This window comes from Ostrea edulis, chromosome 3 (assembly GCF_947568905.1).
Source record: "Ostrea edulis chromosome 3, xbOstEdul1.1, whole genome shotgun sequence".
In the NCBI taxonomy this organism is placed as follows: Eukaryota; Metazoa; Mollusca; class Bivalvia; order Ostreida; family Ostreidae; genus Ostrea; species Ostrea edulis.
Window position 1 is genome coordinate 39,314,583 of NC_079166.1, and position 144,179 is coordinate 39,458,761.

Consider the following 144,179-nt stretch of genomic DNA (forward strand, 5'->3'; position numbering starts at 1 on the left):
GGACAACTTCTTAAAATTGACGTATTTGATGCACAATTACTAATGTAACTTGCTTTTCTTTCTATGGAATGAATTGTTGTTCAGGTGACCCAGTCCACATTTCGTTCTGAAAATATCTTCTATGAAGGAGAAGAAGGCAATGGGTGCCAAAGTCCAGAAGGTTTATGATGTCAATCTCTAGCTGTGACCTTGAACTCGACATTTAGATAGATATTGACGATGATTCATCAATTAACAATTCTCATTTTCATTTATATGTCGAATCAATATATTTCAGTGAACTCGAAATAAGACACCACAGTCTTCCATATCTGCTTCATATTTGGATATCTTATTGAATATTGAACACGGCAAACAAACAAAACAATTTTATGACAAACAAAATGACTAGAGCTTCTCTATCATCAACTTCTTCCCCTGTTTGTGTAGCAATATTCCATTATCACTGCTTATGATGTTAATGTCTGATACACAAGTGCATGCCCTGCGTATATTCAATTTTGAAATGGAGATGACAATTTAGTTCATATTAGAGGGTTTCAAAAGTTTTGTTGAAAGTCAGCATTTCGCAGATTGTAATGTAGTTATAATGATCCAAATCCCAAACACAAAGTATCACTGGGTCGAATGCTGTCTAACGTGTTTCATACCAATTGTTAAGTCGCTTTTACATGCTGATATTGACGATGTATTACTCCATTTACCTGATAATGACATAAGGCTAACAGCGGGTTCGACTGGTCAAAAAGAGATGTTTACTTGTCCTAGACATCTGATCCCACATCTGGTGTGTCCAGGGTTCCATGTTGGCTCTACTCTTGATTGTCTATTCTTTATATGATTTGTGTGATTGATCTTTGTTCGTTATCTTCACTTTTCATGGACCTCACACAAAAACCCTTAAATACTCGTACCATCTTATTTTTGCATCACGGTAATGTTTATGAAAATAGAAATTTAGGTATGCTGGAAATCTTCCAAATGTATATTTCCCTCTTTGGCAGATGCATATGCATTGGGTTTGTTTTAAGAATCGACATTATTTGTCCCAAGAAATACATGTATTAAGGGAAATGGTTATAACTGTATACTTAACACATCTGAACACCAATACAAGTAATTCCATGCAGCATTTATAAGTGTGTTTTGCAGTATAAAATACGGCCAAATAGCAGAGTAATTTAATTACTTGCAGGTGAAAAAAATCATTGCGTTCAGAACAGAGGTACATGTTACCTTCACTAAAGAAGGTCGTGGTCATAGAAGACGAGATTCCTGCAATGTGGATTGAACGACATGCCAATTTGCTTACTCTCCTGCTAATGTTTCTCAGTCTATCACTTAGGATAAAATCACGCTCAGATATACATGTATTGCATATATATATCAATTCATTTTTGTTAGAAAAGTGTCAAAATGGTCCACAAGGCAATTTAATAAGAAATCAAATATATCGTTAATTCTTTAGATTAAGATTTGTTAGAATGTTTGTGTATTTTTTATGTTCCATTCGAGAATTGGTTATTCATATAGAAACGTCACTGTAAATTAAATACCACAAGAAGTGAATATGTCAATAAAGGTTCTTTATCATGACAACGCCTTCAGTGACACGGAACAGTACTGACTAAAACCCGGTCTCGGTCCCGGTCTTCGGTCTCGGTCCCGTGACTAAAACCCGGTCTTCGGTCCCGGTCCCAGATACTTTTTTTCTCTCGATAAAAACAGAATATATCAGGATATTACAGCCCCATTTTTCATTAACTTAGGTATGAAATCTCATGCCTGCATTCTGATAGTAAATTGATCATATTATTTTCTTCTTTCGTAGAATAATATGTGAAAACTCCGGGACCGGTAGGACCGAGAAATAAAAACAATGCTAAAAGCCGGTCCTGGTCTCAACATTTTCCCCCAATAGCCGCTTTAATCTACCTTTTCATAAAAAAGATAAGGACATGATACTCAATGGCATCCTTTTACATACATATATTTCTGATTTATTTTGTGTATAGGTTTTTTATTCCAATATTCTTTATATTTATGTCAGAATCGAACTCAACTACATAAACGTGACATTTTCTCCCAAATGATCGCGTTACACTACCTTTTCATAAGAAGATAAGGATGTAGAAGGGAAATAATATATATGTACTTATCCTGGTGTATTTGTTTGTAATTTACAGTTAGTTTATTTGTTCATTTATTTTATTTCTTCCCGTCAAAATCTGTTTTCAAAGATTCATGTTTTGTATTCCGAACCCGATCTCTTTATATGGGTATATATTTTACATACATTTGTATATAACCAATGAATAATAACTATAAAATATTTTTTCCTTTCTTATTTGATACTTAGCTTTCTTTTTTACAGTTGTGGTTCTTTTAGATACAATGCTTTAAAAAAATCCACCTATAATATATCTATCGTATCTATAAAAGTGTTTTACTTATACAGAAGATACCCCCTGACTTTAGATGATCTTCAAATAATCTATGGTATGTTTTTACTGTAATATTATGTGATAACTATATTTATTGTGAATAGTTATATACGTATATGTACAAATATATTAATCATGCTGTAGAAAAACTGTTTGTTTCCTATTTTCAAAATATCTTATATTTCAAAGTGCATAAATTTGACATAAACTGACAAATTTACATACAATGAAATCTACATTTATAAATATGCAAGACATACATGTAAATTCATTTAAGAAATAAATTTCAGTTTTGAAAATACAAATAGGCCTACTATTGCATTTTATGCCCTCATGTATTTTTACCAACCATTCAAAAGTTATGGCTAAGGTTAAATATTTTCAAAAGTAGGTAAAATTTGAAAGGTGAAGAATTGCATGTAAAGAAAGGTTTTGTCACAAGGAGTGCACATGTGAAATATGAAAACCCTATCAACATGCATTCAAAAGTTATGCCAAAGGTTCAAGTTTTTGCTGACAAACAGACGGATGGACCAAAAACTATATAAATGCGCCCCGAATATCCGATTAAAATGAAATTGAACATTTGCTTTTCAAAAGCATCATTCTTGTATCCAGACTCTTTCTGGAAGGGGGGATTGCTGTTGACAAGAGTGTACATTAATTTTGTTTCGCTATCAACAATAATTATATTCATGTTTCAATAATTATAATAAAATTCAAGGACACTATTTGGTTGGGTTTTTTTCATTTCACTAATGAGCATAATTTTTTTAAGTACTTCATACATCGTACATTCTGGACTCATATTTTGCACGTGTACTCTAAATTGTATTATTCTAATATTTACACAGAGGCTTTTCTTCCCGGATTAAAACAACTAATATAACATCATAATTTAACAAGTTAATGCGATTCTCACGATACACTCGCAAATGAGAGAGAGAGAGAGAGAGAGAGAGAGAGAGAGAGAGAGAGAGAGAGAGAGAGAACAGTCAGCCGTATATACATGTACATATACAGAGACCCGATTCGGAATACACCAACATGGAATTTGAAATTTTTATCAATCGTGTGGTCAGGTGTTTGACCATAATATTACCGGTATTTCTCTTTTACATCCTTATCTTTTGATGAAAATGTAATGTAACGCGTTCATTTGGGAGGAAAAGAAATCAAAGTTGAGTTCGATTTTGACATAAAAAGGAAAATTGGAATTAAAACACAAACATACAATAAATCAGAAACATACATGTGCATACAACGGAATGTCATTGAATATAACACCCTTATCTTTTTTAATGAAAAAGTAGATTAAAGTAGCTATTTGGGAAAGAAAAAAAATATCGAGACCGGAACCGGCTTTTAGCACTGCTTTAACTTCTCGGTCCCACCGGTCCCGGAGCTTTCACATCCTATTTTACGAAAGACGACAATAATATGATCAATCAACTATCAAAATGCAGCCATGATATGTCATATCTAAATTAACGAGAAATTGGGGATAAAATATTCTGATGTATTCTGTTTTTATCGAGTAAAACAATCTGGAACCGGGACCGAAGACCGGGTTTTAGTCAAGGGACCGAGATCGAAGACCGGGACCGAGACCGGGTTTTAGTCAGTGGAACCTACGATCTTTGAAATTTAGAATATGTGCAAAACATTCGTTTGCTGAACATATTGTGTTATACTTTAATATACGATATGGTTGCTAATGTTTCAAACCTTTCTTTCACCTTGTCTTTCATACTAACATGCTTGCCTAACATTCCTGCATGTACACTGCCTAGATTTTGCAAGTTTTCATAAGGTATGTTCCTTCTTTTATTCGTAACTTCCATGTAATGAAATATGATTAAAAAAATACAAGTACATGCATTCATAATGTTCCAATTTTCGAAATAATTTACCATTATCAATTTTTTGAGAGCCTTTCCGTATACGTTTCTACATTTCTAAAGGAATAATGAGTTTCTGTACAGAAATGTTTAATGAAAGGTGAATATAACGAACGGTGATCAATCTCTTAACTCTTACAAGCAATGCAAAATAGATAGTTGGGCAAACATGGACCCTGGACACACCAGGCTCCGGGATCATGAAACTGTCTTAAACTTTAAGATTGTCTTAAATCAATAAAGTTGCACTTAAATCTTAAGACTGATCTTAAAGTGGATCACAAAAAAATCACTTAGGCTTAAGATTGGTATTTTGTCTTAAATTTTAAGACTGCCTTGGAGCTGTCTTAACTTCTAAGACTATCGCTAAGTTCGTTCAAAATGGCCGCGCTGGTTGCATTTTTGAGGCGAGTAAGAGAAAATTAACGTGATGTCCGTCGTTGAAAATGTCTGTCCCTACCATGAAGCGGACAAATCATTTATTTAAGAAACAATAGATTGTCGGTAGATCGAAAACAGGATCTAGACGTTGAAAATCATATAATGAAAAAAAAATTGTTTTTCTTTAAGCAGAGTATTGACATAAAAAGTTTGTTTACAGGAAAAGAAGTCAAATCCATGTAATCGAAAAGTAACACCGCTAGCCCAGAAAAATTGAGAGCGGGCGTTTTCAAATATATATGCATAAATATGACTTCTTATGTGATCAAAATATCGCAGGATTGATCGCCCGATTGTCCGTTTCACTGCCTGATCCTAGTTCGTAAAGTAGATGTAAATGTGAAAGTAGCACGTACACATACGACCGTTTCACTAAAAAGTTACTACAAAAGAACATGTATTTACCTGACTGAGTTTGTTGACAATGTGGAAGAAGAAAACAATCATTACTTGCAGTCTGCATTTGCACACGAATAATGTGCAGTCCGAGCCCGAATTTGAAATTAATTAGAGTTATCCTTCTTTGCTACATGTACGCACACAATCGACAAAATAAATAAAGGCATTGAATTTGATAAAATTATCGCTTCAATTACTCTTACATTTCCACTTTCATTCATTACTACTTTTAGAAAGAGGGAGGTGACGGGGTCAATACATCAAAATTTGTATGCACATGTATGTAATAACGAAACTAAGTTTCTTTTTAATAAGGGGGGGGGGGGGTGGTACATGTATGTGCCTGTGTCAGCATTAGTGATCATAAACTAGACTTTTTAGACACTGACTATGTTATTTAAGTCATTTATTTTTTATATCTTTTTGTTACCTCTACGCAAAAGAGTTCCTTGTTGCTATAGCAATTTAAGATTCTAGACTTAGACTTAAGTTAAGACAATCTTAGTTAAGATTTGCTTAAGTTCGTTTTGTGATCCATTTAAGTCAGCAATCTTAGCTAAGTTCAAATCTTAATTTAAAGTCAAAATTTTGACTTAACTTTAAGACAGTTTCATGATCCCGGAACCAGAGGTGGAATCAGGTGCCTAGGAGGAATAAGCATCCCCAGTTGACCGTTCACCCCCGTTCACATCCGCCGTGAATCCTTTATCATTAACAGGTAATATAGGGTTATTGAACTTATATTGGTGAATATTGGCACGAGTTGGCTGTGAAAATGCACGAGCTTGCGAGTGCATTTCCACAGCCAACGAGTGCCAATATTCACCAATATAAGTTCGATAACCCTTTTATTATATAGCTAAAGTATTTAGTTGTTAAATTATATCCCTTTTCACTCAAAATACACCAAAATAGACGAGAATTCATCAATATTGGCATCTAAGATGAAAGTGTGCAATATCAACATGCATTTCTAAACTGTTCAATATTAAACCCGTCATTGATGCATGAAACAAACTGATTTTGTGAATAGGGACATCATAATTTATGACAATTAGATAACAATAAAACAAATATAATTGGAAAATTTTAATTAACAAGTTGAACATTTGATATGCAACACAAACAGAGAAATTATTTGTAATGAAACATCAAGTGTTATATCACAGTGTCACAAATGTGGCAGAGATCACAGTTTATGACAATAAATCATAACACATAGATAGATCACAGTTGTAAACTGGTCTCACTTTTGAAATCCTTGTGCCATGTTGATATTGAATGTGCAGTTGTGAAGAACAGTCCCAATACCAAACAAATTCGAAAGTGTCCCTGTTCCGAGACTAGAACTGTGAGTGGATTGAGAGCATTGAGCATCATTCTCTGTAACTGTGGTAGGAATTGTATCCAAAGAATATTTTCCCTGGGCAGGTGCTCCGAGAGCATATGGCTTAGCTTCATCCTTTCCTGTCAGAATATCAGACACCATAATTTGTTCGTCGTCTGACAAGCCATCGTCATACGACTCCAGTGTGTGTGTACTTTTGTGGCCCGTAATATGTTTGATTTTATCTCGTGCAACTCCGGCTTTCCTAAGTGTTTTAACACAAGTTTCCCACACACTATGGTTTGTCTTGTGTTCTATGCCACCTTCCTTAGCAGCCATTGACATAAGTTTTCCTAAGTAATTTCCCCCCATTGGTTTAGGATAAAACCAACTGTCAGCACCAGGAGGTATTCAGGATTCAGGAATGCATGTCAAGTAGAATGGACTGTTGGGCGAATTTACCTGCATCGGACGTCGCTTTATGAATGTTTTGTAGAGTTCAACTGGATCTGGATCTGTTTCAGTTGCATATAGTCTTGGTTTGACTTTCCTCGTTTTCTTTACCAGTACCATCCCTTGTTTTCTTCAAACGTTCATTAAATTCAAGGTACTCTCTACTAGTGACTGGGTCACTTCTAAGTTCAACATCACCAAAGCAAAGTTGTCTATGTTCATGTCGACCTCGTAGTCCAAAACATTTGGTAAAAAAGAACCATAATGAAAACTGAAGAACTCGAGGTGATTTGTCTCCCAGCTACCCCTTCTCCCACATCATGTTTTCTTCCTTTCCTGTCACAGCTCGTGAAGCATTTGGCTTTTGTCCTTTTCCCTCTTTCTTTAGAGAGACTTTCTTAGCGTTCAAAGTGCGGTTAGACAATGGAAAAATCCGATCCCTCACACTATAACCCCGGTCATGGTCACGGAGATATCTATCTAAACTACACTTAAAGGACTGTAAGGATCCTGGCTCGTATTCCCCACCGTCCTTCTTTCGTGCATCGATGTAAAAATCTGATAATAAAACGTCTAATTCTTTTGGCGGAATGTTTTCAATCAATCTGAATTCCCCTTGTCCGAATAAATACTCAATGAAAATTTTAATATCCCTTTTGGTCGATTTTACGGTGTTTTCTTTTTTCTTGTCATCTATAAACATGTGGATTCTGTCCACAGATGCATACGACTCATCTAACGGCAAATCACTATGAAATAAGTCGGCAAGATCTTCAGTCATGATGTCAAATACCGCCTCTGTCAAATTCGGCCCGCCGTCTGCCGTCTGCCATTTTGGCTTGGGTTTGTACGTCGTTACGGTAGCGTCAATATTGAATGCTCATACTCGGAATGTTTCGGGCGCACACGAATTACGCAATGCAAAGTTAGCGTTCAATAAATTCTCAGGAAATTGAACGCTAACATTCTCTAAATTTTACGCAGATTTTATAATAGACTATTCATTAGCTATATAATAAACGGAGTTATCCGTAGTCAAAATCAGTGTGCCAAGATCGGTCTAGCAATCGGTATGAAACACGTCAGACAGCATATCTAAATGGTGAAAACGCGGAACAATTATTCTTGAAGTTCATTATATGTATATACAACTAGATGACACGCGGAAGAGGGTGAAATCATAATATACATAATAAATGATATTGCAAAGAGGAAAGGTGTTTTAAATACGTGATTGAATTATTGCGCACATGCGTTGAATGGATTGATTGTATCTTTCTTAACGTCCTTCTCGAGAACTTTTTACTAATATGAAGACGTCACCAATACCGGTGAAGGGCTTCAAATTTAGGCGCTTACGGCCATTGAACAGTGAAGGTTCTTTAGCGTGCCATATCTATTGTGACACTAGACATCCGTTTTAAGGTCATCTCCGAGGAACCGTGACATTCACATCTGATACCGAACGTATACCTAAATATGTTTAAATCAGAATACAGTGTTATTGAACTTATATTGGTTGTACTGCCTTCCATGTCACTTTTATTAAAAACACAACACGGATTACAGTGAGTTAACCAGTTGCAGTTTATTTTCCACAAACAGTTCACATATAGGCGCGGATCCTAAATAGCGCGTGTGTGTCCCTGTTTTAGTGGGTATACGTATGTGTGTATGCATATGTGTGTGCGTATATAGTAAAAAGCTACAATAAACAAATCAAGTCTATAAATGAAATGAAATACAGTCATAATGAAAAATTAAATTAAGTTAGGTTACATTGCTACTATAAAATTAGATGCATGTAATTCACTACCTTAAAGTACACACGAACTTTACACTGGTATTTAAATTGCAGCTCTAAAAAATAAAGATTATTAGAACTTGTAAAACTTACATCGTGATCGGCCACTGTTTACCTAAATTTTAACGTTTGTATAGTTGATCGAGAGTCTTTTACAGGAATGAATCGTGTACGTGTAAAGCACACATAAATAGCCAAACTTACACAGGAACCCACATTGGTTCATAATTAAGATCAATATCAAAATGCAGACTCTACCCAAGTTAAATAAACATAACGCAGCAAATTTGACTTTAACATAAACAGCAGATGGTCAGTGCACTAAAATCAAGCGTGAGAATATGATTATAAAAACAATACAAACAATGAATAATTGATTCCGCTATTCCAAACCTGATACATTTGTCAGTGCATAAAAAACCCGAATGAAATGCAATTATAAAAATTATAAGATGAATGCACGACAATACACTCCCCGTCTGATATCTAACACAAAGAGATATCACTTTTATTAACTAGGAATCAAAACTATCAAGTCTGTCACTGGAGGAATGTAAGTCACTGGCTTTTGATGAGTCAAATGTTTTCCCGACACGCGCACCTCAATCTTGCGTACCCTATCATCCGAGCTTGGGAATACTTTAGTAATAAGTCCCATGGGCCATTCTGTGCGTTTCGAGTGTGTGTCTCTGAGAAGTACAATATCGCCTATTGCTACGTTTCCTTTGTCGTCGAGCCATTTTTGACGCGATTGTAAACTTTGTAAGTAATTTGTGCGCCACTTCTTCCAGAAAATATCTGCCAAGACTTTTACCTGTTTCCACTGTGATTTATAAATATCCATATTCCCGATTGATACGTCTTGAGGCAGAAGTACGTTTGGTTTTTGGGTTAGCTGTAACGATGGGCATAAAGGGAAAGGATCCTCAGGATCGTTTGACAAGGCGGAAAGCGGTCTAGAGTTGATGATTGCGCAAAATTCTGCCAGGAAAGTTATGAGAACGTCATGCGTAAGATCCCCGCAGTGTTATATCATCATGGAATCGAGTATTCTTCTGGCTACACCAATCATCCTCTCCCACACTCCTACCATATGAGACGAATGCGGAGCATTGAAAATCCACTGTACTTTGTTATCATTAAGATACGATTTTACCGGAGTATCTCCTACATTGATGCAGTCAATTCTCAGTTCGTCTACAGCTCCGACAAAATTTGTGCCATGGTCTAAGCGGATTATTTTGACTGGTCCTCTTATCACCATGAATCTTCTAAAAGCATTGATGAAAGAAGACGAACTTAGATCTTCAACTACCTCCAGATGTACGCTGCGTGTTGTCAGGCAAGTAAAGATAATTGCCCAACGTTTTGAGTTTGCTGTTCCACCACGAGTCATTCTTGTAACAATGGACCAAGGCCCAAATGTATCAATACCTACGTTGGTAAATGGTGGTCCAGGAGTGATTTGGTCTTCAGGCAAATCTGCCATTTTCTGTTGTTCGTTATTTCCTCGTAGTTTTCGGCATACAACGCATTTCTGGAGAACTGACGATACTGATCGCTTTTCACTAATTATCCAGTAGCCTGCAGATCTTACTGCACCAGATGTAAAGTGTCTTCCTTGATGTTTCGTTTTTTCGTGAAAGTGTCAAATGAGCAATATTGCTATATGATGTTTGCCTGGGATTATTATTGGATGGCGAAGTCTCCCACCTACTCTCATTAATCCGTATTCGTCTATGAATGGGTCTAAATTTGCAAGTTTACCTCCTTTTGGTAACTTCCTATTTAAACTGATGCATGAGAGTTCTTCAGGGACATATCTTTTTGCGCTTCTTTGATAATCGAATTTTCTGCCTCTTTTTCTATTTGTAGGTAATCGATCTTCGGAAGATTTGCCCTGGCCCCTAGGATTCGTTTTATGTATGTAATAGCATTTACAAGTCTTTTCCAAAAAGAAAAACTTTCAAAACGATGTGTTCCGAGCAAAGATTCCTTTGAGGCTATGGACTTAGCGCAAACTATTTCAGGTCGATTTTCCTTATCTTCCTCTGGATTCTGAAGCTCGAAGCTCTCCAAGATTGATTCCTTCCCTAGTAGTTGTTTAGGACCCAACAGCCAGGAACTTTGTTGTAAATCTGCTGCTGGAATAGCTCTGGTAGCTAAGTCTGTTGGATTTTTGTCAGTGGGTACATAGGTCCATTGTTCTGGTTGTGATAACTGACGGATTTTTGCTACTCTGTTACTAACGTAGGTGTAGAACCTACGTTTCTCGTTGGAAATGTATCCAAGAACCACCATACTGTCTGTGTGGTACTGTATGCTGTTAAATGGAATATCGAGATTATCCGATATTGTTTGGCCAATTTCTGTGGCTAGCACAGCTGCACATGGCTCTAATCTTGGAATGCTGTGTCCATGGGTAGGTGCGACCTTGGCCTTTCCAAGGACAAATCCAATGCTTGAATGCCTGACTGAAGTAAAATATGCAACTGCAGCGATAGCCTTTTCTGGTGCGTCTGAAAAGATATGGAGTTTCTTATCTACCGTGTCACTGAATGACCTTGAAAGGCACATTCTTTGGATCGTAACCTTTTCCAAGTGATGTAATGAGGTTTTCCATGTTTCCCATTCTTCATATTTTGATTGGGGCAAGGTTTCGTTCCAATCAACGTTTCCAGTCGTTAGCTCTCTTTGTATAAGCTTGCCTTGAATAAGGACTGGCGCAAGGAAACCCAAAGGATCATAAACACTGTTAATTGTTGATAATATTCCTCTTCTGGTGTAAGGCTTGATATCCTTGGCGAGTTTGAACATAAAACTATCTGTCTCAATGTCCCAGTTGAGTCCAAGACTTCTCTGTACAGGAAGCGTATCGCTAGAGAGATCAAGGTCTTTCAAGTCCTTGGTTAGATCAAATGGCTGAAATGCTTTCATTACTTCTTCACTATTTGATGCAATTTTGTGAAGGCGGAGATTCCCTATCGTTTGTAGTGCAGATTGCGTCCTCTTCATTAGATCTATTGCCACCCCTGGTGTTGGTAATGAAGTTATTCCATCATCTACATAAAAATCTCTGCAAATGAAATTGTAGACATCGTCACCGTAATTTTCTTTGCTCATTTCAGCGGTCTTACGGAGACCGTAAGTAGCAATTGCTGGTGAAGGGCTATTTCCAAAGACATGTACGCACATGTGATAGTCTGTTAATGATTTATTGAAATCGTTGTCTTCATACCACAGGAAACGAAGGAAATCTCTATTATTTTCATCTACTTTGAAACAGTAGAACATCTGTTGAATGTCTCCCATGATTGCTACGGGTTCGCCCCGGAATCGAAGTAGAATTCCTGATAGACTGTTGGTGAGATCCGGACCAGTAAGAAGTATGTCATTCAATGATACACCTCCATACTTTGCCGAGGAATCGAATACGACACGCAGCTGATTTGGCTTTTGAGGATGATAAATCCCAAATATTGGTAGATACCAACATTCTCTTTTGTCTGTAGTTGGTGGTGCTTTTTCGGCATGCCCATTCTCAAATATACTTCGCATGAATTAAAAAAAGTGTTCTTTTTTTACAGGGTCGCGGCGTAGACTTGACTCAAAAGTTTTAACTCTCTTTAATGCTTGTGCTTTGTTATTGGGAATCTTAACATTCCGATTGCGGAACGGAAGTAGGGCTGACCAGTTACCATCTTCATTCTTCTGGTAACGTTCCTTCATGATTTCTAAGAATTTTCTGTCGTCTGTCGACAGTCCAGGCTTGTCATCAGATTCCGTCTTTAGGGATAGATTTTCTCCTAGTTTGTCAGATAGGTCCCGATTGTCTTCACGTATAGCAAATGAGTTGATACACGGTTTGAAGAGCGTAACGCGAACTTCGTTTGTCAAGTTGGTTTTCAAGACGTTAACAGCGTCGGGACGATGCACCTTACCGAGACAAGTTTCTCCGATTATTGTCCATCCAAGGGACAATTTCTGTGCATATGGAGAGTTCGGCGGTCCAATTCTTTGATCAAGGACGTGATGTGACTCAATCAGATCCCTGCCAATCAAGAGCATTATTTTTGCATCTGGATTCAATGGTGGGATGAATGACTCTATATCGCGAAGTGAGGGTAGTGTGAAGCAACATCAGGCGTTGGTATCTCGTTTCTAACGTCTGGGATTTGGTCACACTCAAGAACGGGTGGTAAATGGAAACTGCCACTGCCATCAATTGACTCGATATTGACATTCCTCAATTTTCTACCAGTACGACGTGTTTGACCGGAACAGGTAGACAGCAAGTACATAGATTCCTGAGTACAATTCTCCCTAAAGAAGTCACAAATTGATGGTGTTGCCAATGACTGGTTTGACTGGTCGTCAATCATAGCATAACAACTTGTTTTCTTAGATGGCATACTTTGTGAGTACATGCGAACTAAGACTGTTTTTGAACATGATTTGCCTGTGAAAGTGTTCCCGTATATTTGTGTACAGTATGGTTTCACTTCTGTACTTTGTCGAGTGTCATTCTCAAAGGTACGGTCTGCTTGCTCCCCGCCGTGATATGTCTGACCTCTATTGTGTTCTGAAACTGTATGAAGGGCTGTTGGATGGTTCTTTCCATTGCATATCTCGTAAGAAATGACAGTAGAACACTTTGCTGCCAAGTGAAATCCTGCACAGCATTTATAACATATTCCTTTATCTTTAAGAAACCTTTTTCCTGACCGCCATTGGTTTAGTACGAAACGATCTGCACTTATTCAGTGTTGTGCATAGGACACACCGTGCCAGGTGAGTTAGAAACTTATAGATCCGTTTTTCTTGTTGTGACTTGAAATCCAGGCTTTTCTGGAGGCTTCTGTCGTTGAGCAGCTGAGTTCGCAATTGCTGATTCATACTGGAGTGAGGGATTGTTGCGAATTTTGCTTTGTTCCCGAACAAAGTCGCAGAATACGACAAACGGCGGATGTAATGTATGGTGTGTTTTATTGTACTGAGATGCCGTATTTGTCCACTTTTCTTGAAGCATATATGGAATTTTGCAGACTATTGGCCCTATCCCGATAGATGTGTCGAAATAAGAAAACATGGATCCATACATGCCCTCCTTCTTCAAGGCTTCAATCTCCGAAAGGATGTCAGCAAGGTCATACAGCTTTTGCATATCTTTGTTTGAGAGTTTGGGAAAGGATGATAATTTATTTTTCAATGCGCTGTCAATCATTTCGGGGCTGCCATATCTTTCATCTAAGCGTTCACAAATACGCATAAGTCCTAGAGCTGGATTTCTTGTATGAGCTGTACGCAGACTAAGGACGTATTTCTGAGATGTGCCTCCGGTATACTTTACAAGCATATCTATTTCCTCGGTGGGGGTTGCTCCAATTTCCTGAACAACATTTTTAAAAGTCGATTTATCCGAGAAACTGCACATTCGGGATAACAATAAATCTTTCTTTAGTAAAAACTTAGTAAAGTCTGTTGCTAGTCCACGGTTCTGATCGACTTAGCCTTAACTTGGTCTTGATATGTAGTATTGTACAATGGCCTTGTAATTTTGTTCTGAAATGGTAGTGGCTGCTGTACAATTGAGTGTGGGTATCCTGCCTGGACTGGGTGATAAGTCATTGTTGCTGGTTGACCGATGGTCACATGTTGACTTGGAAAGTATGACTCAGCATGTGGATTTACATGATTTTCATCTGGGAGGTCATTCACATATTTTGCAGTTAATTTTTTTTCGGTACTGATGGAATATCAAGTAGATTCTTCGATTTTTCTTCCTCTGTTTCCAGCGTCTCTAAGGTTGCCTCTGTAGCGACGATTTCTCTTGTGTGAGCAAGAACTTCAAGATCGGCCTCTAACTCCGAATTTTCTTTTTCTATGGCAGCATTCTGGGTGGCTATCCGTTCTTTCATAGCTGCCTTCTGTCTTTTAATTTCCGCTTCTTTCTTTGCATAGACAGTGCACACGCATGCTTCCTCTGCCTTTGTCTTTTTCTGTGCAATGATGGAACTTAAGGAAGAACGTGATGATTGCTGACTCAATGTTTCTAATAATGTTTGTTCTCCTTTGTTGCATTCACTGAATTTGCACAAAAGTACTTCTATTCTCTGTAAATTTTCTTCGATTGTTCGGACATTGTTTTCGAAAGGCTGTTGAAAAACTTTCTTTGTCTTTCACACTTTGTTGAGTGTTTGGTCTATCGAGAAATCCCAAGAATTCCAACGCATTTATTTTGTAATCTTCAAATAAATAATTCACATCAGTCTGTAAAGTTTGAAGTGCAGCGGCGTCAATCTGACAGGCCTCAATATCCTTGATATATGTACATGTAAGTAGGCGACACCAGAGGCTGTTAATTTTCGTATCGTAACGTTCCTTGTTAGAAGCATAGAGAGCAAGTCCTTCCTCGGTCGGTGTTCTCACACGCGATTCCTGTTCACTCATAGTGGACGAATTTAGTAGTTTACACTATGAAGTCCAATATTATGTCCGGAATCACAGAAGGACGGTCCAATTGGTCACTTGTGATCTTTTTACTGTACTGCCTTCCATGTCACTTTTATTAAAAACACAACACGGATTACAGTGAGTTAACCAGTTGCAGTTTATTTTCCACAAACAGTTCACATATAGGCGCGGATCCTAAATAGCGCGTGTGTGTCCCTGTTTTAGTGGGTATACGTATGTGTGTATACGTATGTGTGTGCGTATATGGTAAAAAGCTACAATAAACAAATCAAGTCTATAAATGATATGAAATACAAAGTCATAATGCAAAATTAAATTAAGTTAGGTTACATTGCTACTATAACATTAGATGCATGTAATTCACTATCTTAAAGTACACACGAACTTTACACTGGTATTTGAATTGCAGCTCTAAAAAATAAAGATATTAGAACTTGTAAAACTTACATCGTGATCGGCCACTGTTTTCCTAGATTTTAACGTTTGTATAGTTGATCGAGAGTCTTTTACAGGAATGAATTGTGTACGTATAAAGCACACATCAATAGCCAAACTTACACAGGAACCCGCATTGGTTCATAATTAAGATAAATATCAAAATGCAGACCCTACCCAAGTTAAATAAACATAACGCAGCAAATTTGACTTTAACATAAACAGTAGATGCGAGCTAATGGTCAGTGCACTAAAATCAAGCGTGAGAATATGATTATAAAAACAATACAAACAATGAATAATTGATTCCGCTATTCCAAACCTGATACATTTGTCAGTGCATAAAAAACCCGAATGAAATGCAATTATAAAAATTATAAGATGAAAGCACGACAATACATTGGTGAATATTAGCACGAGTTGGCTGTGAAAATGCACGAGGTAAAGTATTTAGTTGTTAAATTATATCCCTTTTCACTTAACATATTCCAAAATAGACGAAAATTCATCAATATTGGCATCTAAGGTGAAGGTGTGCAATATCAGCATGCATTTCTTAACTGCTCAATATTAAACCCGTCATTAATGCATGAAGCAAACTGATTTTGTGAATGGGGACATCATAATATGTGTACTGTAAACCATTTTATTTAAGTAAATGAATATGATATCAAATACCGGCTCCATCAGATTCGGAGGACCGTCGTCTGCCATTTTGGCTTGCTTACATCGTTACGGTAAGGTCCATATTGAACGCTCATACTCGTAATGTTTCGGGCGCACACAATTTACGCAATGCAAAGTTAGCGTTCAATAAATTCTCAGGAGATTGACCGATAATCTTCTCTAGATTTTACGCAGATTTTAAAAGAGACTATTTATTATCTATATAATAAATGATATTATTGAATTAATGTACACTATAATTGAAAATAACTACTTTTTTCAAATAAAAGACATATTATAAATTGAAAATACGGATGTATATTTGATTGCTGTGATAAAATTTCGAAATTCATTTCAAGATTAAGGATTAACTCCCTCATGCATAGCTCTCATCCCTAGACAAATTTGTTTCCAGTCTTTGGTACTCTATTTTTCTTTTTAATTCTTACAAGTTTATTGTGATTTCGGATTTCCAATATTTTGGTTTGAGCATCACTGAATAGACATTATTTATCGAGGTGCGCATCTGGCGCATCAAAATTGGTACCGTATAAGTTTTACATTACCACCCCTGGGTCGAGGTCTCTGTTGGTGGACTGTTAGTCCCCAAAGGTCTCTACAGCCCAGTAGCTAAGTACTTCGTTACTATCTTGAACACACCGATGTTTATCTAATTGCCGTGATAAAATTAAGAAATTCATTTCAAAATTAAGGATTATTTCCCTCTTGCATAGCTCTGATCCTTAGAGGAATTTGCCTCCAGTCTTTGGCACTCTGATTTTCTTTTTAGTTCTTGCAAGTTTATTGTAATTTCGGATTTCCAATATTTCAGCTTGAGCATCACTGAAGAGACATTATTTGTCGAAATGCACATCTGGTGCATCAAAATTGGTGCCGTATAAGTTTTACATCAGAATATAATTCAATTCTAAAATGATAGCATTAGTTAAATTGTATTTTAATGATATTACTAATTGAATTGCTTAATATACACAGTATATCAACAACTGAATGGGGGTGGCCGGAGATGGGCTGCCAAATTAATGAGCACAGTAATAAGAAGAAATTATTCTTTTAATGAATGAGCAATATTTTGACTGAATTCAATTACTTCGCTACTTTAAAACATAGGTGTAATAACTAGAAGTGATGTAGTAGGGTTAGCTGAATTAATAAATGAAACTATAACCCAAATCATGCGCAATAGTTTAAAAATTGTAAATTATGGGTATTCAGGGAAATACATACAAATTCTAATAATGGTCTGATAAAATAAAAGTGCAATAATATTTTCAACAAAACGAATATCATTCATATAGTTGTCCACGGAAAAAAGCTAGCATATGTTTACCTGCTTCCCAATTCTAGAATTCATTAAAATATTGTTAAAAGTAATAGTTGTCCATGAATAGGCTGCAATTTTTTCTCCTCACTTCTACAAAAAGAGGTGGATGTTGATGAAAATAAGATAAAATTATTTTTCAAAATGCGATATTGTTTGTAGGGAACTTGGTTGCAAAGCAAAACTGATTTATTGCCTTCAACAATACATTCAAAGATGACAGTACTACTGGAGTTACGATATTTGCAGACGTCACTATTCTACATTCAACATTCAGCACTCCTGACACATGCATGTGTGGTGTCTTGGTTCTGAAAATGACCACAAGGCGGATTCAAGATTGAAGAAATGAACTAAACATGCATATTTTATTTATTCAATACTTATCAAAACTTATTTCTTCTATAAGATCAAATCAAAATCAAGCATCAAGAAACATAGCTAATATTTACAGATGCACATCCATGTACCTAAAATTGTGTTATTATTGGTATAAAAAATTCCCACTTCTTAGATCCGCGAAAGCGTGTCCACCACTTTATTCTCTTCAGGGTAGTTTATCGAAAACAAAAGTAGGCTTTTGATCAATTTGTAAATCATTATTTAACAAGCAAACTTCAATTATAGCTTAATTAGAGACTTCATATCATATATGAAACAATATTAAAGGTGCAAGCAGTAATTCTGCAACAAGCGCTTCGGTGTTTATTGGCAAAATTATGCATGTAGAACTATAGATAGAATACATATCATGCGTCGTTTTCAATCTTTTATATGTCAATTCAAAAGTCCTTTGTTGATTCTGTAATTGACCATGCATGAGGTAAAATGAGTATCGGATTGCACCATCTATATATTGATCTTTTGAATTTGGCAATACACTTTTGGTATATAGATTAGGGTACACGATAGCACGGAGGTAAAGATCAGGGTAAGGAAATATGTTTATTTTAAATTTGTGAAATGAAAATCATTAGAATAACTCTGAAAGCTGGTACTCAGTCAAGAAAACATAATACTGATTATAATAAGTTTGGACAACAATCATAAGAACGTCTTACGGTTGTCTTAGTCAACCATGAATGAATTGGTTATGATGTATCGGGGAAGTGCTTCGGATTGAAGTGATAGTATAGCAATATATACGTTTGCTATAGTTTAAGAAGATTATCCTATAACTAATTTGGAAATAATAAGCGAGTACAAAATGAAACTAGAAAAATACCGAAGTGTTCGTATACACCTACTCACAACTCTTTCGCTGAAGATACACACAAGTTGTTGTCCTTAAAAAAGACTTCATTACGTGGGAGCAGAGCTATGCATGAGGGAGATATTCCTTAATTTTGAAATGAATTTCTACATTTTGTCACAGCAATTAAATTTATATCCGAATTTCAAGCTAGCAACAAAGTACTATATGATATTCTGTATTTCCCGTTTTACGTGTTGAGACATATCTTTCCAATGTAAGAGTTTTAAGTCACCCTCTTCTTCGTGGTGTACAAACAGGATATAAATTTCGGAAAATGTATTCAATTTCATTTGTAATTTGATACATCGATTAACATTTGACGTCACAACTGAGCCCCATATGTTTGTTGTATGTGTATATCTTATACGTCTCAGAATTAAGAGTGTGTATTATTTGTAATATTTATGTGTTGAGAACTTTGTGAATTTCCCTTCATCATTAAATATCTAATAGGGTACCTTTGATTTGTTGTTTGAAATGTTATGTATAATGGAATACATTGTATCCTTAGCATAAATCATTGATATGTGCATTGGTAACAACATGCTGAATTCATGATTCATAGATATGGGTGTTATTAAAAGGAAAAGCAGGAAGCATCAAACACTTTTATGAGACATGTGGCGAGGAATAGATATAGTTGAAACTCATATAAAATGAAAATATTCACCCCAAAGTTAATGTTCTGCCTTTTTACTATAGACGCCGCAGACATCGTAGACAGCGTGTTGTATATTTAAATATAACACCAGAATTTCTAAATCTGTTGATGTAAACACTTATTTATTACTGGTTATCATTAAATACTTTTGATTGGAATGCTAATTCAAGCATACAATGATTTAATATGTTTTATGCTGTGACTGTTGAAACACAAAAAATATCTTTCTCTGGCCTTCAACTCAACATTCAGATGTATCGACGGCGTTAGGTATTTTGAATAATGTTCGTTTTATGCATATGTCTGTTTGTAATATTACAGTGAACTCGAAATATAAGACACCACAGAGTCTAACATATCTGCTGCATATCACATAGTATATCAACATCTGAATGGGGGTGGGCTGCCAAGTTAATGAGCACAGTAATACGAAGAAATTATTATTTTAAAGAATGAGCAATATTTTGACTAAATTCAATTCCTTCGCTACTTTAAAACATAGGTGTAATAACTGGAAGTGATGTAGGAGTGTTAACTGAATTAATAAAAGAAAAACTATAACCCAAATCATGCACAATAGTTAAATTGTAAAGTATGGATATTCAGTGAAATACATAGAAATTCTAATAATGGTCTGATGAAAATAAAAGTGCAATAATATTTTCAACAAAACGAATATCATTCATATAAATGTCCACGGGAAAAGGCTAGCATATTTTTACCTGCTTCCCAATCCTAGAATGCATTAAAATATTGTTTAAGTAATAGTTGTCTATGAATAGGCTGCAATTTGTTCTCCTCACTTCTACAAAAAAGGTGGATGTTGATGAAAGTAAGATAGAATTATTTTTCAAAATGCGATATTGTTTGTAGGGAACTTGATTGTTAAGCAAAACTGATTTATTGCCTTCAACAGTATATTCAAAGATGACAGTACTACTGGAGTTACGATATTTGCAGACGTCACTATTCTACATTCAACATTCAGCACTCCTGACACATGCATGTGTGGTGTCTTGGTTCTGAAAATGACCACAAGGCGGATTCAAGATTGAAGAAATGAACTAAACATGCATATTTTATTTATTCAATACTTATCAAAACTTATTTCTTCTATAAGATCAAATCAAAATCAAGCATCAAGAAACATAGCTAATATTTACAGATGCACATCCATGTACCTAAAATTGTGTTATTTTTGGTATAAAAAAATTCCCACTTCTTAGATCCGCGAAAGCGTGTCCACCACCTTACTCTCTTTTCAGTGTAGTTTATCGAAAACAAAAGTAGGCTTTTGATCAATTTGTAAATTGTTATTTATCAACCAAACTTCAATTATCGCTTAATTAGAGACTTCACATCATATATGAAACAACATTAAAGGTGCAAGCAGTAATTCTGCAACAAGCGCTTCGGTGTTTATTGGCAAAATTATCCATGCAGAAGTACAGATAGAATACATATCATGCGTCGTTTTCAATATTTTTATGTCAATTCAAAAGTCCTTTGTTGATTCTGTAATTGACCATGTTTGAGGTAAAATGAATATCGGATTGCACCATCTATATATTGATCTTTTAAATTTAGCAATACACTTTTGGTATATAGATAAGGGTACACGATAGCACGGAGGTAGAGATCAGGGTAAGGAAATATGTTTATTTTAAATTTGTGAAATGAAAATCATTAGAATAACTCTGAAAGCTAGTACTCAGTCAAGAAAACATAATACTGATTATAATAAGTTTGGACAACAATCATAAGAACGTCTTACGGTTGTCTTTATCAACCATGAATGAATTGGTTATGATGTATCGGGAAAATACATCAGATTGAAGTGAAATTGTAGCAATATATACGTTTGCTATAGTTTAAGAAAAGTATCCAATAATTGATATGAAAATAATGAGCGAATAGAAAATGAAACTAGGAAAATACCGAAGTGTTCGTATACACCTACTAACAGATCTTTCGCGGAAGATACGCACACGTTGCTGCCCTTTAAAAAAGACTTCAATACGTAGGAGCAGAGCTATGCATGAGGGAGATAATCCTTAATTTTGAAATGAATTTCTACATTTTGTCACAGCAATTAAATTTATATCCGAATTTCAAGCTAGCAACGAAATACTATATTCTGTATTTCCCGCTTTACGTGTTGAGACATATCTTTCCAATGTAAGAGTTTTAAGTCACCCTCTTCTTCGTGGTGTACAAACAGGGTATAAATTTCGGAAAATGTATTCAATTTCATTTGTAATTTGATACATCGATTAACATTTGACGTCACAACTGAGCCCCATATGTTTGTTGTATGTGTATATCTTATACGTCTCAGAATTAAGAATGTGTATTATTTGTACTATTTCTGTGTTGATAACTTTGTGAATTTTCCTTCATTATTAAATATCTAGTAGGGTACCTTTGATTTGTTGTTTGAAATGTTATGTATAATGGAATACATTGTATCCTTAGCATAAATCATCGATATGCGCATTTGTAACAACATGCTGAATTCATGATTCATGGATATGGGTGTTATTAAAAGGAAAATCAGGAAGCATCAAACACTTTTATGAGACATGTGGCGAGGAATAGATATAGTTGAAACTCATATAAAATGAAAATATTCACCCCAAAGTTAATGTTCTGCCTTTTTACTATAGAAGCTGCAAACATCGTTGGCAGCGTGTTGTGTATTTAAATATAACACCAGAATTCTAGATCTGTTGATGTAAACACTTATTTCTTACTGGTTATCATTAAATACTTTTGATTGGAATGCTAATTCAAGCATACAATGATTTAACATGTTTTATGGTGTGAGTGTTGAAACACAAAACATATCTTGCTCTGGCCTTCAACTCAACATTCAGATGTATCGACGGCGTTAGGTATTTTGAATAATGTTCGTTTAATGCATATGTCTGTTTGTAATATTACAGTGAACTCGAAATATAAGACACCACAGAGTCTAACATATCTTCTTCATATTTGCATATTCTTTTGAACGTAGATTTTTTTTACGCCAAACGAAAGACTCAATATTATGACAAACGGAATTACTTCAGATTCTCCACCGTCAACTTCCTACATTCAATTAGCAATATTCCATCCTCACCTGCATATGGTGTTTATCCCCTCAGCGTTTCGATACGCACAATCATTTTCTGCTTATGATGGAGTTTTAAATGGAGGGAAGCTACTGATGTAAAACTTATAGGGTAACAATTTTGATGCACCAGATGTGCATTTCGACGAATAATGTCCCTTCAGTGATGCTGAAGCCGAAAGTTTGGAAATCTGAAATAACAATAAACTTGGAAGATCTAAAATGAAAACCAGAGTACCACAAAAAAAAAAAAAAAAAAAAAAAAACCAACGAAAAACACTGGAGCCAAATTCGTCCAAGGAAAATGTTGATTTTACAGGGTTAAGGTTCTACACCTCCGTTCTAAGTGTTGCGAGATGGATCTAGCTACAGAAATATGATACAGGGTCTGAGGTGTAGCACATAACGACGACCTCAAAATTCTTGTCTGGCACAATTTATAATTAATAACTAATAACTAGTGGTACTCTGTTATCAAAATTTTCTTTGGCGACCCTACCCTAATTCTTTTATGTATATATTTTAGTTATTTCACATTTATATACATACCTACATCCCTGTTACTGTTATCTGTTACTAATATTACTAATTGTGTAATAGTTATGGTGTATTTATTTCGGTGTATCTTGATTTATTTGGACGAAGGACGGAGACTCGTGCGATTACTAATTATTACCTTCTATTAGAATCCAAATTAAATAAAAAATATTTTAAATATTTAATATTAATTTACTTATCATAATTGTTTTTAAATTTTAATTTACTTATTGAATAATTTCAATAAAAATTATTATTAAAATTATTATATAAAAAAAAAATACATTTTTTTGTTTAGTTTTAATAATAATAAGTTACTTCTTTATTTGATTATGATTTATGACATACGACCACATGTATGTGTCCGGCCATCAAAAGACAGTACCGCAGTCATCAGACGTGTTGGTACACGATGGTACTTATTTATTTATATTTATTTATTTTTAAACCATGGGACAACCCATACGTCCCATACGGAGCATATGTATGTTACTACAACACACTTCAACTTCACTACGTTGGTGCATTTGGGAGGTGTTGGAGGGTGAGACTGGATCGCAATGAGATGGATAGTATTATGGCAGATAATACAGTCACCAATCGGTTAGCGATATATAGTTAACCAATCCTACGAATATCAAACAAATATACATTTAGGTTTTATACAGTTTCAACATCTTTCAAATGATAACGACAATAATCGCTATCTAATACTAATTTTGGGTCCACTCTGGAACCAGACCTCAATCCGTAGGATAATGAAATTTATAATATTGGTGAAGGGCTATCTGTTTAACCTGAATATTTATTTGGTTTCAATTTAGTATCAATAGCATTAACATTGTCATTTAAATGTTTTATACATAAACACAATATGGCAAATTTGACCGCCCTGGAACCACTACCCCGGGTATTATGAAATTTACGATTTCTTCTTTGCTTGACTATTAATTTGGTTCTTTCTCATGGATTTGCGGTTGTAGAGAAGATTAGAAAATATTAGTACTTTTTTGTAGATTTTGTCCTCCCCTAAGGTCCCGGGGGTGGAAGAGTTCTAAAAGAGTCGTCGACTTCTGCTTCATACTTAGATATTTTATTGAAAGTAGACATTAACGGCAAACAAACAACTCAACTGTATGACAAACGGGATGATTTCAGCTTCTCCATCGTCAACCTCCCACATTTATGTAGCAATATTCCATTATCACCTGCATATGGTGTTTATATATCTCAACTGATTCGATATACAAGAGCTTGTTCTGGGTATAGTCAGTTTTTAAATCGAGGTAAGCTACTGACAAACAAGTTGATGGTACAGGGATTTCAACAGTCTCGATTGAAGTCAGCATTTCGCAAATTCTATGGTCGTTATAACGATATAGTTCATCAATACAACCTCGCATTGGGTCAAATGTTGTCTGACGTGTTTCATACCGATTGTTAAGCCGTTCTTGGCACACTGATTCTGACTGCGGATAACTCAGTTTACCTGATCAGGATATGGGGCTCACGGCGGGTGTGACCGGTCAACAGGGGATGCTTGCTCCTCCTGGGCACCTGATCCCATCTCTGGTGTGTCCAGTGGTCCGTGTTTGCCCAACTATCTATTTTGTATTGCTTGTAGGAGTTTTGAGATTGATCGCTGTTCGTTATCTTCACCTTGCATATGCCCCCTCATTGTTCCCAAGATTCTTCATACCAAAGAAATGAATTGGAAGGATACCGTAGTTATCCAATTGTTAACACACATATTTAATCACTATAACCATTTCAACCATACCAAAATCCCTATCCCTCTATTTCATCCATCTAGTTTCAGATATTGCATATATATCAATTCGTTTTTGTTAGAAAAGTGCAAATGGTCCACAAGGCAATTTAATAAAAAATCAAATATTTTGTTAATCATTTATCTAGATTAAGATTTGTACATATGGTTTGTTAGAATGTTTGTGTATTTTTTATGTTCCATTCGAGAATTGGTTATTCATATAGAAACGTCACTGTAAATTAAATACCACAAGAAGTGACTATGTCAATAGAGGTTCGTTATCGTGACAACGCCTTCAGTGACACGGAACCTCCGATCTTTGAAATTTAGAATATGTGCAAAACATTCGTTTGCTGAACATATTGTGTTATACTTTAATATACGACATGGTTGCTAATGTTTCAAACCTCTCTTTCATCTTGCCTTTCAAACTAACACACTTGCCTAACATAGTTCAAACATTCCTGTATATGCACTGCTTACATTTTACAAGTTTTCATAAGGTATATTCCTTCTTTTTATTCGTAACTTACATGTAAACAAATATGATTAAAAAATACAAGTACGTGCATTCATAATGTTCCAATTACCATTATCAATTTTTTGAAAGCCTTTCCGTATACGTTTCTATATTTCTAAAGGAATAAGGAGTTTCTGTAAAGAACTGTTGGTTTGAATGAAAGATAAGAAGTGATCAATCTCTTAGCTCCTATAAGCAATACAAAACAGATAGTTTGGCAAACATGGACCCTGGACACACCAGAGGTAGAATCAGGTGCCTAGGAAGAATAAGCATACCCTGTTGACCGTTCACACACGTTCACATCCGCCGTGAGTCCTATATCTTTAACAGGTAAACGGAGTTATCCGTAGTCAAAATCAGTGGGCCAAGAACGGTCTAACAATCGGTATGAAACACGTCAGACAGCATATCTAAATGGTGAAAACGCGGAACAATTATTCTTGAAGTTCATCATATGTATATACAACTAATTAACCCACGCAAGAGGGTGAAATCATAATATACATAATAAATGATATTGCAAAGAGGAAAGGTGTTTTAAATACGTGATTGAATTATTGAGCACATACGTTGAATAGATTGATTGTATCTTGCTTAAAGACCCAACTTTAAGTTAACACCCCCAAATTGTAAACCGTCTGTCAATAAAACATTTAACAATCTATCTCAGGTAGAGTGACATCTGCAGCTAGAGCTACCCCCAGAGAGGTGTTTTGATAACAATAACAACCAGTACCTATATACATTCTTTAGATCTTGAGTAAGACCTGTATTCTATAGTTTTGATAGCATTGACCTATCTACAACTACTATTTTCTGTAATTCAATTGTTTTTAAAAACAACAACCGAAGAACGCAATTTTAATATACATGTAATTGTAATCCCCTCCCCCCTTTATATACATGTATTATGAATTAAACAATCAGAAATCAAACAATTAACCCATTAATTTCTAAAACTTGTAACTTATAGAAATAATTTATATTATCAATTTATGATAGCTGTATATTTATAATAGAAATTATTCATTGAGTCAATGACTGAGAGTAAAAGAGAGAAAGAGGGGGTTGTGTAGAATCTGTGTCATCTAGCCATAGGGATACAACCATTATACAAACACTATGACCACAGTTCTAAACACTGCAGATGGTCCCGAGACCCTTCCTGTGTACATCAAAAGTATACACAGCACCCTGATCTTTTGGCCAGGTAAATAACAATGACCATAGATGAGCTCCACCCACATTCAATGATCCGTGAAGAAACCGTGCGGTGTTTTTTGGGGTCTTTAACGTCCTTTTCGAGAATTTTTCACTCATATGGAGACGTCACCAATACCGGTGAAGGGCTTCAAATTTAGACGCTTATGGCCATTCAGCAGTGAGGGTTCGTTAGCGTACCACACCTATTGTTACACTAGACATCCGTTTTAAGGTCATATCCGAGGAGCCGTGACATTCACACCCGATACCGAGCGTTTGGCGATGGAATGGTCACTACCTGATTTAACGACTTGGGTCTGTTGTGTGAGTTGAATAGTTAAGATATTTGATTCAAATGAATTTAAGAATAATATTTGAATAATTGTGTGCTTTATTGATGCTATTGATAGCATATACCGTGAATAAAACTTGATTATTTGGAAGTAACTTCGACCTCCAAAGTTTGTTTCTTACAACTTAAATTATATATATCCGTATTAAAATTGTTCAGGAGAAGTAGAAAATTCTTCTTTAAAACAGATAATTCCTAATATGCGAGTTCCATATTATGTATGCCGTAGACTTGCATTATCATGAATCTAATAAATATGTTTAAATCATTAATATAGTGTTATTGAACTTATATTGGTGAATATTGGCACGAGTTGGCTGTAAAAATGCACGAGCTAAAGTATCTATTGTTAAATTATATCCATGGTCACTTAAAATATTCCGAAATAGACGAAAATTCGTCAATATTGACATCTAAGGTGAAGTTGTGCAATATCAGCATGTATTTCTTAACTGTTCAATATCAAACCCGTCATTAATGCATGAAGCAAACTGATTTTGTGAATGGGACATCATAATTTATATATAGTAAAACATTTTGTTTAAGTAAATTAATACGATATCAAACATCCCTCTATCAGATTCGGAGGACGGTCATCTGCCATTTTGGTTTGTTTACATCGTTACAGTAAGGTCAATATTGAACGTTCATACTCGTAATGTTTCGGGCGCACACAATTTCCGCAATGCAAAGTTAGCGTTCAATAAATTCGAAGGACATTGATCGATAACATTTTCTAGATTTTACGCAGATTTTATAATAGACTATTTATTAGCTATATAATAAATGATATTATTGAATTAATGTACAGTGGAGCCTCGTTAATCCGGACACTTTGGTTCCCAGCAAAATCGTCCGGATAAATGAAGCGTCCGGATAATTGAATCGCACATTTTTTATCTTTACATAAGTAACCAATATATGCCTACTTTATTGATGCATAGTGAATTAAACACATTCTATCATTGGATTTGACAATTTGCATTAGTAAATAAATTATGATGATGTTAACATTTACATGTATTTCAAAGCACTAAAATTTAATGTACGTGTTCAGCGTATTTGCCTGTGCTTACATTGTACGTATATATGAACCCTACAAAAATATACAAAACTGTGTACCTTATGCACTAAAACAAATAATAAAGCACTGTATGTAACTATAAGTAAATTAATCATTAGTAACTAACATAATCATTTACACTTCAAACATTTCATCACACTTTTACTTCTTAAAGAGGCCTGTAATTTCCATCTGTCACGATTCTCGGGTTCGGCGGTCTGTTAAAACTATCTTCATCGTCCAAAGTTGATATAAAAATTTCGTGATTATCATGTCAGTTGACAACATTCTTTAACCAAAATTCAATCTGCCAGAGTTTATTTTTCTTGTTCTATAATTATCCAAGACAATATCGGGAGAACAAAAATCATTTAAGCTCGTAATATCAAGACCTACCACTGCTTTGATCTAGCCACGCGCATCTATTATTTTCATTATGCGATAATAACGGAACAAAACTCAGGTGAAACTAACATTACGGGTACATACAAAATTTAATTGTCATTTTCCTTAAAATGGTCATTTTCTCACTTCTACCCAGAGTTTAAAGATTCGAAAGCAATAAAGCGCTACAACATCGTAACAAGAATCAATCGTACACAGGTACATTCTACATGCGTGACATTCTAAACGTTAAAAACTTATACTACATGTGCATGAACATACATGTATATTTCACGCCAATCAACAGTATAAAATCCAGAATCTAGAAGTATAATCTACACTCTTTAGATTTGAATAAGCCGATATCAATTTACGAATCAGTACAACTGATATGTGTAGCAGTTAAAAAATTATCATTACGGCATGATGTTTAATTTATTAATACTATTAGGGTATTGATCAAGACTATAAATTAATATGCTACAGATTTATTTACAAATTTCAACACTACACTCAATAAAGATCTTGTGTGCAAAAATTGGCAATACAATGTCTCGATCGGCACGTGCTATCTAACGGACTTATCATCACACACCATCTAATTGGAGGGAGGTGTTAACAGGGTACAGGTAATCGCTTTAATTAGACAGTTTGGCTTGTTTTCTTTATAATTTACGCCTTGCTAAAATTGTCCGACACAGAGCTTCCCTAAACAAAATTACCGTCCGGATTAACGGTACAATTTTCAATGCATTATAACGTTTTGTAGTAAAAAGTGACCGTCCGGATCCGGAACGCGAATTTCCGGATTAATGATGCAAAATAATGTATAGAAATTCCGTTCCCTAGAAAAACCGTCCGGAAGGTGAAGCGTCCGGATTAATGGCGTCCGGATTACCGAGGCTCCACTGTACTCGCTAATTGAAAATAACTACTTTTTTCAAATAAAAGACATATTATAAATTGAAAATATGGATATCTATTTAATTGCTGTGATAAAATTTCGAAATTCATTTCAAGATTAAGGATTATCTCCCTCATGTATAGCTCTGATCCCTTGACAAATTTGTATCCAGTCTTTGGTACTCTGTTTTTGTTTTTAGTTCTTACAAGTTTATTGTTATTTCGGATTTGCAATAATTCGGCTTGAGCATTACTGAAGAGACATTATTTGTCGAATGCGCATCTGGTGCATCAAAATTGGTACCGTATAAGTTTTACATTACCACCCCTGGGTCGAGGTCTCTGCTGGTGGACTGTTAGTCCCCAAGGGTCTCTACAGCCTAGTAGCTAAGTACTTCGTTACTAGCTTGAACATACCGATGTTTATCTAATTGCTGTGATCAAATTAAGAAATTCATTTCAAGATTAAGGATTATTTCCCTCTTGCATAGCTCTTACCCTTAGACGAATTTGCCTCCAGTCTTTAGCACTCTGTTTGTCTTTTTAGTTCTTGCAAGTTTATTGTTATTTTGGATTTCCAATATTTCGGTTTGAGCATCACTGAAGAGACATTATTGATCGAAATGCACATGTGGTGCATCAAAATTGGTGCCGTATAAGTTTTACATCAGAATATAATTCAATTCGAAAATGAAAACATTAGTTAAATTGTATTTTAATGATATTACAAATTGAATTGCCTAATATACACAGTATATCAACAACTGAATGGGGATGGGCTGCTAAGTTAATGAGCACAGTAATACGAAGAAATTATTATTTTAAAGAATGAGCAATATTTTGACTAAATTCAATTCCTTCGCTACTTTAAAACATAGGTGTAATAACTGGAAGTGATGTAGGAGTGTTAACTGAATTAATAAAAGAAAACAATAACCCAAATCATGCACAAATGTTAAATTGTAAAGTATGGATATTCAGTGAAATACATACAAATTCTAATATTGGTCTGATGAAAATAAAAGTGCAATAATATTTTCAACAAAACGAATATCATTCATATAAATGTCCACGGGAAAAGGCTAGTATATGTTTACCTGCTTCCCAATCCTAGAATGCATTAAAATATTGTTTAAGTAATAGTTGTCCATGAATAGGCTGCAATTTGTTCTCCTCACTTCTACAAAATAGGTGGATGTTGATGAAAGTAAGATAGAATTATTTTTCAAAATGCGATATTGTTTGTAGGGAACTTGATTGTTAAGCAAAACTGATTTATTGCCTTCAACAGTATATTCAAAGATGACAGTACTACTGGAGTTACGATATTTGCAGACGTCACTATTCTACATTCAACATTCAGCATTCCTGACACATGCATGTGTGGTGTCTTGGTTCTGAAAATGACCACAAGGCGGATTCAAGATTGAAGAAATGAACTAAACATGCATATTTTATTTATTCAATACTTATCAAAACTTATTTCTTCTATAAGATCAAATCAAAATCAAGCATCAAGAAACATAGCTAATATTTACAGATGCACATCCATGTACCTAAAATTGTGGTATTTTTGGTATACAAAAATTCCCACTTCTTAGATCCGTGAAAGCGTGTCCACCACCTTACTCTCTTTTCAGTGTAGTTTATCGAAAACAAAAGTAGGCTTTTGATCAATTTGTAAATTGTTATTTATCAACCAAACTTCAATTATCGCTTAATTAGAGACTTCACATCATATATGAAACAACATTAAAGGTGCAAGCAGTAATTCTGCAAAAAGCGCTTCGGTGTTTATTGGCAAAATTATCCATGCAGAAGTACAGATAGAATACATATCATGCGTCGTTTTCAATATTTTTATGTCAATTCAAAAGTCCTTTGTTGATTCTGTAATTGACCATGTTTGAGGTAAAATGAGTATCGGATTGCACCATCTATATATTGATCTTTTAAATTTAGCAATACACTTTTGGTATATAGATTAGGGTACACGATAGCACGGAGGTAGAGATCAGGGTAAGGAAATATGTTTATTTTAAATTTGTGAAATGAAAATCATTAGAATAACTCTGAAAGCTAGTACTCAGTCAAGAAAACATAATACTGATTATAATAAGTTTGGACAACAATCATAAGAACGTCTTACGGTTGTCTTTATCAACCATGAAGGAATTGGTTATGATGTATCGGGGAAGTACATCAGATTGAAGTGATATTCTAGCAATATATACGTTTGCTATAGTTTAAGAAAAGTATCCAATAATTGATATGAAAATAATGAGCGAATAGAAAATGAAACTAGGAAAATACCGAAATGTTCGTATACACCTACCAACAGCTCTTTCGCGGAAGATACACACAAGTTGCTGTCCTTTAAAAAAGACTTCAATACGTGGGAGCAGAGCTATGCATGAGGGAGGTAATCCTTAATTTTGAAATGAATTTCTACATTTCGTCACAGCAATTAAATTTATATCCGAATTTAAAGCTAGCAACGAAGTACTATATGATATTCTGTATTCCCCGCTTTACGTGTTAAGACAATGTAAGAGTTTTAAATCACCATCTTCTTCGTAGTGTACAAACAGAGTGTAATTTTCGGAAAATGTATTCAATTTCATTTGTAATTTGAAACATCGATTAACATTTGACGTCACAACTGAGCCCCATATGTTTGTTGTATGTGTATATCTTATACGTCTCAGAATTAAGAGTGTGTATTATTTGTAATATTTATGTGTTTAGAACTTTGTGAATTTTCCTTCATTATTAAATATCTAATAGGGTACCTTTGATTTGTTGTTTGAAATGTTATGTATAATGGAATACATTGTATCCTTAGCATAAATCATCGATATGCGCATTGGTAACAACATGCTGAATTCATGATTCATAGACATTGGTGTTATTAAAAGGAAAAGCAGGAAGCATCAAACACTTTTATGAGACATGTGGCGAGGAATAGATATAGTTGAAACTCATATAAAATGAAAATATTCACCCCAAAGTTAATTCTGTGCCTTTTTATTATAGAAATTACGGACATTGTAGACAGCGTGTTGTGTATTTAAATATAACACCAGAATTCTAGATCTGTTTATGTAAACACTTATTTCTGGTTATCATAAAACACTTTTGATTGGAATGTTAATTCAAGCATACAATAATTTAATATGTTTTATGGTGTGACTGTTGAAACACAAAAACTATCTTTCTCTGGCTTTCAACTCAACCTTCAGATGTATCGACGGCGTTATGCATGCATCTACATGTATTTTGAATAATGTTCGTTTTATTCATATGCCTGTTTGATATATTACAGTGAAGTCGAAATAAAAGACACCACAGAGTCTAACATATCTTCTTCATATTTGCATATTCTTTTGAACATAATTTTTTTTTTACGCCAAACGAAAGACTCAATATTATGACTAACAGAATTACTTCAGATTCTCCACAGTCAACTTCCTACATTCAATTAGCAATATTCCATCATCACCTGCATATGGTGTTTATCCTCTCAGCGGATACAATACGCACAATCATTTTCTGCTTATGAAGAAGTTTTAAATGGAGGGAAGCTACTGATGTAAAATTGATAGGGTAACAATTTTGATGCACCAGATGCGCATTTCGACAAATAATGTTTCTTCAGTGATGGTCAAGCCGAAAGTTTGGAAATCCGAAATAACAATACACTTGTAAGAGCTAAAATGAAAACCAGAGTGCCAAAAAGTGGAGCCAATTTCGTCCAAGGAAAAAGTTGATTTTACAGGGTTAAGTTTCTACTGCTCCGTTCTAAGTCAGCATTTCGCAAATTCTATCGTAGTTATGATGATCCACAGTGTATTTACAAATACAACCTGTCGTTAAATTGAATGCTGTCTGAAGTGCTCCATACCAATTGTTAGTCCATTCTTTACATACTGATTTTGACTACGAATTACTCCGTTTACCTGATGAAGATAGAGGGGATACGGTGGGTATGACCCATCAACAGGGGACACCTCTGGCGTGTAGAATGATCCTTTAGTCCTGCTCCTAAGTAATATTTTGCATTCTCTAACTAAGGTCATGTATTTGATGCAGCCATTGGCAGCTTAAGTAATGCTTCCTTTTCACAGTTAACATGAAATATTGAAATTTATATATATTGTTGAAATGACAGAGTAAATGTAAAGGACTCTACCCCCTCCAAACCGGTCAGCTTCTTGAATGCAATTTTGCGCAAAACGTTTAATTTGGCACCTATACACTCTGAGTCTTCTATCGGGCCTTTTCAATAAAACTGAGGCTTATCGCTAAACCACCAGCGTTGCCACGGCCACACTACATGACTCTGAAAGCACTGAAGTCGGTTAGACGAGTGCGTAGTCACAAAATTGCCAAGAACGGGTCTGCGCGCTGTAATCCAGCACCCGGTAGTCGATTGCGAACAGTCTGATCTGATTCTCTGCGAATTACAGGAATGGCAAATGTTGAAAGTGACGCTGTTGTGAATATTTGACAAAGATGACGCCATTGGATGAAATATAATGTGCTGCTTACGTTAGAAGTGGTCTACCTGCGCTATGGCGATCATTTATTGAATCATGCTGTTGATATCTGATCCAAAGGCGAGATATGGTGCTTTTAGCAATATTGAAATCTCTTGCAACTGCAAATGGTGACACACATTCGTCCAACGCGGTAAATCGCATTATTGAGTTGACCATCATTCCGACGCGGCATTTCTCAAAAAGCGATTACATTCAAAGATAATGCAATCAAATATCGAGAATTCTTGCATTTGATAGACCATTGGTGCCAAAATCACGTGCATTAAAAACTTACAACAATCGCGAGTTACAGAGACCGATTTTAGGATGATTTTTAACATTTAAACAACATTTATTCAGGTATATAGTAAGTTTTTTTTTTTTTTTTACATAATTCTACAACCCAACCTGACCAGGGGTACAGGGTTTTGAGAATTCCCACTCTTTCACTCACACATTCACAAGGTCAGACATTTATGCTAAACAAAGGCTAGAAATATAGAAAGTAGAAACTTTTGACAATGCATTCTGATCGAGTTCATAAATATCATGCTGTAATAATTAACAATCAGACGCATGTTGTAATACCAAGGCTGCTGTTAAAGATTCTACTTAAAATAAATTATTGATTGAATATACATGCACCGCACTTCTTAAGAAGAAAAAAGTTGAATAAATACATATGATACTAAAAAGGAAGGATTTTATGATATTTTTGTTGTAACATAGTGTACGTTATATTTGAGTTTTATGTTTCAAGTAATTTACATTACTTGTCAAACTGATCTGTCGATCATTTTCCTTGCAATTTGTTTTTCTACTTTATATACATTAGTCCAGATTGGTTTAAATGCATTCAATGACAGACAATTTCCTTTACATTTGGTCAAATATATATAATGTTTCAAATGGTAATTTACAAAGTTTACCATTTAAATTTTGAAATATCCAAGGATAAAAGTTTTCTTATCAGTTATAATCTTAAACGAAGTTTTCATTAAACCAACATTGCACATTTCTTTTTAAAAAAATACTGACTTTTTCAAAATCTTACATGATGTGTTCCAATGACATTCTCTCCTCTAAACAAAAAGTGCATAGATCGTTGTCTGATTTCTTTATCATTTTCAAAAAGGTATTTGTAGTTAAAAGTCTATGATTCACTCGACATTGTAACCAATGTAATTTACTATCTTTTGTGTTCATAAAAACATTCTTATGAATTTTTCTCCATTCCCATTTTTGTCCAGCTGGTTTATTTTTGTTAGAATTAAATATTCTGTAAAGTTTTCTATTGTTGGTTGTTATTTCCTAGTAAGGGTATGATGTATAAGGGAATAATTGGTTCTTGTTCTTTAATCAGATGGACAATATTAAAATATCTCATCATTTTCTTTACTGCTTGTGTTACTCCGAAAAAAATCCAAAAATTAGTTTTGATACTATATTTTGCTTTGAATTGAGCATAAGTCATCATATTCCCTTCCTCATCTAGTAACGCATTTATTAAACAAATATTGTTTTACACGATTCCTTCAAATACATCAATTTTAAAAAAATCTACTTTCAGTGTTCCATTGTACCATAGAACAAATTTACCCATTTTTCTGGTGTCAATTCATTTTCAAAACAAATCTCAGTTTCTTCCAAGAGTTAAAAATAGCTTGCCATTTTAAAAAAAATTCTATACATTTTAATGCATACGTTGGACCATATCTAAAGACCTGGCTAATATTGATAACTTCGCCTATGACAAATTGCCACTTTGCTGAGCTATGCAGTAATTTCTTAAACCAAGATATTTTCATATATGCAATAAAATTCTTTATATTTGCCATGTTTTAACCACCTTTTTAACATTATACATCAGCGCTATTTTTAAACTAGATAGATAGATTTCCACTCTGATTTATTTTTTTGTGATATCATTAAGAAAAAATTTAATCCAGTTGATGATAGATTCACCAAAATTAAAGAGAGTTTCATTACATAAATTACATAAATTAATTAATCCCATGACACAGTATCAAAAGCTTTTTCAAAGTCTATAAGTAGAATTAGACTTGGAATGTTTTATCAATCTGGTGTTTTCCGTAATATTTCTGCCTGATATAAATCCTGTTTGATCTCCATTTATTGAATTTGGTAGAAAAAGTTTTATTCGATTTGCTATACATTCCGATCCTATATTATAGACATTATTTAATAATGGCATTGATTTCCACAGTTCAGTACTCGACGTGCCAACATACTGATCTACTCGGCTAGGCAATACTGAAATGAATCGACATATTGCTGATATTAATATTTTCATCCACGTTGTAAGAGGACGTCTGCCATTATGACGATGTAGAGTACCTCCATAACACTTTGTCTTGTTTTATTTGACTGATTTGCTGTATGCATAGACATAATCTGAAATTAAAATGTTAATTTCAACATTTGAAGTTAACCTTTTATATAAGCAAAATACTTTATATACACATAGGGTAATTTTGACAGGTTGAAAATATTGGCTAATTTTTACAAATGAGGATAATTCGCAAAAAATTGAATAAAGCGCTAAAATTTCTATTCATATAAATGATACACATAAAAGTGCATCAAAATTAAAGCGCACTAAGATTTTGCACTACATTTTAGAAAACAATATGCTAGATATACTCGACGCCAAACTTACCAAACATACAGAAATTTAGCTTAGGCACCCATCACAAATTAAAGATGCTATTTTCTGTATTTTCAACAGTTTATCAATATGAGAGGCAAAGATAACAAGCAGTAATAATTCTCATAACTCCTCTAAGCAATGCAAAATAAAGAGTTGGGAAAAAACGGACACATATACCAGACGCTGGATCAGGTGCCTAGGAGCAGTAAGCATCCCCTGTCACACCTGTCGTGAGCCCTATATTCTGATCAGATACCAGGAGTTATCCGTAGTCAAAATCAGTGTGCCAAGAACGGCCTAACAATAGGTATGAAACACGTCAGATAACATTTGACCCAATGATAGGTTGTATTGGCAAACTAGATCGTTACTATGACCATAGAATTTGCGACATGTTGACTTTAAACTAAACTGTTGAAACCTCTGCACTATCTAATTGTTTGTCAGTAGCCTGCTGATTTTATTTACCAAAATAGTTTGCAACATTAATTGAAATGTGGAAAATTGACACGATTACAACAAAGTAACACATAATGAATTAGCTGATTCTAACTACTATTTTAATGTCTATAACACTTGTATTGAGTTAATTTCAAATTCATTGCAAACTTATTTTGCTTTATCCCATTTATAGTACATTAGTCTTTCTCTTAGGTCACATGAATCACGCAGGTCAAATATTACAATTTATCTGAATCCGTCGTCGTCCGCCGTGCGTTAGTAATTGAATATTTTTAACTTCTTGATAACAGCGTCTGTTGCCCTGCATCGTCCATTGTGCATCAACAATTGAACATTTCAACTCATAACTGCCATTCAATTTCTTTTCAAATTTGGTATGAAGCATCTTTGTGACAGGGGCGACATAAATTGTAAATTTCAGGACTCCTGCACTCCCGCGACCTTACGTCCTAATATGTCAAACATTTACCGGTACTCCTAATATGTCTTTTTAAACTCTCAAATTCAATATCATGTATTTTTTCGTACATCAAGTGCAAAAAGGTCAATATTCATTTTTATTAATTGCATTAAACTTTTTTATCTGTATTGTTAGAAGACATGATTATTATCTATTTTAATGCAATGATTGATCTCTGTTGCTTGTATTGTGTTGACACCAACAGACAATGAAGATTATTTGAATAAGGTTTAAATGGAAAAAGGTCATGTTTGGAACACTATACCTCAATAACAAGCATTGCGACCTCAGTTTTTCTTTTCAATTTCTATTTCTCCTTCAACGCAGAAATTGAAAATACACTTCCCAAAAAATTGATATTACTCCAAATGTCAGGTGCGAACCTCTTTAAAAAGTTTTTATTGATTTACTCAAAAGTTTGTATAAAAATTCAATATTTTCGCCAATAATTAAAAAAATTGGTCTCTAACCCCCACTTTTTTTTTAGTTACATTTTAAATTTTAAGACAAGACCTTGAAATATATGTGAAATTTAAAAATTGACATTACTCCTAATATGCCCTTTTAAACTCTCAAGTTTGATATAATGAAAATGTCATTATTTCTTTTCATTGCTTGTATTAAACATTTTTTTTTTTATCTGTAATGTTAGAAGGCATGGATATGTATCTATTTTATGTAATAATTGATTTGTGTTACTTATGTTGTATTGACACCAACAGACAAAGTAAGTGTAATTGAATAAATTTTAAGTGGAAAAGTTTTTCTTTATGATTTCCGAATTCTCCTTCAATGTAGAAATAAAAAATACACTTCCCAAAAAGTTGACATTACTCCAAATCTCAAGTGCGAACCTCTTTAATAGATATTTAGAAGGAGTAGACAGTCTTTTACCATCATTATAGAGTTCATTATCCCAGGGGTAGAAGGTTTAGTTCCGAGGTGGGGCCGAAATTATGATATTGATTATTGTCTTTATCATTTGAAAGACCTTTTGTTAATTTTGCATTTTTAAGAAAAGTAGAAAGGGATGTTTCAAAATTGTGAATTTCGAAACTCCAAGATTCTGATTCTAGGGCGGGGTCTAAAATAATAATATAGTGTTCATGTGTCATATATTAGGTAAAATCTTTCTCCAGTTTGTTCACTTTCGGGGGCACTTATGTTTTAAGAACACATTTTGTTTTATATTGCTGCTGAACATTAAATTGTAGCTAACAGTTTACATATGCAGAACAGAATTTTGTTTTAGACATTTCATAACACTTGAGACTAGTGATATTCATAATTATTATTCTAATACTCAGATGACCATTAAGGCCGTTGGACCTCTCGTTTCCTAATGGTTTGACTTTATTTTAACAGCAAAATTCACATTATACGGTAATGGCCGTTCAGTTGGATGTAGTTGTGGGAATTCAGATTGGTACACACTACAATTCTCTTGTATGCTTCTTTCCATACGATGAAACAAGGTATCCGAGTCCAACATGGGATGATCCTTCCACTGGGAAAGTGCAGTCGAAGCAACGGACAATAGCTGTGTATAGCCACAACAAGGTTTTCCAAGCATTTGGACATGAGGCAGTAAAACAGATACAAGGACAGAATAACACCAATTTATTGGTCTTATCAAACTTTGTAAATGATATCTTCTGCTCTGGCATTCAAGTAAGACACATGGCTCATTGAATATGATGTGATAATATATGAAGATACAGCATATCGTTTGATAATGATACTATACCTACATTTGATAATCAAATTTGAAAATGATTAATAGACCTTTCATTCTGTAATTCTAATCGACACATTTTCAACCTCTTTGCCCTGTGGAAGGAACAGGCATACATTCCCAGCAGTTATTTTCGATATTTTATATTTCGATTTCGATATTTTAAACAAAGCGGTACACATATGACATTAAATGATAATGGAGAAATCAATCTAAATATTTAAAGAGTCGCATTTATAGAACTTCTTTATTGCAGGTTCCAAAAAAAGTACGTGCTGAAAATGGCGTCATGGTATCATCGTTTGATTTGACATCCTCTGTCATATCCTGTTTGATTCGAAATCCAAATCTACGAAAGATAGAACCACTAAAGAAGCGATATGTCTTCACCATACCGTCCAGGGCGTGTGAAAAGCATGCAGAGTTTCTTGAATCCGCGGCAAAAAATGTAATTTTTGGTAAATTCTGATAGAATAAGATATTCTAAAATTTTGGAGATATAAGTTCTTCTGAGATACAAGAACAGTTGATTTAGCATTCCATTGAACGTTCATTTGGGAAATGGGCAAACAGGTATATTATAAACTGGAAAATTAAAAGAAATTTGCAAAAGTTGCATTTATGGTACATTGACCGGCGATGTATGAATACCAAAACGATCAAACGTTGATGGATTAATGCTTTAAATTAGATTTGAAATTATTATTTATTTCCATTTGACACTATGAATCATTTTAACAAAACAAAACATTGAAGTCCGATATTTGACTAATATTTGTCCTATATATTTCATTCATCAATGCTAGACTCATAAACTTACAATATTTGAGTTCCCTTGTAGATTATATAGATCCTCCTGTAGCAACTGATTATCTTCCGTGAAGCGGACATTATAATTATAAAGGATATTCATTGATTGCATGTTCACAAAATTGTTCTATGCTTCTCATCACAACAGAGGCGATTAGATAAGCTACTCAGAAGTAAAGTAATCGGTATTGCTAAGGGTCATACGAAACACTTTTCAACATCACTATTTTCTATGAAAACATATATAAATCAGCATGTCCTCAAAGCGAAATTTATTAGTAAAAAACAATTATGTCCAATTGTCCAGAATAATTATTAATCGACACTGAAAAAGGTTCATTACTGAAAAATCCGTCACACTTCTCGAACTTTGTGACGTCACAATGACCCACAATATATACAGTGTGGAAGCAACAAAAAGATTTATTTCCCCTATCTTGTGATTTTCAGTTATTCCGCAGATCTAATGTGCTATTTGACGAAGAAAGAATACTGTTTAGCTCGCCGCGACGACTGTCGGAAGATCTATCGCCATGGCCCCAGTGTCGGCGTTGGGGTCACACTTTAAGGGAAAAACAACTTTAATCTGGTCTATATCTTTCGAAACCAGGAGAATAGAGTTTTGATATTTCAAATGCAGAGACCTTGACCAGGTGACCTTGACCTACTTTTCAAACACTTTGACCTGTGCTATGTCTTTTGAACGAAAGGGGATAGGGTTTTGACATTTCACAGATAGATGTCTCATAAAGATACCTTTCTTTTAATATCAATACTTTTGACGTTGGACTTCGACCCACTTTTTAAAAACATTAACCTGTGTTATATCTTTTGAACCAAGGGGTATATACACATTTTCCACATAAAAACGCCTCATAATGAGACCTTGGTACCAAGACATTGTACCTAATGAGTTTGGTCTTGAGTTGTGGCCTACTTTTATAAAGAATTTAACCTTATCAATATTTTTGAACCAGGGTGAAAAAGCTTTAATATATGAAATATAGATGTATCGTGACCAGCCCTTTCATATGGTATCAAAACGTGTGACCTAGTGGCCTTAGACTATCACCTATTTTTCAAAACCCTTAACATTTTAAACCAAATGTAGATTAAATAGACGCATGCTTCCCAGTAGGTTATGGTGTCGTTTGACAACTCTTGTGGAAAAATAAGTTATCTATTTATCACAATATATCATTTGATACATGTGTATATATACATAAAAAATCCAGTTAAATTGAGCGATATGATTCATCCTACGGTGGATTTTCAAATCGTTCTGTCGTCACTGAAGTAGTGAAACATTGTATTGTCTTATAGTTTAAGTAATAACTATAGAATATAACATAGAAATTGGTTACACGTAAAAACTACCATTTCCCATGACCTTTAGACAGTGCACGATATAACAAAGTTTTATTTACAAAATTTGTATATTTCATAAACCTGATGTAGTTTAAACTTCATTTCATAGCGCGCAAAAAAAGTAAAACTAATTATCCAGAACTTCCTATCATAGAGGTTTTCCCAGAATTTGCAACTTTCTTTAGTTTATATCATTGATCAACTTAATAACCAAGTAGGCGGATCTGTCAAGGTTGAAACATGTGTGAATTAACAAAAACAAGGTTTGGATTATACGAAATTGTGAAATTCAAAACATTGTGTTTTAATTCGGAATTCTTTACCAATTCCCCAAATTGAACTATCACGTAGCCCATAAATATTACATTACTATTTGGACTTAATTTCCGATTTACTGTGTGTAGTTGATTGACGAATGTGGATTTGATTCTTTACTTCACCACATCACACCATCATAGAGACGACGACAGCCACCAAACACCTATCAGCTCGCACAGTGCCACCTCGGTTTTCTTGGGAGAACGATGTACTATTTTGGATTTTCCTGTGGATTTTATGAGATTGGACTTGTATATTTCTTTTCTTCATTTCGACGGTTTTTATTTAAAAGGTATAGGATGTTCGTTTTTCTTTTCTACATTTTGGTCCAGGAAAGATACTGTAGACTGCCTTACTGGATTATCAAAGCTTGATTCTGAGTTTTTCTCTGAATTTTACGGAATTAGACATCTGTATTTTCTTTTCAATATTTTCGACAGGACTGCCCTACTTCTTATTTTGGACTTGTTTTCATCTCGAAATCTGTTGCAATACATGATATGAACGTTAGCGTTTACTGTCCTTCCGATACCGATATTTCGAGCGTTTACTGTCCGTCCGATGCTGGTATTTCGAGCGTTTACTGTCCGTCCGATACTGGTATTTCGAGAGGTACGAATGTTCTTTTCCTTCATCGCTAAAATTGAAAACTAATTGAAAACTTCCTGTATCTGTTAACATGGAACTGTATTTAGTGTACATAGTTAGAACAATTATGCATGCTTATTTTATCGTCTGACTGGATTGTGGTATTTTTTCCTTTTGCATATACAGCATCATGTATTATTTCATATCGTGGATTTGATACATTGTGGTTTCTGTATAAGATTCTGCTACATGCATGTATGCACATAGCTGAAAATATGAAAGGTATACAAAAATTAGTCACAGACACGGGTATATAATTTTACTTTGAGTTAGCTGAGATTGACCCGTGGTGGTAATACCTGAATGACCGTCGAATACTCCAGGGAGCAATTTGACTGCATTGCATCGTCATATTACGTTTGGATTTCATAAGTAATATTTATGATTGAAGTGTAACAATTTGTCCGTTCTCTTTTCATGAGCTTTATGAAAATGTCGTGCATAGTGCTGTATATTTGCATTTGATTGACTGTCTGAGATGCATTCCTGCAAGCCATGGCGATGGACAAAAACTAAGGAGAAGGCTTTTCTTGTCATAAAGGAGAAGTTCACGTCCCCACCAGTTCTAGGATATGCAAGTACAACATGTCTTTTATATTACATAAACATGTAAGTTTCTAAAAGTATTGGAGGTGTCTTTTATCAGAAACAAGCAGGAAAGAAGAAGGTAATTGCTTCTGATGGAAGAGGTTCTGACCTAGTGAGAGGAACTACCCTTCGCATAAGATGATTGTTTTGCTTTAAAATGTGCGGTATGTGACAAGCTGCATGATATCTGTATGATAATTAATTCCATGTCATTACTGACAATTACCTCCTCACATACATATTCATATTTGCTAAGCTAGATGCTACAGCCAATGTGGGTAGCTGCTCTGGCTAGCTATAACTTTCATATACCTTACAGGAGTGGTCATTTGAATGTGGATGCAGACGGTCTCTCGCTGAAATCAGTTTTGTTTACAAAGACAGTGAAAGCTCCATGACAGACAGCCTCTAAATCTATATCATGTTGTCAAAAGTATGTGATTGGAAAGATTACTTTATTTCGTCGCTGAGGATCTATTACCGTGCGATTCACTCAATGTCAACAATCGGAAGGAAGACAAAGCTATAAGCAGGGTTTCCGACCAAGGACAGAAATTCCAGAAAGGAACATAGGTACAGAAGTTTTTTAGAGTACACAAGAAGTTGGATTTCAACAATGATGTCTTGGATAATTCATGATGGCCAATTGATTAGGCAATTACATGTAGTGTAACCAGAGTGCTTCAGGATAGTAGCTTGAGAGGGAATGCATAATAATGTTGTACACCCAGGGAAGGACAAGATACTTTGGCTAGCAAAACAACGATACTTTTGCCCAGGAAGATTGATTGATTGATTGATGTTTTCCGCCACATAATTTTTCAGTTATCCGGTGGCGCCCAGTTTTTATTGGTGGAAGAGAGAACCCAGATACAATGTACCTGGGAAGAGACCACCGACCTTCCGAAAGTAAACTGGGAAACTTTCTCACTTGCCGGCCCGAGCGGGATTCGAATCCGTGCCGACAGAGGTGAGAGGCTGTGTGATTTTGAGCGCGATGAAAGCAGATGTATCTGTAGTAAGGCCTGCAACAGAACTTGTACGAATTCGTACAAGACCCATGTAATCAGTATGCATATACCTTTTGAGTTTAGAGCAATCTAAAGGAGGTTTTGGGAATGTTCTAGTGATTACGGATCATTTTACAAGATTCGCATAATCCATTACATGAGGGAATCAAACAGTACATACATCTGCTAAAGATCTATATGGAAACTTTTTTCGTCAATACAGTTTTCGCGAGAATGCTCACAGTGACCAAAGGCAGAATTTAATTCAAGAGTGATCAAAGAACTCTGCAATATCCTGTAAATTACGAAAACCAGAACAACGCCATACCAACCTCTGGGATTTGGCTTTGCTAAAAGGTTTAATCAAACTTTAATTAGAATGTTGTCGACATTGGAAAATGACCAGAACTCTGACTGGAAGTCATACAGTGCACCACTTGTATAGGCCTACAATGCAGGGATGATACCACTGGATTTACTCCACATCATCTTATGTTTGGCTGACACTCCAACTGTCAATCGATGCATTCTTTGGGATGGATCCTAACACTGAAAGGGGAAATCATCATACTTAAGTTGCAAAGCATATGTAACAGATGGCAATTGGATTTTGGGTTGCATCTGCAGAAGCCAAAAGGATTGCCACGAATAATCAAGACCAGTGTGACCACAAAGTTACATGTCCAAACTTTAAAGTAGGAGACAGGATCTTGGTCAGGAAAGTGGAAATCCAAGGAAAACATAAGTTAGGAGATAAGTGGGATATAGAATTGAAAATCATTCAGAGTAAACCAAACCCAGAATTAATTCTGTGCAAGGTGAAAAGCATATCAGGAAGATGAATAAGAACTTTACACCAGAACATGTTACCTTCACTTAATTCCAATCCCCCCGTAACAAAGGTCACGAAAAGGAAGAAGGAAAATGGAAGACGGAATTAATCAGAAATGGACAAGTCATCTGAATCCGACTCAGAACAGTCGGATGCAGCTTTGTATAGATTGAGGTCTCGATGTACATCCAAGAGAAATCAGCTTTCTTCTGAAGAAACCAAAACCGATGCGGTACCTAGTTTAGTATTTCTCATTCCAATGACCCAAATGTTTCTGCTTCGTTTAAGAATTTCAGTATGCCTGTTACCTTTGAGGATGAGCAGTCAAGTTCGACATCCCTTATGGAAGAATGTGTATCTAGACAGCATGACATCAGTACCCCTAACATTTCCATAAGGTCCACACAGGTCTGAAAGCTACTAAATCGTTATGGTGATTGAACCAAATGAGTGTTTTTATTCTTAGTTTATGATTTCAAACCGTGAAAATTGTGTTATTTCGCAACTCTGATCATCCGTGATTTTATGTCCTTCTAGTTTCCAAAATCAGTTTTTGGTAAAAAAAAAAAAGAAGAAAAAAAAAGCTTTATAGATTGTTCACTATTTCACTACTTTGTTTTTATATGCTTGCAATAATTCGTTATATGTATTATGCTCATTCCCATGTGTTTGACTTTAGTGTAAACTTGCTTATAAGAATTTTAAGATTAATTACTGTTCGCTATCTTCACCTTTTATAAAGAAACGGGCTTTGAAGACCCCATCCTGCTCAAAGGCTTTAAACGCCGAGGATAGGCCTAAATGTTGCAGTCCTTCCACAGCAATAGTGACATTTCCGAATGAGTGAAAAATTCTTAAGAGGGACGTTAAACAATATACAACCAATCAATCTATGGGTGGATGTCATGTACATGTGGTTTATATAAGGTTTTTAGTTTTTGGATTAAGTATTTACGGATTTATCATTGAAAATTAATTGTTTTAATTGATGTTTGATCGTTAGAGAGAGCATTTTCATAAATGATCGCAGTTTTTAACTTTAAAATATATTTCCTGTTTCACTGTGGTAGTGGGATTTTTTTTCTACAATGCATCAAACTTAGATTTCTATTTCTTCGATTTTGGTATGTTTATCTCTCACCTATTTTACCTTTTCCCAGAATTTGCAGCGTTCTTTCGTTTAGTTATTTGGTCAATCTGATATCCATGTAGGCGGATCTGTCATAGTTGAAACATGTGTGAATTTGTAAGAACAGTTCTAAGATTTTATTCAAACTGTAAAGACGCTGCTATTCTCTGGCTATATATTGAAAATTTATACAAAGTTTGTATTTTAATGAATTGTGAAATTCAAAACATTGTATTTTAATTCGGAACTCTTTATCAATTCCCTAAATTGAACTCTCGCGTAACCCATGAATATTACATTATGTCAAGAAAAACACCTAACATAATCGAAACGCAGTAGGTGAAGTCTAGACATCACCTTTTCATTCAGCCAAAATTTCAGAAAGACTGTAATTAGTAATCAAAACAATACACAGGTTTGATATATTATGAGATATATTCACTTCTTACAGAAGAAAATCCGATTAATTTGAAATATTGACACATCAAATTTAAGTGGCAGCATCAGTATGTACATTTTCTCAGCCGATTTGAAGATAGTGCACTGTATGGTAATGGCAAAGCGATAAACGACATGAAGGGAGGTGGGTTTGCTTATACACCAAAATACCCATTTTGTTTTTTGTAGGCTGGTTTACACAAAGGCCAGATACTAGTTATTCCAAAAGCAGCGGCTATTCTTCATTTCTGTAAACACAAGCATCGTGCACATGCTGATGGCAAAGAAATAGACCCTTTCATCATTGGCAAACCAAATGTGGTTTTAGAATGTGAAGGTATATATAAGTTTTGTGACTGAATGATATTCTATTTCTAACTCAAGTAAATTACTTGTTTTGAGTCCATGTTTTGCATGTATATTCTCATCGTAGCTAGCTACGCATAATGATTCCGATAATAGATGTTTTGCACACTAAAACTTCGTGCTGAATCAAAAAGTGATATGGGAAAAACTTGCATCCAGGTTCTTCAGCAATGAAAAGGTGAAGATAACGAACAGTGATCAATGTCATAACTCCTATAACGGAATACAAATGAAAAGTTGGACAAACAAGGACCCTGGATATACCAGATGTGGGCCCAGGTGCCTAGGGGTGTAAGAATCCTCTGTCGACCGGTCATACCCGCCGTGAGCCCTACCTATATAGCGTGATCAGGTACACTGAGTAATTCGTAGTCGAAATCAGTATATAAAGAACGGCTTAACAATAGACATGAAACACGTCAAACAGTATTTGGCACAATCAAAGGTTATATTGACAAACTACATGTAGATCGTTATAACGAACATAGAATCTGTGAAATACTGACGTTAAACGAGACTGATGAAACCCTGTGCCATCAACTTGTTTGTCAGTAGCCTGCCTCAATTTGAAAACGGATCATACACAGAACAAGCTCTTGCGTATCGAATCAGTTGAGAGACATAAAACACCAAATGAAAGTGATAATGTATTATTGTTGCATAGATATGGGAAGTTGACGATGGAGAAGCTGAAATCATCCCGTTGATCATAAAGTTGAGTTGTTAGTTTGTCGTTAGCATCTATGTTCAATAAATAATCCAAGTACGAATCAGATGGGATAGACTATGTGGTGTCTTTTATTTTGAGTTCACTGCGATATATCGAATCAACATATGAAAGAAAATGATTATTGTTAATAGATAAAACATCGTCGATATATCTATATGTCGAGGTGAAGGCCACAGCTAGAAATTCATTTTCATGTAGAAGGTTTTGAATAAAATCGGCTCAGTAAGAATTTAAAAACAGGCCAGCCAACACAGGAGCACGATTTCCACTCATGGAAATCCAAACAGACTGTTGGAAGTTCTGATCACCAAAGACTACAAAGGTATTGTCATTGACGAGCTCCAGCATCTTTATGATATCAACTTCAGAGTACTTCTGTGTAGAATCAGAGTTGTGTTTATCAAAGTAATATTTGAACGACTGATCACTATATATATATATATAGATCAACTTTACATATTGGATTTCTCCCGCTTATTGTAAGATAATTCACTCCAATGTAAAATTGTGAAGAATTAATGTTGAAAATTAAGTTTCAGAAATGTTTTAATTCCTTCATTCAAACTAATAACAGTGTAATACAATTTAAGACTTGTGACTTTGTCGTAGGTTGTTTTGTAAAACGGGCCCCTGAAGCTTTACATATAGTAACATAGCGACGTTACGTCACAAACAGCGGAACGTTAAAATTAAACAAATCTAGACATCATTACATACTGACTGTTGAAACGTATTGTTCATTGTGACAATGAAATTGCTGTTATAAAATTTAGAAATTCATTCCAAATTAAGGATTATCTCCCTCACGCATAGATCTTATCCTTAGACGAATTTGACTCCACTTTTTTGGCACACTGGTGTTCCCTATAATAGCTCTATCTGTTTAAAATATTTGAAATCCGAAAAAACAATGAAGTTTTAAAACTTCATTGCTATATCGGATTTCAAACATTTCGGTTGAGCATCACTGAAGAGACATTATTTGTCGAAATGCGCATCTGGTGCATCAAAATTGGTACCGTATAAGTTTTACATTATAACCCCTCGATCGAGGCCTCTGCTGGAGGACTGTTAGTCCCCGAGGGTCTCTACAGCCCAGTAGCTAAGTACTTCGTTACTAGCTTGAAATTACGGATGTATATTTAATTGCTGTTATAAAATTTAGAAATTCATTCCAAATTAAGGATTATCTCCCTCACGCATAGCTCTTATCCTTAGACGAATTTGACTCCACTTTTTTGGCACATTGTTGTTCCCTATAATAGCTCTATTTGTTTAAAATATTTGAAATCCGAAATAACAATGAAGTTTTAAAAATTGTTATTTCGGATTTCAAGCATTTCGGTTGAGCATCACTGAAGAGACATTATTTGTCGAAATGTGCATCGGGTGCATCAAAATTGGTACCGTATAAGTTTTACATTTAAAGATACCACTAAGGATTGCGGATAAAAAATGTTTCATTTATATTTTTCCAATTTGAGCTCCTGAAGTAGGCATAATGTATGTCTGCTCGCAGCTTTCAATTCTAAAATTTACTATCGATTACAGTCACTAGCCCTCTAAAATTATCCCAATGAAATAATGTATAACATGGAGAAGTGATAACAGTCCCTCCAACTTTATTGACAATGAACGTTTTTTTTCAAATGGCAGAGTACGGTGTAGGTTTTCTGCTGGTTGTCCCTTCTTCTGTGACATGCAATACTGAGTAACTATGCAAGTTTCAACTGATAAATTAAGCCATGTATTGCAGTATCACCCACCCCTTTCCCGCAATTTAGGATTTTGAGGTTTAGATTGACGTAAATTTTACGATTTATTTTGGTTTTAATTTCCTTGTTTTTTAGAAATTATTTTCAGCTATTTAGATCTTAGTAGGCCCCTGGTTGTCAATAGTTTGTCAATTTATTCATCCCCCATTTAAAAAAGGATGCTGCGACGTTCATGGATGATAAATGCCATGATGTGTACACATATATTGCTTGTTTGATTTATTATAATATATTCTCTGTGTAAAAGTACCATTATAAGTATATACCCCCATATACCAAACTGTATAATGGGTTCAGTAGCCGGTAGCGGGGTATAACAGAGATTTTACATTGTTTGTTCGATTCAGAATTACAATTAGAGTGTAAATTGTTGTTTTATGAAGTTGGATCTTCATACTATGCGCATAGAAAGCAACAAAGTGCAAATAACATGACATAACAAATATGTTCTCAAAATATACTTTTTCAAAAATCAGCTAAAGTAAACGTCTGGTCCTCTGCATCCATGATGTGAATAAGTCGTGTCAAAATATTTGAAAAACGATCATTAAAAAGTCTGAAAAGAAACCAATATCTCTTATCTATATACGTCAAAAGTACATCGTTTTCTCGTATAACCTTTGACACGCATATATCATTAGGTAATTCAGTATTGCGACGATGAGTGTGCAAAGCATCTTTACCTATCCTCAAACGGTGTCTGTACCTTCGATTTCCATCAATACTTATAAAATGACACAATCATTTATTGACCAATCGCAAACATGATAGTAGATTTCGACATTTCAATGGCTGCATCCAAAGGTAAAACGTGTAGATTTTGGTTACAAATAATAACTGACAAAAGCTTACATATCATTCTTTTAGAAGGTATTTAAATATATAACTATATACCAAAAATTGAATCCGCCTCAACAACAGGTTATGCTTGTAAAATCTAGCATGCTTGTCATATATCAATAAACCTCTTGTGTTAGTTTTTCCCAATCAGCAATCCTCAGATTATTTCGTTACGAGTCACGCAATGATCTCTAAATGTTATTTTTTCATCCATAAAATTGTGGGAACACACTGCGTGGTTGATACAAGAAGATCAATATTCTTAAAGTCGATGATTTTCTTAATCATACAACCACGACTATGAAATAGTGTGAACGGAGACCGTGGGCGTGGTTTGCGATGATGGTATATATTCTTTACAAAACGAAATATCGGGACAGTAAAACTTTGGAACTGTTCAGAAAAAGAAGCTACGAAAATTATATTTTACTTAGGTACTTGTAAACCTTGTATACAAATCGATGATGGCTAAAGACAGATAATTTTTTATACAAAAGATAAACCCGATTTAAAAATTAATTTTCAGAATGTTGCAAGCGAAAATCGGTGTACCATAACTATGCATTACCATATTATTTTTAATGTTTTGTAGTGGAAGACAACACTAAAGGTTTTACAGTACGAGATAATTCGCATACCGTATGTGAGTATTTACTCAGATTGTTAAATTCTACCGAGTCATTATAATAAATGATCGCTGTGATATGAAAGATATCACAGAGTCGTCCACTTTTGCTCCATACTTAGATGTTTTATTGAAAGTAGATATTAACGGCAAACTATCAACTCAACTTTATGACAAACGGGGTGATTTCAGCTTCTCCATCTTCAACTTCCCAAATTTATGTTGCAATATTCCATTATCACCTGCATATGGTGTTTATATCTCTCAACTGATTCGATACGCAAACGCTTGTTCTGCTTATGGTCAGTTTTTAAATCGAAGTAGGCTAATGCATTGGATCAAATGTTGTCTGACGTGTTTCATACCGATTGTTAAGTCATTCTTGGCACACTGATTTTAACTACGGATACCTCTGTTTACCTGATCAAGATATAAGGCGCACGGCGGGTGTGACCGGTCAACAGGGGATCATTACATCCCTAGCCATCTCTGGCAAATCCAAGGGTCCATGTCTGCCCAACTCTCTATTTTGTATTACTTATATATAGGAGTTATGAAATTGATCACTGTTCGTTGTCTTCACCTTTCGTCAGTAAAAACCACATTATATGCAATAGGGGGGACTGCCTACCAACACTTTTTTGGACAACGTACTTATCCAAAAATTATTAATCCACATGTTCTGTATTTATATACGCTAAATCGATTTATTGACAAGTCACTTTCATATTAGTAGTCAATGGTTGTCGAAGTTTGAACCGATGAATTCAACTCATGCACTGGGTGTACAGAAGGATCACCTCTCGAATTTTTAGACAAAAATGAAGTTACAATACCTTTTCGATCCGTTTGCCCCCCCCCCCCCCCCCTCCCCGTTCAAAACTGATGCTACAAATACGTACATGCCTGATCTCACTATATAATTGTTTACAAAAAAAATTGCCAAAGTTAATGCACAAAAACGACATTTGATAGACATACCAATTATCAAACCGATACAGAATCGGATACGAAATAACGGTTGCAATATCCAGTATTAGAGTCAATATAGATTTGAACCACATCTTTACATTAATCTACATTCCAATTTTTTTTTATTCTTTTCAGATGACGTCGGCATTTCTATTTTGATGCTTCAAGAAGATGATGCCATAGAAATAATTTACAACTCGTTTGAAAATGAAATTATTTTGAGTAAGGTACAGCATAATTTTGAAGATCTGATCAGTCAGATCGTTGGAAAGTCGGTTTTCGACGATTTCTGTCAAAGGAATATTTCTGATTATCACGAACTGCTCCATACCCTACACGATAAAATAAAAGGACCCTCCACAGAAATAATAACATTCTCATTGCCTGCAGAATTGTTTGCTTTAATTGAAGAGCAACCGAAGGAACGGATTGAGAAAGCAATTGAGAAAATGAATCTTGTCAACAAAGTTTATTTCTTTGCTGGAAAATGCAGGATTGCTCCCGATGTTTTTCAAACGTTGTTTATGGACACCAAAAAGAATGTGGTACAACTCCTACACAAGGTGTTGGTGGACAGTGGGCTAAAAGAGAAAGTAAATATCATTCTTCCTGGAGAATTTTCAAATTCTGTCATTTTTCAAGACACAATAAGACGTGAATTTCCCGACGACTGCATCATAACTGACGAAGAAGAAATGGCAACGAAAGGAGCAGCATTGTATGGTCACCGACCTGTCAAACTTATTCTGAAGGTAAGCTCACTTTTATTTTCAAATTGATTAGCTTTTTCACTAGTTCACAACAGAAATACCTATAATATATATATATATAAAAATTAGAAGTATGCTATAACTCTGCGTGCTTTCATTGTTTCAATTGGTGTATGATGCAAAAGCACCTTAGATGATTATTCCATTCTAAGGAACATTTCCAGTGTAAGTTTTATACATATATCAATGATAATAAATGTACGTTTTGAAAGTTCGATATTCAAAAGAACATTACAGTGTAGCATTAAAGTAAAGATTAGCGTTTATATTTTCAACCTTAGGAAAGGCTTTGGAATACTGCACAAGTGGCAGTTAGTGTGCAGAGAAGAAAGAAACGGAGGAGGAAACATCTCTGCTCTGTTATGTGAAGTAGTACTGCCATTCATTTCCATTTTCCTCTTGACTTATGTAGTGTCCTAATATTGGGTGTACATTATGCTTATTCAGGCATGTGCCATATACAGTGACAGGTACAAGTTATTATCAATACATATATTATATGATTGTACATGTTAATCGGACAAATAATTTGGATGATAATGTACATAACCTTAACATACAATCAAATGTATAATGTATGAATGTTTGAGTTATAAAGTATTTGTATGTTACCAATAAAAATGCCAGAAATGAACATAAATAACTGTACCTATATTACATATATAAATATTATGTTTGATAAATTAAACTGCTATAGAATAAAGACTAGCTGCTTTTTATAAGACAGCAGTACCCGCACGTAACTATTTTCCTTTAAATATACTATCTGTCTTATTTGTGTAACTAGCAAGAATCCACAATAATTACCGTATAACACACCCTATGCCATCTGTTAAGATGCATCGAGGGGCACATGTGATTTGGACAGAATTTTAGATGCTCTATTTCAACAGAAAGATGATGTAATACCTGTTTGCCTTCACTGTATTTCCTACAAGTAGTATTTCCAAAACGTTTGTTTGATATAAATAGCCTGTAAAGCATGAGGTTATAAGCACTCTACTGGATTTTTTAGGGCTTCTTGCCGTGTATGAATTCAGATCAGTTGTAAACAAACATCTCACACTTTATTTAACTATTGTAAGGTAGTAATTTTTCATTATTATACTTTCATGTAAAATACTCGAACCTGATTGATCGAGAAGCATTTGAAAAAACATATTATTACCCTCTGAGAACAGAAAACACGCGACCCAGGGTGATAGTATCTAGCAACGTGTAACAGTACTTGACAACGGATGATATTATAAAAAATTATCACATGCGTCAAATTTATGCGCGTACGGTTCGCCGTAGATTGCTAAACGACGTCGTTTGAGCGTTTGTAATAAACGCGAGTACCCGCATCGAAATACGAAATATCGCACGACAGTGATTGATCAAATGTAAACAGACGTAAGTTTTTCTGCTTTCCAGTTTACATAACATTTAATCTCAGCGAGATTCGTCGAGGCTGGATATTTGGACTGACGCCTCTTCCGAATCTCAGACCAGTGTCACATAAAGTGATTCGGGAAATCTTGCCTGAACTTCGGCCGCTTGTTGCGATTAAAATGGGTTGAATTGAATTGCTTGTCCGCTTCAACTTTTCGCCTTAGACATCCTATTAACTTCCTATCACAATGAAACATGCATTTCTTACCTGTACAGGGTGTAAATCCCACAGTAATTCAAGTCGGCTATTTTCGAAGCCATTGCAAACGGCCACCATTTCATATTTTACCTTCTCAACACTGAAGAGTTCCGATAGTTTAGGACGCCTTCATATAGATTAATTAAATATTACACAGTTTTCTTTTTATTGCTTTTAATTTTTATGCTTAAATGCTTTGTACAAAGTAATTGTCAGCCAGTAAGTTCTGTATTTCCAATCATAGTACAAATTGTCATGAAACAGTATATCGGAACTCTTCAGTGTTGAGAAGGTAAAATATGAAATGGTGGCCGTTTGCAATGGCTTCGAAAATAGCCGACTTGAATTACTGTGGGATTTACACCATGTAAAGGTAAGAAATGCATGTTTCATTGTGATAGGAAGTTAATAGGATGTCTAAGGCGAAAAGTTGAAGCAGACAAGAAATTCAATTCAACCCATTTTAATCGCAACAAGCGGCCGAAATTCAGGCAAGATTTCCCGAATCAGTTTATGTGACACTGGTCTGAGATTTGGAAGAGGCGTCAGTCCAAATATCCAGCCTCGACGAATCTCGCTGAGATTACATAACATTCAGTATAATAAAACAAATATTGCATGTAGTTGAGGGTAACATTGAAGTTTTCACCCCTCGAGAAACCATTGTCAACCTCGGCTACGCCTCGGTTGACAATGGTTTTCTCGGGGTGAAAATTTTCAATGTTACCCTCAAATACATGCAATATTTATATATTGGTTTATTTTTCTGTAAATAATTGTTTGTGATTGGATTCTGCTAGTTTCGGGTTTATTCTGACCCATAACAGAGTTTATATTTTAGCGTTAAAAACTATACCAACGAAACTTTGCTTTGTTTTTGTTTGTCATTTATTATGTAAATGATGGAATAGAAACACACCGTTGTATATACAATATAGTGACATGGAATATGAATAGTGGGGTCAGGAGAGTAGTAAAAATTGGACATATCAATTTGGCATCATATTATGCAAATTGGCCCCCTATTCTCGGAAGATACAACATACTGAAAATAGGAATAAAAGCATGTAAATGTCACAAAAATAGATGCCTGGCCTCAAAAAGGTGGGTAAATATCATCTAAACGCTCTAATTATTCTACATGAAAATAGCTGGTGGCAGAAGGGGCGAGTGGTGGGGCAATGGAATTCATGCAGACAGCAGATCAAGCATGGCTTCTCCTTTGTGTCAACAAATCGATAATGGCCACATTACCAAAATAAGCACAACTGATTGGTTACAGACCAAATCAAAAAATGGTGTAAAATTAATAATTAGAGAAAATATGTATTGGTTACTGTAAAATAAGTTACATGTAGCCAAATAGAAATAATGAATACAAGGAAAAATGAATTGTTGCGGTAAAATTAGTGACATATACATGTAATTCTACAGGAAACAATCACTTGGAAAAACAGCCTTGTAAGAAAGGGTAATCTCATAATATACCATAACCTTTGTCACTTAAAGTTATCATTTGTCAATAATAGTTAATCCCCTCACAGAATTTGGGGGACCTCTCTCAAATTCTGATGATGTCTCAATACGTGTGAAAAATTCTTTAAGATACAAAAAAAACCCCACCAATCCTATGTTCTAACCCGTTAAACAAGATTCGAACCGGTTCCCCAGTTGCTAATTGAAAATTCTAACCACAAGGCTACCGAAACCAATCCCAAACACACATACATAGATACAAGCAGTACTGGTTTATAATACATAGTACATAATTAATCACATATCTATTTCAAATTCGTAGAATACTGTTCAATAGAAGAAATTAATTCCATAATCTAAACTCGCATATCATTTGGTGATGATTTATCGGATTAGCTGGATTTTACTTACAGTGCGGCTTTCTATATCGTACTAAATGTCAAGTCCATATGCAAATACGTTTTTCGCAGTAATTTTCTGTTGTTAAAAATTCGTTTAGCGATGTGTTGTAATGAGCATCTACTTCCGCTTTCTTCACAGATTATAGACCTTCTATCGAGATAATTATATGCCCGCCTGAGGTCTTAGCGGGGTAAATTGTACCGAACTTAAATTCCTCCACATAAACACGGAGGGAGGGGATGGTTCATTGTTAACAAACTGGGTGTTTGAATTACAAATTACATACCTGTGTTGTATTTTTGCCATTCAAGATCAAAACGCGAATAACTGTAAAAGCAACTAATGAACAAAACAATATGGCGGCGCCCATATGGATCACAAAATTTTCAGTGAACGTTGGTACAGATTATCTCTATTCCTTTGCTGATTTTCTTATTTTTTCCTATACATACGTGTTACCTTTAGAGCCTTGCTTCGCGGACGGGCCCTCGGTCCGTCCGAGCTTCACTCGGTATATTTAGTTCAGGCACAAAGCGTCGTTTTTGAAAGTGGAAAGGGTTAGGAGGCAAAACTTGTCCCTTTCGTAGTTGTCCTCAAATTATTAACTAGCAAGAACGGTAATTTTAGCCAAATCTTAAAATTGGGGGCCGGGGGTATCCTTCAGAATACCCAGTATATGAGTTTAATTCTTAGGTTCAACCATCCATTTTCACTACTGTAAAAAGAGATCAGCTAACATGTAAAAATAAAGAGGTTAAGGTTGTATGTGATAATAAAGGGAAAAGTATGCATGGGGAGTGAAGTTGGGGGTCCCGAGGCTACGTGCCTGGGGACTGATGCACAAAATTTGACTATTTACGATATCATTGCATAGCGGTCGGTTGTTGCACGCAAATACTAGAAAAATCTAACAAACTAAGTAAATACCCATCTACGGTAGAAGAGATACACGGTGCTGTGAATTATTTTTGAATCACCTTCGGCAACCAAACGTCTTTAATCTAATAATGCGTGTTTTGGTACTCGGATATTCGCTTGCACCATTCTGAAAAATAATCTTAAAATCAGGCATCGTCTTTAGTAATCACTAATTTGTATATAAGAGTTGCCCTAGTGAGATATAAATTTCTTAACTTCTTTTTTTGAAGAGTTCCAAATAGTTTAGTTCCGAATCCTGTATTGCCCAGATTAATGGAATACTTATAACATGATACATGTATGTGTTGTACAGTGTATTAAGAATATATGACTATTTGGAACCCTGGGGTTGCAAAATTCATAAGTTTGGTACATTCCATTTTGCCTTTCCTAAATGTGCATTTAGTTTATACAGTATCAGCAAAATCAAAGACGTCTTTCAAATGATAAAGACAGTAACTACTATAGTAATTTGGATCCACCCTGGAACTATAGATTCCCTACCCCTGGGATCATGAAATTTACAATGTTAGTAAAGGACAGCCTGCTCTTCTAAATATCCATTTAGTTTCAACTTCGTATAAATACTACATGTATTTGAATGTTCTACACATAAACACTGTATGTCAAGTTTGACTTCATCCTTGAGTCAGAACCTCTTACCCCCGGGTACCATGAAATTTACAAATTTTGATTGAAGCCTTACCTCTCTGCTTGACTATGGATTTGTTTTTGCCTTATAGATGTGCTGTTGTAGAGAAGAGTTTTGAAAAGTTTTCAATTTTTGGAAGATTTTACACTGCCTATAAGATTCCAAGGGTGTACGAGACTTAAATATAATGTATGCCCCCTTGTCACAAAAATGTTTCATATTGAAAAGAATTGGAATGAATGCTATCAGAAAGTTAAAAGTGTACAATTGTTACCACACATATTTAATCACTGACCATTTCAGTCCAGCCAAAACCAATAGCCCTGGGATCATGAAATTTACAAGTTCGGTAAAGGACCATCTGCTCTTTCTAAATATTAATTTAGTTTCAATGTAATTTAAAGTATCTTTTCAGTAAACATATCTGATAAAAATGTTCTAATGTAGGAAATCACTATGATACTGAAGTGCAACCGATTTGTGAAAAACCTATGATACGTTATTATGAATTTCCGTCCAGTGACAATAGTCATCAGTCCTTTCTTTAGTGAGATATTATAATTCGATTATGTTCTCAATAGTAAATGAGAAATTTAATTACTTAATTACGCTATTCTCTGTTTGCCAGATACAGTTTCATAAAACAAAATACGTATTTGATGCAAAATTACTAATGTAACTCACTTCCCTTTCCATGGAATGAATTGCTGTTCTGGTATCTCAGTCCTCTCTTCGTTCTGAAAGTACCTTCTACGAAGGAGAGGCTCAAGAAGACCGGGAATACCAAAGTGCAGAAAGGTGTTTAACAAAATATTTTTTGGATTGACTGATTACAAGATTAAAAAGTGAAGATAACGAACAGTGATCAATCTCATAACTCCGACAAGGATTACAAAATTAAGAGTTGGACATACACGGACCCCTGTATCTACCAAAGGTGGTATCAGGTTCCTGGGAGGAGTAGGCCTATCAATATTTCCGTGTTCGTTTTTTTTTTATTATTGAAAATGGCAGTTGTTTATGTTGTCAAAAAGCCGTTTTTTGTTGTTGTTTTTTTAAATTATCTTGAGGAATGGTGATGTAAAATGTTGGAATGTCGTACGTTTTGAAACAGTTGATCTGGGAAAAGGTTTCTGATCTCAAATTTACTAAATATTCTTTGGAATATTTTACAATCCACCTTGATTTACACTGCTTCTCCCATATGTTGTGGTATAGTGAGAAGGAAAACTCTTGTAGTTGCCTTCAACTCGACATTTAGATGTATTGACGATGTTTTATGAATTAACTATTCTCATTTCCCCTCATATGTCGAATTAAGGTGTTAATGTCTCTCAACTGATTATATGCGCAAGTGAATGTTCTGCGTATATTCAATTTGGAAATGGAGGCAGGCTACAGACAAATAAGTTGATATTAGAGGGTTTTCAACAGTTCTGATGAAAGTCAGCAATTCGTAAAATATATTGTCGTTATAAAGATGTAATTTGGGAATACGAGTTTTCCAAGGTCGAATGCTGTCTGGCTTTTCATACCAGTTTTCAGGCCGTTCTTAACCTGCTGATTTTGACGACGGATTACCCCGTTTACCTGATCAAGATGTAGTGCTCACGTCGGATGTGACCTGTCAATAATCCTAAGCATTTGATCCCACCTCTTGTGTATCAAGGTGTCTGTGTTTGCCCTACTATTCATTCTATATTCTTTATAGGAGTTATAAGATTAATCACTGTTTTCTTCACTTTTCATAAACCTCGCATGCATGCAAAACACCAAGTAATTATTATTATATCCTATCTAATTTTTGAAACATGAAAATGTTTATTAAAGTATAAATGTAGGTTTACTGGAAATATTTCAAAGGTACAATTTTCTATTTGTAAAATGTATTGAAGTTGACTTAAGATAGACACCATTTTTTCCTTAGAAATATCACGAAAAAGGCTACGAGAAAGGTGAAGATAACGAACAGTGATCAATCTCATAACTCCTATAAGCAATACAAAATAGAAAGTCGGACAAACACGAACCCCTAGATATACAAGAGGTGGGGTCAGGTACCTATGATGTGGGGTCAGGTACCTAGGAGGAGTAAGCATCCCCTGTCGACCGGCCAAAACCGTCGTGCATGAGCCCTATATCTTGATCAGATAAACGGAGTTATACGTAGTCAAAATCAGTGTGCCAAGAACGGCCGAACAATCGATATGAAACAAGTCAAACAGCATTTTACCCAATGCTAGGTTATAGGGACCATTAAATTTGCGAAATGCTGACTTTAAACACGACTGTTGAAACCCCTACATCTTCAACTTTTTTGTCAGTAGCCTGCCTCGATTCAAAAACTGGTAATACACAGAAAAACCTCTTGCGTCATCTGAGAGGTATAAACACCATATGCAAAAATCTAAAAAAAAAAAATAAATAAAAAAATTCTAAAGAACTTTTAGTAAACTTGAAATTACAAAACTTTTTCTCAAATCAACAACATCAAAACGTATGACTTTTCCAGAATGAACCTTGTTCTTTTTAGAAATTTCTGCACGTAATATTCAATTTAAAAAGTAGTATCCAGAATTATAGTGGATTTCAAGATATACATGTACATTCATCATTTTGCTTTATTATCAACACCATATCATGTACAACTTAAGAGTACGATGTTTTATGTTTTCCCCATGATCTAGAGATATATGCCGATCACATCTTTTCCACACCAAAATAATCTCAAAAATCAAGTCAGCTAATATAATTACACCTTTAATATCTACCATACACATACCGTGTGTATTACAGTTTTTCATGATACTGTAATTTCCCTTACATACAACATATATATATACTCTTAATCATGATTTCATTATCACACCAATGTTTTAAACAGACACGCAATGCTTTCTTCAATCACTACATGTAAAACATACTATATCCCTTACATGCATTAATGTCTCCAAACACAGCACCTAAACATACAACAATATTGGTACAGTAAATGAACAATGTCGAGATAGTTTGAATTGTAACATCCAGCATCCGTCTTCGAAGTCTCTGTAATCTCGGTCCTATTCCATGCTCTGGGTCTGCATCACCTTGGCCATTCACTGCCTCATCCTATGGACTCTACTTGTCTCCTTTGCCGGTCAATGCTCCTTCATCTGTTCTCTCATCAATAGAGGAGTCCATTGAATCTTCCTCTTCAACAGAGGGAGGGTTATCAAGGTCTTTCTGTCCCTTTCCTTCATGCTCTGTAACATACAACAGTACCACACTGCATTTCTCCTCTTAGTCAACCTCACCTACGTACAATTATCCTTTGCTTTTATGCAATATTCAAAGCCCTTTCATGTAAACTAACAACAAATTACATTTAAGATACTTTTTAAAAATTCAAATGGGAATTTCAATTACAGATAAGACCTAGAAGAAAATACCAGTGATGTTTCAGTTACTTTCACTCATTTCTCACGATTGTATATTTTCTGCTGATAAAAATCTATTAGTTGAGTGCACTAATGATCCACCACTCAAGAAGTGCTCAGATAGGGGTTAGTGCTGCACACAAAAACTTGTGAGATTCAGACCAATCAAATTGCAGGACACAGAAACCAGGTCAATCAAAACTGTGGACTGCAGACCATGACATCCAATCCACATTATATCTGTACTATAATCTTTTACTTCATAATTTACAATTCTCTTCATGACAATATAGTACCTCTATAATAAATATCAATTTCACATCAAAGGTACACATTTTCTGTTAGAATTTTAGTACTGTTAGTAGATCTTCGAAGAAAATCTCCACAACAAAATTCAGTCCAACTATTAAGACAACCTCTGGTAAGGTGAACAATGACTATGGACTTTATCTTTTTAAATAGGGTAGCATTACTTTTAAAGTATACTTGCTATTTCAACGTATTAAATTATTTTAGGGATTTCTGCTATATCACTGGCGCCACTTAATAACCGATTCCACAAATTTCAACTTCACACCCTGTAGAGCAACTAAAATACTCATGAAAACAAACCAATTACAAACAAGCCCACCATCTTCTTCTTAAATCAAATCCTTTGTAGAAAAAAAAATCATCCAAAATTTCGATAAAATAGAAACCCTCCATCCAAATAACATCAAGAACATCAGCACCTTGTTATAAACACACCTTAACAATATCATTTATTTTCACAGCGCTGTTTGATGCAGATTTGTGATTATTATGTGTAAGAATGTTCATGACAATGATGATCTCTTTTTTTTAACTACTGCTATATACAATTCCACAGGATGTCCTAGAAATGCTCATTATATTAGAGAAAACAGCAATCCATCAACTCCACAATCAGTATAGACTAAATGCTCATTATATTAGAGAAAACAGCAATCCATCAACTCCACAATAGTATAGGCTACTCTGTATAAACAGTAGCAAATGTAATATTTCTTAAACTCAAGGACACTGCAAACCAGACCACCTTTATCTGTCATAATTAACAAAGACCTTGGTCCTTTAACTTAGAGATTAAAAGTCATTTTCCTCTCGCATCCTGCCATTTCTGAAGCAAGAATACCACAGGGCTGTGACTGAATTCCTCAGAAATCAAAGAAAAACTAGTCAAAAATGGAGGACAACACCTCACCCTACCCGAAAAACATCATTATCTGTCACTTTCAACCAAACCAAGAGGGTCTCACTTTTTTTAAATATAAATTGAGTCAATCACCCGATACCAGGATCTGGAGCAATACATACTGCCAGTCCAGGTTTAGTGTTACTTTGGCTAACGTATCATGATTATGAAATAATTTTCTTTTATGTTATGTAAAACATTGTTCATCGCTCCTCTCTACAGAGTAAACGGTGCCTTGATGGAAAGTTTCCACGCTCAGCCTTTATTAATGCTCACTGGCAGCCATTAAAAATTAAAATTCTAAACTTCAAACTATGACAACAAAATAACACTTAACCTAGATTGGCAGTCCATGTATGGTGTTTGCAACATTGCTCTAGATGAACAAAAGCATACACTGGCATTCATCACTATATCTATAGCAACTTTGTTGTGTGGGGACACCGAGATCTCACGGTTTTCAATTTGATACAACACACCAAACAATTTCATTATAAAGAGCTAAATTCCAAGCCAGAGACACTGTCACCATGTATCAGTAAAAAAAATCGAACTATGATCGCCTAGAAATTTTTCTTTCTTCTCATCATGACAATTTTCTTCCATTTGTACTTTCAAAAATTACGAAAGTTCTACAGCAGCAAGTTGCATCTTTCTATGAATCTTCTATTTCTACGGTATCCAATTACTTCCAGACGTAATTCGTTCATAATGCTTACCTGAGTCATCTAAATCAAAAAACAAAATTATCCATTACTAACATAATACAAATTCTGCAGTCTACTTTTCAAGGCACATCTTTCTTACTAGCAGTGTTAAAGGTAATATCTTATAAATTCACGTTTTTTGGGTTTTTTTAAAAAAAAAATGCTTAACAGTTAAATCACACTATTACACATGCTTTGAAGGAATACTTAGGGATACTCAATCTTCAAGCTATCTATATTAAAACAACAGCTTATACAACAGAATACAACACAAAGATTAGCTTCATATCAAAACATCCTGGTGAAATCATATCAAGCTGAATTACAAAGTCTTATCCACGCTTGATCATGACTTCATGTAAAGGTCAAAATGCATAAAGATACAACATGCTTACAACAAACATCATAATACACAAAAGAACAAAAGTCAGAAAAAAGCAAAACTGAGATCAAAGAGGTTAGACTTGTATATTCATCCCAAGAGACACCTTAACCCCCAGATAAAACAAAACTACGAAACAATATACCCAGTAATATTTACTATAGCAGCACATTTTTATTGTTTTATAGATGCACAGATGATAAGATATCAGGGAGAAGGGTATTCTGACTAGAATTCACCTCTGAAAGCACCAGACATTTACATGCAGGTGGATAATTTCCTCTACTTAGTCTTTCCTCCAACGTTTCCAATGAAGCCAGCAGAGTCTGTTCTTCATCAAAAATGCCTCCCAAGAAAGAGTAAGCAGAGAAATTCATTGTGTACTATAGAACAGGGAGTTTTGTGTGCAACACTTTGATGAAACTCGTACAATACAAAATCTGTTGTTTTTTCTTTTTTTTTTTTTTCTTCATCACAACATAATGGCAAGAATGGAGGTGTAAAAAACGTGAACACTGGGATTTTGTTCTAGGTCTGAGGACAGAATTACCGTTCGTACTTGCACTGGGTTTACAGAGGCGATGATTCATGTGTTGACTGTAGGACCCTGAGTGGGAGAAGCGCTTTCCACAGCGAGTGCAAGAGTAAGGTTTTTCACCGGTATGGAGGCGTTTATGTTCAGTCATATGATGCTTGTGTTTAAATGCTTTCCCACAAATATCACAGGGGTATTTACGCGGACCTAGAGAGGAGCAGAAAGTCATATTTGTATAACATGCACCTCCTTGTTGTATATGCTACAACCATTGGGCTCTGAAATTAAAGATACTTAGGCTGCCTTGTTGTGCAAATTATGAGTGTCATTTTCTGGATTAAAAAAATGTTTATTGTAGATAAAAGTGATATTTGTCTGTGAAATAATAACTAATTTCAGTGTAAAAAAAAATTAATGTTCTTTCGGTTTTGATATATGAACATTTTATGTGCTTTAATATTGAAAATAGTCACATGATTAAACATGAATGATATCGAAGACGATATGGGTATATTTACTTAGATACCTATAAAAAAAATCTTGAATTTTCTACGTAAATTAGTATATCTAAACATTACAACAAAAAGCTTTGAAAAATGCAACCAAAATATATTGTGACCATTTCCACCTTTCATTTAAGATGTGCTGAATGAACAAAATCAAACTTAGGAGTAGTATACGATAGGAAAATAAATGAGAGGAAATCATGAATCAAATTGAAATATTAAAAAACGAGTAAAGTTAAAAACCAACAGTGAACTGAAAAATAAATCAAGATGAACTCAAAATGCATTTATACACTACTGTGTGAGAGATAATATGACCCAACCCTCTATGAAGTGTGATGTTATTAGCTGAGTTATTAGTATGTGTTATTTGTGCACCATGCCGTAAGTTAATGTCAAACACTGTAAAGTTCGTAAAATAATGAATATTTCATAAGAAAGTTCACATTCAATATGCTTTTACAGACTAAGTATTTTTCATGCCAGTTAACAAACAGGATATTTTCCCACGTGAAATCACAGAGAACTGTGGCTTTGTCTCATGTGAACATTCTTCATAATTTTAAGTACACATCAAGGTTTGTTTTTTCTCTTGTGGAAATGAGATAAGATAGCATTTCATGTGTATAAACATTTGTATTTGCTTTGTACCCATTTCTGATGTCTTTTATTCACTCAAGAAGTCTACATGGCGGTGTTAACACAAGGTAATAATTCAGTCTATTTGGTTTCTAAATGAAATACTTATTAACAGCGTGTCAGTAGATTACCGGAGTTAAGGCTGCTTTATTTTTAATTCTCTGCATCCCTACTGTACCCTGTACATTTCAACGAAACATACGTGATGATACAATTAAAACCCAAGAAAATTGCTCATCAATAAATAGCCACCTGTACCATAAATAGTTTATGTCTCTCTATGCAAAAAATGGAAAGAACTGTGATCAAAATGAATGGGGGGAATTAAAAACTGAAACAGCCCTAATTTTCTCTCCAAACAACACATACATACAAGAAATAAGTTCTAAAAAATAATACCTACCCTCCTCACTGGCCGATTCTAGTAAAACAAAAAGGTGCAACATGCTGACATGAGTTAACAAGTAATTAAGACTATCTCAAAATTCAAACAGCAGTCACATATTTGAATCAAGAAAATCCATTTTTCAGTAACAATTTCAATTTTTGCACCAGAAAGTTGCATGGGAAAAAAAAAAAGCTTGCAATTTTGAAATGGATCAATCATTTGAGATAATCTTGAATGAACTGTAGTATTATATTAAATAATCATAATACAGATTATCTAAACTGTCTCATGCATTCCGAACTGACATTCCAATCTAACACACCCTAGACATGCCTCAAAAGTTCCAGCTCTAAGAAAGCATGCACAGGTGAAGGTTTACTGAACTGAAAGCCTCCACACCAATCCCGATTGGCGACCAAGCTTGTGACGGACTTGTACGCGATGATTATACAATTTTAGTTGTGTTAATACTGAGGAAGCAGTTGCTTGATCTCTAAATGACAATGATGTGCCACTGAATTATTTCAATCATCAACTTGCATTCTCTTTACCAAATTGAGCACTTGCATCTAGTAAAGTACTTTTTCTTGTCTTTTCCAAAAAATTCACATTACTTGTAATAGTTAATATCACTTCCAAACAGTCCAAAACTTATAAATAATTACAAGTGTAAGATACAATTACTGGTCAATATTAAAGACAGCAAATGATCAATATTAACCTGAAAAAGAAAACCCTCTTCTGTTATAATTTTGAAGGCCTTTGTCTTCCCTCACTCACACCGCACACAGGCACCATGCACATAAAGTGACTCGAGTGGACTCCTACTCACCCTCCCCTCTCTCCTTCTTATCTTTCTCTTCCTTTCTAGCCCGGCTCTTCTTTTTCTTCTTCTTGGGTGTGGTGTCCTCTTGCGACTCTGGACTATCTATCTGATCCAGGGACTTATCATGCACTAGCATGTCAGGGGAGGTGTTAGGAGACTCTGGGGATGGGGAGTACAGGGGGTCATCTCCGTCCTTTTCAAATCCTTCTATCCCCAACATTCCATCCTGGGACATATCCTGCACAAATAACAAACATACTGTTGATACAAGGAAAATATTTCCTACACATGTAAATCTAACATACAGTGTAAACTTCAATTATAACGTAAAACTCACAGAGCAAGCAATCTAATATGCATTTAGCAATTAATAGAAACCAAATCATTAATTCACAGTACTGCACCATGTTTTAATCTCATACCTCGGTTTTCTCAGAATCCATGGACTCTGCATCAACATTGTCATGATGGTCTGGTTCCACAGCTTCCTACAGAGCAGAAACAAATCTCTACACGTCCATATCAACCATACCTCATACATGTATCTACTCTTTACAATGAATAATACACTTGTGATGGTTTTACAGAAGAATACAGATTATTTTTCATACCTCGGGGTTGCTTAGCCTGTCGTTCACGATACCACTTCCCAAGATGTTCTGTAGCACAGTGGGTGCTCCTTGTGAATTCTAAAAGATTTGTACAAGATTTAAGTTAACAATGGAAGTGTTCACTCAAAAGCAAGCCATTACAAATATCAATGTTTAGACGAGTAAATTCCATCATACTTTATATAAATTTGTATATAAATATTGTTTTTTCTGCAATATTTTATTGTTAGTTTATAAATTGGCAGATTATTCAATCTATATCCTGGCCAGATCAGTTATCGTTGGAACCATATCTGGGTTTTATCCAGCATTAGATGTTACTACCCATTTTATATTTAAGGGGAATCTTTGTGAATGCAGTCATGAGCTTCCAGGGAATGGCATGGAATATAAATAGATTGATTACTCATTTTATCTATATTGTAAGTCTGACAATTATAGAAAATGACTTAGAATATATATTGAAATGATTTTGTTGAAAATTCTCATTCAATTTTGTAAAGTTTCTACAAATGAAGGGGATTTTTTAACTGTGGAAGGGGAAATATCCATTTATAGCCAAGGGGGAAAGGTGCCTTTTACCGGTAGTAAAAACAACCTAGATAAATCCCTGCACATACACTGTACATGGCTCTTTAGTTCATAGTACATCATATTATCAAGATCAATTACAGCTTTCAAAAGATTTGTCGTTCTCACCCTCTCCCAAAACTGTCGTAGAATATTCTGAAGAAAAATCCTCAATTAATTTATTCATTATCATTTAGCAAAATTAAACCTTTATTAACTAACAATGACTTCAGCATCATCTTTGTCCAAAATTACCATACATCTAAGTAGAGTTTGAATTTTTTTTTTAAATACAATGTTCTACATGTGCAAATTACATACCAAATTATATGCAGTACTTGCAATAGACAACAAACTTCATAGAGGATTCCACACTTGGGAGAAATGTGCATTGTCCAACTTCAAATTTAGGAGTCAGGGGTATAATGTAGTAAACACATGATCAGAAAAATAATGTACACAAGTTATCTTTTGTCACAATGAGTTACCTCTCTTTGCTTCTGTCCTTCATTAATTACCGCAAAGTACGCTATCCTTTCATTGATAACTAAAACAAGTCACTTTCAGTTAACTTATTTACTGAACTTATTTACATCACACCCCTGATTGTTTAGTTTTACAAGTTGCACAGAAGCAAATTTATTCACCCGATTATGGTCGACACTCAGCCCTTGATCATGCCCCTGACCGTTTAGTTTTACAAGTTACACAGAAGTGAATTTATTAACCTGATTATGGTCGACACTCAGCCCTTGATCCTTGGCCTCCTGGACCAGGCGTTCCCGCTCCTCCGCCTCGATCCTCTCCCTCTCCTCCTCCTCTTTCCTCCTCTGCTCTGCTAGCTCCGCCTGTCGTTTCCTTTCCTCTTCCTGTTGCTGTAGATACTGCTGGTGACGGACTTTCAGATCATCCTTCGCTTTCACAACCATAGTATTGAATTGTTCTTCTGTAACTTGTGGCTTGTTCTCACAAAGCTTTGAAAAGTAGTTTTCCATTCAATGACAGTACTCACTACTAACAAGCGTATCTCAGAAGACATTCTTTAGTCATATTTCATCATGAAATAGGATTCATATTAGTAATGTTACAATAGTCTGTGCCAGTGCCTGCACAAAATATTTTACACATGTATGCATGCATTCCATTACATTTTCAAAACAAAAAACAAAAAAAACCACATATCAAAACACTCACGTTTTTAAGTTCTTCATGGAATGAATCACTAGCCTCTTGAAATTTCCTTTTCTTTGCTTCATGCTTCTCATCTATTGTTTGAAGTTCTGCCTCCAGTTTTTTCTGTTGTCCAAGTAAATGATAAACATGTGTACTTAAAATTAACAGACTCCACATTCAAAGTTTGAAAATCTTTTCTTAGGTACAAGAAAGGTATGCCTAAACATCCCATTCTAAGTGTCTTTCATTAGGATAATTTTCAAAACACCAATAACAAATCTTAGTTTAAAGGGACTGGTTCACGATTTTTGATAAAAATATTTTTCATTTTTGATGTTAAACATTAAAAATATAACTCATTTGATGTTGACAGCCAAAATTTTGACCTTCTGAATGCAAGAATAAAAGCAATATTTTAGCCCTAAATCTTAGTTATGTACACAAAGACTCGAGTCTTTTTACGTAAACAAACAAACAAGTGAAATATTGATTTGTGATATAATGCATCTTAATCGATATCACCCATTTCTTTCGAAAATTTCGTAAACAATAGCATACCGCATTCTTTGTTTACAAACCAAATAATAAACTCTCTAAAATGAGCTTCGGTGATAATGTATAACCTTAATTTTCACGTGATTGATTGATGTTTTCCGTCACACTCAACAATTTTTCAGTTATCTGGTGGTGCCCAGTTTTTAAATCTTTCAAACACATTAAACAGTAAATTTTGATCATTTGAAGTGAAAAACAAAATTTTGGGGAAAATTGTGAATCAGTCCCTTTAAATTCACATATTTCTGAGAAGTACTTTTTACACTCTTCAGAAAATAACACCAGAATTTTCAATATCAGCAGTTATATGTGAAGTTCTCTATACCTGGTGCATTGTTAGAGATTGGACCTGACGTTTCAGTACACCCATTCTGGATGTTGTTACCACAGTTCTGATGTCTGGCACCACTGTGTCACTGAAGATATCGTTGACAAGGCGATGGTTGCGTAGATATCTGGCATGAGCCATGTGCTTCACTGAGAAACTGTCATCTCCATCTGTTAAAGGAAATCATCAAAAACAATTATTAAGGTACATTCCATTAAAAGAGATATCTGCATTCTAAAACAGTGTTGAAATGACAAAACATGCATCATGAAATGACCGCTATGTAAGATACTACCATCATCATCATCTGCTTGCTGTATGCTAATTCTTCCAACGGAGTCCATTTTGGAATTCTGAAACAAAAAGCCATGTTTACAATAGAAATTCTAGTTTATTAGATTTACTTTCAAACTAAAACTCTTGTTACCAAGTGGATTAACAATACAGAGGGAAAAAATTGCATGAGTAAACAAACTGTTGTATGTGACAGTAACCCCCCCCCCCCGACATTATCTAATATTTTCTAACATGACCAACCGCCATAATTTTGCAACACAAACCAAGTAAAAATTTAGTTAATTGAAAAATACTCCCAGACAATCAAAGTTTGCATGATTTCTATGTTTGAGAAATCCTAAGTTTTCAAAAATCATTTAATTGCACTAAACATGAATAGGACATCAGCTTACTTCAACATATGCATGACATTTGACACATCTGTGTTCAAGATACTGAATTACGGCCATTAATTAACAACCTCCAAAACTTTTAATAATTGCTTTGCACAATTGTGATTCATTTACATGAAGTTAATAATGTCTTTCAAATTGGAGAACACGTTTCCAGCATTATTGTACACAGATAGAATCCTTTGATCATAACTTTTCTACCATCAGAGAAGCTTTAGCTATCTAGTTATAAGTATACAAAAATGCAATTTCAAATTATACCGAGCGAAGCTCGGACGGCCCGTCCGCGAAGCAAGGCTCTAAAGGTAACACGTATGTAAAAGAAAAAAGTCAAAATCAGCAAAAGAAAAAGAGATAATCTCTATATACGTTCACTGAAATTTCCGTGATCCATATGGGCGCCGCCATTTATTTTTTCATTACCTGCTTCAACAGTTATTCGTGTTTTATTTTGAATGCCAATAATAGAATACTCTAACGTGCAATTCGTAATTTAAACACCCATTTTATTCAAAGTGAATAGTATAATTATCATTGTAACAGGTTTTAGCAAATAAATACATATAAAACCGTAATACGACTAAATAGATGAACGAGTTTATGAGTTTCTTTGAATAAGAGTATACGATAAAATTACGGTTACTTTTTTACCATTTTGAATTTATTGGTTAATTTTGTTTAGTTTTAACAGCCTTTTTCATTGCATACGGAATGTATTATTGTTGTTTATAATTACTTGCTTTGAAAAAGAGAAAAAAGTCGAGGCTAAATGTGACGTCACAATGCACAGTTTACGTCGCCTTGCGTTTTATTTCCCGCGTTCAATGAATAGGCGAATCATGTAAAACTGTTGTCCCCATATAAACTCCTTTAATATTGAGATGTTACTGGGTGTTTAGGGCAAGGAAATTTCATTCAAAATATATATTTGTAAATGATCATAATCTACCGTACTTAACGGAATTATGATTACCACTCGGGACACGGAGTTACGTACATGCTTCGCTCGGTCCAACGGTCACACCGTATACATATTATGTTTATAGTACTGCATGCATTTTATAAGTTAGTTTCTTAGAAAGAAATGCAAATTCTGATAAGCAATACATTTTAACACAACACAGTCTACTTCTTAATCATTATGATTAATCTTATTGTACAACTGTTCAAACCATATTTGATATCAAATAAACCTCCAAGTATATATAAAGTGATTTTCTTCATTGTAAATTATTTGCTAAATAACTGTATGGTTAATTGAGTGCTTTCACTGCCAAAAAAAATAAAAGAAATGGATGCACGAGTTGACATACACCTTTTTTTGGGGGGGGGGGGGGGGGGGGGGGGGCGGCTTAGTTTGGTTGTAATATGTACAAATATAAAGCTCCTAAACAATAAAGGACTTGATAATTTTCTATGATGTTCAAATGTTGAAAATTATTATATCTCCCTATACATCACTACGCAAACTGTCTCCACTTTATTGTTGGACTTAATTGATAAATTATTACACTACCACTGAAGGAATAGTAATGACATACCTTAGAAGACCCAGTGCTGCGTGGTGTTCTTTGGGCCATTTTTTCCTTCTCATCCTCCTCCATCGCTGCTTCTGCAGCTGCTGTTAACAATACAGAACGTGCTGTCAGAGTTTCAGAAATTCATCTACTACTTTGTATTTAAAGGCTACTTTCTGCACACATAATAACATAAATCTACATGTATGTCCCATTTCAGACTACCTTTTCCTTTGGCAGCTACCCAGGACTGGTAGGCGGATGAATTGTGGTACTTCTTCATTTCATCATTGTAATGACTCTGAAATGATGAATAAGGATATAATGAGAAAGCAGACCTACCACAAATAATCTAAAACACTTTGTCTGCTAGCCTACCAAAAACATAAACAAATATGTTCTTCTAAAATTAAGGATGTATGCTACACCAGAGGAATTTGATATGGATGAAGAGTGGAGGATATGTACAACAATATTTCGAAATTAAAAACTTTCAAATTTACTTTATTTAGTCAACAAGAGGCCCAGGGGCCTTATAGGTCACCTGAGTATCATGTAACAACCTTCCAATGTTTGAATTAGGTTTGTGTTTAAATATAAGAATTTTACTTTTGGATGGAAGAAACATTGAATAGCTATGGGGTCATGAAGTACATGTGTCATTTTTATGTTCAATCAATAATCCTTTTTAAAAAACCTAGATCTGAGACATCATAAAGAAAAGGGTTATTTACTCCTTAGATAAAACCAATATAAGAAGATTTTCAAAGAATTTCTACATTTTCACTATATGACCAATAGAGCCCCACCCTAACACAAGAACCCCTGCCCCAGGGGCCATGAATTTCACAATTTTGGTAGAGGGCTCAAATCTCATTATAATTATGCCCACAGTTTGGCTTCTTGATGTCCAGGAGTAAAGAAGAAGATTTTTTAAAATTACACTCATTTTGATGGTTTTTGCCCCACCCCTCAGGCCCCAGGGGGGCAGGGACCACGAATTTCACAATTTTTGTTCCCCTCCACCCACAGATGCTATATGCCAAAATTGGTTGAAATTGGTTCAGGGGTTTCAGAGAAGAAGCTGAAAATGTTCAAATGTTAATGCACAACGACGGACAAAAACAGATAGCAATAGGTCACCTGAATGATTCAGGTGACCTAAAAATGCAGATTTGTTAGAATGCAATCTGAAAAAAATTTAAAATGCCTGCTGGACTCGAACCCGCGATCTACAGTTTAGTAGTCGACGGGCTAACCTACAGAGCTACTCAGCTAATCAATGATTTTTGACATGAATAGGCAAATATTGCTAATATTTATATTTTCATCCATGTTTTAAAAAGATGTCAGCCATTATGACGATGTAGAGTACCTCCTTAAAAAGTGTCAAGAATTTGAAAAAAATGACAGATTATTAACTGCATAATTGGGAAACATGCTAGACCTGTCATTGTGCAGAGGCTGACCTTGCAAGATCAGTCTGCTTTACTGCACAACCTTGGACAGGCACGTTTCTCGTTATTCAGTCAATAACCCATAAGAATTATCTAAATATCCATCATCAGACAAACATGTGGACTAACATACACCGAGCAGAATTTGACACAGCAAAAACTGACACTCACCTTTTCCATCTCGTACTCATCCATATATTCTTGTTTGTCTTGGTCAGACAGTTCCCTCCACATCTGACCAATGATTTTACCTATCTCCCACAACTTCAAGTCAGGGTGGGCTGCCTTAACAGAGTCCCATACCTAAAATACATATGTCGAAATGTGATTTAAAAGTTGATGAAGGGGGGGGGGGGGGGGGAGTTAATTTGATATGCATATCATATACATTCACACTAGTTCCTCATTAAGTCATGGGTTATTGTGTGTTTTGAAAAAAAAATAATGCGGAAGAACTTGGGTACTGGGCAGTTGTATCAATTGACATACATCTAGCAAAATACAGTATCATGAGATTTTAGAAATCCCAGGAGTTACACAGAACTCCAAAATATCGAGACCTTACAATAAATTACATCCAACCTTTTACTTCAACTTCTATACTTAAGCACTCTATACTAAACATACCCTTCTACTGTAACGCATATAAGGCATTAAGGGCTTGTCTGGTGGTTTGGGTTGTTTTGGACCCCTTGCATCTCCCTGAAATAACATCACACACACAATATTATTTTCCATTAACAGCATTACTGGTAAATTTTGAAATTAGAAAATGAATTTCTTTACTGCAAGAGTAATTTCTTAAATAATGAGAGAAAAGAGAAAATCTGATCCATTTAAACAACGATACATCATATGTGCGGTAATTGACAAGTATACATACATATTATGAATGTTAGTTGTGACCCCTGATTATGAATATATACCAAATATAATGTCAATATTTCCCATTTATATTTTAAACATCTAATTCTATGTGATATCTTGTGCCAAGAACTACAGATACGACCTTACTACAACAGAAAAAGCAGCAGAGCTTCAAATATATCTATGATTTTTCTTTTGTAAGCCAATTCATTAACCTTGTACATATAATCAGTCTCACCATAAACTTAATAAAATGCACTAAGTTTTGAAGCTCTGTAAATATTGCTATAGGTACACGAAATGTTAAGATCAGTTGATTTTTTTTTTTTACAGACATATACAGCTAATTACACCTTTACTGCATAAAACAGACAAAACTTAAAGCATCAGTAGTGATGTTAATAAAGTAAATGGTGCTTGAGCATTTATAGTCAACCTTCTGTCCAATGTTAACATTGATTCTCTGTTCATCATTCACATTATCTTAAGATTTACATTTCAAATGATTTAAACGAGAGAGAGAAAAGCCCACAACTCATAACTTTCAGAAATGCAAGAATTAATCTCATGATCAGACACGAGTGTAATATATATTGTATCAAAGGGATTATATTTGAGATTCGAGTCATATGTTACAGAGTCACAGTGTTCTACAGTCATTTCTGATAAATACTGAAAGCAAGATAATTCAAATAGTTCATTAAAGCAATTGTTTATAGACAACAGCTAGAAATACAGACAGCTGAACTCTTGATACCACAAGCAAGGGTTACCACAAAGCAGGGTACAGGCTGGCATGGTCTGCGTAAGCATCATCTTCAGGCAGTGACAACAGACTGATGGCATGCCTAGAATCGTAACCTGTTATTACCTGGAAATGATTACTTACTCCGCCGCGAGAACTGACTTTGACAGGGTTAAATGCAGGGTGGCCATGCGAGGAAGGAATGAATGGACTTGGTGCCTACAGAATTGCAAAATGTGAGGTTGAGTATTCTGCCACGGCATACAACTTTACTTTAGAAAAAATAAAATTATAAGGATACTGCAAGAAAATGTAAAAATGATCATATGATAATATGCATTCTTACTTAACTTCTTCTGAACTGTTTTACATAATATCAACTCTAAGCTTAACCATGCATTATTTCATGTTTCTTGACACAAAAAAATCTTTGCTTTTAATCTCTTCACAAATCTTTTAATCAAACATTAGGCCCTATTTACTTACATTTCTATCATATCCTCTCGATCGAGCTGAAAAGACATTTTCAGAGGACAGTAAGAAATGATAAATTTTCTCAATAACTATATATTTTCAAATCTGACAGAAGCAGTGTATGACAGTCTACTTACATGCTGGGGGTGGGGGCGTCTGTTGTATCCTGCTAAAATTTGGTAAAGCCATGGTCTGAAAATAAGAGTTATTTCCCTTCAATACATTTTTTCTTCTTCATTTTAACACGCCCGGACGGTGGACCAAGATTAGGAATCATTACGTCATTTCAAAGACTACATGGTCAGTTATAATAAAACCATCTTAAGGAAACCTGATTACACGAAATCCATGTAATTACAATGCAAAACAATGGTTTCATGAAATCGATAAAGCAAGTAGGTATGACGACTGGGATTTTCTTTAAAAGGTTAGGCCTAAACATATGTGAAATGCAAGGTGTGTTATTTCCTTTTATATCATAATCATATCTGTAAAACAAATAAACAGTGTCCGACGATGCATAATTAGGCTTAGACAGCCCTAAAACTTACCAGACGTAGACTACCTCCTCCAAACAAAGAAAAATATGGCGTCTTTACGAAAAATAAGCTTTGGGTTCGAAAGCGTGTAGAAAAATTTTCCGGATTAGTAAATTAAAAAATATATAATAATCAAATAAATAAATAGGCCCTAAAAAAGGTAAACTTTCGGAAACACTTAACCTCTACATACTATGGTGGCTGATTTTGTGCCATTTTACAATTTGTCGTCTCCTCACGGGACCGGATATGTGCATTTGTAAAAATGTTCTTGATATAAACTCCATTTGTATCTCGATGTCCAGTACGTTGTGATCCGTTATAGACTTCGACACATTTCACCCATATTTTCCTTGCATCGAAGTCTTGACTACTCAGATTTTTTTGCAGTTTATAGAAATCATGCATGTACTGTACATTGTACGTGTGTTTGGATACATTGCATGAACAATTTGCACAATTTGTCATTTTACCGAGGGAAAGAAAATTGAGCACCGGTATCTAGGCCTACAGCTAGAATTTAAAATATTTTAATTTTATAGTGGAAACTTACAAGAGTGCACGTGACACCGATGCTTATATTTGAATTCATCATCAGAAATGAAATATTAGTTTGGGTTTGGATTGTAAAGTACTAAAAGTCTACCATATTGCAGAAAACTCTAGATAACTATAACAATTCATTCTCGATATTGAGATATACAGGTATGTATAGCATCGTCTTATATAACAGGGGAGGGGACTAAGTACAAATGGATTTGGGGTATTTCTGTCCAATCCTCGAAATCTCAAATCGTAGGAAGAGCTAGGGAGAGATCAAGTTACAAATTAGTCACCATAATATACAAGCCAGTGACATGAATTAATCAAAAGTGTGCATGTTTGAATAATCTACAAGAAGCAGTATAACGTATAAAAAGAGTGGGAGCTTCAGACAAGAATCAATCCTTTAACTCTGCATAGTGTTAATCCAGAGACAATAACTTGCACATAGTGAGACACCGAACAATGCTATGTGTTCACAATCTATCAATACGACTGCGTGTGTGTGTGTGTGTGTGTGTGTGTGTGTGCACGTAGATATGATCACACTAGTAACATTCACTATCCACAAAACACAAATGCCGGGGCTACAGGACAATAGTTGATGCGCTTTTATTGCAGTTGATAACACAGATACACCTGCGTCTATATTTATAACATTTATAACTAAGAAATTGCAATTAGGGTTACAGAAATAAAACCGTTGGTGCATACATACAAATAGATATGTTTGATATTTGATGAGAAAGGTTGCACAAAAATATCTCCATCTTCAATTCACAATTCATCAACCGCATAAACTTGTTATCTAAGGGCATATTAGCAAAAAACTGACAATGAAGAGTAATATTGGAGAACAACGTTTTCCTCAAACCTGCATTTCTTGCATTGGACAACTAGAGCTGAAATCGTGCATTAGATCTCAAATTCTATCTCATTTCATGAGTAGAATATTTACCTGTTTTAGTCATAAAATCATGGGATAAAATATAATTCTTCTGTGAATAAGATTTTTAAAAACTACAACATGTAAATATTGCCCCCCCCCCCCCCCCCCCCCACACACACACAAAGTTGTGTTGATAGACTGTGTACACAAAAATTTATTGAAGGGGTGAGGTTTTCTAAATTCGTTAAATTGACATACATGTATTGTGATAATTCACACACAGACAAGTTTCTCATTATTTAGAATTCAGTAAATTACATGTCGTCAGGATCGATGGGAAAATTACGAGTGGAAAAATAAACAGTTCAGGAACAGCTGCAGATTCTTATCATGTTTTTGCATTGTTTCGAACATCATGCGAAATTGTGTCAAGAATCTCAAGAACTCTTATAGACATACTCGTAAGCTGAAGATGACACTCAGCATTGTACGAATAAATTGAGAAAGCGGGTTCTGCAAATGGATTAGAACTAATTACCTATCAGGCATCATAATGGCAACGGCGCAAAATTAGACAAACAACTGATCATGAATTGTAATGACAAAAAATCCAAAAAAGTGTCAAGTGAAAATACCGAATTGAAGCAAAATATTATACAGGGCAGAGAGAGAGAGAGAGAGAGAGAGAGAGAGAGAGGGAGAGAGAGGGAGAGAGAGAGAGACGGTCGAAATATTTCATTCCGAAAGAAAGTGTTTAGAGTTTATATATCCAACACACATTAAAAGTTCTCATTATCCGGTCTTTACGTATCGAAATTAAGATCAAAAGGCAACACGAAAATAAAGCCTCAGCGCTTTCATCAATATCATCAGACGTCTGAAGAATATTAATGAAAGCGCTAACGTTTTACTTCTGTGTTGCCTTTTATTTTTAATATATATATATATATGTATGTATAACACGAAACCTGAACCGGTAAAAATAGTAGGAAATCGTAGTTCCGGTGGGATGAAGCACCTTTGATTTGAATCAATCAGCTACCGATGCACTTGCATTAACAAAATGATTAAAACAAGAAGCAGTCAGAAAAAAGGACAGAAAAGCAATGCATGTTCCCCTAGCGACAACCCCTATTTATTTGAGGGTAGTCATTATAAATTTGAAGAGAACAAAAGTTACTCTGTCCACAATGTATATTAAGAATAACACTTAGCGACCGGCGATTTATCAACCGATTCTGATTATGTCCGTGACGTCTGGAAAACAAAATTTTCAAATCTGTATAATCCAGATATGTCTGATTTATGTGATGACGTCTTTGTAAATGAAGCGAAAGAATATGTTAATTTCATGAAAAATAGCATGCTGGAACAGACTCGGGAGAACAACCATCAGCGTAACAGACTCTATCCTGGAGGTGTGGAAAATAAAAGATGTCATTACGAAAGTGAAAAAAATAATAAATATAAAAATCCCCCGGTTATGACAGAATCCCATATGAGGTACTAAATTCGAACGTGTTATAGAACCCACTCACAAGTTATGTTTATTGTGCTTTGAAATTCATACCATACCTTTACTTCGGACTGGCGCCGAGCTGTAATATGTCCGACTTCTAATGATTCAATAGTGACCCACATACATGTATATACTACTCTCTATATAGGCCTAGGGGTATTGACTAACTCTCGGTATCATATAAGCTCTATAGTTCCGTGTTAAAGAAAATTCTTGTCCAATTTGGAAGACAAGGATTTACTTGCAGATGAACAATACGAATTACGAATGTGATCTTTTACGTGCTTTTCGCTACTACACAACGGAAAAGATGAACGTTTTTAGCATTCATTGAAGTAAATAAATGGATGACGAATCTTTGGTCAGGATAGGGGGAATGTATACAGACTGGTTCCGATGTCAGTTGGGCGTCCGGCAGGGAGATAATCTCTCACCGATACTCTTTCCATTTTTCATCCAAGATCTTGCAAAAGGAGTTAAACGTCTTAATAAGGACGTGTCGCTTGGAGGAAAAATCCTAGTATTCTATCATATATGCAGATGAAATTGCCTTGATATCGGCTTTGATCAGCAGAAAATATGCAGGTGATACATGCAGTTACCAGTAGTGCAAAAAAGTGGCGCCTGGCGATTAATGTTGACAAATAGGCATTTGTGCATTTTAGGAAAAGGGGTAGTCGATGTCAATTTAATTTCAAGACATAAATCTTATATGGCGCAGATCCAGGAATTGTGGTTACGGGGGGCGCCACTTTATGAGGCAGTGAGTCCAGGGGAGTGAAGCCCCCGGAAGCTCCTGGATTTTACAGATTTTATGGGGCTTGAAATATTTCTCCTATTAAGTCATTTGACCTATTTTCTATTATTTTAATAAGGTGAAATTAATAAAATGACCCAAATTTTAAGGGTTTTTTTGTTGTTTTTTTTAAATTAGGTTCTCCCAATAAAGTAATTCAAGAAATCAAAGGATTTTGTCATTTATTTCTCCGGGAGTGGAAGAAATTATTGCTTCTTTTATCGTTTAGTACATTTTCCAAAACAAGATACCGCAATTTACCTTAACTTTGAAAATTTTAGGGGGGGGGGAGGGGGCGCCGGCTGCGCCCCCTCTAAATCCGTCACTGCTAACTATAGATATCTTCGTGTAATTTTCAATGAAAAGCTTAGGTTCCAAAAGAATGCTGAAACGCTTTCAAAAGCTTGGTGGAGGGCGCTAGGGCAAAGATCCCAAAGATCCATTCTTTCAAAAATATTGGAATTTCAATGTATAAAAGTTTTTTTTCCAAAACTATCTTGCTCTTGCGTTGCATGTAGATTATTGAAGTGAAGTTGGGTGATTTCAAATTTTTCATTGTATTGAAGTTAAATGGTCCAATATCACGCCATTAGATATGAGCTTGGTGTACACACAATTACTCCTCTACCGACTTCACAGGGTGGATTTGGATGGGAACGTTCACATCATAGACATATCTTGAAAATTTTACGTTATTGGAACCGACTGATTATCGAAAAACCAAGTATGTTTTCTTATGGGATAGGGCTCAAAAGCAGGCTAACATTTGGTCGTCAAATCTGGGACTATTATTTGAATCTGTTAGGAGCATATTAAAACAAGAAGAAGAAAAAAAAAATGTATCATTTTTTTTTTTTTGTTAAGCTTTTAAATTTTGTTAGGTTGATCAACATGTTATTTTCTGTGTTTATTTAGATATTGTGTTGTTTCAACAGCGATTGGGAGTATGTACTATATTTTGCCAACATCCGGCTCGTGCACGGCGTCATTACCCGCCTAATTGCTCTCCTAGCAATGAGCCCGGCTAAAAATCTATCATTGTGTGATACAAGTAAACTTTGGAATAGTTTATCTCTAGGTTTCGAAATTAGTGGTTAATGAGCATAGGGAAGCTTCCAAAACGTTGTTTTTATGCAAAATTCAAAATATGGTTTCTAATGGATCAATATATTTTTATCTATTTACCAAAATATCTGCGATCAGTATTTGCACAATTCAAATGTGAGATTTTACAAATTAGGGTGGAAACTGGAGGACACAAATAGGAGGCGTTATCTGATGGAGATTATTTTTTCCCGCTTAACACTGTGGGCATTTTTATGCACTGTCCAGCACACATTGCATGATTTCCCGCGACAAACGGCTAAATATTTATGGGCATCTTGAAATTATAGACAATCTATTATGTTAAAAAACCGTATCAAAATTGTGTTATGTATAAGAAAACAGCATTTGATATCTAATTCTTGAGAGAGAGAAAAAAGTGGCAATAGGGCACATCGTTGGTTAGGAAGGAAAACAACGTGCGCCGTCATCTCATGTTACGTGAAATATGTCATTGTAGACGTAAATCCGCGAATGGTCTGTTGATCCAGAGTTTTTTTTAAACATCATGCAACAATTTAAAAAAAAAGAAAAGGGAGTAACTCAGTGGTTAGATTCTCGCAAAATTACGCGATATTAAATTCCACATGTATAGTTAACTTTAGAGTTTATAGTGATTACTTCGTGATTGTAAGGTGAAGAAAAGCTAAAAACAAAATACGAAATAAAAAGTTTTAAAAGCAAGAAATTAAGAAAATACATAAATCAATTTGACTGTTAGAAATTTTGGATATTTTATCTGATTGGAGTTTTTAATTAGATGCGAATTTAATTACCAGTATTGCATATTTGGAAATTGGAAGTCCAAAATTCAATACGATTCGCAGACAGACACTTTGATATATTTACTATATAAGTCTATAAGAAAACTATTTACTAAAGTTTATCCACAAAAAAACCCACTCTCATTCTTCAACATTTCACTGTTTTCATCATGGTGTCAATGAAATGCTCCGCATGGGTCATAAAGAAAATATCTCTTTAATCCTTTCATCTGATGTAATAATCATAAGTCAATACATTTAAGACCAAGGTTAATACATTAGCAGCACATAAAGTCCTTACATCCACCCTGTCGAGAACCTGTCCCCTTAGAAACATCTCTTAGCAGCAAGAATCTCACGAGAATCTCGCCGCGTCCGCTATCTTAACACGGAAAATGAAGAGCAAACAACACGTTCTTTCTGATTACTCAAAGAACTGTAAGAGATGATAACAATCGCTACAAGCGTTTTCTTCCCCTCGCCATGTTGACATACACGTCACGAAGACGAGAAGGCTCAGTGACAAATGAAGGATTTCACTTTATTTAAGATAAATCTGGACTGCAAATTAAGAGAGGATTAGAAATTAATGAAAGACCCGATGTTTTGTCTTCTTAGAGTCGCAGTTATTGCCTATTAGCGCGGATTATAATCCTAGCAGTGTTGAAAGCTTCTTTCCAAGTCTATGACCCCTCTTTGTCATCAAAATACCTACGATTGTAACTAGAAAATTATGTCGACTACACCTGATTAAACTCATTAATTTAATCCTTGTGATCTAAAGGTTTGTAGAAGTGCATTGAAACGCTTTACTGTCAAATGTCAGAATGGGAAAAGTACTATTGAGTACTTTTTTGTCCAGAAATTGTACATTAATTTTTCTATCAACGCACTGGTACTACAATGTCACATGCCATATGTAATGTATGCAAAACCACGTATGCATAAACCATGAGAATATGAAACCAAGACAACAAACTGAAGAATTAACTCACACATAAACGTGTGTCATTGTTTTTGGTGTGTCTGTGTTGTTAGTGCTTTGTATTGTACTCGATGCATTTGCTAACTGGGTATTTTTAAATTTGCAATCATCAATTAATTATTTATAAAGTAGGCATAGCACTGTAGAGTTAATTTTTACCTTGCTGATTATAATTGAAAGTGTATCACATCGTTCAGCATCTTTTACATCATTACCTCGTTCAGATATATACAAATTAGGATGTAGAATGCGTAAATACTATTTATTCAAGGAGTATCTGAACATGTGCAGTAGATGAGAAGAGACGTTTGGAGATTGAAAGTCACAAGTCGGGGAGACTGGTAGGGGCATTTTTGAACACCACTCTGGAGTATCAGATGGGCGTTGTGACGGAGACCGTTCTACACATCCGGGGTTGTGCACAGTCTGTGTTCCACCTTGAAAAACGTCTGCAGTTGTGTTGGATTCACAATTTATACATGGAATCTGCATATCTCTGTGAGATGACGGAGGTTGAACTTGTAGAAGATACGGATATTTCAGCATATGATCAGGAGAAACACTGCTGGGAGAAGTATTGTTCCAAACACTAGTTAATAGTCTCATTTCTTTGCCAGTAAGATACAAGGCGAGTCCTTGGTCTCTCTCGTCCTGATGCTCTATAAAAAAATGGAATCGTCACATCATGGCGAACGTTAACCACTGCATGATGACCATTGAATACACAAAGATGAAAGACGAAAGAAAATACATTTTATTGCTTTGATTATCGGATTATCGTAATTAGTGTCACACATGATCCTAACATGATCCTAACTTGAATGATGTTATATTATGTTAGATCAGTTTCATACTTGATTAGTATATTGTCCTATATAACACGACAGGTAGTATTTATCAGTGGCGTAGCTTCCATTGAGGCAACCGAGGCAGCTGCCTCGGTAAAAAAAACCCACCTTTTACGTTGTTAAAATGTCGATAGCTTCTGGGGGGCTGCGCCCCCCCCCCAGACCCCCTGCCTCGGTAATATTCGAACCCAAGCTACGCCTATGTTTATACAATGTAAATATATTGTTCTACAGAGCACAGAGGTACGTCCAACGTCTATTATTTAGCTGACTCGAATTAGGACTAACTGTAAACCGCTACTCTGCCTTATAGGGTGGAATTATAGTGAAATATGTAGATGCTTAATACTCAAAGCCTACCTAACATCACTAAGGCCCAGGAGAAATTACACACAACATTGTGTGTTAATGGAGAGGAATAGGGTTTGCTATAATACTAGTATCCTACATATGTGTCGGATTGGAATCGAATTGATGCTATGCTAATGAATTGTCTACATTGTTCATTTTGGGGATACATACATGTACTGTACCTGTCTGGATAACGTTGTATGATGTTATCAATATGCATAGTCATCAATATGCATTGTCTGTTGATAAAATTCTTTTGTCGTTTATGAGTCTACCCATGCCCTGTATGTGTAACAGGAAGGAGGAAAATGCAACGTACCCGACCGGGATTCGAACCCTGACCCACTGCCTCTCCAGTCAGTTGCTCTACCTACTGAACTATCTGTACACCGGCAATAGAATCTGTCTGACCACTACATATGTATGTTTCCTTATATGTAATATCAATTTTTTCTGGTTTTGTTGGTATCACACCTAAATATAGAATTTTAGGTGGAAATACCTCAATATGAAATGCTGATAAGAAATCTGTGGTTTTCTGTTTTTGTCTCTTTTTTCGTGTTTGATGAGTTAGGATTATCATGGGTGTGTTTATACCGGAAGTACATGTTCCCTCTTGAATGGAAGAGGTTTATCACACGACTATCAAAATGATAGCAGCTGTATGCTGTCTTTAAGTTTCCATCTGATTAATTTGTTGCTGTTTATAACACACATTTCAAATGGGATCAGGGTATCTTGGACTTTTATGCCAATCCTGTATCCCACCTGTTAAGTGTGATCCATTTCTGTCACATTACATTTCTGTTAATACCATGCAAATATGATGTCTCATACCTGGGATCAATGTATTGTGGGAATATTGATATACTACTTATATGTTGTCTTTAGCAGTTAAGGAGGACTGGATCATTACGTGTCTAGTAATACGGGAGACTATAACATATGTGCTATCTTCTATCTGGGACTGAAGTCTATGAGAATATCGAGGGGAAATACACATAAAAGTGTAGCGTAAATATTGATGCCATACCTGCATGTTGTCTTTTAACTGGCATCGGATTATACTGAGGCCTGGTACCCCGTGTGGCGAAGGAATCCAACATGACTTCTAGCGAACTTCTACAAAATATTGATACAATTTTTCCAAATAGCATGTAATAAAATTTTTTTGTATCATCTTTTCTATCAATATGGAAAGGTGAAGAATATAAAAACAGGGTAAACACGGACCCTGGACACACCAAGGGTAGAATCAGGTGCAGAGGAGGAGGAAGTATCGCCTTCATACACACTGTTGATGTATGATATATATCTTTTATGTGCATCGAAGGTCCATGCATATGCAATGACAAGTATTCGTAGAGAATTTCTAAAGCAATGGGTATCTCCTCTATCAGCTCATTAATCGTCGAAAAGGAATTTCATGCACATGTCCATAACGCAGCTAAATATGGTATACACGCCATAATTGATCTTAAAGTCTTAAAGTTTAGTCTACAAAAGGCTACATGAACGGTGAAGATAATGAACAGTGATCAATCTCATAACTCATATAAGAAATACGAATTAGAGATGGGCAAACACGGACCCGTCGATATACCAGAGGTGGTATCAGGTGCCTAGGAGGAGTAAGCATTCTCTGTCGATCGGTCACACCCGCCGTGAGCCCTATATCTTGATCAGGTAAACAGAGTTATCCGTAGTCAAATTCAGTGTGTCAAGAACAGCCTGACTATCGGTAGGAAACAAGCCAGACAGCATTTGACCCAATGATAGGTTGTATTGGCAACCTAGATTGTCATAACGACCATAGAATTTGCAACAAAGATGCCTTAAACGAGACTGATGAAATCTCTACATATATAGAAAGAGACGGAAGTCGGTCTTAATCAGTAGCTCATAACAAAACACCACACGGTTATTTTTCCTTATAAATACATCAAAACATAATAATAAAAAAGGTGCAGAAAACAAAGTGGGACTAAGAAATTGATGAACAGAGAAAAAGCCCATAGTCCTCCCCAGCTCTATCAGTAAGTGACAGTCGACAGTATCTTAATTAAAGGACAAAAGGAGAGTTTTAACTGTGAAGTGATTTTCAGCACAAATGAATTAATCTCGTGATTAACACAGAAGCTGTTCACTCGCTCATCCAAGGACACAGTCGTAACATAATATCACACCATGTCGCCTATATCAAATCAGTATACGTAAAAGCTAGATTAATTTTTTTTATCGCTCATCGGCACTTCTTTGTAGATGATTTGAATGAGGTAAAAACAATACATGTGATTGTAAATCAAGGGATTACTTATCAAAAAAGATAAAAAACGTAGCCAGACATATCAGTCTAATCGAAATTATCACTGATTTGTAAACAAACGAATGACCGATTCACATCACTACTGTACCTGTTTTTTCCGGCCTCTCGAAAGCCCTTGGCGAATGGATTTCTGGCTATCTTCAGTTTGGTTATCTGCAGAAATAGGAAATGATGGTTTGTCTTGCAGATTAACACCACTGATAGCATGTATCAGTCACTATTGACACTATGGCAGACACCAGGGTGTTAGAAAGATTATTAAGATACACAGATCAAGTATTGGCTGAGCATTGATCACTTGTTTGATATTGTGTCAATATTGAAGATTATATGGGAGATTGCCAATGTTGATATTTACTTTTGATAATCTTTATGTAAACATATTTGATTAATGTACATTCATAAATTTGCTGAATCTTTGTTGCTATACTTATGGATATACTATATACAGATTACGATATCTCATGAATGGAAAATAAGGTGGTGTGTTTCTCGCTTATATGCATACAGTAATAATACATAACCAACATATTTTTACATTAAGAAATATCATCTTGCTCAGTATACCTTACCTTTTCATATAATTAACAAAATATGTACCTCTTGATTTTGGTAAGCAGTGACTGCGGTGAATGATGTTTGTGGAAATGACGTCATGAAGTGACGAACTTTAATCCCATCAGCTGATATTTGGTGCACATGAAGTCGAGGTACGAAGCGTTGCATGGACAGTAAAGAAATCTGCAGTAATTTTTAATCGGATTTGATATAAATTGATAGAGCAAAAATAGAGAATTCTACGACAAAGTTAGAGTCTTATTTCTGAATTCAGAATTTTCTAACTTGATTTTTTTTGAAATTGTAATTACTGATCTTAATGTTTATTTTCTAGTAACAACATTTGAAATTTTGCGTACTTTTCTAATCACCTTCTACATCAAATTAAATGATTAAATAAGAAAAATGACTAATGTACCTGTCCATACTTGGGCGAGTCGTTGTTGGTGAGTTTAATTCTTTCAAAAGAAATAATTTGTGTTTCAAGCACTGAACCATTTGCTGGTGAATCTGGATGACGATAAGTCTGATCACGTATCATTTCATCTCCAAGTCCAGATACCATCCATTTTGAACTAAAACATCATACGAAATTCATGTAACCGCTATCAGATTACAAGCCTTTGGAATAGATTGATCAAAATCATAAAGTCATAGAGTCATAGATGCGATACCTGTGATACACATAACGATACTTCTGCTTGTCTATCTGTGAAAACTCTAAAGATACGGTGTATTTGCAACTAGGGTCCAGTCCGTGGAGTTTTACTCTGATTGCAGGAAACATTCGCCTGTAGCAGATGAAGAAACGTTAACCGTATATATCATTGTTTAATTTCCATATTCTTTCAAATCTTATGGGAGTCCATATCAAATATCACTTACATGACATGTTTACCATGAGTATGACAAAACTATCAGTATGAAAAATGATTTGGCATAGTTTGTAAATGAGTATTGGTTTCCCAAGTATTTAATCTTTTAATATGATGGGCAATGTAGTCAAGGTATTGCATACAAATGAGTGAATGTTTCTTGTCGTGGGGTAACGTGGTTTGGTATGATATGACGATATCTAAATCTCAGAGTAAATGATTTAATGAACATTTGGATGAGGAATATCTGCTTATTCCATTAAACATAGGAGAGCAACTAGACGTAACCGTGTCATCATCAACGTTTCAACCCTTGTTTCATAATTTGGATGTGAACGAGTTAGATTATAATGAAAACTAGCTCTCCTTGCTGCTTGCACCATAAAATGTCTTCTACTATATCATGAAAACAAAACGATACACTCAACTGTTATTACTACTAATGAATCAGTTCACTTATAAGGAATTTAGGAATGCTTTCAGCCATTTTTATTTCTTAGTACGTTTTGACATCAACAGACATTGTGAATAATTTCTATGCAAATTATGCATATTTCCCATGTTTTAGTGAACAATCAATTAACAATTTTAAATGTAAGGTAATTGCTTTATCATTTTAAGTGCAAAGGCCCAATTTTCTGTTTTTTATTGGTTAAAACAGTAAAAAAAAACAACAACAAAAAAACCCCCTGATCATGACTTATGCAATTACCATCCAGACTAATACATATCATGGAATGTAATTTACAAACATCAATATCTAATTCATTGTTTAAAAGAACACAGAAATGTTTGTAGAACTGCGAGAAATTTAACATACAATAAACATTAGATTCAATTAATCAATTAGATGAGTCTGATACAATGACACATTGGTAATTACGAAAGATATTCAATTCATAAAAACATCGTCAAGTCACAAAGAAGAACATGATACATCGTCGATTTATTATTGTACGCGAGTACTTAATATCGCAAAATAACTTGTAGACGTCAAATTGCTGAACATGTATTTGCCTGGTGGACTGTTCATCAATAGTTTAAAAAAAAACCACCATATATTTCAGCAATATAAATAAGTGAGTAATTTTATTTTGCGAATGGCACATACTCGTATAAATTCCGCGAAGAAAAATTCTTTGTGTAGATTTAGGAATTTACAATATTCTGGAAGGAATACATGTTTTAGTTTGTTTGTATTGTGGAAGCATAGAAATATGAGAATAATTACGTAGTTATATAATCGAGAAAATTGATTCTGCGGAAATTACTCAGGTTTCCATTCTTTTATCTCGCATAATGCAAACAATACATTGTATACAAATATGTTGTAATATATACATGTAGTTTATATGTCAGACTGAAAAATTATTGCTTTTATCGAGAAATAGAATATATTGAAACTACATATGCTTATTAATGACAAAAGATTGGTAAAGATTTTTTGTTCTGTATTTAGTAAGAAAAAACAAGAAGGAGAAAACGAGTTGTACGTCACACAGTTGTATAGGGAGATGGTTTTCAAAACCAAAATCTGAACGTTATCTAATTGAGACAACTGGGGGTGTTTATTTTTAAAACTTTGCTACGATAGCGTTACGGAAATTTATTGACAAGCATTTCTTTGACAAATAGTAAGACCTCGATAGATTTACGCCATGAAACCACATTTGACTATTCATATGATGAATCCCATACGTTCGAATCCTGATGTGCACTTTTAATATGAAGTTGCAAAACCATTTAGTAGTTACCGTCATTTGTCCCTTGGAATAATGAATTCAATGTCAAGGCTTACATGTACTTGATATTTAAAGTTTGAAATTTTCATTTGATCATGAACATAATCAGATCTCATCACCTCTCGTAGAAGTGATTCAATAACTTTATTTAGTCAATAAAATATGTTCTGTATGTACGGCAAGTATTCATATAGTGTTTTGTAAAACAGCAAACAAGAAATAACCGAAACACAGTTCATAATCGAGGTGAAATGCTGGAATTGAATATAAAAATTTGTATATGCTTCTGCGAATTTCAATTACTTGTTTTATTCGAAAAAGTGGATAAAAGACTGTATTTGTTTTCAGATTTATGTCGTTTATAAAAGTGACGTAATATATTAAATGAATCACTAGATATAAATAAAAAAGTGTGGGCTCATGATTTATTTAAATACATATGAATGATATAGAGTAATTGATTTGGAAACCAGTTGCTGTTCTGCATAAACTCTACCAATAGAAATGATATGTGTACAATATAGAAAAATAACTATACAATAGAAATGTAAACGAAATATAGAAAAATAGCTATACAATAGTGATGTCATTAAAATATATATTTAAAAAAAACAACAACCATACGATATGAATATAATTAAAATATAAAAAATAGCTATACAATAGGACTACCATTAAAATATAGAAAATAGTTATACAATAGGGATGGAATTAAAATATAGAAAAATAACTTTATAATAGGGATGTAATTAAAATATATAAGAATAGCTATATAATAGGGATGTAATTAAAATATATACAAATAACTATATGATGAGTATGTATTTGAAATATAGAAAAACAGCTATATAATAGGGATGTAATTAAAATATAGAAAAACAGCTATATAGTAGGGATGTAATTAAGATATAGAAAAATAGCTAAACAATAAGGCATGTAATTAAAATATAGAAAAACAGCTATATAATAGGGATGAAATTAAAATATAGAAAAAATAGCTATATAATAGGGATGCAATTAAAATATAGAAAAATAACTATATAATAGGAATGTAATTAAAATATAAAAAAAAATAGCTATGTAATAGGGATGTAATTAGAATACAAAAAAAAAAACAAACAAACTACACAATAGCACGTTACCAAAATAAAATGAATAACAGAACTATAGAAAAATTATTTTACTAAAGAGAAGTAATAACTATTACTAACTTTTGTATACAAAACTGTCTATCATACATTACAAATTCCAATACAAATCGAATATTTGATAAGTATTCACTGCACAAATACTAATTCCTATGATATTTGATAGCTTTCGAGCCTGTCAGTAAAATACCGATATCTTTAAGAATTTTTGGTTCCAATCTCACGAATCAAATTGCTGAACAGATAAGCTACATAATAATTTGGTATATTATTGCTATGCTATAATTGATTTGAATTTTATTAAAATGTGGATCAAAAATTAGGTAATGGTAGACGAATATATCAGAAATTGAAAATTAGGAAGATTGATAGGCTTAGTTTTCAATCTATTGATTTTTATTCTATTTCATATATCATCATTACCACTATTCTTGATATGATCATTGATATTATCATTAAGATTACTCCTAATCAAGACGGTGAACAGGGAATCGTTACTCATACTTAAATACTTCTGACGTTGCCAGGGGTCCGTGGCTGTCCTGTTCTAGATTTTATATTCTTATAGAATTTCTGAGATTGATCTCTGTTCGCTATTTTTAGCATTTTCTTGATCACAGTGGTAGTAGTACACGGTAGTAGTATTAGTGTTACTAGTATCATTAGTAGTAGTAGTAGTACTAGTATTAGTATTATAGCAGTGGTAGTAGTAGTAGTACTAGTAATTATATTTATTTTTATCATTATTATTACTATTGTAGTGGGAGTAGGAAAGCAGCATCATTATGATCATTTTAGGACAAGGTAGTTACGTGTAATTCCTATAAAACATAATCGTATAAAGAAAGTGGGTATATATCAAATAACTAACCTTCCCGTTTTTGTGATAATCATCTCCGTTCCTAAATTGTGGAAGGCATGCCACAAATCATTCTGACACAGTTCGATCTGGAGTTTACATTCGGCTGTGTCATCTGTAGGGACAAAAGAGAAGAAAGTTATACATATAGAAACATTGTGTTGTCCATCTTAATAAAAACCAACAGTAACGAAACAATATTCCATTGTTTGTTTATGTACATAATGTAAATTTCTTATTTTCTTATACCCTGAGGCCAATTTTATTGTGAACTAATTTTATGGAAAAAGATTAATATTTGTATGCTGTAAAACGTTTTTGGTACAAAGACAAGGAAAGATCCTAAGTGAATAAAAAATTGTTTCGGTGCATTAATCGAAGGGATCTGAGTCTGAAAATTAATTCATCTTTCAACTTAAACAAAAACCAAAGTTTCATACGTGAAAAAAACAAAACTTATAAATCCCCCCAAATGTAAAGTAAAAGTACATGTAACTGATAAGTACATGTAACTGTAAAGTAAGAAACAATATGATATTTCTAAAGATACCTGCAATAGTGTGCAGCGCGGGGTGGAAGCACTTCCTGATTGAGTGCTTCTTTGTCGGATGTTCTCGATGACAGACTCCCAGGTCCTGGCGCCGAAAGTCTGCATGGCTTTCCTTAGTAACACCTGGTCCTACAGCTAACAGACTGTCGATACTGAAAGCCCTAGCCTTAGCACTTAGCATTGTTCTGAAAATCCTCCAAAATTTATATGAACATTTACTAATGTTTGCAATTAAATAATGTTAACTGCGAAACAAACGCGTGTCTGTATGATGGCTGAATTGTATATATCTGAATTCAAATGATGACTATAACATGGCCAGAAAAGGATTATCTGGTGCTTCTGTTTACCCTGAGATAATAAATGCTGTGATTGTTTTAACAGATCGCACCTGTGTACGGAAGATGACCCAGTGTTTGATATAATAAAGGACTCCACACGGGGAGTATATCGACACCACTGTTCTAGTGAAAGTTCTGATTAACATGTAAAGTTTTAAAAACAAAGAGCTAAGGGTTCTAAGGGTCTAATTATGCCCCATCTCCAAAGAACTGTAGATGATAAGAGCTTTATTTGCCCATCCAAATCAATAGTAATACTTTTATTCTGAAGGCGAATGTGACACTGTTTGATTAAAGTGGTTTAGATTCGGACTGATTACATAAAAATATCGGTATTTTGATATAAAAGATAATTTCTTGCCGTCATTTTTGCAGAAAATATCAACTTCGGCTTCCAAAAACTTTATAATCATGCTATAGATTTTCCATTCCAATACCTTTACATAACGGAAACAATTGGTTACAATCTGTTGTCTATATGCACTGAATCGAAAACATTCCAAAGAAATAGCATTTAAACTGAATTTAACTAACCTTGAAGAATTATGTCATTTTTTTTATTCCACTTACTCCAAATGACCAAATATATTAGCGACAAATAAACTATACGGCATGATCTATTTTTTGAAAAAGTAGATTCAATATTTGATTTCAGATTTCAGATTTTGAATTTCATTGTGTTATCATGTATATAGTTTTCCAACATGACTCCTGCTGCAAAGTTTCCATGATATGTCACTTTTAAAAACACTCCTCTGTTTCATTACATGCCGGTCTATATTCTCTATAGAACTGATTTGAAATATATGTAGGTAAACAAGCTATGAAGTATTGTCAATCACAGGTCGCAGTAGCTCAGTGGTAGTACATTCACTTCACTTCATGAACGAGAGGTCGTGAATTTGAGCTCCGCTCGTGCCACGTACCACCGCTTCAAACGTAAGACGTAAACATAGGGCACGTTTGATTGAACAACTCGAGTTTCACGAGTTGCAAGAATTGTAAATAAAACGAGTATTTCATGACACTAGTATTGAACACGGGTTAGAAAAGTTTACTCCTAACTTTAGCGGGAGCATAAAGTGTTCAACATGAGAAAGAATGAAAAGAATTATTGACTTTGACATGTGAAATCATAACTTTTTGGAGATATAAAGCAAATTACAATGAGAAAAAAAAAGATACATATAACTAAAGCTTAAGTGACTGATTATATATATATATATATATATATATATATATATAAAGCACAAACAATTATAACACCCAACCTTACGTTTACCCCTAGGATCTAAACGATACATGTGATAATCAATTAATTAATATATAAATCACTAAATAGTGATCACAACTAGGTACTGAAAATTTTCGCTCCAGCCCGGGGTCGAACCAGCGACGTACGGCACCCACCGCCTAGCAAGACTGTCAAACCAATGCGTAAGTCCACTCGGCCACAACGACTTCCCTAAAAAAGGAAGTTTTGTTATGCTCCTAAAGCGCTACTTATATACACTGATGCAATCTCACACAGTCGCTGTGTCATTCAGTGTTTAAAATATTTTATAAGGAGAGTGGATCTCTCGATGCAATTGTATATAATATTTAATATAAAGCACAAACAAACAATTATAACACCGTAGGTCGCTGGTTCGACCCCGTGGCCACACACATCTATATGTTCACTAACTTTATTTTTTCTGTATTCGGGTGCTGAAATGTGTTGTTTATGAACTCGTATACGAGTTCGCAGAGTAGTTCCAGTTTCACCGATATAATGTTTTCCACAGCCAGCACATGTTATTACATAAATTAAATTTTTTGGTGGAGCACGTCATATCTGAATTTACCGTAAATTCCTTGTTGTTAAATTTGAACAAATTTCCTTCCCTTAAGTATGGACACGTTCCGCATCGCCGATCGTCACATTTGGTAACGGTGGAAATTTTTCTGTTGGACTTTTCCTGAAAATCATATTTACATAACAGTATCCTAAGATTTTTCGGTTGTCTCTTGCTGTTGATAAAAGTATATTTCTTCATAAATCCCCCCATTTTTTCATCTGTTTTTAGTAGGTCGTTGAGTTGCCGAACGATAGGTGTAACATTAGAGTTCCTTGGGTTGTATGTTGTAACAAACGGTAAAATGTGTGAATTTGTTGTGGGATTGATTTTGGATTTATTGATAAGATTTTCTCTATTGAGTTCTCTGGCTTTCTTGATTCTGTGGTTTATAAGTTTGATTGGATAATTATGTTTTTGTAAATAACTATAATTCCCCTAAACGTTGTTCTCTAGTAGGTTCTTCGCTAACGATGGTACATATTCTTCTGGCGAGGTTGTAAGGTATGACGCGTTTTGTGTGTCTTGGATGCGAGGACGAAAAGTGTAAATACTGGTGAGTGTCCGTGTGTTTGTAAAAAATATCTTTAATTATTTTATCCTCCTTTTTGATAACAGAAACATCCAGGAATGGTATACAAGATGTACTGTAATGTTAAACTTATACGGTACCAATTTTGATGCACCAGATGCGCATTTCGACAAATAATGTCTCTTCAGTGATGCTCAACCGAAATCTTTGAAATCCGAAATAACTATGAAGTTTTAAATCTAAATATAGCCAAAAACAGCGTGCCAAAAAAGTGGAGCCAAATTCGTCCAAGGATAAGAGCTATGCATGAGGGAGATAATCCTTAATTTTGAAATGAATTTCTAAATTTTGTAACAGCAATTAAATATACATCCGTATTTTCAAGCTAGTAACGAAGTACTTAGCTACTGGGCTGTAGAGACCCTCGGGGACTAACAGTCCACCAGCAGAGGCCTCGACCCAGGGGTCATAATGTTAAACTTATACGGTACCAATTTTGATGCACCAGATGCGCATTTCGACAAATAATGTCTACCGAAATGTTTGAAATCCGAAATCCATTGTGAATTTTAAATTGATATCCAATTCGTTTAGAATGTTCTTAAATTTTTTCAAATCCGTAATGTCTTTGTTCCAAATAATGAAGCAATCATCCAAGTATATTTTCCAGCTTTGTCTTATATATAGACCGAATTGTTCATCAAATGATTCTTTAACTTTTTGGTATAATAAGTCCTCTAAATAGCCAAGTGTAAGTGTGGCATATGTTGGAGCCATTTTGGTTCCCATTGCGGTACCTTTATTTTGAAGATAGTGTTTGTTGTTGAATGTAAAAACATTGTTTTGTAGTACAAGTGCTGTTGCCTGTAACATAAGATCTTTAGAAAAACGTTCATCTATTTGTTCTGGGTGTTTATCTATCCAATATTCTAGTGCTTGAAGTCCTAGTGGACAAGTAATATTAGTATATAAATTAACAACATCAAACGTTACTAATATTGCGTTCTCGTTTACCTTATCAGGTAAGTGTCGTAAGAAATCTAAATCATCACGGACAAAACTGTTGACTTCATTGCACAGTGGTTTTAATATAATGTCCAACAACTTACTAAATCTCTCTCTCTCTCTCTCTCTCTCTCTCTCTCTCTCTCTCTCTCTCTCTCTCTCTCTATATATATATAAACGTGAAAAATTGCCTTGAGCAGTGTCCTGTAATCAATAGGTAAAAATATTAAATAAAATATGACAACACGTTGTAAAACGTAAGCGCTTTCATTTTAAAAAAATCTTCAGACGTTTTACATTTTCAAAACAAATTATGTTGTTATGACTATAACAATATAATGCCGTCACAATACAGAGGGAGTCATTTTGAGCGTATTATTGTGACGTAATACAAAAAATTTACATTAACCTATTAAGCGTAGGTCTAAATGAGCGAATGAAATATTTTTCTTTTTCTCTCCTTTCCACTAAATTGTCCGTGAAAAGTTTGTAAAAAGGAAAAACGTTAAAATGTCCATTTCCACACACGTCTAAATGTTCACTCAGTTTTATTTTACGATATTCCGGTACTTGAATGTGTTACTTATGTACACGAATTCTGGCTCTAAGAGTTGTTCCTGTCTCTCCGATATAGATTTGTCTACATCCGCTACATGTAATAACATATATTAAATTCTTCGAGCCACAAGACATATCCGCATTCACGTTGAAATTGAAAGTTTGTCCCTCCTTTATATATGGACAAGTTCCACACCGCGGATCTTTGCATTTATTAACTCAGAAATTGGATTTTCTATGAAATTTTTATTGACATAATATTCTACAGATATTTTTTGGTTGTCTTTTACTGTTAATGAATTTGTAATTTCGGAGGACATGTGTCACGTTTTCATCTGATTTCAGAATATATATTAAGTTGATGAACCACAGGAGTCATATTCAGGTTTTTGGGTTATGGGTGGTTACAAATGGTAATATTTTGGAATCTACATGGTTTCGTGGAGGCGGGTTGATAAGTTCTTCTCTGTTAAGCTCCTTGGATTTCTTTATTCCATCTTTAATTATGTTTCTAGGGTAATGTTGTTCTATCAAGTAAATTTCAAGCTGATGTAAACGCTATTTTCTTGTTTGTTCATCACTGACTATGGCGTATATCCTCCTAGCTAGGTTGTACGGAATAGAACGCTTTGTGTGTCTGGGATGAGATGATCCAAAGTGAAGATATTGATGTGTATCCGTACTCTTGTAGTATATGTCTGTTGTTAATCTATCATGTTGTTTAGTAACCAAGCAATTGCTAGATGTATGTTTTGATTTCAATATATATGGCATATAAAGTAAATTGTTGTGGTGAATTATATTATGTACCATCTACGTTTGGTTAATTCTGATGATATTTACACTATTTTAGGACTAAATGTACATGCAATATATATTCATGTAATAGAAATTAAATATTTCTTGGTATTAAAATGAACTACAAATGTACCACATTTGAATAAATTGTCATTTTAAAATCAAACACCATTGTTAAAAACGACACTAGATCAAATTGGCATCTATGTGATACGCATGTTCACATAAGATGCTGTTATCGAAGGCTGCAAACCATTTGAGTTGTCTTTCATTGCTCTCCAATTACTTCCCTTGGACATATATAAATTAAGTGCCCTGGATTAAATCAACTTTTTCTATTTATAACTGCTACACACAGGTTGGTGTTCCCGTATTTCATAAGAATTTGTATTTAAAATATCTGAATTTTCAAATACGCAAAACCTCAAAGGTTTAGCACAGTTTTATCTTGTGTTTAATTGATTTATTTGTCACATTTCAGCGCATAAGATGTAACGATGGCATCGGATGTTTTGTCTAATATTACATGTGTCTCTGATCACCGGCCATGCTACATGTAGTTTCTTCATTATAATTTTGACTTTTTTTTAATTGATCAAACAATGATTGTTCAATTTTCTAGACATTCTGATACAACAAAAAAGTACGTACAATGGAAAACGATTCGAATTAATTATTTTTTATGACTGATAACCAATTTCAATGGGGGGGGGGGGGGGTATGGTACAAATTAAAAAGGAATTTATTAATACCTTTTGTTCGCATCCAAACTATTACAGATATATTAATTATAAAATTATCCCTACAAGAAGTGAATTAATATTGACTGGCTTTAGTCAGACTGAAATTTCTTTGCAATGCAATGGTTATATCGTGGTCTTCACACGATATTTACGCGCGAGCTACACTCGCATGAATTGGCGACTGACGTCATAAATTCAAATCGGGATTGAGATGCGAAATTTGTAGCTACTGGAGTATTTTTACCTTTGCATGCCTAGTCATCTTGTTTCAATTAATAAGCTGGTGCAGTGACCTAGACTAGATATTATGTTATATCTGTTTCTCTGGTAATCGAAATTTACCAAGTATATACATAGTTGCTAGCAGTTACGGGATTTCGGTCAATTATTTCCAGTAAGCAATATGCACCTGATCCCACCTCTTGTATGTACAGGGGTCCGTGTTTGTCCAACTCTTTATTCTGTATTGCTTGTAAGAGTTATAAAATTGATCACTGTTCGTTATCTTCATCTTTTCTTGAAAGGTGAAGATAACGAACAGTGATCAATCTCATAACTCCTATAAGCAATACAAAATAGATAGTTGGGCAAACACGGACCCCTGGACACACCAGAGGTGGGATCACTAATTCTAATTCTACATTTCCATGTCAGTATGAAAGTAGTACATGTACTTTATTATGCCATTGTATAGCTCAGACGGCTTCCATATGGGGATTCTAGAGAGGCGTCCTCATTCAGACTGAACTCGACCTAGAAATTTGTGGAATTTGAAAATTAGTAATCATGGTTGATATTAAAGTGTGGGATGTTAGTCTGTAAAATATACCACTCCCGTTTTTCCTGCTGGTCTTCTCGAAAGGATCAATAGATCTAATATAAATTGTATTATTGTATTAATAATATAATTGTATTATACTCGCTTACATAATCTTAAAAAAGTCTTTTTTTTTTAAGTAAGTTACTTTTATTGAAAAAAGTGATTTTTCAAACATATATTGCACATGAAAATATGAAAAATGGGAACTACTTCAGAATAGATAATTCTATATTGCATTGTTACAGTATCTAATATAATAATATTATATTTAAAAAGGTGAATATAAAGAGGAGTGATCAATCTCATAACTCCTATAAGCAATACAAAATAGATAGTTGGACGAACAGGGATCCGTGGACACACCGGTGATGGGAAATGAACACTGCAAATCATTGCTTTAGAAATCATTATCAACATGTCTGATATTCGAAGATGCATTTTCAGTATAATTATTGGAAATATGGTATCATGACCACTCACAACTTGTAAAGCATAATTATACATGTATTCCTAATTAAATTGCACGGAACGAATATCGTTTCACCCTCATATGTGTTACAATTGTGTTAGCTGATATGATTATACCTGTCTTTTTGTGCACTTCTAAAATTTATTAAAATATATTTAAGAACTCTTGGGTCGTGTCATCATCACTGTTCCTAGCAACCATGTAACCCCTTCCCATGCATTGGCAATACCTCTCCTAAAACCAAATATGTTTCTGTAGTTCCTGTTTAGGTCTGAATCACCACAGTCACTATACCACCAGCCTCCTTGAAAAAGTCTTGCACAGTTTTTGTCATTATTGTTGTCGTACGTAGAAAATCTCATTCCATTATGACTGGTCAGACTGTCACCTAGAAAAAAGTATAACAATTGAAATGAATTAGAATGTAAATATCAAATTTCATCATTGAATATCATGTGGATTGTTAATGTTTTAGTTGGATCAAACACGCGACCGACTTTCAAACGAGTTAAATATACTGTAAGGTTTTGATTTACATTTAAAGATAAACGCTGCCTATAGTATATAAAGTTGTATACACTTGAATTGGAATTATCAGAGATCATACGTATTTAGAGCTTCTTGATCATCTTTCTCTTAGGTACATGTAAAATGTATCGATGTTGAGAGAACCCTGTATCTAGAATACTTCCATGTGTGTTTCTGCGTTTATAGAATTTCCATTTTGCGTCTTTGTCGAAAATATTTTAATTTTATGCTTTAGGCGATTAATCAATACTTATTCTGCAAAATATGAAACTTATGCTTAGACAATAAATTCAGCACAACTGCTGGGATGTAAGATATATTGAATTAGTCGTTGGTGAATTTATTCCACTAAAGATGAACTATACTCTGATTAAATGTACATGTACTAGTAAAAGTAATTATCATCTTTAAGAATAATAAGCATGGCTAAATATAAACCTTTTCTGAGCAAAAACTTATAATGTTGGCGAGATTTGGAATCTAAGATACCTTCATATACCAATGTAATAAAACGCCTAATATACCAAATATCATAATCATAGTAACATAACAAAAGTATACAAATCTAATTCGAGATGAAACATGCAAATATAGTTTGATTCAATGTATAACTCACCTCAAATAGTTTTGAGTTGAAACGTTTTCATTACCTCATGTTACGGGTTTGATAACCTACATCCCAATCTGATTCAAATCAGATCCTACATGTATGATCCGCTCACTATGTTAGCGGATCATAGGATCTGATTTTAATCAGATTGACCTATACCCGTACATACTAAAACGCTTATACTGTAAACGGGCATTACATTTTCAATAAAATAAAATGATATGAAAACCCATTTGAATTCCTTTCAGGTGCGAAACGTGTAATCTTACCCGTAGTTCCAGAGTATCCAGACACAGTGAGGTTGTATTTACTTTCCTCGTCGCCGACATAAAATGTTGAATATTGGGCATTTTCACTAAACGATGTGAGGACAATGAGAAGCTCTTGGTCTTTCGTCCTTGTCAAGGCGTTTATCGCATCATTCCCTGATTAATATACATCAACAAACCATGAATAACTAATGAATTACAAACCAGAAGTGACTATTAACTACCTATTTGAACGTACGGTTGATTGGTTATTTGATTGTTTTGATGTTTTTCGCCACATTCTACAATTTTTCAGTTATCTGGTGACGCCCAGTTTTTTTATTGGTGGAAGAGAGAACCCAGATAAAATGTACCTGGGAAGAGACCACCGACCTTCCGAAAGTAAACTGGCAAACTGTCTCACTTACCGGCGCGAGTGGGATTCGAACCCGCGCCGACCAGAGGTGAGAGGCCATGTGATTTTGAGCGCGATGCTCTAACCACTAGGCCACGGAGGCCCCCTGCACATAAGAGGGTTGTCCCCAAAAAGTCATAGACAATGTTAATAACTCGTTTATACGTTAGAAAAAAATATTAATTTTCTTTTGTAATTTAAGAGCGTCATTTTGGAATTTTGTTTTCAAAGTTTCATAATAAGATCTTTTTTAAAATGACGTGAAACGAAAATAAAAAACATATGATCATAGCTGTCGGCGCACTAACTTCATCTTCGTCCATTAAATGACGTTATCTACTTTCAGAATTTCGCGGTTTTTATTTTCTTTTTTATTGCCTTCCCATTTTCGGTTCTTATGTCATTCCTTTCACAGATATCTTGTGTCATTTAAACACTAATGCCCTGCTAACATTCTGGTTATTTGATGTGCTTTCCATCTCGTGTTTTTTTTATTGGGGTGTCAACCAATGGCCTACATAATATTTTCTCGTGCGCCAAGAATGGCATTGTCGTCGTCATATCGCGCAAATTTCATTACAGGTTCGTTTATAAATGGCATCACTTCTCTGCCGGTTATGACGTCCTGTGGTTATAAAACCAAACTATTATGTACAAAAGATAACTGATTACATCGATATAAATTTGAATGCGATATATTTGATATGAAACTATTTGCTTTCATCTAAATCGGTGGTACAAAGAAAATATCTACTTATTTTTGTACGTTCGCCAACAATGCAGATATATATCTTTTTATTCAGCAACATCCCATTTATCTCTTTTATTACTTAATTCAAATATTTTTTTTAGAATAAGTAAAAGTTTTCTCATGTAAAAACTCTCTTGGATTTGATGCGTATTTCGAAAATTATTAACATTGTCTACGACTTTTTGGGACAGCCCTCGTATGTGACAAGATTTTGTGTAGCGAAAGTGAAGATCTATGGTTTACAATAGGGATGCTATCTAATTTGAGAGAAAGAGTGTTGGGTACATGCAAGTTATCTATTTAATATATATCCTGTTTGAAGGAATAGTAAAGACCCACAGCGTGATATTATTGGAAGTTTTTGATTTTTTAAACGATTAGAATAATTTTCTCTAGCAAATTACACTTTATTTAGCTGCATTGGTCAGTATGAATTTATATAAAGGATTTGGAGAGTATAATTAGGATATGTTGCACTTGTAAAGTTTCTTAAAATATTATTCATACTCTTATGCAGGGCTAATCCTATTGACACTTAGATTAATAACTGTTTATATCGAATACATTTATGCTACATGTAATCAAAACATTTTAAGGTTACAATTATCCCTCTAAATAGGTAATTGCAAATTTATTGTTTGATTCATTCATCAAATATAAATCGCCATTAGCATGGAATATTTGATTTTACAATATTTTTTTTGCTATCGGTTAGACATGTTATAGTCCTTTAAGCAAGTATAATTTCCTGATGAATAGTGAAGATAACGAACAGTGATCAATTTCAAAACTCGTATAAGCAATACAAAATATAGTTGAGCAAACACGGACTCCTGGATATACCAGATATGGGGTATCTAGGAGGAGGAAGCATTTCCTGTCGACCGGTCACACTCTCTGTGAGTCCCATATCTTGATCAGGTAAACGTAGTCAAAAGCAATGCGCCAAAAAAAAAAAAAAAAAAGAACCGGCTTAACAATCGGTATAAAATATATTAGACGGCATCTGACCCAATGATAGGTTGTATTGGCAAACTAGATCGTTATAACGACCATAGAAGTTGTGAAATGCTGACTGTAAACGAGATTGTTGAAACCCTTGCATCATCAACTTGTTTGTCAGCAGCCTGCCTCGATTTAAAAACTAATCATACGCAGAACAAGCTTTTGCGTATCGGATCAGCTGAGAGAAATAAATACCATATGCAAGTGATGATGGAATATTGTTACATCACTGTCCGTTATCTTCACCTTGCATAATGCTAAACTGTTTGTATCAAGGAATTATCATTTTTCGATCGGAGGACCATGTGTTGCACCTTTGATATCTCTAAAACGTTTTTATTGACAAGCATCAGAAATGGGATTTGATGGTATAGGTAGATGACTCCTGTTGAAGTGAAAAGGGCAAAGGTCACGGGGATTTCTAGCATGCATGATAACAACTGCAGTCCAATTGACGAACCTTTTTTATTTATAGGTCAAAATGTGAAATTTTCACGAAAGTTTAGAAACGTTTTGTTTTTCATAGTAAATCGATGCACTGAATTATCATTTTTCACTATGCCTAACTATAGTATTATAGTGCTTACTATTATAAATGAAGTCATCCAAAACTTTAATTATACTAATCAATGCATCAATTTGTAGGTAGTAAATCAACACTGTTTGATCTCCTTTTTGTTAAGTCATTCACTACATACCCGCGATAACTTTAGGATTTTCTAGTTTTGGTTTGGCAACAGCTATCTTTTGAAATACCAAGAAGGCCATTGTGTTGTTTGTCCTTTTAAAAAAAATACGTCTTAAAATACCTTTTTTCTACTCTTTGGTATTTTTCTACTTTTTGATTCACCTAACATATATCAAAATCCGAAATGGTTAAACGATATTATATAGATCACTGAATCCCAGTATTGTTTAACATTTTGAAATATCGAATGTCATTTCGGGTAAACTCTCACAGAGCAAGTACATGGCGTGTAATAAAATGAACAAACGCATGAAGAGTAATTCATCTACATTTCAAAGTTACAACTCGGAGACAACGAAAAGTGATTAGGCAGCTTAAAATATAATTTATATCATTCTTGCGCTACTTATAAAGTATAGCGATGCCTGGTAATTATATTGTGTTCGTCATCTGTCGGTCTTTATATTCATCTGTCACACTTTAGATCTTAGATCTTTGAATCTGTTATGAATATGCATTTGAATTTTATCCTGTGTGTTCTTTCTATGATGACAAGTTTATATATAGATTATCACGAATACTTTAGCATACTGATACCCTCGACACACGACAAAATTAATCCTTGTTAGTTATGACATTCATAATATCTGAAACAGTTTTCCATCACTCTTCAAATATGTGGAAACATAATTCTTACCAATCCAGTATTCTTTAGAAGGGTCACCAAATCCCTGTTTATACTCAGTCCAATTTCGACGAAAATCCAAAAAAAAAATAAATCCTGCCTTCGTTGAATGACCTTCAAGAATTAAATATTTCATTGTTAGTTTGACACATGTTTGATTAATAATGATAATATGGCAATAATAAGGATACTAATACCGGAAAATACGTACTACAACTCGTAATAGAGTGACTTCATGTTTTCCTTACATACGAACCCTCAACATTGCAATTCTGAATATAATATCCTTGAAAAGGCATGCACCATGTTTGCCAACTTTACACAATGAAGGTCATGATCACTGCATGAAAAGGGAAGATAATGAACAGTGATTAATCTCATAACTCCTATAAAAAACACAAAATTAAGAGATGGGTAAACACGGATCCATGGATGTACCAGAAGTGGGATTAGGTCCTTTAGAGGAGTAAGCATCCCTTGTCCACTGGTCACACCCGCCGTTAGCACCATATCCCAAACAGGCAAAACGGAACATTCTATAGCCAAAACTAGTGTGCAAAGAACGGCTAAACAATTTGTATGAAACACGTCAGACAGCATTTAACCCAACGACAGCATGTATTGACAATTAGATCGTTATATCGACCATAGTATTTGCGAAAGGCTGACTTTAAACGAGACTGTTGAAACCCCCGAAACATGCTAACCTTAAGAATATTTAATCTATTTGTTGGTATTGGTAAAAAGTAATCAACCGATATATGTAGGATGTATCTGAACCCGTGTTACTGACACATTTGAGTCGAGACCCGTGGTTGTTTTCAAACATTTATTGGAACTAATAAATATTGCAATATAATTAGTAAATTACAATTTGTTGAATTGAATGATATTTCTACAGATTTACAACGGTTAGCATGTCGACTTTACTTGGGTACACAGGAAACTCGGCAATTATGTTTATAAATATCAGGATGTCTGACTTTTTGAAACAATGATAGCATCCTTATTCATAATTAGAAGAATGTGAAAGAATAGTTGTGCATACATGTATTTGAAAAGTATTTACATTTCCAATTTGTTTGCCTTTGATATCGTTAGAAATTGAAATACCAGCCATTTCCTCATGAATCTGTACACTATGGATGTGAGTATGCATATGGATATACTCCTGTCTTAATGAGATGCTCATAAATATGCATACCGCATCGAAAACGAGGCTACCGTCGGTTTCGACGCACAACAAACATGTCGGATTTAGCGGAATGTACGAAGTCGGTTGGTTGCGCAACGCGAGATCTCAGTATTGTCCCCCTCATTACCTTCGGTTTTGTTGAAGAAACAATAAAAACTTTAAACAAGAGTGAAGGATGCAAAGAAGTTTCCAAGGGATACAAATATTTCAGCGAGAAATACATCTCGGATATCAGAGGTAGGTCAAATCGTCTATCAGCTGATCAGTTTGACAGATACTATCAACTGATCGATCTTGAATCGTTTTGTGGCTGTAACTTACACCATATCAGCATGTAACAAAGATGTCTACTGAAGAGATGATCTTACATAATAATTAGTTATATGAATTAAATACGATGATTGTTGGTAAAACTGATCGATCGTATACATGTCCAAGTACCCCCCCCCCTCCCTCAGAAAAAAAAGTTTTAGGCCTATAGCATCCCAGCCTGCTGAAAAACCATATATTTTTGTTGAATGATAAATAATCTAGTAGTTTCAATGAGTTAATTTATGATAAACTAGCATCATTTTATCAATTTATATCCCCTGCATATATATATCATATGATTTATTTATTCCAAATTAGGGCCCTCCTGGGCATACATCACTATTATTAATACATATATATTCTCAATAAGATATGTTTAAATCATAATGCATTTGACAGATTTCAGTATGTAATGTTTATGAGAAGAAGAAAAAAAAAGTGCATTGTAATTTAGTATTATGAGCTACAAACAATGTTCATAATATGAGACATTTTGAACATGGTATTAATACTTAACGTATTACATGCAATTAACTTGTGCCGTAAAGTTTCAACTTTGCATTTGATGTGTGATTTCACCGCAACACCTACAGATAACATTATATTGAAATCACATGAAGAAACTACAAACAGTGCATATGTGCAAACATGGTTTCTCATGGTTCATACATAATACACTGTATTACTAGTAGTATGTGCTTAGACAATGTAAATCACATGAGACATTACATCATACATGTAACCATAACATGCATATATCATGGTATACATATGTATATTGTATCATGTAGTTATAATGTTCAATTGTTAAAATTGTATACTAAAGATAAGCTGTTTCGAATACTTAGGGTACAAGACTAGTCGACATGACACATGTAGGCACTGTCCCTTGGTACCCCCTGTGTTCAGAACAACAACTCCCCATATATCATTCTTCTTATACAGTGCATTTTCAATAAGTATTGTTACATTGTATGAGCCAACTCTAGACCAATGTCAATATAGAAATTCTTAACATGTGTATTTAAGGTATACATGTGTATCATTATCATGTAGTCATAATGTAATTGTTAAATATAGTATATGTGTTATATATATATATATATATATATATATATATATATATATATATATACACTTGTAATAAAATTTTAATCAAACATTTCTTATTGTAGTGTATAAATTGGATGATGGCTGTGTTGTTAAAGCTAGATCCTACCGATCACAGAAGAAAAATGAGTCTCCACACACAATTGAGGTAATATTCAATTTGATTGTTTATGATGTTTTATCAGTCATATGTATCATAATGATTAATTATTCTATTTACATTTTTGAGATACCATCTAATATGTACTACTTAACCTGTAAGTTATAGTCACAAATACCAGTATACAAAAATTATTGGTTAAAGCATATGCTTCCTTAGAACTCGGGTTTCCCCTCTGAAATTTGGGATTGAGTCTAACTTGATAGGGTGGTCACTCACCCATACATGCATGTGGGGGGTTCCTCCCTCCAGATGAACCCATTCATATCAACATCTGTACCAATGTATTGATCACTGCATTGAAGTTGTATAATTCATTTTTAGCTCACCTGAGCTGAAAGCTTAAATGAGCTTTTCTGATTGTCCGTTGTCTGTCGTCTGTCTGTAAAATTTTCATACTAACGACTGCTTCTCCAGAACCAATGGGCCAATTTCAACCAAACTTGAAACAAATCATCATTGGGTGAAGGAGATTCCAGTTTGTTCAAATGAAAGGCCATGCCCCCTTCAAAGGGGAAATAATCACAAAAATGCAAAACTAGGGTAAGGTCTTCTCAAGAACCACTGAGCCAGAATAAAGCAGAAATTTACATGAAAGCTTCCTGACATAGTGGAAATTCAAATTTGTTAAAATCATGACCCCTGGGGGTAGGGTGGGGTCACAATTGGGGATCAAATTTTTTCCTGTTGGGATATTGGGAAAATCTTTAAAAGTCTTCTTCTCAAGAACCACTGGGCCAGAAAAGTTAACATTTACATAAAAGCTTCCTGACATGGTGTAGATTCAAGTTTGTTAACATACGGCACCCAGAGTTAGGGTGGGGGCACAATAGGGAAACAAAGATTTACATACAAATTTATAGGGAAAATCTTTAAATATGGGCCAAGGTGAGCAATGTGGCCCATGGACCACTTGTTGTTAAACACTGTACAATAAATGAATTGACTATTAAATTATTACCTAAATCCAACTATACTTGTTTTAAAATATTTAAATTTACATTAATTTACTTAATGTTTTTAAATTTGTCTTTACAGATACATCTAAAATCAGGACCAATATTTGAGAGAGATGACAGCAGTTGCTCCTGTCCAATTGGAACCTCTGGTGCATGTGGTCACATTACAGGTCTTTTGTATACTCTTGCTCATATGAAAACAACTGGAATGCTGGTTATTCCAACAGATGTAGCAAAAACCTCACTTCCACAAACATGGCATGTACCAAGAGGGGAAAAGGTAGCAGGGAGCTCCATTGACAACGTTCGAGTGTTAGGTTTTGATATGAGGAACCCATATGTGCCACCTAGAGGAATTCGAACAACATTATACAACCCTATTGAAAATGTGTCCGAACTACCTTTACAGGAATTGTGTGATAACCTTGAAGAAGTTGACGACACCTGTATGCTTTTGAGCGTGGTAAATTTAGAACGTCAGGAGAAAGTTGTAGACACGAAGTTTGGCAAATTCCCCAAGGGGAGTCCACTTGCAGTGCAGCAAAAAATGAACAGTAATTTAATTCTGAATATATTGGATGCTGATGACTTTCCTAAATTACCATCTCAAAATGTGATGATTAACAATATATCTACTGTGTTATCTGAAACAAAACACTTGAAAACTAACTCATTAAGTGTCACTACTGATGAGGCTTCAGAGATAGAATCTCTGACTCAGTTACAGTCCCAGGATCCCAAATGGCACAGGATTAGGCTTGATAGGATAACGGCATCTATTGCTGGTTCCATTGTCAAAAGGAGAAAAGGTAATTATGTGAAAAATGTATCGGCTTGATACATGTAATGAACATTACTACATTTCAAATAAGATTCTGCATTTTTAATTTGATATGTACACTTAAAATACAACATGTTTAATTCAACGAAATAGACAAGATCATGAATTATTATTCTAGAGAACAATTGTATATATAGTACAATGTAAAGTTCAATTTTCTTGTATGTCTTAAATTTGTAGCCCTTAGTGGTGCCTTAGCTTAGCTTGTTTAGTTAATTGACCAATAACTACAAATTAAAGACATTGAACAACTTCTTTTCAAAAACAAATTTTCAAACAATGCTGTTTTTGGTATAGACTATGACCCCTTGGTGGAACGACTAAGGACTTCCAGATCTGTGGTGACAGCCAATATGAGACATGGGATAGCATGTGAGCCTACAGCAGCTGAAGCATTTGTAGCAGTAAGAACTCTTACAATATATGTTTTCATGTATTTGATAATAAATGCAGGCACAGATATTTGTTAGAATAACTAGTCCACTTATTATATGTCCAGTTGTAAATACCTTAGGCATTTAACCCAAAGAAAACTAAATGCATAGGTCTATACATGTATATCAATTTGATAAATACATAAATTATAAATAAATACACAAAATTTACAAGATCTTTTGAATATAAATAATATTGTCATAATTTGAGGTCTTTGGATATGTGTTTTGAATAAAGCACCAATGTATTGATGAAATATTTCATGTAAAAAAAAAAAATCATACAAATAAATAAAACATATATAAGAGTCAGCAATATTTTAAAACTATGTTCTACTACTTTCTGTATTTTCAGAGGATGAATGACAATGTCAACATTTATCCCTGTGGAATATGTGTCAGTCCATGGTCACCTTGGTTGGCAGCAAGCCCAGACAGAAAGGTGTATTGCCCTTCCCTTACTCCATGTTATGGTTTACTGGAAATCAAGTGTCCTGTCAACCCCCTATCACAATGTGTTTACCTCAACAAGGATGAAAATGGGTTTAAACTGAAGAGGACACATAACTATTTTCATCAGATTATGATGCAGCTTGCGGTAACAGGACTAGAGTGGTGTTACTTGTTTGTTTGGACTTCAAATGAATCTCATCTTGAGCTTATAACATTTGACTCAAGTAGATGGCAAGAAATGAAAGACAAGCTTGATATGTTTTATTTTGACCATTACTTGAAAGGCTGATCAATATTTGATATAGATCATTTTCATTTGAAGGAATGTTTTCATTACTTAAAGTAGCATTTTCTATATCTATTCAAGATTTGCTAATTATTTCCATTCAGTTTCAACATGTTTATGCCAAAGTAACCAGGTCAACGGTCATGTTATTAAATGCAAAGTCTTGCCATAAGAAATCTATATACAAAATATGAAAGCATGCCTTAAATAATTCAGGAGATATTTTCTTAAAAGAAGATCAATCTTCAAGGTCATGAGGTCAGAAACTTTGGTACCAAATCAAATTTTCTCACATATGAAGACTGACAGCTTTATCACTTACCATTTAAAATTATGTGCCAGGTTAATTTTTTGGATAGACAGGACAAATTTAATATTCCTCCAACATTAGTTGCACGGGGGAGGGGGGGGGGGCTTAAAAACTTTCCTAATGAAAGTTACTTCTAAATATGGTTGTGTAATTAACTAGAGTTATTGTTATTAATTATAAAACAACCAACACACAGGTAATATGTGTCGTGAATTACATGTCATGAAATTTATAGATCTTGTAATATGTTACTTTAATTTCTGGTACAATTCTGATACAATTTTTATATTCTGATAATTGTATATATTTATCTCATTTTCCTGATTGATTTCATCTTCAATTTACTTCCATTCCTTGACAAGAGGACCCTTGAATAAAGTTAGCATGTTTGCCACTGTCCATAATTGATTTATTGTTCCTACCATACTTAAGGGAATGACACCATCAAAAAGGTGGTACTCCTTGACTCTGCGGATATGCCTCTCAATATGTATCCTTAGTTTTGCTATCACCTGGGTTTGCTCCACTTCTTGCCTTGAAAATTGACCTTGACTTTGGGGGAATGGGGGCGTGTTAACTGAAATACCTGTCCCCTCTAATACCTTGTTCAGAACAAATCCTTTGTCTGCCATTATTGAATCACCCCTATCCAGGAGATCAATCAGGCCAGAAAGCTTGGTAATTTCTACATCTGACATATTTCCTGTGTACAAACTTGATACAAAGGTCAGAGCTCCATGTGGAGCAATCCCAACAAGTCCTTTCCATGTGTGAGAGCTTTTGTATGACGAATAACACTTGGAACTGAGAACAAGAGATGAAGGTCTCTCTGTCTTTAACTCTGTACAATCAATTATTACCCGTGTAGAGGGATACATACTTTTGAATTGGTTAGGCATGTTCTCATTTATTTGCTCTCTACTTGGCCAGATATATATGCTACCAAGAGCAAAGTATAAAAGATTTGCCCATGTAATAATTTTCCTACTTACAGTAGACAAATGACATTTAAATCTTACAGCCAAATCCTGCTCCATAAAACCACATTTTAAACGGCATAAAAACATGAACAATTCGTCAATGAGCAACATGTTCCTCGGATTGCCCACCAGTACGTGCTGGTTGATTCTGTCAGAAGATCTGTAATAATAACTGGTCATTCTATTAGCACCAGGTTTGATAAATTCATAAAAAGTTGTAAACATGACCATGGATGCAAAACCTGTATAAAATGAAATTAATGCATTGTCATTTGAAAATCTTTGAATGCCAAATCTTTCTATCTCAAGTCGTTGCTGTAATTTTTGAATTTCCCCTTCCTTCTTCTTCAGCATATCCTCTAACTCATTCACCCTATTTGTCTCAGGCTGCACTTCTTCATACATACTGCTGCAATATATAATTCACATCCATACTGTATAAATAATTGGAAAGTTAGTCAAACAATTTCATAGCCAGTTACAGACTGATCACCCCCCCTATCTTTTATAAAGGATCTCTGTTGTGTCAGTAATAAGTATTTGTGTACTTCGATGTATTCATTTATTTATATATTACAAAATTATGCATATCTCTGATGAATGTGAAATTTATAGGAGGACGCTCTATACCTTTTCGAAGTTGGTAGATATTTTAAATTACATGCATATTAAATCATTACATAAGAATATCATTTTCTCAAAATTAACATGGTGGTGTAAAGAACAGCATTCATACTATGAATTAAGAGAAGAAGAAATATACATAAGCACAGGTGATTTTCAAAGTTATATAGAGCATGTTACTTTAACAAAGTGCAAAACATACATTTTTTTTTATTATTATAGACCATCATTTAATATAGTGAAAATATTTCAATACAATTTCTAAGTCTGAATGAATAATACAAAATTTCATACCTCACAAAGATCTTGATGATCCAGCATCCTACTGTCCAGCAGCAGTTGATCTTGTTGTGAGTTGAATTATTCAAAATAGTTTAATACAATTGCAAACCAGCATGAATAAAACTAGTTTGACAATTGATTAATCATTCTGAGAATAATTCATAAACAATAAGTAAAACCAATTTCACATTGAAAGTCCCAATGACATGCAGCAGCACTGAAGAAACTTAAATCATACTTATTGCTAAATTATATTTGCCTTGATTCTCCTAGTATTTTCAACTGTTTATTGAAATAGTAATTCGAAGGTAGAAAAAGAAACATTGCTTCGATTATTACATGTGCTTCTTGTAAAATTAGTCTGACCTTCTGTTAAATAAAATGACACACACATAGACCTATATAATGTTATGGATATAACCTGATTCATTCTGATTGACTATCACATAAATTATAGAGATTTTTAAAATGCCATTACCTCTCCACATTCAAATTTAAATTTTCATTTGAGACCGGGTTGTTGTTATTCTCATCAGTGTCAAATCTAGGCATTTTCTCTGGAACAGGATGCTTAAAAATTTCCCGTCGCGCAGCTTTTTCGTCAGATTTCCAGTTGAATATGGAAGGAACACTTTCTTTCTTGAGTGTCTTCCTTACTGGGGTCCATTTGAAGTCGTCCCTCTTAAAATGACGTGAGCAAACAACTGTTTGATCACAGATCTGTTACAAAGATTATAACCCGTTAAGACTTGTTTGAAGTCATTTCATTAAACACACACTGACGTACACACGTGCAAGGACCAACCTATTTCGAGGCCGTCCATTTCCATTACAGTTCGGCACGCAACAATGCCTGTCGTTCTTGCCTCCGTCTAAGGTCGACGCCATACTTGTTTATACTTGGATACGACGGTAGCCTCGTTTTCGATTTAGAAGCGCGGTTTATGAATATTCTGCGAAAAGGGAGTATTGTAAGACATTTTCAAGGGCTGGGAATTTTCCAACCGAAATGACGATGGAATGTAAATATAGGAAATAAATTTCATTTTTGAAAACACATGAGGGTATGGACAGTAACGCTGTAAGCTGGCATACTGTTTATGAAGCACGTCACTGTTCATGAAGTATGCAGGCGTAAGCGTTGCAGTTTGTGCCCTCATGTATTTTCAAAAATTCGAAATTCGTTTTTAATAGCAATATTCCCCATTTATTTCTGTTGAAATATACATCCGTTTAAATAGACGCACAATATTCATGAATATTCATACACGCAATGTGCACAATTGAATCGCGTTAATGAGGAAATGGCTATCATTACAGTTTGTAGGCAAATCAGAGGCAAACACATTGGAAATGTAAAAATTAATGTTCAGTTTCGATGGTTCAAATTCCAAGACCACGGGGCATCACCATCGGTTAAAACGATCTTTAAATACACATTAGATAGATCTTTTAGAATATGTTCAAGTGTCATGAATATTAGTCCACAATATATTGAATAAAATGGTAAATATTTTCTTGTAAATGTGATGCCAACTTTGAACAAACCGTATTCCTCTTAATGCCATGGCGTGCCCAGTACTGCTATTTTAAAGTTTTGCATAGGAATACACGTATTTGGAGAAAACAGAAATGTTTTTGCATGCTTTTATTCCGAGAGAGATTGAAAATAAGAATACTATATGATTACAATTTGTATAATGAATATACTAGTATACCCATATAGTGAATATTGAAATTTATTTACACCATTTTCCCTAGGCTTAAAGGCGGGGTACAGGAGGTGTTCACAGTTTGAAAATACATTAGTGTCCAAATGTTACGAGTATTTATAGAGATGTGCAGTAACACAGGTATGCGTTATAACTTAATTGCGAAGGAAGTACAAGCTGTAAGGTTTAAATGCTAATTTATCAAGTAGTACTTTATGAATATATACTTATAGCTTGTACTTATGTATATACAGTGTGACCGTTGGACCGAGGGAAGCATGAAATGGTCATTGACGTGTCCCGAGTGATAATCATAATTCCGTTAGATACAGTAAATTATATTTCATTTAAAATGTATATTATCTATGAAAGTCCCCTTGCGCTAGACGGTCAGTTACATCTAAATATCAAAGGGGGGGGGGGATATGAAGCTAACTACAGGATCCGCCTATTCATTTGACGCGGGTAATATAACACCACTCGACGTAAACCGTGTATTATGACGTCACATTTAACCACGAGTTTTCTTTCTCTTCAAATCAAACAAATAGAAACCACAGCAATACCTCTGTTTGCAATTTAAAAGACAGATAAAACTAAACAAAATTAACCAACATTCAAAGTAGTAAAACAGTAAACGTAAATATATCGTATCTTCTTATTTAAAGAAACTCAGTGAACTCGTTCATCTATTCAGTCTTATTACTGTTTTTCTATATCATGATTAACTAAAACCTGTAACAATAATAATTATATCATTTATTTTTAACAAACTGAGTGTCAATGAAAGGTGAAGATAACGAACAGTGATCAATCTCATAACTTATGTAAGGAATACAAAAGCTAAGCAAACACGGATATGATGCCTGTGTCTCAACTGATTCGATAAGGGAGATACGCAAGAACATATTTTCGTATGATCAGTCTTTAAAGGAAGGCATGTTTTTGACAAATAATTGGAAGTTACGGGGTTTCACCAGTCTCGTTTAAGAGCAGCATTTCGCAAATTTTATATTCGTTATAACAATCTAATCTAAAAAATACAACATGTTGGAAGACGGAATACTGTCTGACATGTTCCATATAAATTATTAAGCCATTCTTTATTTACCATTTTGACTACGGAATTCTTCGTTTGTTTAATGAAAATTTAAGGTTAAGGCGGGCGTGACCGGTGAACATAGTGCCTCGTTCACACGGATGCGCATTAAATTTACGTCGCATCAAATTTGATGCGAAGTAAAATAATGCGCATTAAATTAATTCGAATTAAATAGCGTTCACACGGCGGTAATATTTAATGCGAAGTAAACTAATGCGCATTAAATTCGTATGCATCTCTATTAAAGGGTACGCGAAATAAATTAAAGAATAGACTATGTTATTGAAAATTATTTTTATAGATATTTTAATGAATATTGTGTAGATCTTTACAGAATTCTTTGTTCAAAACGCTATATAGGCCTACATGTAGTATACTACATGTTTACAATTTAGGCCTACATACATAATTCTGATCTACACATAAGGAGTTTTTTGTCGTGTTTATTTATATGTTCCCAAGAAATTGCTTGTTATTTCCTCCGACAACCAGCATTCAATCTAGACAATCTATTGTTTCTTCATGGGCCCAATTTTAAAACTTCGGAACGTCTTTTTCACCATTCCGCTGACTACTGTTATGACGTAATTTTTAATTACTAATACGTATTATAAGTCTACTGTGACGTCATATGGTATAAAAATTAACAATGAGCGGCATATGTTTTAAAAAATGTAAAAAAGAAAATCATATTATCACTATTTTAAAACATTGTTGTCGTATTTAAAAACAATTCCTTCCACATGTATTACTCAGTATGCCTATGCAGAGCACAGATTTACGTCTGACGTTATCTAATGACATGCTGTTTGTACATGTTTTTAGTGATTATTATCATTTTGCTTAGTTTTTCGTACAAAACTAACATTAATATATATAGCTGACCATGGGTATGATGCATGTGACCCAAATTGGCCATTACGCATGCGTCTACATTTAATTCGAATTAGCTTCGCTTAGCGTTCACACGGAGCTAATGCGAAGTAAATTTAATTCGCATTAAATCGCGACGTCAATTTTAATTCGAAGTAAACTAATGCGCATTAAAATCTCCGTGTGAACGCGGTTCAGATTTAATTCGCATTAACTTACGTTTAATGCGAATTAAATTCTTCGTGTGAACGAGGCATAGGATGCTTACTCCTCCTAGGCACCTGTTCTGGTGTGCACAGGGGTTCGTGTTTGCCCTACTTTTAATTTTGTTTTCTTTATAGGAAGTACGCATATGGAGACTGATGACTGTTTACCTTTTCACCATGCATTTTGTAATAATGTTCCTTGCTTATTTATATGGACAGTGTAAAGTTTACCTAACAAAAGCAAGATGTAAAACTTATAAGGTACCAATTTTGATGCACCAGATGGGCATTTCGACAAATAATGTCTCTTCAGTAATGGTCAACCGAAATGTTTGAAATCCGAAATAAAAATGAAGTTTTAGAGCTATTATAGGAAAAAACAATGTGCCAAAAAAGTGGAGTCAAATTCGTCTAAGGATAAGAGCTATGCGTGAGGGAGATAATCCTTAATTTTGGAATGAATTTCTAAATTTTGTAACAGCAATTAAATATACATCCGTATTTTCAAGCTAGTAACGAAATACTTAGCTACTGGGCTGTAGAGACCCTCGGGGACTAACAGTCCACCAGCAGAGGCCTCGACCCAGGGGTCATAATGTAAAACTTATACGGTACCAATTTTGATGAGCATAGAAACCATAAAACCTAGGCCACATTTTCCTTTAAATGATTTCCACATTAGTTAAATTGAACTTACCGTCCAACCGCCTCCATCTGTACTCATGTCACAGTACACAGATCTCATTTCAGTATTCAAAGATATTTCATACACTCCATCTTTTGCTCTTGGGTCATCGCGTAAAATGTCCATGCAACTTCTATTAGGAGCATTAGCATTTTCTGCAAAAATTAACCGTTTGTGATTTTGAAATGTCATTACACTACTCTGAGTTAGTAACACACAGAAATACTTTTGGTGTCTGATAATTCTCAAATGCAATAGAAACGTGAAATAATGACACTATATCGACCAATCACCGCCGCGGTGACCGAGAGGTTAGAGCGTTCGTCTCGCATGCGGAAGGCCGGAGTTCCAATCCCGGCCGCGACAGACCTAAGTCGTTAAAACAGGTAGTGACAGTTCCATTGCCAAACGCTCGGCATCAGGTGTGAATGTCACGGGTCCTCGGAGATGACCTTAAAAACGGATGTCCGTGTCACAATAGGTGTGGCACGCTAAAAAACCCTCACTGCTGAATGGCCGTAAGCGCCGAGCAAAGGTCTAAATTTGAAGCCCTTCACCGGTCTCCATATGAGTAAAAATTCTCGAGGGAGACGTTAAGCAAAATACAATCAATCAATCAATATCGATCAATATATCTATCTATCGATGATAACTAACATGGATATATCGTTTTTGTTTCGAAATGTTTACTTTCGTCTCTTTAATATTGTAAATAGATTGCACGTTGTAAAATTGAATCTTGATGCAAGTGCGAATATAATCAGTAGTTTAATCAGAAAGGAAATTATTTTATAGAGAATAACAATGCAAAAAGATTACCTGAGGATAGTTTTGAAGATATTTTTAGCAGTTGTTCATTGGATGAATTTTGTAGGGTACGGATATACCCCATCTCTTCATTCACTGAGAGCGAAAAGTTCCGTAGTTTGTCATCAATCATCCGTAATCTCAAGTTGAACTCGTTTTGTGATTCTTTTTGATTTAATGTATTGTTTATCTGACGCAATTGACGATGTAAACCATCATTTTCCTGTGACAGACTGAGGTATTTTGAATTCAAGGCAAGTAGCTGTTCTTTTATGTCTGCATTTTTCATAGAACGTAGTTCATTAGCTTTCTGGAGGGATGAGATTAGTTGTCTTAGCACAAAAATTTCTGTTTCATTTAGGCTTTGGAATTTTTGTTCTGTGAGGTTTCTGTCATAACTAAAGGTGTCGTTGACTTCCTGCAGTGCTTGTTTAAGATCATCATTTTCGTTCTCTAGTCTCTGATCTTTTGCCTCAATAGCCTGCAATTTCCTCGCTATCTCAGTAAGGATCCTCTTCAAAACTTGAACTTTGTTTTTATTGTCTATGGCATTCATCATCAAACTTGCATTTTCTATACCATTGAGAATCTCACTAAGCTCTCTTGGTTTAGAATATCCCGTAAAATGCTAGACACTTTACCGGAAGTGGTATTAGAGGAGAACGCTGGTTTATTCAAGGAATTGGTTTCAGTAAGAGATTGAAGACCGATTGCACCATTCAAGAAAATAAAGTAACTAACTAGTAAACACTTCATTGTTCTAGATCCTGTAATACACAACTCAAACATTTTGTCGAACCGAAAACATCCAGCTAATTATATACTGCGTTAGAAAATATATTTGACAAAGAATCAAATACCTGCTGTTACCCCATTTGTTATCTGTTTTTAACAAATGGACATAAACGTGTCTTAATGTTGGCTTAGAATGTAGAAGATTTGTAGAGTGCATAAACATAATGTGATTTTCAATTATCTTGATGAGGTTGAGGAATTCAAATGATCAAAACCACTCTATTTCAGAGAGAAATACTCTTTTCGAGGAACTAATTGCTACTTAAACATCTGCATGTGTATACTTATGAAAGCGATTTATAATGAGGACACTGATTAAACGAATTCCGCACTTTTTCATTAGTTTTCAATAAATTGGATTCTAAGTATGAATATTCTTGGATTTACTGGTTTGAGAACTTTCAAATAATTATCTTTCTTTTTAAGCTTGTCATGTAAAAATATATCAATTGCAAAACCTTTTTCTCCTTGCCAATTATGCAGTTTGGTTTGTTTGGCAGCGTCTTGTGAAAAAATGATAAAATCATATAATTCATTGTGCTACAGTTACCGTATCATTTCAATACCGGCAATATATTCCATATGTATTGACAAAACAGGATCAACGTATACAGGATATCTGTTTTTCATTAGTTAAGCATAGACGTATATTTCGTATAGACTTCGGTGCAGGATATCAGATTATGCAATATTAACTATTTTTATAAATCATTGTCAGTTCCAGTTTGGATGGTGATGCAGATGCATAGGAAGGAAATTGAGATGATTTTGTAATTAGTATAAAATTTTATTACATGTTAAGTCTTCCCAATCAATGCAAAATGTCAAAAGGAAGATCACAATATGTTAGAGGAATACTGAATGTAATACGAATGTTTATGTTAATGAAAAATTGTGGAGAGAACCAACAGCGATCAATCTAAACGGTAACATAAAAATCCAAATTTAGAATAGGGCAAATTAAGACCCTTGGAAACACCAGAGGTGGAATTATGTGTCTAGGAGGAATAAGCAAACTGCAACCGCCTTGACTATAAATATTAATCTAAACGCTGGAATTCAGAGTCGAAATTATGATGTAAAGAACGTCCTAACAATTGCAATGAATATTCGTGGCCTTCAACTGGACTTTTAGATAATTCGACGCCATTTTATCCATAAACAATAGTGATTTTCATTCATGTGTCAATTCAATATGTATCCCAGTAAACTCAAAGCAAGCGACAACACAAAGTCTTCCATATCTGCTTCATGCTTCGATACTAAAACATAACTTTCTGATGAACAAAATAATTTCTGCAATGACTTCTCCATCGTCAACATTCCATATTTGTGTTGACCCGGTGGGGATCCGGGTTAGAATAGATCTTCAATACCCCTTGCTTGTTGTAAGAGACGACTATATGGGACCGTTCTTTGGATGAGACCGAGGTCCCGTGTCAAAGTAGGTGTCGCAGGATAAAGATACCTCCCTGCTCAAAGGCCGTAAAACCGAGCATAGGCCTAAATTTTGCAGCCTTCACCGGCAATGGTGCGGTCTCCACATGAGTGTACAATTCTCGAGAGGAGCGTTACATAATATACAATCAATCAGTCAAGCAATATTCCACCACCTGCATATGTTGTTTATGTTCCTCGATTGATTAAATACGAGAAAGCATGTTCCGCGTATAATCAACTTTTAAATCGAGGCAGACTACTGACAAGTAAGTTGATGGTAAAAGGGTTTCAAACGTATTGTTTAAAGTCAATATTTCGCAAATTATACAGTCGCTATCGTGATTTAATTTGCAAATACAGCATGTCATTAGGTCGAATGCTGTCTGATGCATTTCATACTTTCCTTCTGTACGGGTATGAACTACGGATTCCTCTTTTTTCTGATCAAGCCATAAGGTCCATTGCGGATGTATCCGGTCAATAGGGTATGTCGAGCCCCTCTAGGCACCTCATCTACCTCTAATTTGCTCAGAGATCCGTATTTGCCCTTTAACTTCTTTATTTTGTATTCTTTGTGATACCCACGAGATTAATCACTGTTCGTTATCTGCACTTGCATATTCTTATTGATACATAACTTTGATTTATTATAGTTTTACAGTGTAGCATCCTTAGATCGTTGTTTTAAAAGTGTTTTTTTTTTTTTTTTTTTTACATATGCTGAATATTAATATAAAATCTCGTATTTCAAATGATGTTATGAATAAATGATAATGTAAAGAAAACTGGACAGGAAATTATATGGGTTCATCCTCTAGAATCATTGATCAAAATAGAAATAGTAACACGAGGAAGAGCTTAACCCTGTCAGATTTCATAGTCAAAATAGAAATAGTAACACGAGGAAGAGCTTAACCCTGTCAGATTCCATAGTCAAAATAGAAATAGTAACACGAGGAAGAACCCTGTCAGATTCCATAGTCAAAATAGAAATAGTAACACGAGGAAGAGCTTAACCCTGTCAGATTCCATAGTCAAAATAGAAATAGTAACGCGAGGAAGAGCTTAACCCTGTCAGATTTCATAGTCAAAATAGAAATAGTAACACGAGGAAGAGCTTAACCCTGTCAGATTCCATAGTCATGAATTAAACGAAACTAATAGCACTTAGATAGATACATAAATAGATATATCCAAATACTTGGTTTTTTCTCTCAACAAAATATCATTTGATTTCAGTTTATAGGAGTTAATGATTTCAAGTACTGCAAGCGAAGATCCCAGTTGCTTTTATTTTTATTTCATTTTTAAAAAAATACTTTTGATGCTTATTCTTTTTAAGTATATGATCCCACCTTTGGTATATCCATGGATTTGTGTTATCTTAGTCTTAATTTTGTGTTCTTTATAGGAGTTATAAGATTGATCACTGTTTGTTATCTTCACCTTTTTCATACAATGGAGAAGACCACATCTCATCTGAATTATTTTGAGGAGCCTTTCTTTGGAAAATGGGTTGAATTTTGATATCATTGTCCCATAGAATCTTAGTCTAAATTGTAAGTGAAATATCCATCATAAAAACATAAATGATCAATTAAAGACAGGTGGTTGCAGATGTAGATGAAATGTATTCAGTATACTTCATAACATACACCAAATGACAATGCAGTTGTACGGTAAGAAATTTGGACAACTATATGCATCCATAGATGGGCGTGGTATCTGTCGTTACGAATAATGGAAGCTCTAGATCTGTATATCTACCATTAGCATGAACACGTATGTCACACAAAATGGTCTTGAGAGGGAAATACCTGTCAATAGAGCAGACGTATAGGATTATAAAATGAATGTGGATGCAATGGGAAGACAGAAAACTTCAGAAATTATTGGAATAAATCTAAATATCGCTCAGAAGGTTGTTCAATGTTAAAGTGAAAGGGTTTCTGTTGTAATCAGAGAAATACCAGGAAGAAATCGATTGGCGGTTAGAAAAGATTATCTTTCTTGTGAAGGTTGTTGACGATATACCGAGAACAAACTCTTTCAGTTTAAGCTAATAAATTTAATGAATCAATACCACAGGGCATTGCTAAAAGACCTTATGATGTTATAAAGGAGCAGCAATACCGACAGTGCTCAGTTACAAAAAAAATACTGCTGAAACTTCGTAGTGTCGTTCAAACCTAGGAGAGTTAGTGGGAGAAATGGTGTCATGTCAACTTCAATGATAAAATGATGGTTGTTTTCGGCATAAAAGAAAATTGTGTCTGGAGAGAGAGAGAGAGAGAGAGAGAGAGAGAGAGAGAGAGAGAGATCACGAGATCACACTGACTCTCAGAATACACTGCAGTCAATCTCCCCATCAGGGATATCAGTAGAGTTCTCAGAGTTTCTGTGATTTAATAACATTGAAACATTATCCGAATTCGGAGGACATATAAACGTTAAGAAATATATAGAAGTTCTAGATGGCTATTTGTCGGGAAGGAGTTTCATTCGAGTCTATGTATTTTAAAGAAATATAATTGTCCTGTATATCAATTTAGAGATATTGCTGCATAAAAAGCGACAAACAATATACCCACCTAGTTAATCACTTTACATTAACGGTATTAAAAATATATGGAGAAAAATCAATATTCCTCTATGGCACCGCCTAGATGAAATCAGAAATTGCGATGACCTGTTCGCCTTGTTAAGGACATGTGGTCCTCAATCGATTTCGAAGATGATTAGACAATTGCATAGATGCATTTCTACAGAGGTAGGAGCTGTAATGAAGGCAAAAATCTAATTAACCAAGTACTAATAAGACAGGATAATATCATTTTATTTTAGCTTAAAAACATTTCAAGCAGCGGGCATGTTTGCCGAAGTTTTATTCAGCAGTCATTTTACGTACTGTATTTCGTCAGGTACTGCATATTTTAAAATAACCATAAAATACCAGTATTTATTAGCATACTTTTATTAGAGTAACACAGTAAAGCAAATGGTATTCATTTGACTTTGATTCGGCAGTAGATGAAATCCGATTAAATATCTAGGAGTGCGGTCCTATAATGGCAAACTGGAACAAATGACCTCAGTGTCCGCAGTCGATCATGACCTTCACGCCCTGTCCACTTTTGGTCATCTCGAAAGCCTCCAGAGATTGTTCCAGGGTATATCTGTGTGTAATCATCGGCTTAACATCAATTTTACCGCAGGACAGCATATCTATTACTGTGGGCCAACTACAATAAAAATATCATTGGAATTATCGAAGTATTAATCACCTTTGTAAATTCTTTGGCAAAAATCCTCGAATTGAACTCGAATATCAATTACGAAATGCGTAAACAATCCGTTATAGATGTATCTAATTATTCAATTAAAACAAGAAAATCTTTTTAAAACTCAATTCTTTATGAGATCCATGGCACACTACGTGTATCGACAGGCTGAGTACATCATATCTATGTATCGAATGTTCATTACTTGTAAACAAAATATGAAATACATAGTAAAAGTAGCTTAGCCTAGGTTCATAACCTTGATTATTTATCTTACATTGACACTTTATCAACATAAAGATGATAAGGGTACGCCGTTACATCTTGCTATGTTTGTGCTTAATGAAAGATAAAACGCACCATATACGCTCGTATCCCTCAACTAATTCCATACACAAAAGTTTGTTTTGCTTATGGTCAGTCTTTAAATCAAAGCAGCCTGCTGACATACAAGTTGATGGTGCAAGGGTTCCAACAGTCACGTTTAAAATCAGCATTTCGCAAATGTTATGGTCGTTATAACGATATAGTTTGCCAATACAACCTATCATTGGGTAAAATGCTGTCTGATGTGTTTCATACCGATTGTTAGGTCGTTCTTGGCACACTGATTTTGACTGCACAGATGACTCCGTTTACCTGGTGAAGATATAGGGCTCACGGCGGGTGTGACCGGTCGACATGAGATGCTCCTAGGCACCTGATCCCACCTCTGGTATATCCAGGGGTCCGTGTTTGACCAACTGTCTATTTTGTATTGCTTATAGGAGTTATGAGATTGATCACTGTTTGTTATCTTCACTTTTCATATAAAAGCTGCTACATTCGCAGCATTTTGCCACATGTGATGATATCAATATGCAAATGGAAGGTTTTCAAAAAGAATGCATGAGAAAAGTGCTGCTAGAATAGCATGTAACGTACAATTTCACCCGAAATATATCGAATAGCGGCGTGTTTAATTCGATTGAAACATTAAGAAGACTTTTGATACAAATGTGTAAAACTATTTTCTGCAACAAATGTAGGGATTTTGGTAAACGTTATTATCGATGTTGGAGACTTTCCCTATTTTCATTTTAATTGTAGTTAAATCCCAAAGTATTTGGTTGTTAATCTTGAAGGCAGTTTCTCCCTCTCTATCTATCTTGATGTAATGATACATGCAAATTGGTTCTACCTAAGCTTCTCAACGGCGCATAGACACAAAAATCAGTACTGCATTTCAATAATATAAATCACGATAGAATTTGATATTAACAAAATTTTAAAAAAAGTCATAACTTTCAAAGAATTTGATGCTTTTACACACTTACGTGTTAACGTAGCGGAATGAAGTTTTCACATCTATTTCTTTGGTAAGTGCGGTCAAAACTGGAAATGAAATGGTCGACTGTCCCACACCTATTAGCACAACTTGGCCGCCTTGTTTTGTTGCCTACAGACACAACAGAAAGGAGATGTGAATGTTCCACTTCAGATAATTATGTGGAAAAAAAAATATCCACTTTGCACAGCTTCCATATTTACATGAATGCCAAGGTTGACAGCGAACTCTGCCCCGCTACATTCAATGGTCCTGTCTGGCATCACTCCTAGAAGATCTGCCACTTTGAAAGCCAAATCCTCCTCTTTGTCACCAGGCTTCACCAGAAGTGTGTGAGTGACACCGAATTTCTTAGCAAACTCCAGACGGGAGGCGTCTATATCTATAAGACAAACAATTCTAAGATTTTTCCTTTAAAGTGGTATTGGGTTTGACAGTTTATTACGAAATGCAATTCCACATATGCGTGGAATTTAGAATTTATATTGCTACATATGATCTAATGTTATACCTGTTATGCAGACTGCGGTGACACCCAGCGCCTTAGCGATCAGTATGACACAGAGTCCGATGGGGCCTGCTCCTGTTACTAGAATTTTGTGACCCAGAGTGACCCCTGCTCTGCGACATGCGTGGAGACCAACGGAAAGGGGTTCCACAAATGCACCCTCATCAAAATTAACGTTTTCAGGAAGCCTATCAAACGAATAAACGCGGAATTACTTGTACACACATGTACATATAAATCGTTTTGAATCCTCGATGAGTTGCAAATGATCTTCGTTCATAATTACTGTAACCAATATTTTCTATGATCTTTGTTCGGTTTAGACAATTTAACAATTCATGGATAGAGTAGGACAACAGCTAATGTAACAAATACATTAACTAGTGAATATTTTAATATTAGTGTACTTTCACAGAAAACATGAATGTAAAAAACTAAAGGTTCATATTCGAAAGTAAACAGATGTTAAGTTCTTTCTATTTTGAGTCGAATTCACGTGTTGCGATAGAGCGTCTAAATGAAACATTTGCAAAAACTCTAAGAAGTACATATGATCATACTTAAAAATGAAATCTGCGGTATGTACGAAGTATCTAGTCAGCGCCCCGTCATAAGGGGGTGTGGCCAGGAAAGACGTGCTTGGACACATGTTATAGCGGCCCGACTTGCAGAACTCGCACATCCTGCAGGAGATATGGGGGTCCACAGCAACACGGTCTCCTGAAGTCGGCATAATTCAGAATCAACAACATGAGGTATTACATACAGGATAATTAGTCATCTTTTGAGGCTATACCAATTAGTTGGCTATTTGACTTTGTTCAACAAATGTTTAATAAACTTTGTTTTCTTATAATAATAACAAAATGTTTGCTTTTTACATCTGGTTCGATATTTTTTTTACCATAGAGAATGTTAACAACTGTAGATGAAGTACCAATAATTTTGAGGAATGCTTGGCGCTCAGTGTCGTAGTAGTGAGAGTTTTGTGTCGTGCTAACGCCATTATTGACACTGAATCGTCGTTATTAAGGTCCTATCCGAAAAACCCATGACTTTAAATTCTAATGCAAGCACTAAATGAAAGAACAATCACCACCTATGTTTAGTGTCTTGTGTTTGACATGTCCGACTAGATCAAGAAACATATGCGTGACTTTCAGGTTGTTTCCTCGTGGATTTCCTAACCACGGTGTTACGATCAGTCGTGATTTGTTATGAAAAAGGTAAGGATAGCGATCATTGATCAATTTCATCTATTTTATGAATAATACAAAATCCGTAGTCAAAATAGTATGAGAAGAATGACCTAAAATTAATATGAATACACCAGAAAACATTCGACCAAAACGACAGGCTGTATTTTCAAACAAAACGTTCGTATAATCCTGCGTCTGCAATTCAAATGAATATAGATGAGAATAACCTTGCATTACACTGACTTCGGCCCTCGGATATGAATCCGCGAATAATTTGAATTTCTCAAGATACGGATATATTTTGGACTAGATTGTGCCTCCTCACATAGCTTTACCTATTTTGAGATGTTAACACCTTCTCCCAATTTAGTGATAATGCCACTGATTTCATGGCCAAGCAGTATCGGATTAGTGACTTTAAATGGACCAATGGCACCATCCTTACAGAACTTGACGTCAGAACCACATACACCCGATCTCTGGACAGCGATTTGTGCGTCTGTTGGATATAGGAATGTCTTGTATAGAACACAATGTAAAATCATATGTTTAATATAACTGTTTGTGACATAGTCTGCACATGTTATTTGTACATCTAGGTGAACAACACATTCACTAAATGATGATGTGTATTATCAGGTGTTACAACAAATTCAGGAGGCTTGAAAACAGAATAAAGAATTTAAAAGGTCCATCAATCGAAACATTGTTTTCATCACTGAGATATTCACTTGAGTGTGGTGTTTTGAAGTAATGTTAACAATTGGTTTGAAACATGTTAGATAGCATTTGATCCAATGACACGTTGTATTGGAAACTAGACCGTTATAACGACCATCTATTTTGGGAAATGCTGACTTAAACCAAGACTGTTGAAAGCTCTGTAACATCAAGTTCTTTGTAATCAGTATCATCCCTCGATTCAAAACTGATCATACGCAGAGAAAGTGTAAATCATGATGTAAGAGTTGATGATTGAATATCGATGGTCCTCGCAGAATGTTAAATATGCATGGTGAAGATAACGAACAGTGATCAATCTCATAACTCCTACAAGCAATACAAAATAGATAGTTGGGCAAACACGGACCCCTGGACACACCAGAGGTTGGGTCAGGTGCCTAGGAGGAGTAAGCATCCCCTGTTGACCGGTCACATCCGCCATGAGCCCCATATCCTGATCAGGTAAACGGAGTTATCTGCAGTCAAATCAGTGTGCCAAGAACGGCTTAACAATCGGTATGAAGCACGTATTGATAAGATTTTCTCTATTGAGTTCTTTGGCTTTCTTGATTCTGTGGTTTATAAGTTTGATTGGATAATTATGTTTTTGTAAATAACTATAATTCCCCTAAACGTTGTTCTCTAGTAGGTTCTTCGCTAACGATGGTACATATTCTTCCGGCGAGGTTGTAAGGTATGGCGCGTTTTGTGTGTCTTGGATGCGAGGACGAAAAGTGTAAATACTGGTGAGTGTCCGTGTGTTTGTAAAAAATATCTTTAATTATTTTATCCTCCTTTTTGATAACAGAAACATCCAGGAATGGTATACAAGATGTACTGTAATGTTAAACTTATACGGTACCAATTTTGATGCACCAGATGCGCATTTCGACAAATAATGTCTCTTCAGTGATGCTCAACCGAAATGTTTGAAATCCGAAATCCATTGTGAATTTCAAATTGATATCCAATTCGTTTAGAATGTTCTTAATTTTTTTCAAATCCGTAATGTCTTTGTTCCAAATAGTGAAGCAATCATCCAAGTGTATTTTCCAACTTTGTCTTATATATAGACCGAATTGTTCATCAAATGATTCTTTAACTTTTTGATATAGTAAGTCCTCTAAATAGCCGAGTGTAAGTGTGGCATATGTTGGAGCCATTTTGGTTCCCATTGAGGTACCTTTATTTTGAAGATAGTATTTGTTGTTGAATGTAAAAACATTGTTTTGTAGTACAAGTGCTGCTGCCTCTAACATAAGGTCTTTAGAAAAACGTTCATCTATTTGTTCTGGGTGTTTATCTATCCAATATTCTAGTGCTTGAAGTCCTAGTGGACAAGTAATATTAGTATATAAATTAACAACATCAAACGTTACTAATATTGCGTTCTCGTTTAACTTATCAGGTAAGTGTCGTAAGAAATCTAAATCATCACGGATAAAACTGTTGACTTCATTGCACAGTGGTTTTAATATAATGTCCAACAACTTACTAAATCTCTCTCTCTCTCTCTCTCTCTCTCTCTCTCTCTCTCTCTCTCTCTCTCTATATATATATATATATATAAACGTGAAAAATTGCCTTGAGCAGTGTCCTGTAATCAATAGGTAAAAATATTAAATAAAATATGACAACACGTTGTAAAACGTAAGCGCTTTCATTTTTAAAAAATCTTCAGACGTTTTACATTTTCAAAACAAATTATGTTGTTATGACTATAACAATATAATGACGTCACAATACAGAGGGAGTCATTTTGAGCGTATTATTGTGACGTAATACAAAGAATTTACATTAACCTATTAAGCGTAGGTCTAAATGAGCGAATGAAATATTTTTCCTTTTCTCTCCTTTCCACTAAATTGTCCGTGAAAAGTTTGTAAAAAGGAAAAACGTTAAAATGTCCATTTCCACACACGTCTAAATGTTCACTCAGTTTTATTTTACGATATTCCGGTACTTGAATGTGTTACTTATGTACACGAATTCTGGCTCTAAGAGTTGTTCCTGTCTCTCCGATGTAGATTTGTCTACATCCGCTACATGTAATAACATATATTAAATTCTTCGAGCCACAAGACATATCCGCATTCACGTTGAAATTGAAAGTTTGTCCCTCCTTTATATATGGACAAGTTCCACACCGCGGATCTTTGCATTTATTAATTCAGGAATCGGATTTTCTATGAAATTTGGATTGACATAATATTCTACAGATATTTTTGGTTGTCTTTACTGTTAATGAATTTGTAATTTCGGAGGACATGTGTCACTTTTTCATCTCATTTCAGAATATTATTAAGTTGATGAACCACAGGAGTCATATTCAGGTTTTTGGGTTATGGGTGGTTACAAATGGTAATATTTTGGAATCTACATGGTTTCGTGGAGGCGGGTTGATAAGTTCTTCTCTGTTAAGCGCCTTGGATTTCTTTATTCCATCTTTAATTATGTTTCTAGGGTAATGTTGTTCTATCAAGTAAATTTCAAGCTGATGTAAACGCTATTTTCTTGTTTGTTCATCACTGACTATGGCGTATATCCTCCTAGCTAGGTTGTACGGAATAGAATGCTTTGTGTGTCTGGGATGAGATGATCCAAAGTGAAGATATTGATGTGTATCCGTACTCTTGTAGTATATGTCTGTTGTTAATCTATCATGTTGTTTAGTAACCAAGCAATGACTAGATGTATGTTTTGATTTCAATATATATGGCATATAAAGTAAATTGTTGTGGTGAATTATATTATGTACCATCTACGTTTGGTTAATTCTGATGATATTTACACTATTTTAGGACTAAATGTACATGCAATATATATTCATGTAATAGAAATTAAATATTTCTTGGTATTAAAATGAACTACAAATGTACCACATTTGAATAGATTGTCATTTTAAAATCAAACACCATTGTTAAAAACGACACTAGATCAAATTGGCATCTATGTGATACGCATGTTCACATAAGATGCTGTTATCGAAGGCTGCAAACCATTTGAGTTGTCTTTCATTGCTCTCCAATTACTTCCCTTGGACATATATAAATTAAGTGCCCCGGATTAAATCAACCTTTTCTATTTATAACTGCTACACACAGGTTGGTGTTCCCGTATTTCATAAGAATTTGTATTTAAAATATCTGAATTTTCAAATACGCAAAACCTCAAAGGTTTAGCACAGTTTTATCTTGTGTTTAATTGATTTATTTGTCACATTTCAGCGCATAAGATGTAACGATGGCATCGTATTTTTTGTCTAATATTACATGTGTCTATGATCACCGGCCATGCTACATGTAGTTTCTTCATTATATTTTTGACTTTTTTTTAATTGATCAAACATTGATTGTTCAATTTTCTAGACATTCTGATACAACAAAAAAGTACGTACAATGGAAAACGATTCGAATTAATTATTTTTATGACTGATAACCAATTTCAATCGGGGGGGGGGGGGGTATGGTACAAATTAAAAAGGAATTTATTAATACCTTTTGTTCGCATCCAAACTATTACAGATATATTAATTATAAAATTATCCCTACAAGAAGTGAATTAATATCGACTGGCTTTAGTCAGACTGAAATTTCTTTGCAATGCAATGGTTATATCGTGGTCTTCACACGATATTTACGCGCGAGCTACACTCGCATGACTTGGCGACTGACGTCATAAATTCAAATCGGGATTGAGATGCGAAATTTGTAGCTACTGGAGTATTTTTACCTTTGCATGCCTAGTCATCTTGTTTCAATTAATAAGCTGGTGCAGTGACCTAGACTAGATATTATGTTATATCTGTTTCTCTGGTAATCGAAATTTACCAAGTATATACATAGTCGCTAGCAGTTACGGGATTTCGGTCAATTATTTCGAGAAAGCAATATGCATTACTCCAGACCGAAAAGCTAGAGATCTGTATTCGTCGATCTTCATTTACCGATTTATGTAGGTACATGCATACTGTGGAATCATTAGAATTGATGGTGGCTCAATTTTCATGGAATTCGTGGGTACTCCTTACCCACGAATTTACATCCTCAACGAATATAGACAACTAGTATACAAGAATCTTACAAATATATAAATCCACGAAATTACATCCCGACGAACCCGTAAAAATTCAGCAATCCACGAAAATTGGCCCCCACGAATTTAAATGATTCTACAGTATGATTTAAATGAGTTAAATTTTCATTGAGGGAATCATTGCACAAGGCAGTCAACTGTCAGGCCACGCAAACGACAGACATCAGACCAACTACCCAAAAGGGGGAGACGGCAAGATGGCCAAGCCTTGCCACCGCCTGATCCACAACCTGCTGAGGGTCAAAGTCAACAACCGATGGAAACCCCACAGTACCCTTCTCATTCCCAGTCAAGTTTACTTGCCCCGCTGCAGGGTACAGAGGACCTACAAAATCTACATATTCCACAGCAGCATATACAGATAATTTCGCTTCCCTCACAGCAGAGCCCACCAGGGGTACAGCAGCCAGCAGAAGGTAATGATGTTGTACCTATGCAATCAGTGCATAATTTACGCATGCATGTTAGTGAGTCAGTTAGGCACAATATAGTGCAAGGGAAATTTATCGAACTTCAATCTCTCATCACATCTGCTGGGGGTCATGGTGCTAATACAAGTCAAAGAAACTTGGTACTCACTAGTGTAGGGGAGATAATCACCAAAGAGGCTATCAAAAGATTGACTGCATTGATAAATGGAGTGATGTAATGGTAACATTTGCATCAATATTTCTGGCCTCACACCCTGCTGAATCATCTGAGTTATTAAAGTACATCCATACAGTACGGTTAGGGGCAGCAAGAGGGGCAGTAAGTTGGTTTGATTATGACACCCAATACCGACTTCGCAAGGCCATCAATCCAGTCAGCTCCTGGGGGGGGGGGGTTAATACAGAATTATGGTTACTTTATATGTCACCTAAGCCCTAAATTCCATCACAAACAACACACGAGTGCTTCGACTACAACTTTAAGGACATTTGCATCAAAATGTAATGCCATTATTCTCATTCGTGCACTCGTTGTAGTAAGCAATTCCTAGATGTATGTTTTGATTCCAATATATATTGTAGATAAAATAAATTGTTGGGGTGGATTATATTATGTACGGTCTACGTTTGGTTAATTCTGATGATATTTACACTATTTTAGGACTGCATGTACATGCAATATATATTCATGTAATAGAAATTAAATATTTCTTGGTATTAAAATGAACTACCACATTTAAATAAATTATCCTTTTAAAATCAAACGCCATTGTTAAAAACGACACTAGATTAACAGTTGTTGTTTTATATACATTTAAGGAAGCTAGCCTCTCGGTATGTACAGTCATCACTCTAGAGTTACTCAATTCTCCCCAATCAAACGCGCCCTTAGGTAGTTATTGGTCCTTTGTCGAATGCTCGGCATTTAGAAGTGAGAGCCTTGGGTCATTCGGATATAACCCTAAGAACGGAGGTCCCTTGTCATTATATACAATGTTTGAATTCCTAAGAAAGTTTCATATTAAATGAATCAATTTAGAGTATCCCATGAATAAACTAGGTCAGAATTAGCAGGGATTGCTTAATCCTCCTAGACACCTGATCCCACCTCTTGTATGTACAGGGGTCCGTGTTTGTCCAACTCTTTATTCTGTATTGCTTGTAGGAGTTATAAAATTGATCACTGTTCGTTATCTTCATCTTTTCTTGAAAGGTGAAAATAACGAACAGTGTTCAATCTCATAACTCCTATAAGCAATACAAAATAGATAGTTGGGCAAACACGGACCCCTGGACACACCAGAGGTGGGATAACTAATTCTAATTCTACATTTCCATGTCAGTATGAAAGTAGTACATGTACTTTATTATGCCATTGTACAGCTCAGACGGCTTCCATATGGGGATTCTAGAGAGGCGTCCTCATTCAGACTGAACTCGACCTAGAAATTTGTGGAATTTGAAAATTAGTAATCATGGTTGATATTAAAGTGTGGGATGTTAGTCTGTAAAATATACCACTCCCGTTTTTCCTGCTGGTCTTCTCGAAAAGATCAATAGATCTAATATAAATTGTATTATTGTATTAATAATATAATTGTATTATACTCGCTTACATAATCTTAAAAAAGTCTTTTTTATGAAGTAAGTTACTTTTATTGAAAAAAGTGATTTTTCAAACATATATTGCACATGAAAATATGAAAAATTGGAACTACTTCAGAATAGATAATTCTATATTGCATTGTTACAGTATCTAATTTAGGTTATTATATTAAAAAAGGTGAATATAAAGAGGAGTGATCAATCTCATAACTCCTATAAGCAATACAAAATAGAGAATTGGACGAACAGGGATCCGTGGACACACCGGAGATGGGAAATGAACACTGCAAATCATTGCTTTAGAAATCATTATCAACATGTCTGATATTCGAAGATGCATTTTCAGTATAATTATTGGAAATATGGTATCATGACCACTCACAACTTGTAAAGCATAATTGTACATGTATTCCTAATTATATTGCACAGAAAGAATATCGTTTCCCCCTCATATGTGTCACAATTGTGTTAGCTGATATGATTATACCTGTCTTTTTGTGCACTTCTAAAATTTATTAAAATATATTTAAGAACTCTTGGGTCGTGTCATCATCACTGTTCCTAGCAACCATGTAACCCCTCCCCGTGCATTGACCATAGCTCCCCTAAAACCAAATATGGTTTCGTAGTTCCTGTTCAGGTCTGAATCACCACAGTCACTATACCACCAGCCTCCATGAAAAAGTCTTGCACAGTCTTTGTCATTATCGTTGTCGTACGTAGAAAATCTCATTCCATTATGACTGGTCAGACTGTCATCTAGAAAAAATATTTTGAAATAAAGTAGACTGCAAATATCAAATTTCATCATTGAATATCACGTTGATTGTTTATATTTTAGTTGGATCAAACACGCGATCGACTCCCATATCAGTTAAATATACTGTAAATATACTGTAAGGTTTTGATTTACATTTAATGATAAACGCTGTCTATAGAAAAGTTGTATACACTTGAATTGGAATTATCAGAGATCATACGTATTTAGAGCTTCTTGATCGACGTTTCTCTTAGCTACATGTACAATGTATTGATGTTGAGAGAACCCTGTATCTATAATACTTCCATGTGTGTTTCTGCATTTATAGCATTTCCATTGTGCGTCTCTGTCGAAAATATTTTAATTTTGTACTTTAGGCGATTAATCAATAATTACTCTGCATATGATTGATGGAAATATTCACTGAAACTTATGCTTAGACAATAAATTCAACACAACTGCTGGAATGTAATATATATTGACTTAGTCGTTGGTGAATTTATTCAAGTTTGATTCAATGTATACCTCACCTCGAATACTCCCTCCAAACAGTTTTGAGTTGAAAAGTTCTCATTACCTCATGTTACGGGTTTGGTAACCTATATCCCAATCTGATTAAAATCAGATCCTACATGTATGATCCGCTCACTATGTTAGCGGATCGTAGGATCTGATTTTAATCAGATTGACCTATACCAGTGCATACTAAAACGCTTATACTCTAAACGGGCATTACATTTTCAATAAAATAAAATGATATAAAAATCCACTTGAATTCCTTTCAGGTGCGAAACGTGTTATCTTACCCACAGTTCCAGAGTATCCAGACACAGTGAGGTTGTATTTACTTTCCTCGTCGCCGACATAAAATGTTGAATATTGGGCATGCTTTTCACCGCTTCTATACGATCTGAGGACAATCCGAAGCTCCTGGTCTTTCGTACTAGTCAAGGCGTTTATCGCATCATTCCCTGATTAATATACATGTACATCAGCAAACCATTAATAACTAGTGGATTACAAACCAGAAGTGACTATTAACTAGCTATTTGAACGTACGATTGATTGACTGTTTTGATATTTTTCGCCACATTCAACAATTTTTTTCCAGTTATATAGTGGCGCCCAGTTTTTGTTGGTGGAAGACAGAACCCAAATACAATGTACCTGGGAAGAGACCACCGACCTTCCGAAAGTAAACTGGGAAACTATCTCACTTACCGGCGCGAGCGGGATTCCAACCCGCGCCGACCAGAGGTGAGATACCGTGTGGTTTTGAGCGCGATGCTCTAACCACTCGGCCACGGAGGCCCCTTGCACATACGATGGTTGTCCCAAAAAGTCATAGACAATGTTAATAACTCGTTTATTTGTTAGAAAAATATTAATTTTCTTTTTTAATTTAAGAGCGTCATTTGGAATTTTGTTTACAAAGTTTATGATAATATCTTTTTTATAATGACATGAAACGCAAATAAAAAAATATGATCATAGCTGTCGGTGTACTAACTTCATCTTCGTCCATTATATGACGTTATCTACTTTCAGGATTTCGCGGTTTTTATTTTCTTTTTTTATTGCCTTCCCATTTTCAGTTGTTATGTCATTCCTTTCATAAATATCTTGTGTCATTTAAATACTAATGCCCCCTAACATTCTGGTTATAAAACCAGAATATTAAACAAAAAAGATAATTGATTACATCGATATAAATTTGAATGCGATATCTTTGATACGAAACTATTTGCTTTCATCTAAATCAGTGGTACAAAGAAAATAACTACTTATTTTTGTACGTGCGACAGCAATGCAGATATATATCTTTTTATTAAGTAACATCCCATATATCTCTTTTATTACTTAATTCAAATTTTATATATTTTTTAGAATAAGTAAAAGTTTTCTCATGTAAAAAATCTCTTGGATTTGATGCGTATTTCGAAAATTATTAACATTGTCTACGACTTTTTGGGACAGGCCTCGTATGTGACAAGATTATGTGTAGCGAAAGTGAAGATCTGTGGTTTACAATAGGGATGCTATCTAATTTGAGAGAAAGAGTGTGGGGTACATGCAAGTTATCTATTTAATATATATCCTGTCTGAAGCAATAGTAAAGACCCACAGCGTGATATTATTGGAAGTTTTTGATTTTTTAAACAATTAGAATAATTTTCTCTTGCAAATTACACTTTATCTAGCTGCATTGGTCAGTATGAATTTATATAAAGGATTTGGAGAGTATAGTTAGGATATGTTTCACTTGTAAAGTTTCTTAAAATATTATTCATATTCTTATGCAGGGCTAATCCTATTGACACTTAGATTAATAACTGTTTAGATCGAATAAATTTTATGCTACATGTAATTAAAACATTTTAAGGTTACAATTATCCCTCTAAATAGGTAATTGCAAATCTATTGTTTGATTCATTCATCAAATATAAATCGCCATTAGCATGGAATATTTGATTTCACAATATTTTTTTTTTATCGGTTAGACATGTTATAGTCCTTTAAGCAAGTATAATTTCCTGATGAACAGTGAAGATAACGAACAGTGATCAATTTCAAAACTCCTATAAGCAATACAAAATAGAGTTGAGCAAACACGGACTCCTGGATATACCAAATATGGGATCAGGTACCTAGGAGGAGTAAGCATTTCCTGTCAACCGGTCACACTCGCCGTGAGTCCCATATCTTGATCAGGTAAACTGAGCTATCCGTAGTCAAAAGCAATGAACCAAAAACGGCTTAACAATCGGTATGAAACATATTAGACGGCATCTGACCCAATGATAGGTTGTATTGGCAAACTAGATCGTTATAACGACCATATAATTTGTGAAATGCTGACTGTAAACGAGACTGTTGAAACCCTTGCATCATCAACTTGTTTGTAAGTAGCCTGCCTCGATTTAAAAACTAATCATACGCAGAACAAGCTCCAAGTTGGGAGATATAAATACCATATGCAGGTGATGCTGGACTATTGTTACATAATGCTAAACTGTTTGTATCAAGGAATTATCATTTTTCGATCGGTGGACCATGTGTTGCACCTTTGATATCTCTAAAACGTTTTTATTGACAGGCATCAGAAATGGGATTTGATGGTATATGTAGATGACCCCTGTTGAAGTGAAAAGGGCAAAGGTCACGGGGATTTCTAGCATGCATGATAACAACTGCAGTCCAATTGACGAACCTTTTCTATTTATAGGTCAAAATGTGAAATTTTCACGAAAGTTTAGAAACGTTTTGTTTTTCATAGTAAATCGATGCACTGAATTATCATTTTTCACTATGCCTAACTATAGTATTATAGTGCTTACTATTATAAATGAAGTCATCCAAAACTTTAATTATACTAATCGATGTATAAATTTTTAGGTAGCAAATCAACACTGTTTGATCTCCTTTTTGTTAAGTCATTTACTACATACCCGCGATAACTTTAGGGTTTTCTAGTTTTAGTTTGGCAACAGCTATCTTTTGAAATACCAAAAAGACCATTGTGTTGTTTGTCCTTTTAAAAAAATACGACTTAAAATACCCCTTTTCTACTCTTTGTTATTTTTCTACTTTTTGATTCGTCTAACATATATCAAAATCCGAAATGGTTAAACGATATTATATAGATCACTGAATCCCAGTATTGTTTAACATTTTGAAATATCGAATGTCATTTCGGGTAAACTCTCACAGAGCAAGTACATGGCGTGTAATAAAATGAACAAACGCATGAAGAGTAATTCATCTACATTTCAAAGTTACAACTCGGAGACAACGAAAAGTGATTAGGCAGCTTAAAATATAATTTATATCATTCTTGCGCTACTTGTAAAGTATAGCAATGCCTGGTAATTATATTGTGTTCGTCATCTGTCGGTCTGTATATTCATCTGTCACACTTTAGATCTTAGATCTTTGAATCTGTTATGAATATGCATTTGAATTTTATCCTGTGTGTTCTTTCTATGATGGCAAGTTTATATATAGATTATCACGAATACTTTAGCATACTGATACCCTCGGCACACGACAAAATTAATCCTTGTTAGTTATGACATTCATAATATCTGAAACAGTTTTCCATCACTCTTCAAATATGTGGAAACATAATTCTTACCAATCCAGTATTCTTTAGAAGGGTCACCAAATCCCTGTTTATACTCAGTCCAATTTCGACGAAAATCCAAAAAAAAAAAAATCCCGCCTTCGTTGAATGACCTTCAAGAATTAAATATTTCATTGTTAGTTTGACACATGTTTGATTAATAATGATAATATGGCAATAATAAGGATACTAATACCGGAAAATACGTACTACAACTCGTAATAGAGTGACTTCATGTTTTCCTTACATACGAACCCTCAACATTGCAATTCTGAATATAATATCCTTGAAAAGGCATGCACCATGTTTGCCAACTTTACACAATGAAGGTCATGATCACTGCATGAAAAGGGAAGATAATGAACAGTGATTAATCTCATAACTCCTATAAAAAACACAAAATTAAGAGATGGGTAAACACGGATCCATGGATGTACCAGAAGTGGGATTAGGTCCTTTAGAGGAGTAAGCATCCCTTGTCCACTGGTCACACCCGCCGTTAGCACCATATCCCAAACAGGCAAAACGGAACATTCTGTAGCCAAAACTAGTGTGCAAAGAACGGCTAAACAATTTGTATGAAACACGTCAGACAGCATTTAACCCAACGACAGCATGTATTGACAATTAGATCGTTATATCGACCATAGTATTTGCGAAAGGCTGACTTTAAACGAGACTGTTGAAACCCCCGAAACATGCTAACCTTAAGAATATTTAATCTATTTGTTGGTATTGGTAAAAAGTAATCAACCGATATATGTAGGATGTATCTGAACCCGTGTTACTGACACATTTGAGTCGAGACCCGTGGTTGTTTTCAAACATTTATTGGAACTAATAAATATTGCAATATAATTAGTAAATTACAATTTGTTGAATTGAATGATATTTTTACAGATTTACAACGGTTAGCATGCCGACTTTACTTGGGTACACAGGAAACTCAGCAATTATGTTTATAAATATCAGGATGTCTGACTTTTTGAAACAATGATAGCATCCTTATTCATAATTAGAAGAATGTGAAAGAATAGTTGTGCATACATGTATTTGAAAAGTATTTACATTTCCAATTTGTTTGCCTTTGATATCGTTAGAAATTGAAATACCAGCCATTTCCTCATGAATCTGCACACTATGGATGTGAGTATGCAAATGGATATTGTAAGACATTTTCAACGGCTGGGAATTTTCCAACCGAAATGACGATGGAATGTAAATATAGGAAATAAATTTCATTTTTGAAAACACATGAGGGTATGGACAGTAACGCTGTAAGCTGGCATAATGTTTATGAAGCACGTCACTGTTCATGAAGTATGCAGGCGTAAGCGTTGCAGTTTGTGCCCTCATGTATTTTCAAAAATTCGAAATTCGTTTTTAATAGCAATATTCCCCATTTATTTCTGTTGAAATATACATCCGTTTAAATAGACGCACAATATTCATGAATATTCATACACGCAATGTGCACAATTGAATCGCGTTAATGAGGAAATGGCTATCATTACAGTTTGTAGGCAAATCAGAGGCAAACACATTGGAAATGTAAAAATTAATGTTCAGTTTCGATCGTTCAAATTCCAAGACCACGGGGCATCACCATCGGTTAAAACGATCTTTAAATACACATTAGATAGATCTTTTAGAATATGTTCAAGTGTCATGAATATTAGTCCACAATATATTGAATAAAATGGTAACTATTTTCTTGTAAATGTGATGCCAACTTTGAACAAACCGTATTCCTCTTAATGCCATGGCGTGCCCAGTACTGCTATTTTAAAGTTTTGCATAGGAATACACGTATTTGGAGAAAACAGAAATGTTTTTGCATGCTTTTATTCCGAGAGAGATTGAAAATAAGAATACTATATGATTACAATTTGTATAATGAATATACTAGTATACCCATATAGTGAATATTGAAATTTATTTACACCATTTTCCCTAGGCTTAAAGTCGGGGTACAGGAGGTGTTCACAGTTTGAAAATACATTAGTGTCCAAATGTTACGAGTATTTATAGAGATGTGCAGTAACACAGGTATGCGTTATAACTTAATTGCGAAGGAAGTACAAGCTGTAAGGTTTAAATGCTAATTTATCAAGTAGTACTTTATGAATATATACTTATAGCTTGTACTTATGTATATACAGTGTGACCGTTGGACCGAGGGAAGCATGAAATGATCATTTACGTGTCCCGAGTGATAATCATAATTCCGTTAGATACAGTAAATTATATTTCATTTAAAATGTATATCATCTATGAAAGTCCCCTTGCGCTAGACGGTCAGTTACATCTAAATATCAAAGGGGGGGGGGGGTATGAAGCTAACTACAGGATCCGCCTATTCATTTGACGCGGGTAATATAACACCACTCGACGTAAACCGTGTACTGTGACGTCACATTTAACCACGAGTTTTCTTTCTCTTCAAATCAAACAAATAGAAACCACAGCAATACCTCTGTTTGCAATTTAAAAGACAGTTAAAACTAAACAAAATTAACCAACATTCAAAGTAGTAAAACAGTAAACGTAAATATATCGTATCTTTTTATTTAAAGAAACTCAGTGAACTCGTTCATCTATTTAGTCTTATGACTGTTTTTCTATATCATGATTAACTAAAACCTGTAACAATAATAATTATATCATTTATTTTTAACAAACTGAGTGTCAATGAAAGGTGAAGATAACGAACAGTGATCAATCTCATAACTTATGTAAGGAATACAAAAGCTAAGCAAACACGGATATGATGCCTGTGTCTCAACTGATTCGATAAGGGAGATACGCAAGAACATATGTTCGTATGATCAGTCTTTAAAGGAAGGCATGTTTTAGACAAATAATTGGAAGTTACGGGGTTTCATCAGTCTCGTTTAAGAGCAGCATTTCGCAAATTTTATAGTCGTTATAACAATCTAATCTAAAAAATACAACATGTTGGAAGACGGAATACTGTCTGACATGTTCCATATAAATTATTAAGCCATTCTTTATTTACCATTTTGACTACGGAATTCTTCGTTTGTTTAATGAAAATTTAAGGTCAAGGCGGGCGTGACCGGTGAACATAGAGCCTCGTTCACACGGATGCGCATTAAATTTACTTCGCATCAAATTTGATGCGAAGTAAAATAATGCGCATTAAATTAATTCGAATTAAATAGCGTTCACACGGCGGTAATATTTAATGCGAAGTAAACTAATGCGCATTAAATTCGTATGCATCTCTATTAAAGGGTACGCGAAATAAATTAAAGAATAGACTATGTTATTGAAAATTATTTTTATAGATATTTTAATGAATATTGTGTAGATCTTTACAGAATTCTTTGTTCAAAACGCTATATAGGCCTACATGTAGTATACTACATGTTTACAATTTAGGCCTACATACATAATTCTGATCTACACATAAGGAGTTTTTTGTCGTGTTTATTTATATGTTCCCAAGAAATTGCTTGTTATTTCCTCCGACAACCAGCATTCAATCTAGACAATCTATTGTTTCTTCATGGGCCCAATTTTAAAACTTCGGAACGTCTTTTTCACCATTCCGCTGACTACTGTTATGACGTAATTTTTAATTACTAATACGTATTATAAGTCTACTGTGACGTCATATGGTATAAAAATTAACAATGAGCGGCATATGTTTTAAAAAATGTAAAAAAGAAAATCATATTATCACTATTTTAAAACATTGTTGTCGTATTTAAAAACAATTCCTTCCACATGTATTACTCAGTATGCCTATGCAGAGCACAGATTTACGTCTGACGTTATCTAATGACATGCTGTTTGTACATGTTTTTAGTGATTATTATCATTTTGCTTAGTTTTTCGTATAAAACTAACATTAATATATATAGCTGACCATGGGTATGATGCATGTGACCCAAATTGGCCATTACGCATGCGTCTACATTTAATTCAAATTAGCTTCGCTTAGCGTTCACACGGAGCTAATGCGAAGTAAATTTAATTAGCATTAAATCGCGACGTCAATTTTAATTCGAAGTAAACTAATGCGCATTAAAATCTCCGTGTGAACGCGGTTCAGATTTAATTCGCATTAACTTACGTTTAATGCGAATTAAATTCTTCGTGTGAACGAGGCATAGGATGCTTACTCCTCCTAGGCACCTGTTCTGGTGTGCACAGGGGTTCGTGTTTGCCCTACTCTTAATTTTGTTTTCTTTATAGGAAGTATGGAGACTGATGACTGTTTACCTTTTCACCATGCATTTTGTAATAATGTTCCTTGCTTATTTATATGGACAGTGTAAAGTTTACCTAACAAAAGCAAGATGTAAAACTTATAAGGTACCAATTTTGATGCACCAGATGGGCATTTCGACAAATAATGTCTCTTCAGTAATGGTCAACCGAAATGTTTGAAATCCGAAATAACAATGAAGTTTTAGAGCTATTATAGGAAAAAACAATGTGCCAAAAAAGTGGAGTCAAATTCGTCTAAGGATAAGAGCTATGCGTGAGGGAGATAATCCTTAATTTTGGAATGAATTTCTAAATTTTGTAACAGCAATTAAATATACATCCGTATTTTCAAGCTAGTAACGAAATACTTAGCTACTGGGCTGTAGAGACCCTCGGAGACTAACAGTCCACCAGCAGAGGCCTCGACCCAGGGGTCATAATGTAAAACTTATACGGTACCAATTTTGATGAGCATAGAAACCATAAAACCTAGGCCACATTTTCTTTTAAATGATTTCCACATTAGTTAAATTGAACTCACCGTCCAACCGCCTCCATCTGTACTCATGTCACAGTACACAGATCTCATTTCAGTATTCAAAGATATTTCATACACTCCATCTTTTGCTCTTGGGTCATCGCGTAAAATGTCCATGCAACTTCTATTAGGAGCATTAGCATTTTCTGCAAAAATTAACCGTTTGTGATTTTGAAATGTCATTACACTACTCTGAGTTAGTAACACACAGAAATACTTTTGATGTCTGATAATTCTCAAATGCAATAGAAACGTGAAATAATGACACTATATCGACCAATCACCGCCGCGGTGACCGAGAGGTTAGAGCGTTCGTCTCGCATGCGGAAGGCCGGAGTTCCAATCCCGGTCGCGACAGACCTAAGTCGTTAAAACAGGTAGTGACAGTTCCATTGCCAAACGCTCGGCATCAGGTGTGAATGTCACGGGTCCTCGGAGATGACCTTAAAAACGGATGTCCGTATCACAATAGGTGTGGCACGCTAAAAAACCCTCACTGCTGAATGGCCGTAAGCGCCGAGCAAAGGTCTAAATTTGAAGCCCTTCACCGGTCTCTATATGAGTAAAAATTCTCGAGGGAGACGTTAAGCAAAATACAATCAATCAATCAATCAATATTGATCAATATATCTATCTATCGATGATAACTAACATGGATATATCGTTTTTGTTTCGAAATGTTTACTTTCGTCTCTTTAATATTGTAAATAGATTGCACGTTGTAAAATTGAATCTTGATGCAAGTGCGAATATAATCAGTAGTTTAATCAGAAAGGAAATGACTTTATAGAGAATAACAATGCAAAAAGATTACCTGAGGATAGTTTTGAAGATATTTTTAGCAGTTGTTCATTGGATGAATTTTGTAGGGTACGGATAAACCCCATCTCTTCATTCACTGAGAGCGAAAAGTTCCGTAGTTTGTCATCAATCATCCGTAATCTCAAGTTGAACTCGTTTTGTGATTCTTTTTGATTTAATGTATTGTTTATCTGACGCAATTGACGATGTAAACCATCATTTTCCTGTGACAGACTGAGGTATTTTGAATTCAAGGCAAGTAGCTGTTCTTTTATTTCTGTATTTTCCATAGAACGTACAATGTAGTTCATTAGCTTTCTGGAGGGATGATATTAGTTGTCTTAGCACAAAAATTTCTGTTTCATTTAGGCTTTGGAATTTTTGTTCTGTGAGGTTTCTGTCATAACTAAAGGTGTCGTTGACTTCCTGCAGTGCTTGTTTAAGATCATCATTTTCGTTCTCTAGTCTCTGATCTTTTGCCTCAATAGCCTGCAATTTCCCCGCTATCTCAGTAAGGGTCCTCTTCAAAACTTGAACTTTGTTTTTATTGTCTATGGCATTCATCATCAAACCTTGCATTTTCTGTACCATTGAGAATCTCACTAAGCTCTCTTGGTTTAGAATATCCCGTAAAATGCTAGACACTTTACCGGAAGTGGTATTAGAGGAGAACGCTGGTTTATTCAAGGAATTGGTTTCAATAAGAGATTGAAGACCGATTGCACCATTCAAGAAAATAAAGTAACTAACTAGTAAACACTTCATTGTTCTAGATCCTGTAATACACAACTCAAACATTTTGTCGAACCGAAAACATCCTGCTAATTATATACTGCGTTAGAAAATATATTTGACAAAGAATCAAATACCTGCTGTTACCCCATTTGTTATCTGTTTTTAACAAATGGACATAAACGTGTCTTAATGTTGGCTTAGAATGTAGAAGATTTGTAGAGTGCATAAACATAATGTGATTTTCAATTATCTTGATGAGGTTGAGGAATTCAAATAATCAAAACCACTCTATTTCAGAGAGAAATACTCTTTTCGAGGAACTAATTGCTACTTAAACATCTGCATGTGTATACTTATGAAAGCGATTTATAATGAGGACACTGATTAAACGAATTCCGCACTTTTTCATTAGTTTTCAATAAATTGGATTCTAAGTATGAATATTCTTGGATTTACTGGTTTGAGAACTTTCAAATAATTATCTTTCTTTTTAAGCTTGTCATGTAAAAATATATCAATTGCAAAACTTTTTTCTCCTTGCCAATTATGCAGTTTGGTTTGTTTGGCAGCGTCTTGTGAAAAAATGATAAAATCATAT

The 144,179-nt window shown here is 34.7% G+C and overlaps 7 protein-coding genes and 1 pseudogene across 21 annotated transcripts; 2 read left to right on the top strand and 6 right to left on the bottom strand.

Moving 5' to 3' along the window:
• Positions 1–10,557: 10,557 nt before the first annotated feature.
• On the bottom strand, positions 10,558–12,327 carry LOC125669103 (uncharacterized). Its single transcript, XM_048903550.2, has one exon. The coding sequence runs from the start codon at positions 12,325–12,327 to the stop codon at positions 10,558–10,560; it is 1,770 nt and encodes a 589-aa protein (XP_048759507.2).
• A 6,220-nt stretch (positions 12,328–18,547) lies between these two features.
• Positions 18,548–53,178, top strand: LOC130053426 (uncharacterized). 3 transcript variants are annotated; one of them, XM_056160672.1, is made up of 7 exons: positions 18,548–18,617; positions 38,950–39,255; positions 39,576–39,767; positions 46,650–46,797; positions 50,764–50,814; positions 51,904–52,520; positions 52,820–53,178. In XM_056160672.1, exons 2-7 carry the CDS (start codon positions 38,971–38,973, stop codon positions 52,904–52,906), a joined length of 1,380 nt encoding a protein of 459 aa, XP_056016647.1. In that variant the 5' UTR covers positions 18,548–18,617; positions 38,950–38,970; the 3' UTR covers positions 52,907–53,178. The 3 variants fall into 3 exon arrangements, with proteins under 3 accessions (XP_056016647.1, XP_056016648.1, XP_056016646.1); XM_056160671.1 differs by lacking the exon at positions 18,548–18,617 and adding an exon at positions 31,116–31,469; XM_056160673.1 differs by lacking the exon at positions 18,548–18,617 and having other exon boundaries at positions 30,927–39,255.
• Positions 53,179–60,363: 7,185 nt separating this feature from the next.
• LOC125674253 (SWI/SNF-related matrix-associated actin-dependent regulator of chromatin subfamily E member 1-like) lies at positions 60,364–75,840 on the bottom strand. Of its 12 annotated transcripts, none has more exons than XM_048911373.2 (18): positions 75,772–75,840; positions 75,358–75,412; positions 75,233–75,258; positions 74,873–74,965; positions 73,762–73,836; positions 73,306–73,437; positions 71,903–71,978; positions 71,702–71,781; positions 69,767–69,824; positions 69,469–69,641; positions 68,610–68,711; positions 68,144–68,389; positions 66,846–66,923; positions 66,657–66,722; positions 66,241–66,472; positions 65,424–65,441; positions 63,900–64,082; positions 60,364–60,864 (listed from the first exon to the last, which is right to left on the bottom strand). In XM_048911373.2, the coding sequence occupies exons 2-18, from the start codon at positions 75,407–75,409 to the stop codon at positions 60,740–60,742; spliced, it is 1,815 nt and encodes a 604-aa protein (XP_048767330.1). In that variant the 5' UTR covers positions 75,410–75,412; positions 75,772–75,840; the 3' UTR covers positions 60,364–60,739. The 12 variants fall into 12 exon arrangements, with proteins under 12 accessions (XP_048767330.1, XP_048767329.1, XP_056016652.1 ...); XM_048911372.2 differs by having other exon boundaries at positions 63,891–64,082; XM_056160677.1 differs by lacking the exon at positions 65,424–65,441.
• A 6,762-nt stretch (positions 75,841–82,602) lies between these two features.
• On the bottom strand, positions 82,603–92,034 carry LOC125677528 (T-box transcription factor TBX22-like). Its single transcript, XM_048915637.2, has 8 exons — positions 91,617–92,034; positions 91,079–91,181; positions 87,117–87,233; positions 86,861–87,017; positions 86,485–86,625; positions 85,973–86,037; positions 84,592–84,680; positions 82,603–83,018 (listed from the first exon to the last, which is right to left on the bottom strand). The coding sequence occupies exons 1-8, from the start codon at positions 91,795–91,797 to the stop codon at positions 82,618–82,620; spliced, it is 1,254 nt and encodes a 417-aa protein (XP_048771594.2). The 5' UTR covers positions 91,798–92,034; the 3' UTR covers positions 82,603–82,617.
• Positions 92,035–98,375: 6,341 nt separating this feature from the next.
• Positions 98,376–117,791, bottom strand: LOC125677477 (ficolin-1-like). Of its 2 annotated transcripts, XM_048915554.2 has the most exons (5): positions 116,994–117,791; positions 116,187–116,329; positions 103,663–103,764; positions 100,128–100,283; positions 98,376–99,108 (listed from the first exon to the last, which is right to left on the bottom strand). In XM_048915554.2, exons 1-4 carry the CDS (start codon positions 117,538–117,540, stop codon positions 100,269–100,271), a joined length of 807 nt encoding a protein of 268 aa, XP_048771511.2. In that variant the 5' UTR covers positions 117,541–117,791; the 3' UTR covers positions 98,376–99,108; positions 100,128–100,268. The 2 variants fall into 2 exon arrangements, with proteins under 2 accessions (XP_048771511.2, XP_056016657.1); XM_056160682.1 differs by lacking the exons at positions 103,663–103,764; positions 116,187–116,329 and having other exon boundaries at positions 116,994–117,240.
• LOC130046499 (uncharacterized) lies at positions 104,834–110,109 on the top strand. Its single transcript, XM_056160681.1, has 5 exons — positions 104,834–105,082; positions 106,333–106,415; positions 107,466–108,195; positions 108,525–108,631; positions 109,017–110,109. The coding sequence occupies exons 1-5, from the start codon at positions 104,899–104,901 to the stop codon at positions 109,401–109,403; spliced, it is 1,491 nt and encodes a 496-aa protein (XP_056016656.1). The 5' UTR covers positions 104,834–104,898; the 3' UTR covers positions 109,404–110,109.
• Positions 117,792–122,172: 4,381 nt separating the features above from the next.
• Positions 122,173–126,076, bottom strand: LOC130053550 (sorbitol dehydrogenase-like; annotated as a pseudogene).
• A 6,362-nt stretch (positions 126,077–132,438) lies between these two features.
• On the bottom strand, positions 132,439–142,179 carry LOC130053427 (ficolin-1-like). Its single transcript, XM_056160685.1, has 4 exons — positions 142,049–142,179; positions 137,281–137,381; positions 133,952–134,116; positions 132,439–133,144 (listed from the first exon to the last, which is right to left on the bottom strand). The coding sequence occupies exons 1-4, from the start codon at positions 142,063–142,065 to the stop codon at positions 132,912–132,914; spliced, it is 516 nt and encodes a 171-aa protein (XP_056016660.1). The 5' UTR covers positions 142,066–142,179; the 3' UTR covers positions 132,439–132,911.
• Positions 142,180–144,179: the final 2,000 nt, after the last annotated feature.

What these genes read in the sequence shown, in the direction of transcription:
- LOC130053426 (XM_056160672.1), top strand. Translation starts at nt 38,971, where the DNA reads ATGGCCGTTCAGTTGGATGTAGTTGTGGGAATTCAGATTGGTACACAC. An exon ending in TTGAATCCGCGGCAAAAAAT is followed by an intron (nt 39,768 to 46,649) that starts GTAATTTTTGGT and finishes TGTTTTTTGTAG; the next exon opens with GCTGGTTTACACAAAGGCCA. An exon ending in CTGTCAAACTTATTCTGAAG is followed by an intron (nt 52,521 to 52,819) that starts GTAAGCTCACTT and finishes TTTCAACCTTAG; the next exon opens with GAAAGGCTTTGGAATACTGC.
- LOC125674253 (XM_056160674.1), bottom strand. Translation starts at nt 75,409, where the DNA reads ATGGCTTTACCAAATTTTAGCAGGATACAACAGACGCCCCCACCCCCA. An exon ending in ATGAGTACGAGATGGAAAAG is followed by an intron (nt 71,979 to 73,305) that starts GTGAGTGTCAGT and finishes TCATCATTTCAG; the next exon opens with AGTCATTACAATGATGAAAT. An exon ending in ACAGGCTAAGCAACCCCGAG is followed by an intron (nt 66,723 to 66,845) that starts GTATGAAAAATA and finishes TCTGCTCTGTAG; the next exon opens with GAAGCTGTGGAACCAGACCA.
- LOC130046499 (XM_056160681.1), top strand. Translation starts at nt 104,899, where the DNA reads ATGTCGGATTTAGCGGAATGTACGAAGTCGGTTGGTTGCGCAACGCGA. An exon ending in AGTCTCCACACACAATTGAG is followed by an intron (nt 106,416 to 107,465) that starts GTAATATTCAAT and finishes TTGTCTTTACAG; the next exon opens with ATACATCTAAAATCAGGACC. An exon ending in CAGCTGAAGCATTTGTAGCA is followed by an intron (nt 108,632 to 109,016) that starts GTAAGAACTCTT and finishes CTGTATTTTCAG; the next exon opens with AGGATGAATGACAATGTCAA.
- LOC130053427 (XM_056160685.1), bottom strand. An exon ending in TTCTAAAGAATACTGGATTG is followed by an intron (nt 134,117 to 137,280) that starts GTAAGAATTATG and finishes TATATTAATCAG; the next exon opens with GGAATGATGCGATAAACGCC. An exon ending in TGGATACTCTGGAACTGTGG is followed by an intron (nt 133,145 to 133,951) that starts GTAAGATAACAC and finishes TATTTTTTCTAG; the next exon opens with ATGACAGTCTGACCAGTCAT.
- LOC125677477 (XM_048915554.2), bottom strand. Translation starts at nt 117,540, where the DNA reads ATGATGAATGCCATAGACAATAAAAACAAAGTTCAAGTTTTGAAGAGG. An exon ending in ATCTTCAAAACTATCCTCAG is followed by an intron (nt 116,330 to 116,993) that starts GTAATCTTTTTG and finishes TAATTTTTGCAG; the next exon opens with AAAATGCTAATGCTCCTAAT. An exon ending in CAGATGGAGGCGGTTGGACG is followed by an intron (nt 103,765 to 116,186) that starts GTAAGTTCAATT and finishes TAATTCTTGAAG; the next exon opens with GTCATTCAACGAAGGCAGGA.
- LOC125677528 (XM_048915637.2), bottom strand. Translation starts at nt 91,797, where the DNA reads ATGCTAAGTGCTAAGGCTAGGGCTTTCAGTATCGACAGTCTGTTAGCT. An exon ending in CTGCTTACCAAAATCAAGAG is followed by an intron (nt 86,038 to 86,484) that starts GTACATATTTTG and finishes CTATTTCTGCAG; the next exon opens with ATAACCAAACTGAAGATAGC. An exon ending in AGTTAAAAGACAACATGCAG is followed by an intron (nt 83,019 to 84,591) that starts GTATGGCATCAA and finishes ATTTTTTTATAG; the next exon opens with AGCATCAGGACGAGAGAGAC.
- LOC125669103 (XM_048903550.2), bottom strand. Translation starts at nt 12,327, where the DNA reads ATGCGAAGTATATTTGAGAATGGGCATGCCGAAAAAGCACCACCAACT.